Genomic DNA, 144,179 nt, shown 5'->3' with positions numbered 1-144,179 from the left:
TGTCATGCAGCTGTACAGGAGGCACTATAGACAGCTGCAGTCCACAGGGCCCTGGGCTGGAACCCGGAGTAGAGGTCGGGCCCGGGTTCTCCCCAAACCTCCCAATTGACCTGGACTGTGGGTTCTCCCAGAGGGATAGGTCTCTGGGCTGTTCCCCAACCCACATGGTGAATCTCTGAGGCAAGAAAATCTGCCAATAAGCGCAGGACCCACCAAGATAGAGGGGGAACTTTGTCACACTGGTGTCAGGTGTGGGATCTTGGGGTGCACAGCGCGGCAGAAGAAGGAGGGTGATTTAAACAAAAAAACAAAAAACAAAAAAAAGGGAAAGGGTTTATTTTTTTTCACCACAATGGATGACGTAGTGCGGGCACTGATACAAGCTACGGCGGCCCAGCAGGAGGCTACCCGTGTCCAGGCAGCCGCCCAACAGGATGCAGGGTGGCTGCAGCAAGAGACTAATCGCCTGCTGATGGACCAGGCTGCTCAAGACCAAGCTATGTTGCGGGAACTGGTAAACCAGGTAAAGTCCCTTACAGAGCTGAATCGCGGCCATGATGGGACGTGGCTCATACGGGCCAGCCATTGGCTGCAGAAAATGACATGGGAGGATGATGTAGAGGCATACCTTCTGGCCTTTGAGAGGACAGCCCTACGGGAGGCCTGGCCTCGAGATCAGTGGTCTGGCATCCTTGCCCCATTCCTGTGTGGGGAGGCCAAGAAGGCCTACCATAATCTGCCTGAAGAGGCTGCGGCAGACTACCCCCAGCTGAAAGCAGAGATCCTGGCCAGATCTGGGGTAATGACAACAGTGCGGGCCCAGGAGTATCACGGTTGGAGGTACCAGGAAGACAAAACCCCGCGGTCCCAATTGTATGACCTCATCCATCTCGCACGAAAGTGGTTGCAAACAGAGTCCTGGAGTCCGGAAGAGATACTAGCGGTTCTGGTCATCGACCGATACATGAGGGGACTACCACCAGACCTTCGTGCCTGGGTAAGCCAGAAAGAACCCTCCACCTATGATGAGGTTGTCGCCCTGGTAGAGAGGCGAAGGACAGCGAGGGAGCTGACCTGACCAGTTAAGGAAGAGGCACCCTGGGTTAAACTAGCAGCACCAGGCCCTAAAGTTCGGGTGTCTGGGCCACCAGGAGGGCCCAGGTGGAAAAAGAGAGAGGCTGAAGGCCCATTAGAGGCCACAAAGAGTCGGAGCACTGAGGAAGAAGAGGATCATGATGTTAGACTGCCCAAACCAAGAGACCGGGGAACGCCTAGGGCTCCATACAGATGTTATGCCTGCGGGGAGTGGGGACACATAGCTGCACAGTGACCCAATGCTGAGGAGCCTATGCAGTGTAACCTGGGGAACTGGGCAGATCCATGCTCCCTAATCCACCTTGTGGGGGTCTCACTAACCCCACATATGTATACCAGACCAGTGAAATTAAATGGGGTAGGGACCACGGCACTGGTTGATTCGGGGAGTGCTATCACGCTTATCTCAGGGAAACTCGTGAAGCGTTGTCAGCTGCTGCAGGCTAAACGTACGGGGATAACATGTGTCCATGGGACAGTTAGTTACTACCCCACCATCCCAGTAAAAATCGAGATCCAAGGGAACACTACTGAGGTAGCAGCAGGTGTAGTCCCTAAACTCCCATACCCGGTGCTCATAGGGAGGGACTTCCCAGGGTTTGGAAACTTACTCCCAGTAGGGGGATTGGAGAAAGATGGGGACCCTAAAATTGATGAGGCATGCACAGCAGACTGTCAACCCCCAATCTTCTCTGAAATATTCCCAGATTTGTTCTCCACTCCCAGACAGGGTAGAAAGACAAAAAGGGAAAGAAGGGCAGCTATGGCCTTGGGAACCCGAATACTGACCCAAAGCCATAGGGTCGCTCTTGTAGGTAGGAGGACCCGCGCAGCTGAAAAGGAGGCCACGTAGGAGGGAGAAGCACCTGAGTCTGACCCCCACCCTAATGCTTCTGAACCAGTAGAGGCAACAGAGTTTGGGCCCCTAGATCTTGGGCAGATTAGCCCCGGTAGAGGAAATTTTGGACGGGACCAGGCAGAAGACCCAAGGTATGACAACATTAGGAAGGAGGTGACTGAAATAGATGGGGTCCCCACGGAAGGAAAAACCCAGGGACCAGGACCCTACTTCATAATGAAGAAGGATCTCTTATACCGGGTTGCACCAGTACAGGGGCAGAAGGTACAGCAGATCCTAGTACCTCAAAAACACCAGAACGCTGTATTAAGTCTTGCTCATAGTCATCTTTTTGGGGGGCATTTGGGGGTAGAGAAGACCCTGGCACGAGGCCTACAACGGTTCTTCTGGCCCAGAGTACATGAAGAAGTGCGGAGGTACTGTGCCTCCTGCCCGGAGTGTCAGCTGCACAGTCCCCGTCCCCACTTGAGGGCACCTTTAGTACCCCTTCCCATCATAGAGGTCCCCTTCGAGCGAATAGCCATGGACCTAGTGGGACCCCTGGAGAAGACGGCTCGGGGCCACCAATATATACTTGTTGTTTTGGACTATGCTACTCGCTACCCAGAAGCCGTCCCCCTGCGGAACACAGCCTCTAAAACTATAGCCAAAGAGCTGGTGGGGATCTTTGCCCAAATGGGGCTACCGAAGGAGATATTAACCGACCATTTATGTCGAAGCTAATGAAGGACCTCTGTACGCTGCTCCATATACATACCCTGAGAACTTCGGTCTACCATCCGCAGACTGATGGGTTGGTAGAAAGGTTTAACCGAACCCTCAAGGCTATGATAAGGAAGGTGGTAAGTCGGGATGGGAAGGATTGGTACACCCTACTACCTTACCTTATGTTCGCTATCCGGGAGGTACCACAGGCCTCAACTGGGTTTTCCCCCTTCGAGTTATTATACGGGCATCACCCCCGTGGCATACTAGATATCGCCAAAGAGATCTGGGAAGAGGAACCCAATGAGGGGAGAAATATAATAGAGCATGTAATGCAGATGCGAGACCGGATATCCCGGGTTACCCCTATTGTACGGGAACATTTGGAGAAGGCACAGGAGGCCCAGCGAACTCATTACAATCGCCAGGCAAAAGTGTGACAGTTCCAACCAGGGGATCGGGTTATGGTGTTGGTACCCACGGCAGAAAGCAAGCTTCTGGCCCAATGGCCAGATGAGGTGGTTGAACCTGTGGGGGAAGTAACCTACAAGGTGCGGCAGCCAGGACGCAGAAAACAAGAACAGATTTATCACGTTAACCTTCTGAAACCCTGGCATGCACAAGAGGCATGCACAACGGTCCAAAAAGACCTAACCGAGGAAAACAAGCCTTCCAAATAGGTGAGTGTGTCTCCCGATTTAACACCAGACCAGAAGAATGAGGTGTCTGAGATGATCTTCCGGAACCAAGATGTGTTCTCGACAAAACCGGGTCGAACAACCGAGACATATCACCACATCGTCACGAACCCTGGGGCCAGAGTAACAATGAGGCCCTATCGGGTGCCAGCGGCAAAAAGGGAGGAAATAAAAGCAGAAGTAAAAAAAATGCTGGAGTTGGGGATCATCGAAGAATCCCAGTCAGTGGTCCAGCCCAATCGTGCTGGTGCCCAAACCTGATGGCACCACAAGATTTTGCAACGACTTCCGGCGACTAAACGAAGTATCCCAGTTCGACGCGTACCCCATACCTCGCATAGATGAGCTAGTGGACCGTCTGGGTAATGCCCGGTACTTGACTACCCTAGACTTGACAAAGGGGTACTGGCAGATTCCCCTTGCAGAAGACGCAAAGGAAAAGACTGCGTTCTCTACACCAGATGGTCTTTTTCAATATACTGTCCTCCCTTTTGGACTACATGGGGCCCCAGCTATCTTCCAGCGCCTCATGGACAAGCTATTACGCCCGCATAACAGTTATGCTGCTGCCTACTTGGACGATGTGATCATTCATACCCCAGACTGGGAAACCCACCTGGAGAAGGTGGAGGCAGTCCTCGATACCTTCAGGCGAGCTGGCCTTACAGCAAACCCTGCCAAGTGCACTGTAGGGTTTACAGAGGCCAAATATCTTGGCTACATTGTGGGAAAAGGTCTGGTAAAACCCCAAGTGAACAAGTTAGAGGCCATCCAAAATTGGCCCCAACCAAGTCGCAAGAAACAAGTCCGGGCGTTCCTAGGTGTGGTGGGGTATTACCGACGATTTATCCCCCACTTTACCACAAGGGCAAGCCCCCTGACAGACCTAGTGAAAGCCCGTGGACCTGATATGGTGAGATGGTCTGACGCAGCAGAGGAAGCATTCAGAGACCTACGGACTGCCCTCTGCAATAACCCCGTACTGATAGCCCCTGATTTCACCAAGGAGTTTATCTTGCAGACGGATGCATCAGAAGTAGGGTTGGGGGCCGTTCTATCACAGATGGTCAGGGAGGAGGAACACCCAATTCTATACCTCAGTCGGAAACTCCTTCCAAGGGAACAAAAATATGCAGTGGTGGAGAGAGAATGCCTCGCTGTAAAATGGGCCATGGAAACATTGCGCTACTACCTGCTCGGGCGCAGATTTGTCCTCGTGACCAACCATGCCCCTCTTCAATGGATGCAGCGGAACAAGGAGAAGAACAGAAGGGTGACCAGATGGTTCTTATCCCTCCAACCTCTCCAGTTCCGTGTGCAACACAGAGCAGGGAGCCGTCATGACAACGCCGATGGCTTGTCACATGTGCACTGTCTGGCATCCCAAGCTGCCCAACCCCTTGGCGTTGAGCAGGGGGGAGGGATATGTGACAGACCCAGACCAGTGGGGTACAGGAGTCTGGTAGAGGGCAAATATACTGGTCACTGGATGAGTAGTTTTCTGTTTCCTGAGTGACCAGAGCAGAGGCTGCACTAGAGTAATCAGGAACCTGCTAGAACCAGTTAAGGCAGGCAAGCTAATTAGGACACCTGGAGCCAATTAAGAAGAAGCTTCTAGAATCAATTAAGGCAGGCTAATCAGGGCACCTGGGTTTTAAAAAGGAGCTCACTTCAGTTTGTGGTGGGAGTGTGAGGAGCTGGGAGCAAGAGGCGCAAGGAGCTGAGAGTGAGAGGGTGTGCTGCTGGAGGACTGAGGAGCACAAGTGTTATCAGACACCAGGAGGAAGGTCCTGTGGTGAGAATAAGGAAGGTGTTTGGAGGAGGCCATGGGGAAGTAGCCCAGGGAGTTGTAGCTGTCATGCAGCTGTTACAGGAGGCACTATAGACAGCTGCAGTCCACAGGGCCCTGGGCTGGAACCCTGAGTAGAGGGCGGGCCTGGGTTCCCCCCAAACCTCCCAATTGACCTGGACTGTGGGTTCTCCCAGAGGGGAAGGTCTCTGGGCTGTTCCTCAACCCACATGGTGAATCTCTGAGGCAAGAAAATTTGTCAATAAGTGAAGCATCTGCTGTCAAAAGGCAAGGAGCTGCTGCTGTATAGCAATGCAGTCCCACGTCTTCCAGCACCCAGATAGCCGATGACGGCTACCAGTCATACTGCACCGTCTACTGCCAAAAGGCAATTAGCTGCTGCTGTGTAGCAATGCACTACCACGTCTGCCGGCACCCAGATGACATATGGTGACGGTGAGCTGAGCTGAGCGGGCTCCATGCTTGCCGTGGTGTGTCGTCTGCACAGGTAACCCAGGAAAAAAGGCGCGAAACGATTGTCTGCCGTTGCTCTCATGGAGGGGGGGGGCTGACGACATGTACCCAGAATCCCCCGCGACACTGTTTTTGCCTCATCGGGCATTGGGATCTCAACCCAGAATTCCAATGGGCGGCGGAGACTGCGGGACCTGTGGGATAGCTACCCACAGTGCAATGCTCCGGAAGTCAACGCTAGCCTCGGTACTGTGGACGCGGTCCGCCAACTTAATGCACTTAGAGCATTTTATGTGGGGACACACACAATCGACTGTATAAAAACGATTTCTATAAAACCATCTTCTATAAATTCGACCTAATTTCGTAGTATAGACATACCCCAAGGCATTATTCTATTTCCATTTGGGAGAAGAGATAACCTTGTGGGTAAGACACTGGACGAGGCTCAAGATCTAAGGTAAAATTTTCAGAAGTGCCTAAGTGACTTAGGAGTCTGTCACATTTGAAAATGGGACTTAGGCTCTAAGTAAGTCATTTAGGCACTTCTGAAAATTTATCTTTTACTTCCTCCCTCTACCTGTGTTTTCAAACAGATAAGAATTTGGCCCTATTGATCACATTTTCAGAAAAACTATCTAAATCGCACTCCCAGAACTTGTGCACCTGTTTACCAAAAAAATCGCACTCCCAGAACATGTGCACCTGTTTACCAAAAAAAGAAAAGGAATTTACAGTGATCATATGATCTGTATGTGCACAATTATCTGCTAACTGTGTCAGAAGCCAAACTGCGTGTATGTATATTAATTTTTTGAACACAGTTTCGGAGGCTCCTATGAAAAGCTTAGCACTTAGATTTCAGCCCAGCTACAGTATAGCCCTCTGCCTTTAAATTTTCTGGGAAAGCAAACCTCATATAGATATCCCTGTACACATATTATGATTTTGTTCTACAGTCTTGTGACGCTGAACTCCGGGGATAAATAATCTGTCATCTAAGTCTTTATATCATGCTTGTCACTAGTACCTCAGTAAGCTGACTTTTTTTTCATTAACTATTGATTTTGCTCTGGGAAAAAATTGTGTTGTAAATATATCAATGGGCATCAGAATTTATTTTTGGATTCTCTGTGGTTTCCAAGAAACATATTGTCACAACTAGGCAGGTCATGACCTAGTAGTCATAAACAGAGTTTGCAGTCACAAGACGAAAGTAAGCTGGCTCAGGATACCTGGAGGTCAGAACCCCGAATCAGATGCCAGGAGTCCTGCCAGGTCAGGATGCCAGGAAATGAAGCCAGGGGAAAAGGAGCATGAAGCACAAGGCACACTGTCCAAAACAGGGTGGAGCCTAGTTCTGACAGTTTCCTGTTTCTGCTGCTGGCTTAAGTAGAGCCAGCAGGCCAATCAGTTGCACTAGGACTCCGCCAATAGGACGGCAGGGGGAAAGTCTCAAACTGGAGCTGGGCTTCATGGGTCCCAGGCAAGCAAGCATTAGCAGGCTGCCAGATGAAGGATTGGAACGTGACTGTTCCTATAAAACCTGCAAATTTGAGACCAGTGAGTCATGACATCTATCCTGGAAATTGTTCAGATTGGATATATCATCTTGCAAAAATAAACTTTCACAACAGGAATGCTGTTTTAAATTTAGAAAAATGAGTTAATGTAGCAAATTTTGCTGAGATTTGGCTTCCTATCTATGATTTTCATTTAATCAATATCTGTTTCATATAAATGTATTTGCATATTTATAGTACCTACTATTGAACTACTTCATACTGTACTAATATAGTTTTTGGCATACTATTATGAAATCCCATTTTTTTAGGCTCATTGGGAAATATTGTAGGCAGAAATTTATTTATTTTATCCATAAAATAAACTGAGTTCTCTAAAATACCATACAGTAATTCCTAATGCATGCTAATACACTGTTGTTTGAAAATGGCATGTCTCTCTGATAATTTTTCAAGGAACAGAACTAAGTGGTACATTTCATAAATGGAATGCCAAACATTTGAGAGTGCTAATGACAGAAGTAGATGCAAAACTTGAACCTTGCCCTCTGATGCTTTGCACTTCAATTTCAATGGGTCTGCTGTAATAGCTTGCAGAATCAGGCCCCTATTGGTGAAGTATTGTATTGTTCTCAAACTGTTCTTAGCAGCTTGAGCTATACGCTTAGTTAAACATTGTAATTTGAAGACTTGCATAATGCTTTTTTACATGTCAGAACTCTCACCGAAAAGATAAAATTAAAGTATTTTAAAACAAAATCACCAATTTCACCAATCTACTAGAATTTTTGAGGGGGTCAACAAGCATGTGGACAAGGGGGATCCAGAGGATATTGTGTACTTACATTTTCAGAAAGCCTTTGACAGGGTCCCTCACCAAAGACTCTTAAGCAAAGTAGCTGTCATGGGGTAAGAGAGAAGGTCCTCTCATTGATGGTAACTGGTTAAAAGATAGGAACCAAAGGGTAGGAATAAATGGTCAGCTCTCAGAATGGAGAGAGATAAATAATGGTGTCCCCCCGGGGGTCTGTACCGGGACCAGTCCTATTCAGCATATTCATAAATGATCTGGGAAAACGGATGAACAGTGAGGTGACAACATTTTCACAGTAGGTGAAACCAAGAGTATAGTTCACCTTGAATTTAATGAATTTAATGAAGTATGAAGGTGTTAGATGCTACAGTGCAACTACCGGTACAACTACCGGTACTTTCTGGTAGCATCACCGGACTTAGACTAACCATTTTGGCTATTGATTTGTGGGTCACATGTGGGTCACATGTGTAGTATAAGAAAAAAGATCTTGATATTTTGCCTGTCTTAGTAGGATGATCATTTGCAATTGCTTCAGCTAAATTTAAAAGTGTGTGTGTGGTTTTTTTTTTAAATGTAGCTAGGTGCTGCCTTGCACAGCATAAGCAAACATTGCAGAGAATTTCCTATAAGTTGTCTAAAGATCAGTGTTTCATACCTTATTGAAATGAAAGGTACCATATTATCCCCAATAGCTAGTTTATCACTTTCTAAATCCTATTATTAATATTAATAAATCATAATTTCAGTATTTTTAAGTGATTTGATAGGCTGGAAAAGTTACTATTAAAGAGCCTATGTTGGTTTATGCAATGCTTCAAATCTCTAACCTGTCTCTTCAATCCGTCTCCTCATATGCCATGTTATTCTCTTTCATATCCCCAAACTGTCCTTTTGCCTGAAAGTGATAATCAAAGATCCCTCACTTTCTGAGGACTGTGGCTGATGAGTTTGGTGCTGTGGTGGATAGGGCTGCCCCAGTTGCTTCTGATGACATTTATTTTATGTTGCCATGAAAGTCCTCCCAGCGGGCTCTCTGTAACTGAACTGATTCTTTTGCTGACTAGCCAATGTGAACTCTGTCCACAACAGGGGAATTTAGTGGAGAAACTAGTGGAAGTGAGGTACTGATTTAGTGTGTCTTTGATCCTAAACTCTGGGTTAGGGAAAATAAATACTTGGCCGTGGCTGGAGCCAGGTAGATTGGCATTTCTCTATTAATAGCTCACCCATTGTTCTCTTCAGGACCTTTGGTATTCTCTCTGGAGTTATTTTGTCTCTGATAGTGTTTCATTTCCTGCTTGTTCTCCCTAACAGCCTGCTTTGCTTTAACCCCATGTAGTCTGATAATATCAAGCAGGTAAACTGAGGTACATGTGATATTCATGAAAATAATTCAGATGTCTCCCTCTTTATCCCATAATGAAGTAGCTAACATGGTCACAGAAGAAATGAGCCATGCAAAGACTATGCTAAGGTTCTGGGTTGAGGGCCAGATTATCAAATAATTTAGGTGTGCAACTGTGTGTGCACAATTATGTGTGCAAACTAGGTAATTGCGTGTAAAAATGTTCTAATAAAAAAAGAGGGGCAAGAGATTAAACTCTTTGAGGTGAAGGTGGATAGACGGATAAGGTAGTCTGAGTTTATTTTTCTCAAGGCATCAATATGGAGGCAGAAGGCTGTTTTGAATACCAAATTAGAAAATTTCTATACTTTTCATTCAGGTTTGTTATAATTTTAATCTTAACTTTGAATTTTTTGGATTTTCTAATTGTTTAAAAATGTGAATACTCTTGAAAAGTAATAGAGACCAAAACACGTTCCAAAAGAAAAAAAAAAAACACGTTCCAAAAAAAAAAAAAAAAATGTAAGGTTGAAAGTGTGTTTCAACTGCTAAAGTAATTGGACAAGGAGCTTACTTAAGAAAAAACATTTTCTTAAGTAAAAAACATTTTTCTCATAAGAGCCAAGAAGCACTTGGCAAACTAATATTATTTGTCAGATTCTGGAACTATACTTGAATTTCTGTAAAATATACCGAGTATAGTGATAATGTAGCATGACATTCAACTAATGTAATTTTGAAGGCCGGTGGAGTAAACACCTTGTAGGGAGATCTGGGGGGGATGTTTTAAAATGTTATATTTGGCTCATTTTAATCCATTCTTAAAGCAAAAATAAACAAATAACACAGTATCTTCCTTATAGATGGTAAAATAATTTCCACAAGGGGGTTGAGACCACCTCCAGCACATCAGATAATAGAGGATGCTGCACTTGGGCCCTGGCAGGTGTTCTGTCCTGTCATCACTTCCCCTGCTGATGCAGAGGAGAACCATCTTCCCCAGTAGTGAATGACAGCAACAATCCAGCCTGTCTTCTTCACTGGTATGTTAGTTTACTTGTCTTTTACAGAAGTTTTTCGGGTCTTGTTTCCTCTCATTTCTGTCACTCCAGTGCTCAGTGAGTTCACCTTCATCTACTCTGTATCCTTCTCCATCACCTTTTTTCTCTTTCCTCTTCCATTGCTCCCTCTCTGCAGTGCCATCTACCCTCCTCTTTCATTAATCTCAGAAATGAAAAACCTAAAACGCTGCTATAATAATTCTGCTTCTGCACAAAACAAAATTCAGTGAGAGGTCCAAAATTAGTTTTCCAGGAACATTTTGAAATGTCAGTTTGTGCTCATAAATGTTTACAGAATAGTGAAGAAGATGACTGAGGACATGTTTGAGTCAAAGTGTGATTTGGAATGAATTTGCAATAAACAATCTCCACTATTCGCCAAGCACTGATTGCCACTACCACATAATATACTTAGAGCTCTTAAAATGAAAGGCTTGTGAAGTCAACTTGCAAGATTTCTCTCATGTGGCACCTACTCAGTATTTGTTTTCCCAATCTGTATTTGCAGGAGACTTTAAACACCAAGATTTTTGGCTGACACATCTACCCCCAAAAGGTGATGATTTTACTGAATAATTGTTTTACATTTCATAACAACTTCCACTCTTGTAGCTATGTTGGTACACAGAGGGATAACTCATTCAGCATCACTAAAAACAGAATTCTTAATTGGTTCCTAGTGCACAGCTGAACTGATGGACTGAAACAGGAATTTCAAAGCATGGTCATTTCTGTGACTTTACAAAAATCTGCCATGTCTACTAGGAAAGCATTAGTTGAGCTAGTCAAATCTTGACTGCATTGTAATTTATGCCAATAGAAGGTCTGCATTAGCATCAGTGAGCTACTGCTAAGTGCTAAGGTCAGTTGTGCATTTCATACTTCAGCTGCAGAGGAAGAATTTTATTGCTTTTCATAGTCATGCTGCAGTGAAAAGGGTTCTTTACGATGCCACAGACAATTAATTGAGGTACATTACCTAGAAACTAAAAAGGTCACACATGGAACATAATCGACACCTCATAACCCCTATAACTGATTACAGAAATGCAAATGAGTACTTCTCAGATTCCTCTGAGTAGCATAACTCTTCTCCAGCCTTGAATTATCTCTCCATTTTCTTACAGTCTTTATACTTTAAAATGCTTAATTTACCTTTTTCAAGTAATATCAGTCTAAGTTAAAAAATTGTACATCCCCATTCATAAAAGCCTATTAAGTTGCAATTATATCTTTGTGTAATGTGCACAGAGAAAGGAACAGAATATATTTTATAAATAAAACACTTTTTAATGCTTCAATAATCCGCTTCAAGGTCACATGTAATACCTGTGGCATAAGAACTCAAAAAAGGGCAGACATGGAGGGAAACTTGGAACTCTACTAGAATTTTAGGTAATGAAGAACAAACAGTGGGATTTCTTAACAAAAATATCATAGCACCCTTTATGTGCAACCCCTCCCCACCCCAACATATCAAGAATAGGGGTAGGTTAACTAAAGGATAAGATAATGAAAGATGGGGATCTGAGTTGAGCCTGTTCTATTTAATGCAATATCAAATGTTGAATCCCATTGACTTTAGGAGGAGGAACTAACTTGTATATTGTCATGGTGTTCATTTTTAGCATATCTACACAATGATATTGCACTGTCATATCAAGGTGTCACTGTAGCATTCCTGAATTGTCACACGATATTGCTGTGTAATTTTACTACATGTAACACTGTGACATGCTGATGCATCATTGTGACTAGCATTCATTGGAAAAATTCCGTCAGACTTTTCCAATGTTCGGTATCCATCTGAAACCTATCTGGCTCCTTGGTGGCCCACCTGGTGGACTGCTGGGGAAATGAAAGCCTGGAAAGTAGCAGCTTCCAGACTTGCAACTGTTTGACAGTCCAGACTCCCAGAGCTTCCAGGGTCTGTACCCCATTCCTAATCATGGGAAATTTGGGGGATCATTCTGAATCAGAATGAAACCAAATTTTGAAATATTAAAATGCTCTGGGAAATATAATGACCTTTCTCTTTCCTGCTTGAATTGTGACTTAACACTGTGCTGCATGCAGGCAGCCCAGATCAAGTATGCCCTTGTATGTAATGGATTTCCATTTAAATTTCCATGCATACAGAGCTCCATCCTCTTTTTAAGTAGGCGCAAACCATTATATCCTCTAATGCACACAGCTTTATGCAAAGAAATTATAGCCAAGAGAGTAATTAAGTATGTATATCCATTTTACCTGCTGACATCCTATGTTAAAAAGTCATTCAAAAACTGGATATACCTTCAAGCTGATATTAAAAGTAGACTTAGAATTTTGCCTTTCTAAACATATCGCATTTAATGTACAGTTTGTACTTCTTTGGTGATAGTTGTCCCTGTGGGAGGATTCACCCACAGGGACAACAGCAATCTTCTGCCTTCCGTTGGTGACGCCACTGTGCAGAGCAACTTGAAAAGTCTAGCCTGGGTCCCAGAGCAGCTTTGCTGACAGACTGCTTGTAGGATGTACTGCATTTTTGATTTCCTCATGTTACCTGCCATCCTCCTTCCTGAACAGCAACACACCTATTTTTGGCATTATGCTAGTCACTTTGTCTTAATCTTCCATGTACAGATCAATGATTTCTCTCTCTTCATCCTTCATTCCCATTGTTGTCATGAGACTGCAGTATTTCCACATGCAGTCCCCAAGCACTCACAATTATCTGCCATTTGGCAGTGGAATTATAGGAAAGCTAAGTATATGTCTTATTCCACATATTCAGCTGTCTTATTGAACTATCGTATTCCACATATAAATCTCCATCTCGATGTCAATCTCCTGGGTAAATAAGAGACACTGAGTAAGAGTCAAGGCCTGTTGTCTGATTGTTTAAAAATAAATACAAAGGGTATGGAGGCAGAGTTGAGACTGACTGTGGAACCTTACCTTTGAATTCTTAGACTTTCAAACAATATATTTTTAAGCATCCTTTTGACTTACAGCCAGATTCTGCTATGCTTACAAGGAGTAGTACTTCGTTCCACAAATAGGCCCATTGGGCCAGATCCTCACTGGTGTAAATTGATGTAGCTACCTTGCCTTTAAGACAGCTTGTTGCTATGCACCAGCTGAGGATCTGGCCCACTTATTGAAACGGGAGTATTCATGAAATAAATAAGGTAAGAGTGTTAAATATTTTCCCTTAGAATTTTCTGTTTTGTAAATGTTTATAATCTTCAAGTACGGTTTTCATGCTCAAACAATTCTGTGTTTGTAACCTAAAATGAGTCTCAATGAAGATTTTTTGTTTCCTGGGAATATCTTAAAACAGGCCTGCTGTTCTGAGACTTAAAAGTGAATGTACGTATTTAAATAGTTTAAAGTGCATCACTTTATTTTATTTGTAAGATGGTCTGAAAAGCTGATTAAGAAAACTCTATAAAGCCTTCAGCTCAGGTCTTGGTAAATACAGTGAGCAGGGTGTGGAGGAGCACTGTGGCATGTGTTCAATTCACATTTAAGGTAGCATTTTCCTCCCCTTTTATTATCATTGAGACAAATAAAACATCTTCAGCCCTCTCTTCTCCTCACAATGCCATGATACAGGAGGGGGTGCTCATACCCTTGTATCTTCAGATAGAGGGCAGTGGCAGGAAGGGGACAAAGGATTTCCCTCCTAATACTGCCACCCAGAGGAATCCGAGTTGGGGAAAGTCTTGTACATATAATATTACGCCATCATGAGAGAGCTGCCATCCCACAACACTGCATCCTCTGCCCTCCCTCATTGATATAACACTTGAAGGGGTGTTGGAGAGTCATGGCCAAGAGAAGGGGACCGAGATAGTGCTACTTTGTCACAGGAATTCATACTAGCAGCAGAAAGAGCAGGGACTATACAAGTACTGTGATTGTCATCCTAGCCCAGGGGTCGGCAACCTCTGGCACGTGGCTCGCCAGGGAAAGACTCTGGCAGACTGGACCAGTTTGTTTACCTGCCACGTCTGCAGGTTCGGCCAATCGCGGCTCCCACTGGCCACGGTTCATCGCTCCAGGCCAATGGAGGCTGTGGGAAGCCGCGACCAGCACATCCCGCAGCCCGTGCTGCTTCCCGCAGCCCCCATTGGCCTGGGACGGCAAACCGCGGCCAGTGGGAGTCGCGATGGGCCAAACCTGCGGACACGGCAGGTAAACAAACTGGCCTGGCCCGGCCTGCCAGAGTGCTTACCCTGGCGAGCCGCATGCCAGAGGTTGCCGACCCCTGTCCTAGCCAATTGGTGTAGGTATTAATTCCCCTGTTAACATGTCACCTGAAAAGCAGTTTAATTCAGAAAAGTGTAATAAAAAAACCCCTCAAGACCAATTTAGATTCAAGTTAAGCAGACATGACCTTTGACAAGTCAGTTTTCAGCTATTGCAAGTCATTATAGGTAAATAAACACAGAAGGGAAAAGTCTTGCCTTCTCTGAAGTTCTCATTTGAGCATCTTGATACTGTGTCCTAACAAGTAAATAAGGTTTATAGATTTTTATTTTTAACTAACTAAATCCATCTCCCATTAGTCTTTTTTAGTAAATGACAGAAAACTTTATAGAATTAATATATAAGAATAATATTTTCTTTTTAGCAAGAGCCACATATTTTCTCATTAGTTTTCTCAGCTGTGAATAAAGTTCCCTGCTATTAAATCCAAAATACATGTGAGATGCCATGTCTTCGATATTCCAATTACAAGACTTAAAAATCTGGCCTCCTAGAGCACACAGGTGTTGATAATCAGCAATATGCAGCACCATTACTGAGCACCGTTTGAGTATTATTTACACTCATTTAAAACACTTCTCTGGACTTATTTTAAGGAGAGGTCAAATGTTTGATAAGATACAACCCTCTGTTTCTCATGCTGTTCAAATGCTGCAATTTTTTCCTCTTTCCCCTTATACTATCAAGCAGAGTGCTTGCTTGTTGTGGAGTTTTCTATGTCAAAATGCTTAAACATAAATCTCCCATATTGTAATCCTTCCCCAAAAAAGAAACAGAACTAACCCTCACCCAACAAATACTCTCAGGAAGAAAGCCTTAGTAAAAAGGCAGCATGCCCTCAAAGTCAACAAATTTGTGCTCTGTCAGATCATCTGAAGACGCAAACTCAAGCTAAGACCACTAATAAGACTCCTTATTTACAACCTCCATAAGAAAAGGAAGTGATGTCCCCTCAATTGAAAGACTGTCACCTCCATTGTTTCTTCTGATTGTCTCCTACATCTGTCCAGCATCACTATTGTCTTATATAAGTTGTCTTTTGTAAATAAGCCCTCATTTAAATCCTGATCTCACCCAGAATCCTCAACAAATGAGCAACCATACCATCAGAGAATCATGAAATGGAGGCATAGAGCTGTGTGTCATCAGCCTACTGATGTTACTGTACCCAGAGCCAACTGGGTTATGTGATTCAATTTCACTCCAAGCCACCTCCCAAGTTACATCTCAAAAATGTTTAGGTATGAAACCTCCTGGATACTAATGAGCCACAATGGCAGGAAGAGATTTAGGACTTTTAGCATATGTGAATAGTGCTAAAAAGCAGAACAACCTATGCATAAGAAAGTTTGATACACATCTGTATTGTTCTACAGCTGAAACAACTAGAGCTGTCTCATTTTTTGTAGACCTGGCTTGATGTGAGTAATTGGACATGACTGAGATCTCCTTTTTTGGAAGACGAGATTAGGGAGGTAAATGAATCAGTATAGTAAAAATAATGTAATGTGTAGATCTATGTGAAGCAAGAGGTTTTCTGTGTAATTTTGGGTGTGTGGTATACACTGTACTGAGCCCAACATACTTATGCCTGATCAACTCAAGTGTAGTTTGACTGTATGCCAATAAATGAACCAGAGTGATGAGACTGGAGTCAACTGAGTTCTTGGGGAACTGAGTGGAAGACTTCTTGGGGGAATTCAAACAAAAGAAATTTTATGTACATGTACAAATATCTTCCAGCTCATTCCCAGACAAAAATTAGGTTTAATATGGAGTTAAGTTTGAGAGTACACATCAGTACATTAGAATACATTAGAATAGTTATCCTCAAAACAAGCATTATGAACCCAAGAAATTTAGTCAATTTTAAACTTAAAAGAAATGCTGTGGAAACAACTCGCTGTAACAACTCTTAAACTGTTATTTATATTAAAAGTTGTAGTTTGTATATATCACCAAGATTTATGGCCTGTCCAAGAAGAACAGCAAAACCCTAAGTCTGCTTTAACAAATGTTTTCTAATTGGAAGAAAATTTATTGTAAAGGAAAAACATTTATAACAAATTGTTGACAGAATATTAAGATGATTAACAAATATTATATAATGTTTCTAGCATCATGCTATAATTATATTAATTGGAGTTGTGCATAGCATATGTTATTAGAATATGGGAAAATATAAATATTTCCATGTCCTTTCACTTCTGCTCCTTACATTTTGCCAGGATCATAAAAATACTTCTGAATCAAAGATCGAATCCAAAATGTTTGGGTTATATTTACAGCCTTTCTCTTAAAAGTACTTGGGTGGGAAAATGCAACAGAGTCTGTTTGGGTAGCCAGTTGTACCTGTTCTATCGTATGGGCTGAGCTCTGGCTGGATGACATCTTCCATGATGCATCTGCAACCATGTGACTCTCATGATGCAATGCAGTCTCCCTGATGACTGAGTGGCATGGTGCATCATGGGAGATGTCATCCAGCCAGAGATCCTGGCCCATTGGTCACAGTGGAGCATCAGGAATCTGAACTGCAGCTCCCATGAAGCAGTGTGCCACAATAGGAAGATGCAGTTCAAAGTTGGACTGATTTAAAAAAAAATTGAGTTAGATTAAAAAATCAAAGTGTTTTGATTTGGGTTGAACCAACGTGAAACTAAACATTTTGTAGAAAATCAATATTTTTTTGGCAACATTTTCTTGTGGAAAATTTTGATTTTGTAGAAATGGAGTTTTCTAACAAAATATTACTATGGAAAATTCCCAATCAGTTTTAATTTACACTCTACCCCTAATACAAATTGTAAAATTTTCTGGTACATTTAGCGTTCCCACAGTCTTCTGCAGATATTGGGATACCGTTGCTCTGCCCTACTCTGCCTTCAGGTTAGGGTTGCCAGCTGTCCAGGCTATCCCAGGATCATCCCTTTCTGAGGTCATGTGCTTGGTGCTGTAAGGGTGCACAGTGCATGCTGCCAGCTATCCAGGTTTATGGACTCAGCACCATCCTGGATGTCCTGAGATGGCAGTCATGCTTCAGAGGTGGCAGTCATGCTTCAGGTTCATTTAGGAGAGAGATTTTGGTGGCCTTTTCCCCAAAACCTCTCTACATAGCCCCTAAAATCAATAGCATTTGATAAGACCTCAGTGATGCATTCATTCTATTTTCTTTGACTGTTACTAGGGGCAGTGATGCTTGAGAGTCATCCTCAAGTGGCAGTCGAGGAGTGCCATGTTAGGTATCCTGACACAAGGCATAACCATTTCTCTGATGCAGTCCTCACACACTAGAAAACAGGGAATGCTGACCTGGCTATAACAGTCTGACAAAATTTCCCTACAAACCTCAAAGAAACTATTCCCTTCTTGCAACCCTGTGGTGGCATGGCCCAGCATCTGAATTTCAGTGGCAAATAGATTTAATTAGTGTTACTTTCTGCAGAATTTAATTTGGATAAATCCAATTATATCCTGGTAATAAGACTACTAAATGTTAATGTCTTTAATGAGTGGTAAAATACACTCAAAAACAAACTGAACAACTCTCTCTGCCCCAAAGGTCTTCAGAGATTAATACAGTTAATTGGTTATTGCAAGAAATCAGACCAGATGCGTAAAAAACTATTGATTTTAATAGCTTTTTCCTAAGCAGGCCCCAAGCAGGGTTTGGTAGCGTAGGTAAGGAGGAGGAGTGTCCTCCTTCAGCGTACAATGTCTTTCCTACAGCTGGCTGACGAGTGCAGAGCAGCAGAGTTAGTTACTGCTGGAGGAATTCTGCGGGGCTGCACGCCCACAGAAAACACACCTCACCGCAGAATGCCTGTGCTTCCCTGCTGAAAATGTCAGGGAAGCCACGCCGGTGGGGGGGGGGAGGTTTGAGGAGGACTATGACCATGAGCGCAGTTTGGGGGGGGATTGTCAGAGACTGGGCATGGGGGGGCACATGGAGTTATGTGCCACTGCCTCCCCTCATTTCTGCAAGCGCAGAGCTGCCTAGCTTAAGGAGGCTGCATCTCTGCTCTGGTGACTCTGCAGCTGAACACCACCTCCTGGGTCCTAATGCCAGTTGACCTCCCCTTCTGTGTGCTTCCTGTTTTCTGTGCAACAGTGAGTTCCAGTGGTGGGGCTCAGTAATGAGGGGCTGGGGGAAATGAGGGAAGGGGGGGTGAAGCAGTTGGGGGAAGAAAGGGGTTGGAATAGGGCAGGGGGAGGGAAATGTAGGAATGAGAGGAAGGGGATGGGGGATAGAGCAGTGAGGGAGGGGGATGAGATGGGGAAGAAAAGGGAATAGAGGAATCACGGGGGGAAGCAGGAGCCGGGGAAGTGGGAGCCTGACATGCGGGAGCCTGACATGCGGCATCCCCTGGGCAGCAGCTGGGGCTCCCTTGTTAAGCAGGCCCATCAAACCCTCACCCTGACAAACCCTACAACACCCCCCCACACAAGCCTCCCTCACCAGACCCCCAAGCCCACTTAACCCCAACCAGCTGCACCTGGACCCCCACTCCATCAAGCCCCACTCCCCCAGCACCTGGACCCCCCCCCCCACTGAGCCCTCCACAACCAGACCCATCCCATCTCCCCACACCCAGCCCCCCCGTTGAGCCCCAACCACCTTCACCTGGATACCCTTCCAAGTCCCCTTGTCCCTGCATCCCCCAGCAAGTCCCTGTGCATCCAGATGTCCCACTGAGCCACCCACACCCAAATTGCTCCACGCAGAAGCCTCTCACCCCACACCTGGATCCCCCCACGCTAAGCTGCTCCACACTTGGCTCCTGCTGGACTGAGGCTGCCCACCCACACCTGGTGTGCCTGGTGCAGAGGGGCCAGGGCCAGGGTGTTTCTGGGGCAGACCCGGTGCTTGCACTGTGTCAGGGTTAGGTGCAGCCTCACTGCCAAGTCCCTGTACCGAGGGAGTTGGGGGCTTCAGGGTGATCTTCCACCTCAGTGCAACCAGTGGCCTGTGCTCCCCACTGCCATGCTGGAGCCACATTTATTTATTGACAAACGTAATTTGCAGAATTTAAAAATATTACGTGCATAATTTTTATTTTTTTGGTGCAGAATTCCCTCAGTAGTTCGTGCTGCCTGATAAAGATAAAGATAAATATTGATCAGAAATTGAGGAGCATGTGAAGTAACCACACAGAATCAAGAAATGGGTGCCTATAGGTTCAAACTTTGGCCAGGATCTGATGTTTGCTTTGGTTTCAGGAGTCCCTTTTCTCATTGCCAAATATGCTGGCTTGTGGTTAATAGTGAGGATTTTGTAGAGGGCACATTTCCTCCATCCCAGAAGAGGTTGTTTGTGAATTCCTTTGAATAAGGATACCAGGAATAAAAACAAATGAAGAAATGACAGTAGGAATCTTGCTAAGACTACCAGAGCTAGAGGAGAACACAGACATACTGTCTAGATCAACTCTCAAGTTACTAAGAGAAAGGCCAAGTCAGGAAAACTGCACGTACTCTGAATCTCAGAGTAGGGGACGATCATTTGAATCTCAAAATAGGGGAATAAATGAAGCCTCAATTCCAACCGTTCTATATGATTTTTAGTTCTAGGATACATTAAAAATCAGAAGGGGAATGTTTTGTGGATGTATGTTTGGTGTGGCCCAAGATGTCAGAAATCTCATAAGGACAGCTGATCTCTTCACATTCCTCAGTAAAATGGCAGAAATTTTGTGAGTTCAAGTAATTATGTAGGACTTCAAGTATTTGAAAATGAAATTTTGTGACATTTCAGCACTAATCCAAACCCTGAACCCTAGACTATAAAATATCCCAAGCTGTATACACTCTTTTCTGTCCATATCTACTTCACAACTTTGGAATGCAACACTCAGAGAACTTTCTATATCCAGATCCCCTATGGGTAACAAATAGCGCTAATTGTGCATCAGCAAAGGTTCCTCATTTATGTAGAAGACAACTTTGTTCCAGAGTTTTTATAGGGAGGTAGGTAAGTGGCAATTTGGTGCAGAATTGATGTCTTGTTAAGTATACTGTTATTTATTCAGCCTATAAACCAAAGATTGACATTGTTAGAATGTTAATATAAGAAAAAATATTAGTGCTTAAAGGTCTCAGCCGGTGTTTCTCCCACCCAGTTGGGGAGTTGTTATGCATTAGACTGAGGTGTAGGTATGGGATTTCAGAATTTCCTCCCTGTAAAGAGGAAAGTTGTCAGATCTTTCCTTCCTGTACCCCTTCCACAAATAATCCAAACAATTAAATTGCTGTTATTAGCTAGTGGTGAAATACTAATTCTAATGCAATTGTCCATACTGTAAAAAAGATTGGAGTAATTTGTTTTTGTTTTGTTCCATGGTCCCATTTATAGGCCAAATTGATTTAAAAAAATGGACAGTCACAACCTGAAAGCCTGATATAGCTGTTAGTAATTGAGCTTTTCAAAATGTGGTGGGTTTGCTTTTTATTTTCTTTGGTTTCAGTCTGAGACACCTCATATTCAGGGTTTGTTTTCGTTTTTGTTAATTTTGTTTGGAGTTCATTTGATACTGAAACTAAATAATCAAAAGTGTCATGTTTTCCTAAATTCATGTGAAGCCTGGGCACAATGGCATAATTTGCATGTTTTCAATGTAAACCCACTTACAGAGTCAGTCTAGGTTTAGCTCACAGATTGAAGAATGCAGCCTGTGCTACATAAAGTTACAATACCGACTGTTTACATCTTGGCCTGGATTAAACAATTAAGGAACTAATGGTTGAAAATATTAGACTACTTCTGCCAGTTACCTTATAAAGAGATGGGTAGCAATCCCTACCACTGCATAATCATTGTTCAGATTAATAGTTCCATTGAAACCACAGGACTACTTACACAAGTAAAAATTGCTGGTTTGAGCACTGTGGTAGTTGTGCTAAATGGCCAAAATCTGCCCTTGTGTGTGTCATGTTGTCTCCAAGTCTGTAGGGAAATTAGTACACTTGTGGCAGAATGTTGGCCTCAGCATCACATTAAGTCATGGTGCTATCACATCTAGTCATCCTCTAGATATTTTAGAGTCTGAATAATTGCACAGAAATGAAGTAAACTCACTTATGGTTTATTACTTAATTATAGCATAAAAATTGTGTGGACATATATTGTCTAGTTGTGGTGGACCCTTATTTGTAGGAAAAATGCATAATCTACATAATGGAATAGATTCCAGTCAGATGTTTTGTTTTAAAAAGCAGCTGTTATATGGAAGTGAGCTAATGGTTTTTATGAAATCTGGCAAATTAAAAAAAATACGATCTGTATAACAAGTGGGCAAAGTACAGCACTATACGACAAATTTCATCCCACAGGGAATTTTGTAGCTTGAATTTATAAACTGCTAAATAAAGTAATGGAAGTATTGACAAAAACTTAACTATAACCTTGAGAAAATAACAAATGTTAATACTGTAGACAGCAGGTATTTTTACAGATCTTCTAATTGTACTTTCTAATTAGCTCTTAAGACTCCCATCATGGACCTGACATCCTGGTAGCACATAGCAAGGCATTTTTTAAAAAAAATATCTTTCAGAAAGAGGCTTTTATCCTCTATTTTTGTCAAGCTGCATTTGGTACTTATTTCACATAATTGATGATATTGCATCTGATGCATCATATTCTATCTCTTCAGTCATATTCAAGTGCAGGGCTTGATGCATCTGAAGCAATGTCCCCAAACCTGCACCTGGGGAATAGGAGTTTGAAAGAATTGAAATTGAAAGAATACAAGATTTTATTATTGGCTGATTTTTTACTCTTAATTTATTCAGTAGTTTTCTGTGGAAACATTTTCGATAGCAACCCTGTAGGTTAGAATGACTTAGTTAGTAGTACTCTCAATGCCAAAAAATTGTGGTTTGTAGGCATTCATTGAAAGGGCTCAATTCTACAAGGTACTGAAAACCTGGCAGGATCATAGAAGTGTCTTCTTTCAAATGAGGAATGTAAACAGCCTATTAGTGCATTGATACATGAATAGGAAATAACAAGATTCCTGATCAACCTTCTCTCTTTCCATAAAATGATTCTCAAGCCCAAAGCTGGATGTGAGCAACTGCTGAGCATACAGTGGCTTCTCCAAATGCTTACATGTTCACATCAATATCATTTTGGTAAGTACTTTGGGATGTTCAGGACATATAATTGGGTGCAATGAAAGAGAGGTGGGCTTGCCCACAAGTCATTTTGAGGGGAAAGTACTACATCAAAACAAGTGAACTATAAAGATATTTCAAGGACATATTCCCCAGGAAGCATAAAAGGTTCCGAATAAATCATGTGTGGATATAAACCTTTCAAGATAGTGACTATTATCTAATCAAGTCCCCAACACCATTCTTGAAATAACTGTTGCACAAGTTTTCTTTCATCTCTAGATACAATATGTTTATGACAAGATGCCAGTGTAGCAGAACTCACATATCTGCTTCTTGAGGAATGAGCAAACCTGACAATCCTGGGAGAATTTTAAATACTTTAAAAATGGCAAGGTACTGGAGAAAAACGAAATTGGCTGTGAACAAAACACAACAAATACAATGAAGCTAGCAGATAAAGTATATGTAAAGTGAGGTTCTCAAAGACTGAGCTTGATGTACAGAATTAAAAAAAAAAGTAGCCTTTCTTTTACAAAGAGTCAGGTAGGGCTCTTTGGGGTCTCAAATGCTGAAAGAAATATAAGATGCTGCTATAACTATAACTATCAATGTTTGAATATAAAATTCAGTAACCTGCATATATGTCAGATTATTAGAATTACTATGACTTTTATTTCCTGGTTTGGAAGTAAAGTAGCTGTACTAGCAAAAAACCATGAGCTTGTGCTGTTTTTAGTGTGGAATATCATTTGTTCTAAAGGAAAAGGAATGTTTCTGAGTTGTCTCATATCGCTGTTGCTTTCGGCTTTCCTTCATGATTATCGTTCTTTGTTGGTGTAGTAAATAATCAAATAAGATTGTTTTTAATTTAACAAATGAAATGTATTTTGAAAGCCCCCCGCAATTTCTTTTTGAGCCAATCTCTCTAGCTTCTTCTTTGTTCCTTCTCTTCACTTTTCTGGGTCAGTTCCTGACCCAACCTCTCCAATCTTTCCCTATTCTAACAAAACATTGTTAATGATGTACATACAGTGTAGCCTTAGGGAGAGGGAAGCCATGATCATTTACTTTTATTTTTTTTAAATGTGTTTGGTTACACAACTGCTGCAGTGCACCCTCTTTCACAAAAGGAACTGGTTAATAAACATGTTTGGACTGAGTTTTGCTTTATCTGGGGAAATTTTTTTCCAAGTCTGGATATGAGTAGTGCTACTTTTTATCAGCAATGCCTCAGGCAGTACATACCATTTCCAGTTACAATCAAGAGTTGTTCAGCAGCTAGATAAAAGTATTTTTTCTCATCTAGAAGATTTGATATAATCTATTTTGATATCTACTGGTGGAATTCTATTTTGAATGTCCGGAGCTTCTACTATTGCTGCTGGGAGTGATTGTTGGCATCTCATCTTGCAAATTTTTACAGGAAAGGAATGCCAAACAGCAGCTGTAGGTATATTAAAAATTAGAAGTGGGAGGATGGGAGAGTCGGAGAGTCAGGGCATCTGGGTTTCGAAAGTTGGGACATGGCATTGGTTGAGTTAGAGGAACAAATCTTTGAGGATTGGGGAGCCGATGATAGCTGGGGTAGTGTAGCCAGAGGTAGGGCAAATGGGGCTTTCATGTTTTGGAGAAAATTAGGGGAGAGGTCAAAGGAGGGACAGGTGGAGTTATCTCTTCATTGAGCAGTCTGATAAGGGACTCCTGGAGGAAGGAAGGAATGGGCAGGAGAAATGATTACAAGTTTAATATACTCTTTAATATTTAAACTGTTGTGAAAGGTTTATGTACAGAGAAAAGCCATGCTGTAGCTTTCATGCTGTTTGTTGTTTCTTCTGGGATCTAGGGAATTCTAGGTTCCCAGTGTCTCAGGATCTGGGATCTAGTCTCAGAAAAAGAGAATCTCACGTGAAGGGCTGCAACTGGGGGAAAGAGTTTCTTTTCTCTCTCTCTCTCTCTCTCTCTCTCTCTCTCTTTCTCTCTCTCTCATTTATTTATTTAGTTTTTTTATTTTATTTATTATTTATAATACACTTTTCTTCCCACCTTAACAGTTCCCTTTTCACCTAGTAACATCAGCTGATTTTGCATGAATAAGCACTCTAGAAACAGAAGATATTGTACCATTTTCATTCAGTTTCTTAAAATGGTCCTTTTTTGAAAGATGTCTGTTTACATTATACTTTAATGAATGCAGTGGCTTCTTTTTCACTATCTGTAAAATGCTGTACATCTTAGTTTCTTAAGTTATATTGAATATGATTGAAATATTGATTCTTTTGCTGTTGAATTAAAAGAGAAATCTTGTGTTTTCAAACAGATTTCCTTCAGAAATCAAGGGCTTGCAGTGATGCTTTAGCTTGCATGCCAGTTATGCTTGACCCAGGTGTGTGTTTTCAATATCTTCTGAAAATACAAATGTGGACTGTGCCATAGAAACCTGGTAGTGCATGGCAGGACTCTTATATATTAGCTATGATTTTTAAACAGATCTAGGTAAAACATAGGTCACGTACTCCAAGCATAGAATTGTCTAAATTTCAAGCCTTGAAGGTAAGAACATAAGAATGGCCATACTGGGTCAGATCAATTGTCCACCTAGCCCAATATCCTGTCTTCCAACAGTGGCCAGTGCCAGATGATTCAGATGGAGTGAACAGAACAGGGCAGTTTATCAAGTGATCCATCCCGTTGTCCAATCCCAGCTTCTAGATTTCTTAATGTAAGTAAAGCCAATAATGCTGTCCTTGAATAATATTTGTTTGCATTATTAGTGTTGTATTAAGGCTGAATAAATATTTGTATTCAGAGATAACCCTTCATGAAAAATAGTATAACTATTGTCATCACTGAAAAACTTTGATGTCCATTTGGCCTCTGCTTTTTATGTTAAAATACTTTCTGAACTTCATCAGCATTAGTGTTCAGTACTTGAATAGGCACTTATGTTGTTGTTAATGAATGCTGTGAATATACCCTAAGTGTGCGTATGAGCAAATCCTGCTTCTGCGCACGTAGAGGTTACCTGATGTACCAGAGCCAATATGGTAGTTTCTGTAGGGGTGAGATGGCAGTATTGGGGAAGCCTATGCACAGCTATTCTGTAAGGGCTATCTTTGCTAATTTGCTGTTAAATTTCAAAGCTTTTTGTCATCTTTTGTACTTGTAAAAGTCAAATTTAAAAAGCAGACTAAATGTAAGAAGTAAAACAGCTCAAGGAAAGACAAAGTTTTCTTTGCCTTGTTTACAGAACTAGCCAAGTTACCCAGAACAACTTTCCCAACTTTCCTCCAGGCATGGCGGTCATTAGAGGGAAGAGCAAAGCATCCAAGTTGTCTGTTATGTTTTAGAGTAAACTGACCAGTAGATGTGAGCCTCTCTGGATGTCCTAAACAGTGAAACATAAGTAGTGATTGTGTTTTCTGTACAAATGGTGTTGTGGTATCTGGAAGAAATGGAGATAGAGGGCAAACAAATTAACATGGCAGTATGGGAGAAGTTCAGATAACAAGAAGAATAACTGAAACAAATATTCCATGAATCGGGCTCTGGGTTAATGGAAACTATTGGAGGATTGAAGACAAAAAGTTTCCATAATATAGACTTGATTAACTACTGAAAATTCCTCTCTTGTCTACACTTGTCTGTATATAATATGCTGAATGAATCATAAAATTTTTGGAAGTATTTGATTTAAATGAACAAATGAAATTTGTTCAACTATCAACCAACAGTTTGTGTACTTGGTATTCAGGATTGTTATACATTAGGTAGTTATCATCTTGTTCATTCTGACGATTTTTATTATGATTAGCCAAACTCCCCCCCCCCCTTTTTTGGGAAGAGTTCTTTTTATCCTTTCAATTCACAATTTTATAGACTAGTAAAAGGAAAAACTCAAACACTAATTTGAGCTTGCTGAATGTATCATGAAATTTATATAGAATCATCCATGTTTACTGTCACATTAAGACAATCATGGGAAAATTAGGAGGCTAGTACGAACTTCAGAAGAGCCTGGCATTGTGTCCAAAGTTGTTTGTAAAAATTCAACAACATACCTATGCCAAATATAGAGAAATGGAGGAGATGGCTTTGACAAGAAGGCAGTAGACTGAGTATTATAAAATGGGGAAGATAGTTTGTCCATTTTATTCACACTTTAAAATAACTTATTACAATACTATATTTTCATGGTAAAATGAGATTTCATAAAAATCTTGTCACATAGCACCATCTTCTGAGCAAACTTCATATTGCAAAATGTATGATTAAGCTAAAGATCATATAGTTAATATATTCTTACAGACTTTTAAACTGCAAAGTTTGGATCGAATCCAAACATGACAAAGTTTCAAGATTTTAGTTTGGGCCTGTCCCTAATTTTTGTGACATATTGAGCTTAAATATCTGTTATTCAGAAAACCTCTAGAACTTTTATGTGAAAAGTAAGGTTTATTCTCCATTCATTTGCTTTGTGATCAATGCAGTACACCTCTACCCCGATATAACGCGACCCAATATAACATGAATTCGGATATAACGCGGTAAAGCAGCGCTCCGGGGGTGTGGGCTGCGCACTCCAGCAGATCAAAGCAAGTTCGATCTAACACGGTTTCACCTATAACACGGTAAGATTTTTTGGTTCCCGAGGACGTTATATCGGGGTAGAGGTGTATATGAGCACATTCTGAGAGCAGTGCAGAATTGAATCTTGTCTCTTGTACCCTTCCTCCTTTTTTCCCTTCATGGTAAGCAAACATTTTATTTTTTAAAAAGCATCCTCATTACAATTGTATAGAATGTTAGACTCATTGGCAGCCACTGGGACATTTTATGAAATTCTGTCCCTTTCTATTTTAACTCCCTGAGAAGCATTCACATTAATATTAGGGACCAGAAATGCACTGAACTGCTGCAGAAAGTCTTATAGTCTGTTACCTGGCATTTCTTTAAAGTCCAAGCACAGGAAAGGGACCATGGTCAGTGAAAAAGCTTCTCAATTTGGTCAAACCCTCATTGGCTATCTGAAAATGGATACAAATCTTCTCAGGGAACTAACAACTGAGAGAGAGTGTAGAAGGAAAATAAATGGGATCTATTCTGAGCATATTTAGTAATCAGGCTGCAGGCTCAAAACAAGTAATCTGCTTATCCAATCCCATAGTCTTAAGTATGGGTTCATAGTGGGGTGAGAATATGACCACTGAGGGAGAAATATCCCACTATTATCTGGGAGAATGAGTCTCAGACACTTACAATTTCTCTTGATATCAACAGTATTTTAGAACAGAAAATAATATGACCAGAACAAAATGATTCTACCCATTCAGGTGTAACTAAACACCTACAAGCATGACAGTGGCAGCTAGCATTTTTAGATGCTGACAGCTAGCTACATGTGAGAACACAAAAGCAAAGCATTTTTTAACTCCTGTTAAAATCATTGCATGAGCTGAGATCAAAGATAAACTAATGCTTTTAGGTCAACAAACAGGCTCTTACTTATTTGCTATTACTGGACAAATAGCAGAAAAATAGTTGTTGAATCAATTATTTGAATTGTGAAATGGTTAAATAATTTCTTCTACAAATACTGTTCACCCAAGAAGATTTGGCTGAACACCACAAAATTATTTGTTAAATAAAATACTTAATGAAAAGCAGGAAAATTCACTGAAGTATAGTATTCAGCCAGGTCTGTTTATACTATTTAACTTTCATCCATGTATTGTCAGTTCCTGAGATTGGGAAACCTCCCACAAAAGGTTTTACAGTTCTAACCTTTTATTTAATCCAATCTTCTAATTAATAGGTAATATTTGAATGCAAGTAATCTTTGCTCCTCTGGTATTGTTCCAGTAATCAAGTGCTGGAATTCCCCTTTATTTAAGTTAGTCTGGACAAAACTTGAGATGATACAGTTAAGTCTAGTCCATCTAGAATCTTATACCAAGCTCATCACTGTGCTGTGTATGCAATATAGGAACTACTGATGTAGTAATGACCAAGGCCACACAAATGGTTGATTCAGTATCTAATTTCTGTAATTCTAAAATATTTGGTACTGTTTAACTGAGCCTTTGATTTAGAGGAGGTTCTTAAGCTACTGCTCCCTCTCTAGCCACATCACTGTTTTATTTTCACTCTTTAAAGTATAATATAAAATCACTTCTCTTTTTGGATTATGAATGACTCTGTTAAACATTTTGTGATGCTGCATATTAAGGACATTACATAAAATATCATGTGTTGTGTATTGTATCTCATAGGAAGTAGAATTCCTAGACTGAGGGAGGGGAGATTCAAATACCAAACTTTGCATGCACTTGCAGTGTGAAAATCTGTGTAGCATCAAAAATTAGTGATCACATATGCACATTAGCCTCAATCTCTCCTGGACTTAGTTCCCTATCAGTAAAATATGGATATTCTTTCCCTTCTTCAGAGGGATGCTATTTTTTGTTTGGCACACAGTTATGGTGATGAAGGCCTAGAAAGGCCCATGAGAAATGTATAATTCTGTATTTAGTGCAGGGCTTGGATGATGAGCAATAAATAAAATATGAGGCCCACGCATTGAAAGATGGGGATAAAAAACAATATTGAACCGATGCCTCACGTAGCATTGTCCATCATGAAACCTAGGGAGCCAGAGGTTATGTGGAAACAAAGTAGTTTGTGATCACATAATAAAAGTCTGCACCATAATGCAGTGAGAAGGGGGGAAGAATTTAGATTACATGAGCCCTTTATTGATTTCTTCTCCCCACCCAGTTCTAACCTATTAATAAATAACATTCACGCTACCTCTTTGCAGAAGCATCTTTGCCTATTTTGACAGGGCTGAAGTTAATGAGCATCTGGAACATTCTTCCTTTCTTAATATAAATGTAGTTGCAGACCCTCTAACTGCTAACACTCTATGGCTTTAAGTCATGGTGAGTCTCAAGACACACTCCTATTAGGGCCCTAGACACCCTATCTCTGCTACCCATTCTTCCCAACTTTCAGCAACTAATCATAAGGAGAAAAGAGAAGCGGCAGATAAACCATCTGTGCTCAGCCAATTCATCACATTCTGTAGAGAACTATCTGTTCTATTTAGGTTCCGTTGCCAAGCCCATAATGGGTATCTAAACAACATAGAAACAATCTTATACAACATGGTAGGGAAGTGAACCAATTGAACCAATAGTTCTCTTACGTCTCTAATTACTCTGATTCTGTGACCAGTGCTACTGCTGGTCTGCCAATGGAAGGCCTGACATAGAGGAGATACTCTCTTTTTGAGACATGGTATATTACACATACTGTACACTAAATTTTATATAACATCCTTAATATGCATGATCACAAAATGCTTTACAAAGAGGGTCACTCCAAATCCAAAGAGAAAAGGGAATTTTCAAGACAAGTCTTAGAGAGGAAAGAAACTCAGTGATTTGGACAAAGGAGGGGCAGCACAAGTAGCAGTCACTCCAGTGGCAAGAATCAGGATGAAGGGGGATAATGCAGTACTGGGTCAGAGAGGTAAGAGAAAATCACTTTCTCTAGAACCTTACTCCAGAAATAGAGTTTGCAGATGGAGTGGCAGGTATGAGGATTGTATGTGCTGCTGCCATATAGTAGTTTATAAATGATGAAAGCCATTCATCACTTCTGCCATCATTGTAGATTACATCCACTCGTGGTTTTTTTTAATGGGAATTCTGAAGTGAAGAATCCTCATTGTAGGGGATACCTATGTTCTCCTCTCACCTTAGGATAGTTTATAGTCTTCTTTACGCTCCCCACTTTACATTTTTCTCATTTCCATCTTCCTTTTTCTGGATTTGGGGTCTCAGTACAACCTCTTTCCAATAGTCTCTCGAGCTTATGCTTTCTTCGTTTTCCAGCATTTATCAAATATTGTTAGTTACAAATATTGTAGAAGAACAGAAGACAAATATCTTCAGTCTGAGAGAAAATGGTGATAAGTGTTCAATCAGTTCTGTCTCTGTTATATATTTTTATAATTTTAATTATATTGTTTTAATATTGTAATCCAGGCTTGACCTCACTGCCCTTTTTGATTGTCAAGACTTCTAGATCTAGATTTACAGTAGACTCTTTCAGCCTATCACCCTAAAAATAAATTATCCTAAAAAATAAATCAGAATACAAGTGTAACCATGATTTCATTCTTAAACATTCATTTCAGTAGTCTCAATCCTTCTTGCTTTTAAAGAGGTTAACATTTTCTTTATCTTGAAGAGGCATTTTTAAAAATCCATTTTTATTGTTTACTGTCTGAGCATGCTAGAGATTTGAAGGAGTAGGCCCGGGGAAATCAGATTCTGTTTGATTACAGTACACGTCCTTGCCAGTAATATGTGACTTGGGAAGAGGGCGAATTCATGTTTCCATTTTAAAATTTACCGGCAAGTGGTATTCATTTAGTTCCTCTGTAGTGCCTTCATGTTATCAAGAAACAGAGCATGTTATATGTAGAGGCACTTACGGCAACTCTCATAGTTAAGGTTGTGTTAAGATTTTCAGTTAGAACAGGAATTCTGCCACTTTGTTTTGGAAAAGGAACACAACATGTGCACTTTGAGTAGTATTAGAATTTTTTGAGGATTTTCAAGAATTAATAATGGGTCCTATTAATAAACTTGTCCTGGTGAGTCTCACCTTGTTTAGTATCCCTTTCGCAAAAAGACATTTTTCAAACTCAAATTTTAAAGATCTATTTTAAACAAGTTATTTCCCCTTACTTATCATATCATGTTTCTTTCTCCATTGTGCTCTTTTTGTAAATCAATACAGACCAAATTTCCCCATCTCCTCCCACCCATCCTCACCCTTATGCTCTTTTCACTACAACCAGGCTCATCCTTAGTCCCCATGTTATGTTGTCCCAGTTCAAACTGAACTGGCAAGCAGGGCTTTCCTATGGATGGGCATGGGGAGAGCAGGTCTTGGAGTCTGAATACCATCTGGAATGATATGTTACAGGACTTGAATAACCTTTGTGAAACTAGAATAATGCCCTAGTAGGACTATAGCAGCTGGCAACTAATGCAGCTGTAGAATTAGAAAAATCATAAAATCCATTATGGGGATTTTGGTCAATAGATACTGTTAGAATAAAATGGAACTTGCCAGAATCCACTAGCTGCATTTATTATTGAGAATAAGAAATTAGAGTTTTTTCCTTTGGGGAAAAATATACCTTTCCCTCTCTGTGTCTGCATTGAGAGTTTCTTTAGGAATACGCAGATATGCTAATTTTTCTGCACTGTAGGACACACCATTCTCTCTCTGTTCTTCTCCATCCTATCAAGTCCTTCCTTCACTTGAGAAAGATCTACAATTGGCACACTGCAGGTTATACTGCGTGTGTCAGATGTCCCCTCTTTCAACAGCATCTGGTCTAGTTCTCCTTCAAGAAGGCCATCTCATCAAACTCTTTCCCAGCTTCAAGTATATGTTTCGCAAGATCCATTTCAATGGCTTTGGCTTACTGTAGTAGGTTGCCTTGGGGCTGTGAAATTGAAAGGCTTGGTGTGAGTTGAACGCTACATTTTTCCTCACTCTTATTTATGCTGATTCAAAAACAAAGTCAACCACATGATACCATGTCTTTCAACAATGGTAAAGCACCACAAAAAGAGAGTTATTTTCTTCTAATGTTAAACTAGGAATTTCCTTAGAATAAGGAAAAATTGTTGTATCCCTAAAGCTTTGCTTCATGGAGAGCATCTGTCTAGTACCTTTTTCAACCCCCTCTTAACTGGCTTACTACAGTTAGTTTAATTAAAGCTATGTCCGTATCACAATACCATCACACTTTTTGTTTCTTCCTTTCTAAATATACGGTGTATTAATAGCTGGATCAATGGTATCTTGAAATGAAGAAGAATGAAAAAGAGTGCACTTCTCAATGGTCATGTAATTTCCTAACAAAACTGGGGGTTGGAGGAGGAGGGGAAAGAATATACAGAAAGACTGGGGAATTTCCCTTAGTAAATTCTTACTATTTTATTCCTGTACTCTTTAAATTCTCTCAATGGCTTCCCCTGTCTTCTACATTAAGCATTCTTATTTCTCTTTTCTAAGGTCTTTATAATTATCTTCATCTTCACCTCAGCCTTCATTTCCAGAAAAAACATGGGTTTTGGCATTGACCCTATATTCCTGTATTCTTCCCCACTTCTCTCTAAGGACTTTTTTAGATCCTCCAATTTGCTGCTTTGTGCCTTCTTTCACCCCATTCTATATTCTTGGAACATCTTCCCCTTCCTTTTAAGAACCTTCCTCTCCCTCTGAGACCCATTTATTTTGCTAAAAGTAGTGACTTCATCAATGTCTCCTACCCTCCCTTCTTGCACCTGAGCCCTTGTTGTGTGTCCCACATTTGACTTACTTTTAAAGTGTGGAGAGAGTTTGTCCTTGGTTGTGTTTTTTTTATAAAGCTACATAAATATACATGTAAAATAAATACTCCATGAATAGTAATAAAACATAAAATGTGGAAAAATACAGATTTCTCTTTTGTTGCTTGGATACTAGCCAGATGATTAAGTAATGAATAACTCCAAAGTGATTTGGATTTAGAAACCCAAAGACTTGAAGTCTATTCAAAACTGGTAATTAGTAAGTGAGATTCCATGTGCTTCATGAAGTGCACTATACAGTGGCCCCTCTAAGTAAACTTGTCAAATAGCAACCCTCGGCACTTTGCAAGTGAACCATCTGGGCTTTCTGTAGAAGGATTGGGAGCACTTGTAAGTCTTCCTGCATCCATAGAAAGGGGGTTCTCATGTGACTGCATTAGCATTGTAATAACCTTCTTAGAGGTCGCACAGAATAAAGGGGTAAGGATGCTAAAGGATTTGGACACGGGGGAGAGGGGAAGTAGATCTTGGGTTATTACCTGAACCTAATGCAGTACAGTTATGTCAAGAGAGTGAGATTATCTCAAGAGAAGAGCAGGATGAACAGCACAGATCCCTGATGGAGAGCAGGGTCTAGTGTGCTGAGGGCTAGGTAAGATTTTCTAGCCTCTTAAAAATGTCATTTTTCAGCTACTTGAAGGAACACATGACCTATATTGATGCAGCATCACCAGGAAAGGAGAGAGACTTGCTACTATGACCAACACTGGGTCTTTTATATAAAAGTACTTTAGGAAGAAAATGTCTTTGTCACTAGTACTGTTGGAAATACATACAAGTTGGGAATCACACAACTGTTGAAGTACTGTTTAAAATTGCATAGAGACTTTCTTAGCAGAGAAAGTAAAATTTATTTTAATTCAGCATGCCATACTATAAACATAATTTGTGTGAATTGATTTGCAAGTTTAAAAACATTTTATTTTTTTTATAAATAATCCCATGGTTGCTAAGTCTTAGAACTTTTCTACACAATATATATAGTATAAAGCCTGTTAAAATAGCATATTGCAGAGATCTGAAAATGCAACATTCCATCCCCAAAGTTGTCTACATATTCATAAAGCACATTTGTTACTATTTTACCCTGAATTATTCTCATAAATGAAATGATGAGTTTTAAAGGCTAACATAGACACTACCCAAATATCATGTTTTACAGTATAGAACATTTTACATATATGATAACCTTCCCTACTGTATAATTCCAGCACACAAAATTATCAGAAATGGGCGGGGGAAAGGGGGGGGGGAATCCTTCATATAAACTGGCACATGAAAGAGATGTTATGCATGCTGAATATTATGTGCTGTTTTTCAAGTGATCCTTTGATTCAGTGAAGTTTATCTTCATTCTTAGCATTCTAGATGGTTTCAGATAAAATGTAAACATGCTTATTTTAATGGTACATAATGTTACACAGTACCCATGTTCCTTGACTACAATATTTTATTCTGTACATGTGAGGAAGCTGGCACTCTTCAGCTGAGGTCATAGATTGTCATATCAATATGATATACATTTTTCCATTATGTAAGCTATATTTGATGAATGTAATTACACTAACATTTTACCAGTGATAAGTCTAATGCATGCTGATTATTCCAAGAAAAGCCAAATTTCTTTAAAATATATTGACAGATGTTTAGTGGGCTGAGTGTGTGATCAGGATACTACTAGTCAGTGCATATCAATACATTATCAAATTACCAATTTTTAGATACTGCAAGTTACATTAGCTATCTTTTTTTATAAAAGAGATTTCATTTCAGTGGCAGAAACTTAATAAAAGAATGATTTCTTCAGACTCGTTGGGCAGATATTTTTAAATGTTAGAGAATTTAATCGGCTATATTGCTAAAAATGATTATTCTGTCATAGTGTTTAATAATGAAAAGTTAGACAGTATCACACTTATAATTAGTAACTAGGTTTTGTAATTTTGCATAGAATCAGTTCCACAATTTTCTGATATAATTTGATTCTATATACTTTTAAAAAATCCACTAAATATTCTCATTTGTGAAATTAGATGTCATTAAACGTAAACTTACTTTAAAGGAACTTTTATTGTGATTTTTTGTTGCCAATGGTAGTTCTCAAATTTCCTTTTGCATGGTTATCTATTGTTGAAGATTTATTTTATCCAGTGTCTGCTTTTCACTTACTTAAATACAAATTTCTTGTTTTCTAAACATATTAACATTGCTGCTGATATGGACAAGAAAATGTATATTAAGTCTTATTCAGTGACACACATCTATCACTTTAGCTGCTGTTATATATTATTAACAACAAGAAGTAAAGTTTTATAATAGACTTGAACCATTTAAACATATTATTGTATTACTGTGTATCAAGTGTAACAAATATTGATACTTGCATATGATTCATGTTTTGCAAAAACCTGTCTATGCAATGGCGATAAACTTCAGTTTTGTGCTCAAACCACATAATGGCTCAAATCTGAGTCTTCCTCCAGTAGAGAGCTGCGAGAATGTACCGTATATACTCGTTCATTAGCCCGTTCATTTATAAGCTGACACCACCCCCCCCAAGATGGTTAGGTCAAAATAGCAAAAACTGTATGACCCTTTCATAAGCTGACCCTGTATTTCAGGGGTTGGCAAACTTTGGCTCCTGGCCCATTAGGGTAAGACACTAGCGGGCCTAGATGTTTTGTTTACCTGGAGCGTCTGCAGGAACGGAGCCCCTCAGCTCCCCGTGTCCGCGGTTTGCCGTTCCCAGCCAATGGGAGCTGCGGGAAGTGGCTGGGAACGACAAACCACGGACACTGGGAGCTGAGGGACTCCGTGCCTGCAGACGCTCCAAAAGGTCCATTGGTAGAAATGCATGAAGAGATCAAATTACACAGTAATGGACTGACACCAGTGCTATAGTACTATCATTCATTGTATTTTTCTGATTGGCTTGTAAGGCATAGCCTTTTGTGAAATGCATGGGTGAAATGTCATGCAGACCTGCAGCACTGCTCTTTTAGTATTCCTTTCAAGCCAATCTAGTCCACTAAACAAACTCTTTGCAACTTTAAAAGGCTGCAGTATTGACATCAATAAATGGATTGGCAAACTTTGGCTCCCGGCCTTTCAGGGTAAGCCGCTGGCGGGATGTTTTGTTTACTTAGAGCGTCTGCAGGCATGGAGCCCCTCAGCTCCCTGTGGCCTGCAGACGCCCCAGGTAAACAAAACGACAATGTATTAGATATTCAATTCAGTGATTCCATAGAGTTTAAAATCATCAAATTTTGTGGTTTATAAGCCAACCCCCGCTCTTTGATGCGTCACTTTTTTACCAAAAATATTCGGATTATGAATGAGTATATACGGTATGTAGTTTGTATTATGTTCTGGAACTTGTTTCTTCTTCTCCTGTCACATGGTTTTTATGGAACTGTACTCGGGGTTTATTTCACACCAGGGACATCCATCATGGCAATTTCACCACAACAACACAAGCTCCAGCTCTTCCAATATTGACAGGCACTTCCTAAAAGGAGGAAACACATTTCTTTGCTTAGTTAACTTCATGTAATCTGTCACTCAAAGGAAAGCAATTGTTTTTTCTAGTATATGTAAAATAATTAAATATGTTTAAACAGAACTATGCAAATAGTGATTTTTTTTTAAATGCAATATTTGCTGTTAGCAGAATTTTAATGAAAGCTGTCATAATTTCATGGCCATACGGGACTTTTTAGTTAGTGGAGAGCGAACTCAGTTTCTTGTGCACCAAAAGCATGGGACATGCTAGCTACAGGACAATCACCGACAACTATAAATAATAGCAGGTGGTCTAGAACACTGGTTCTCAATCAGCTGTATGTGTACCCTTGGGGGTACATAGAGGTTTTCCAGGGGATACATCAACTCATCTAGATATTTGCCTAGTTTTACAACAGGCTACATAAATTCAGTACAAACTCAAACTTCATACAGATAATGACTTGTTTATACTGCTCTATATATTAAACACTGAAATGTAAGTATAATGTTTATATTCCAATTGATTTATTTCATAACTATATGGTAAAAATAAGATAGTAAGCAATTTTTCAATAATAGCATGCTGTGACACTTTTGTATTTTTATGTCTGATTTTTGTAAGCAAGTAGTTTAAGTGAGGTGAAACTAGGGGGTACACAAGACAAATCAGATTCCTGAAAGGGGTACAGTAGTCTGGAAAGTTTGAGAGCCATTGGTCTATAAGTCATAAAGTTGAGTGGATCTTAAAATACCTGCCAGTAGAGGGCAGTGGTGACAAACATTAGTCAAGGCAGTACTAAATGTATGCAAATATCAGTATTTTGATCAACATGTAAAATTCCACGGAACGGGATGAATCTAAGTGAAACTTAATTTTTAGGAAGAAAGAGAGAACTGAAAGAATCAGTAGGTTTATTATAAAGTGAAAATATTTGCTTTCACCTTTCACTGTTGTTGATACATTATATTAGGAGCAAATAGTCTTCATTGATTAAAGCTGCCTTTGTATTCACATGTTATCAAATTTTTACCTTTTTCTTGTATGTTCCAAAATCTTGTAGATTATTACAGCACATTAGAATTGTATAAATTTGCATAGCTACAGTACACAATATTTAGTTGTGCAATACAGCTAAATTGTAACTGCAATCAAACACTATACTATATACTTAAGGTGTTCTGCTTCTCAGTCTCTGAAAATGGCTGTGCATCCACTGGCTTGGGAAGGGGGGATTGTATTTAACATTTGATCAAATACATCTCAGTAATAGTCTTATGTTCAACAGAGCATAGCCTGGCCTTGGCCCCATTAGAAGTGTGATCAGAACCCACTGTTGAGGAAATTTTAGAAAAGTATTGAAGCTTAAAAAAAGTGTGAACTTGTTTATACATTACAGAACATTTAAACAATCTCACTTGTCTTTAAAAATCAGCTTTATCTAATCTGGGACCACAAATGCTAATAAACATTAATCATAATTGTATGCTCATTGCACAGCATCACTACAGAGCAACGTCAAAGTTGTTTGAGTGTTTTGTTTGTGGACTACCAAACATTAACATGCTTGGATTTCTTTTAAGGTTAACATTATCTCTGAATTTCCTAGGTTCAGAATGCTTGCTTTTGAGATTATCATATCCCTATAGTGTGTTACTATAAATTATTAACGTTTGCTCTCAGTGTTAATTCCATCTTAATATAGTTTTTGTTTGGGAATTAACTTAATGTCAGATATGAGGCACTACCAATATTTTATACATACGCAAAGTATTATCCTGATTTTCTATGTCCCAATGTACAGCATATGTAAATTATTATTTAGGTTTTTAATGTACTCACCTCTGTTGTCCCTGTAATAATTAGTGTCGTGTCAAGTTTTTAATATATTTATATGACATTACCTCTGTCCATTCATTATTTTGTGCATCATATGACTCCACAGTGTCCAGGTAACTGTGTCCATCATAGCCTCCTATTGCATATAATCTGTCCCCAAGAGGACAGACGCCAACAGCATCACGTGGTACACTTAAAGGTGCCACTGTTGTCCAGGTGTCAGTTTTAGGATCATATCTAGGATATTTTATGACAGTGATTAGAAAAAGAATTGGTCACAGGTAAGATAATGATTATTGCATTTTTAAATTCTAAACAACTCGGATTAGATGAACTATAGTACGGAAGAAAATGAACCAATTCATGGACAATTACAGTTACCAGCAGAGAGAGACAAAAGTAAAATGGTTTAATATTTATTTAGCCACTAGAGGACTCTTCAAGCACGCACACAAAAAATCTTTTCTCATTTTACAGGATATAGTCACAGCCTGTCTATTCTCCTATCGGCTTAGATCACATTATACAGCATGAAATAATTGTAAGTGTGTAGCAATAATATTGTGACAGTAGCTTAATCAGATAAATTGCTGCAGATTTCAATGTATTCTTCTTCCCCTTTGCTCATAAAGCATGCAGCCACTATTTCAAGCCAGAGTTAACATTTAAAGTAAACTTCATTGCAAACCTGAAACATTTCTCATGTAGGTAATATTTATTTTGATTAAAATATGTATCTTTATTAAAGTTGGCAACTCAAAATACATACAGTAAATTTAACATGAGTTTTCAGTTTGCTACTGCCTATACAATCACTTCAGGATACACTGGTGTAAATCTCAATTCCCCTGGAGTTAAGTTATTCCAGATTTACACCACTATAACTGAAAGCAGAATTTAACCATTCTGTCTATCCCCTCTGGTGTTTTTCATGTTCACCAGTGTTTCCCTGGCCTTTCTCAAAGCATCACACTGCAGGAGACTCCCAACAGTTCTCTTTGTACATTCTGCCAATACTGCTAATTAAATGTCCAGAAAAGTCACTGTTTAAGCAGGGTATGAGCATACTCTTATCCTAATTCATATTGCGAACTGAGAAGGGGGGGGAGGTTAGCACATAACATAACAATATTATTGTTCTTAAAAAGATGTGTCCAGTGTCTGCATTTTTCTGAGACTCTGTACATCTGCTGGTAGCACCTCATATGGAAATATGCTTAAATAAGGTTCATTTAAAAATCTTTGCATAAAAGGGTTAATCTGAAAGCTTTTCTTCAATAAATGCATACAAACCCAGCAACTATCTTGTAATATCTTGTTGCTATTCATATTTAGCTCATGGCTTTGAGGGTTTAAGTGGGACTTAAATGATGCATAGGCCTCGTGTTGGGTATCTGAATAGGGATGAAGCTCACCTTTGAAGAACAGTAATTTAGGGAGGGAATATGCCAAATGTGATCAAGCTTAATGTGCTTCTGAAACAGCTTTGTAAAGGGATGAATGAGTCCTCCATTAGTCATGATAGTTTATACATGCAACCTAGGGGTTTGGTGAAAACATAATTCGTTCAATTGCCCTTCTAGAAGTAACACATCAGTAGGACTGATAAAACCTTGCAGGATTCTGCTCCTGCTGGGTACAGAAACCCAAACTTTTAGGTTCTGTTAATCTGTGTTCTATATGAACCTCAGCCTCCAAAAAAAATCTATTTAAATTCATCTATAGTGTTTGGTTCTGCTTACTAAATAAATGTAAGATCAAAATAACTCTGACCATTTCATTATACAGCTAAATATGTAAGATAGAGTCTGTAGCCATAGATTTTATAAAGCAACACCTACACCTAATAATGTGAATGCAGGGTAGAGCATTTTCCCTGGGTATGAATTTCCTTACTTCTGCCAGCTAAATCAGAACCTTAACATTTTTATAATTTTACTTTTGTAATATATTTTGCAAATGTAATGTTCCAAGCTAACGGATTTCCTTTGTTGTACTGTAAGTAAATTTGTTTCCAGAGATATAAAAAAATAAAATAAAAATCCTTACCTTTCCACACAATCAGAAAGTCTAGAACAGTGGTTGGAAGCTGGTGCGTCATGACCTCCCACTGCATATAAAAATCCATTGTATGTTGCAACACCAACACCGCCTCGCCTCTTAGACATTGCAGCACACATACTCCATTTGTTAGTATGAGGATCAAAGCATTCCATGGATTTTAAGCAGGAGCTGCCGTCTCGTCCACCAACAGCATATAATCTATAATAATCCACATGAGGATAAACCAGTGTTGAAAACATATGTTCTGTCTTCACTCATTCATTTGATCTTATTTGTTTAGCCTCACTTAAAATGCTTTAAAATAATCTCACAGACTGAAATTTGGAACTAACTATGCACCAGAGTTCTTTTTCCATACTGTTTTTTGGAGAATATGATTCTAATCTCAAAGGAAAAGAATGCTACCATATTTTTGCATGTCTCACTATTAAGTATTTTAAGTAGTATAGAAAAGAAAAATAAGATTACAGAGCCTTTTCACATATGAGCTATTCATTAAACATAGGTTTCAGAGTAGCAGCCGTGTTAGTCTGTATCCTCAAAAATAACAGGAGTACTTGTGGCACCTTAGAGACTAACAAATTTATTAGAGCATAAGCTTTCGTGGGCTACAACCCACTTCTTCGGATGCATATAGTTCACTCTATATGCATCCGAAGAAGTGGGTTGTAGCCCACGAAAGCTTATGCTCTAATAAATTTGTTAGTCTCTAAGGTGCCACAAGTACTCCTGTTATCATTAAACATAATCTGAAGAGACAAAACAGGAAACAGGTAGTCTTAAAAATAATACTGTTTTCCTACAGATGCTACAAATGTTTATTTTTGGATGGTTGACTTGTTAAAAAAGGCATTGTTAAACAATGTTATTCCATTAATAATTTAAAACTTTAATAAGCTGAATCTTATATCAGTTAAATTATTAGACACATCATTCCCTGTGTCTGAAAGACCTCAAGGTAGATTTCAGCAGGGACCTGTTATATCCATCCTTTCTATTAAACTTGTGTGAAGCTATTGGAGGACATAGTGACGTAGTTTGCACTGTCTTGCCGTTAATATTGAGATGACATTTTCCTTTCAACAGTATGGTGTCTTTTGTTTTTTCTGGTGCCTGGCTAACATTAGGACCTGGATTAAAATGATCTGACTGAAGTTCAATCCAGGTAAAACACGAATGATGCTGACTGGTTGGGAGCAGAGAGAATATGGTGAGGATGGTGCTTGCTCCATGACTCAGGATATTTTTCGGCCTTTTTTCAATAACTTTTATAAACCTTGGGGCCCTTCTGGATTTCCCACTATTTCTTGGGGGTTGCTCCCAGGCAGCTGCAGTGGCTTGATGGTGATTAGTGTGAGAATTTATTTCAGATATGAACCTTATCTGTTATTCATGCCGCTTTCGGTTCCAGATTAGACGTATACAGTTGCTACTTACAGATTGCTCAGATATTATATCTAGTGCAGAAGGGAGCAGTGTATTTAATGGTACCTGAATGGGGAAAATTGAATGTGTGCTTGAAAGACTGAATAAGTGTCCTATTCACTTTTAGATGTAGTTCTTCAAGGTCACGTTGATCTTTCAAACCTTGCATGATGTTTATTCTACACACCAGAGAAATCATCATCTATCTCCATGAAAACAATCTTTACAGGTGAAATCAGATGATATATTCTCACTAGAGCTGGTCAGGAAATGTTTGTTTAAACCAAACTTCTTACTCTCAGCACCTAAATTTTAACATTTGTATGCTCGTGGCAGTTTATTTGACTCTGGCACACTCTTCATTGGTTGGACCCTTCAAAGCTCGAGTTTTTGAATTCAGGCAATGGGTAAAGCTCACCTCCTTACACAGTTGTTTTGGCTGAGGAGGTATATACCCGAATAATATTTTTTCTTAATGTAAGAATATATGCAGGCACAATATGATGGGCATGTTTTAAAAATTAAATATAAGATGTACCTCTCCCTTTTTCTGAGGGGGAAAGACCAAATACCATTATAAACGTGTATTGTTCCTAGGTGTTTCCTTGGGCAAAACACATTGTGTGTACTGAAACTCCATTAAAATGTTTTCTGGTGTGGTTAATAATTGATGGTCAAATATTCTAATTTCAGTACCACTGCTTTAAAACAATAGATCCTGGGGAAACAAAGGAGATAGTCTTTAAAAGTCTACATGGAAGCCTTTCACCAAGTTGGAGGGCATTAGTAGGAGCTAAATGAAACACAGTTGATCTCATCATATCCCCTGTTGTGCAGTAGATTACCTCACAAAACTAACAGACATAAATTAGGTCAGGTTGGAGCCAGGCAGCCTGTTTCAGGATTGCTTTAGGCCTGAGACATCATGGGGCTGGATTTCCTCTTTAGCAAAGGGGATTTCCTGCATATCAATGTAGAAGACACTAAGAGGAGTTTCTTGTAAAATTTATACTGAGGATGTCTGCAAGGTATTTCCTCTGTGATAAAATGGGCTTGAATAGCTAGTTCTGCTTCTCTAAATGTTCTGAGTAAACATATATATTAAACTCTTAAGGTCATTTGCCAGCTTCATTCTGCCATTGCATATTTTGGGTTATAATTTTGCTTGAATTTGAAAGCTATATAAATGGATTTGGCAACATGGGATGCAGAGGGGTGTGAACTAGGGGACCTTTTCATGCTCATCCATGCCCCACAAAACATCATACCTAGAAGCTTCCATAGAACGAAACCTCTCTCTCCAAAAGCAGCTGGTTTTCCAATTTGCTTCCTGACTGGTGTGTGGGGAATGGAGGATAAAATTGATCCTATTGTATACCGATTTAGGAATTGCTCCACCAATGCTGAAATGCTGCAGCCCCTTATTAAATTGGAAAATAGAAGAAAATAAAGTGTGGCTCACTACACAATACTGGGAGGAGGGGCAATTTTTAGCCCAAGATGCATGGATAGAATGTCTACTTTTGTGCAAAGTTCCTGGGGATCTGTAGTGTCTCTGAAACATACACAGAACATCCATTTTAAATTCTCATCTGAAAGACCCAGGAACAATAAACCGCATGGAACTCAATTTGTCTAGATTAGATGGAAGAAAGGCTATATAAACACTGACAAGATTAAAAACTATGGCTCTGGGGAGATAAATTATTTCAAACCTGATGATTAAAACTTTTCCTTCCTTCTCTCTGTACTGAGTATTTTTTCCCTTTGTTTCTTGTTCTATTCTTATTTTGGACTTGCTAGTGAAGGGGGTGATGGGGTTTAGGTTTACAATGGTTATTTACTTTGTGGGCAAGTATTGCTTTCAGCTTGTGGCTCCTTCTAGACATTGTACCAGCACTCTATTGCTGATTTTAGAAGGTAGAAGTAAAATGAAAACATTTCTTAAAAAGCTAATAGATCAAAAGACCAAAATCTAAAATTCTGAAATGACTGTGGTATCATTTCAAATTAGCGTAACTATGAATAGCTAAAATACTATAAAGATACAATTTATGAAGGGAAAATTTGAAAGGATATTTACCACAATAATTTTTTGAGGTTGTGTGGTCTGGGATGATACGTCTTTCTGCTATTATACAATCTTAAGTTCTCTTCAGAGAAGAAGTTATTAAATATTGGAAGTAAATTGTCACACCACATAGCTGAGCAAAAGTAAGTAAACAACCCTCCAACCCACCCCCAGTCCTTCAGCTTGTCTGTTTACATACTTGCTATTTAATGCTGCAACCCCCACTGTGCTTCTAGGAGTTGACATGCTAGCAACGTAATTCCATTGCCGTGCCTGGGGGTCCCATCTTTCTACTGTATTAAGATAACTCCATCCATCATGACCGCCAACAGCATACATTGGTCCTTCAAGCATTGCTACGCCTTTGAAAAATAGAATTAGAGACAAAATTAGATAAGTCTGACATCAGAACATTTCAGTAACTAATATTCATTGCCTGCTATAGTTATGGCTTTTCATTTCTCTAAAAATGTCTTTACAGAAAAATCACCTCATATAAAATCTACATGACACTGAGCAGAATGAAAGTCACATACACTTTATGCAAATATAGTTTTTCTGCTGGGAAAACACTGATTTTCACTCAAAGATAAACAGGGAAGCAGTTTTAACATGGACACTTCCCGCTTCAGGGTTTGGCCATTTCCATTTGTACTGAACCCTTCAGGTTAGTAGTAGTAGTAGTAGTAGTATTTATTAATATGTTTAGAAGTTGCACATAAACTTTGCATTTGATGCTGTGCATTTAGGTACAGGAACAAGTTCATTCAGCTTCTATGAAGCCTTTGAGTTTTCTCATTTCCTTTTCCTTCATATTGTTTAGAATGCTTTATAGTATGTTTAGTTTTTGTTTGTTTCATTTGAATCTGGATGCCTAAAGTTAGGCTTTTAAATCCATATTTACAGACCTAAATATAAATGGCCTGATTTTCAAAGACACAAAATCTAACTGAAGCTAATAGGAGCTATAGGTTCAAGACAGCTTTGAAAATCAGGCTGATTTAGGAACCTAACTTTAAGCATTTGGTTTTTAACATTATAGTCTATGTATTGGGTGAATCCTGTCCAATTGAAGTCAATTGTAAAACTCCCATTGATTTAATTGTGGCTAGGATTTCACCTGTTTTATGTAATATATATATAGCTCCTGCTTGTCTTATCAAAGCAAATAGTTGCGAAGTTGACAGACTTGAAAGAGCACTTTAAGCTGTGATGTCAGTACAGAGTACTTGGTGGAAAGGTAATACATGCCATGAAACCTGCTTGAATGGTTATGAATCTAATGTCATCAGTCATTTGACTTTTTAAATTATTATTCTTATTGTGTTTACTGTAATGATTATCTTCGTGAACAGCTCAAAGATTTTCATGAAATACATGTTTCTAGAATTGTGTCCCTCTCAATTCACATGCTACAATTTTCTACAAAGGATTTTCTACCTTTTAAAATCCTGCTTATATTGCCCACCCAGCCTTAAAATTGTCCCTGTTTTTGTTATTCTGTAATGGGAATACACAATTGTATGATTACTGTTGATTTCACATAGTTATTAAAGATGATAGAGGGATATACTCCGAAGGCATATTAAGTTGTATAAGCTTTCTCTTATTTTCAGACGTGCTGAGCACTCCCAATGCTAATTGAAGTCAATGGCATCTGCAAAGTCCATCGTGTATTGCAAATAGATCCCTTAGATTGTCAATGGGATTTTAGATTTTCCTACTAATTTGTTACTTTTACCTTTGTATATATTTTTGCAAATGTTCAGAGCAAAATTAGCATTGAAAGGCCAGTGCAAGTTTGTTAGGATAATAACAAGGAAGGATTTTATAGCAGTGGGAAAGTAGCTGGATTTGAAAAATATCCTGTATAAACCATTGCTTTGTATTGGTAAATATTTTAAAAAATTATGGCAACAGTTAGCATTTACATTTATCATCCTTAAAACCAGTAGTATTAATCTGTAAATGTGGTGCAATGTATATTGTACAGTAACTCTAACTCTTACCTAAGCCGTGTCTGTGAGTTGACATTGGAGGCATTATAGTCCAAACTTTGGTAGCTGGATTGAAACATTCAACTGTATTGGAGGTTTTCAGGCCATCTCTTCCTCCCACAATATAGAGCTTGTTGTCAATTACTGCTACTCCAAACTGCAATCGTCTACCATTCATGGTACCAATTTGTATCCAACTGTTTGTCCTAAGGTCATATTTCTCAATTGTAGTGGTACCTGTTAAAAGCATAATTATCAAAACTTTAAATAACAGATGGTCCTTAGTGTTTAACATTCAGTAGTTTCTATTCCAACACCCTCTCCACCCCCAACCCATCCCCCCCTCACAAATACCATTACGAAATTTGAAGGCTTTGACAATGATGTGCATTGACTCTAATTGAGATCTAGTTCTTAGGTTGAAAATTGTGGATTTACTGAGACAGCCGCATTAAATGCATTGGTATAGCTTTGTCAGGCATATAAAAGTAAATCAAGCACTAGAGACTTCAGGATTAGATGTAAACAAATGTTTTGGCTATCGTTAATTTTGCAAAGTTGTTAAATTGATGAGTTATTCAGGTATTATGAGGTTCTCTTCTTTTCATTTCCTTATGAGTATGATCTTTCGGGGCACTGTAGTGCCTAGCAATATTTGTACTTAAATTGTCACAACCATAAGAAAAATTGCAGATGCCATGTTTAAATATCTGCCCTTTAATATATTTATGAATGTATATGAATCCTGCATGTGCATCCAGAACGTTTATGATGTACGTTTTACTTTATTAAAAACACACAAGGTAAAATTATGTGCTTGCACACTGCTAGTTACCACGAATTCCAACCACGTCATGGCCTTGAAATAATCCCAAATCTGCAATAATACATGATCTGTATTTTCACTTTTTCTTTTTACATTGCTGTGTTTTTTGTAATGCTTTTAGTGAAAGATTCCTTTCTACCTCTATTATTAGGACCCTGACTCCATGCCAGTCAAAATTTACACTTTTCAAAGCAATGGCTCCTGTCAGTCATTCAGTAGCTGCTGTTGCTTCCGTAAGTGCTGATTTAACACATCAGGGAGGCCACTGCCCAATAACTAAGGTAGGCAGGAGGCAATTGTTAATCATACCTATGAGTCCGAAGATCCCTTCTAGCATGATTGGGTGGATTCATTCACGTGGTCCTGAAGGCAACCATATGGAAAAAGCAAATTGATTTTCTGCCTGTCCCCTAATGTGAATAAAATCTACTAATTTTGATAGAAGTGAAGGCAAGTACCACAGAGCTGTAATTAGCAATTAAAGTATGGTTTATGGCACCAACACAGCAGCAGGAAGAAACTGGAAAGAAGGTTTAGAATTTGCTGCATAGTACTCTCACAAATCCAGTCGGGAGTGACTCCACCACTGTGCTTGTTAAGTGTATTGAAATAACCCGAACAATATCTAATGTTCTCTTTTTATCTCCTTCTGGTGGCTGTTGCATGCTTTTCAAAATCCAGTGACTCTTGAAATTAATCTGACTAATCCCTACTGCTCTGACTAACACCATGGAAAGCATTGCTGCCTACCAGACCCTGTCTGGAAATACTGATCCAAATACATTGGAGGAATAGTGGGGCAATGGAACTAACAAGATCAAGAAGTTTAAAATAACATTTTTAAATGGTTTGTCTTTTTATATTTTGGCTTCCCCCCTTCTTTCCCTTCTGATCTTTTCCACTTTCCTAGTTTTAAACATTCTTCATCTTCCCTAATCTCTCCTTTTATTCTGAATTTGTATATCCCTTTCACTACCTCTTTCACTGCTCTCTTCATTTTGTTTGCCTATTTACCACTCATTTCTTTGACCCCTACCCGTTTGTTCTGCTCTCCTAATGGGTGAGCTTTCCCAAAGTCCTCCAGTCTGATTATTTCAAAAGATTTAAAGAAACATTCAACCCACTAATTTTAAAAGTAGGTGAAATTACATTAACTATGTAAAGTGTATCTGTGCATACCAGCTGTAATTTTCAGAGGAGCCTACAGGAGTTAAGCACCCAACACCCATTCAAATTCAATGGGATTTGGGAACCTAGGTGCCTCTGAAAATTTCAGCAAATAAGCCTACTTTTGATCTTTCTTTAAGCTGTTTCATGATATCCTCTGATAAATATGAATAGTACTAGGTATGCCTGGTACCATAGGTTGTTTTTATTTTTTATTTTTTTTGTTCTCCTAACAGAAGTGCATTATTGGTAGAGGTGACAATTTACTCCCATTCCCCATGTTGTACTAGTGTACAGTAGTTAGGTGTTGATTTTATCTTACAAATCCAATGCAGGCTCAAGATGTGAGTCAGAGCTGTCATGGGAAAGTGGGGAAGTGAGGAAATACTGACTTCCTAACCATCAAAAGGGGAAAGTTCAAACAAATGGATTCTTTCCAAGATAATGAGTAAAAAGAGTCACTGATGGGAAGTACACATGTTCATTAAAAATGTCCTTTCTTTTTATAGTACTTGCTTGGAAAACAAATTGGAATTTTTTTTCTTTTGATGGGGGGGGAAAAAAAACTAGTTTATCTTTAAGCTTCCAGTTCTTGGTAGCAGATGATTTACACAGTTCATTAATGCTTAATATTGTTCACCAAAACACAGATATCAATTCAGCCATTACAATATAATTTTGTTTGATGAAACTGACTTCAGGAAAGAGCCTCAGTGTCTTTCCTTTATCTAGTGATAGTTGCCATCATGTGTGTTTCACATTTAAAAGACTGTAGAGTTGCAATTATTTCAGACTCTTCAGGAAACACAAATCAATCATGCTAACCATTTTTCTTGCTCTTCATAACACTAGCTGTTATGGATATTTGATGTTTAGGAGGTGAGCTGTAATTTTAAAGGAACTCACTCAGTATATGTAATACTTTTTAAAACCTAAAAGTGGAATGGGCAACTGTCTTGAAATGCTATTAATATTCATTACATGCAGCAAAATGTAATAAAGGAGCGAATCACTTGTCTTGAAACTAATTATAACATCCTATCATGCTGCTTATTTTCTAAAGAGTGGGAGCTCTGTGACATAGCCCTATGACATTTTGGAATAATTGTATTTCCAGGCTCATGCACTGTAGATGTGAGGGTAAGGTTTTTGCAGAACATTAATTAGCATGTTCCCTAATGTATGAAGTATTCCATTTTTAAAGTGACGTACATAAAAGTATTATAGTCCGCATAAACCTGAACTTCCAGCCTCTTTTTAGTAGTTTGAAAAGGCTTAGTCACAGAATGCTGTTGAATGACATTTCTATGTATAATTCATAGTAAATCATTAAAGAATAGGATGCAGACTGTGAAAAGAAACTGCTAAGTGATATTTCCTTGATTTTTTTTGGTTGTGTACATGCCATAGTGACTGAACATGACTTCAGGTGTGGGAACCCTGTATGCTTTGGGTTCTTGTCCGGCTGGTTGGAAGAAAAGGGATCGTTGCATCTTAAAGGGATCTAATGAAAGGTTCTCTTACTTTAAAGATGGGATTTGCTTTGTTTAGAAGCAGTAATAAATGATACTTTTTAAATGGTTCAATAATATTGAGGTTTTTTTTTAAATTTTCTATATTTTTCCCTCTCACCTTTCAGGATTTGGTTGAGACTGGAGCTCGAAGTTCCAGAACAATATACAAAAGATTGTTTCACAGTATTTCCAAACTGGCCACATGTAGGAAATAGTGTAATTTTCTTCTCATTGTTTTTTCAGAAAAATTGTGCTATAAACCTCTAAATTTTTGAGTGCTCATCTGAATTGAACCTGAAGTCTAAACTTTGAGATGTTAATCTATTATTTACAACTGTGGGTCTTCCTGCTAGAAGGCAGAGCACAGAGTGAGCGGATCTTTTATTCTTTCATCCCTAAATTTCTGTGTTTAGAAACTTTCTAATAACCCTATTACTGCTTTGTCACTTATTATCTGGGTGTTCCTAAAATAACTGAAAAAACTTCCAAACTTGCCTTTAGTAGCATCCATGCCTCCCACAGCATAAAGTGCACCCACTGTAGACTTCCTAGGTTTAGTTCGAGGGCTCTGCATCATGGACCTTCTTTCCGGTAGGAGATGATACTTCATAGCTTCCATAAGAAGTTTCTGACACTCAAGGTCATGCGTGAACATTGGGCTATTTTCAAGATCTGCTAGTAACTGAGAAATAAAACAGATTGATCTATACTCATTTAAATAATAAAAGATGGGATACAACTTAATATCTGAAACAAAATCACAGATCTAATTATCTTGGGTCCATCTTTCATTTGAGCTTTGTCATAGTCCAAATAAATTATCTGATGCAAAATAATGTAAATATAAGAATATATAATGTAAAAAATATAATGTTTATACATAATATAAATATAAGAAAATAAAATCTTTAAAAGGTTTTTATTTACTCATATGAACACCACAATCTTGCTCCCATTGAAGTCAATGGCAAAACTCCTTTTGACATGACTAGAAGCAAAAGCTCATCCATTATAATAAAGGAGGCAACTTTACTAATAGAGAAACTAATTAAAAGTCTGTATGTCTTTTTAAAATGAAATATATACAATATCGATATCCAGCCTGCAACTGTAGAACCTTATGCTCTTTGGGAACCTACATGCAGTGTTGGAATCTAGGTTTGACCAGCGCTTCATATTCTGACCTGCAGATCAGACTGACAAGGGTCCCCCTCGTATCCTTTACAAAACCAGGAAGGAAAGAGGAACGACCCCTGATTCTGACCAACTAGCATGGTTGAAATGAAGAGAGTAAAAATATTAGAGAATCAGAAAGCCATAAAATAATTATGAAGTGATATCCTGGCAATGCATATCATGTAATGCATTGCAACACATTGCATTGCATTTGATGTTGGGATGTATTGACAATCTCATACCACAAACATCACAAAGCTGTAATAAGATGTCAGCTCACTACAGAATTGTACAGCTGTCTCTGTGACTCCCTTTGATAAAGTGTCCATTTCAATGTTAAAGGTTGAGTAATGATGCACGTAATGAAATGTATACGGCTGGTTTCTATATTGTGTGTATGGTGCTAAAATTCAAGGACAATAAAAGTTTTGGGTGTTTTAAAAATTATTCAGTCTTCAAACTGGTTTGCGATTTTAAGATAGTGAGTTTGTAGGATATCCAAGTTTCTGTTACTAGATGATAAAATACAACAAAGCACTCACTACATTTCAGATAGATATGCAGTAGATTGGTATTTTAAAAATGGGCAGATTTTCAGCACGAATAACTACATTGGCCTTATGATATCCTTTTTATCTGTTTATTGGACCTTTGCAAATCAATAATATTTACTTGCCATTTACCAAAATATCAAATCTTTTTAGTATAGAAATATGCTATTTCCCAAAACTGTAAATAGTGTGTGTGTGTGTGTGTGACAGAATATTCCCCTGTATTAACACCGACACACTATTGTAATCTTTGTACAAAGTATGTATTTTCAGGCATCATTTAAAAACTCATAATTTGCTGGTCAGTATAATCCTGATAAAATATTTGTGGCAACATTTTATGTAAAGTTATAAGATTTACCTGTATATTGTTATTAACACATGTTCCAAACACCACAGCCCAACCCAAACAGAAATCAGCAAATAGGAATGTCCTAGACAAAGGAACGTGTGCTTGCCTTAATTTGCACTTAAGCAATAAACAGAGTCATCAAGCTGGGAGGGAAACAAAGAAGGCTCAACCAGATGAGAAAAAGCCAGCAGGGAACATCCTTCCACATAGACTCTTTGTCTCTTAGTGCCCAGCTGGAAATATTTTTCAAGAGGGGGACTGAATTTATAAAAAGGAGGGACAAACTTTTACTCCCCTGTCTATCACATTCACTGCACCTGAAGAGACTGCTGGACTCTGGGTGAGCGGTTCTGACCTCAGAGTTTGGTCAATAATTTGCTGGAGCATGTGGTAAGAAACTTTGCTTGAATCTGATATCGTTGGGCATTAATAAATATCTCTATTTTCTTGTAACCACTTCTGATTTTTATGCATCATTACTTATACTCAAATCAATTTCTTCGTAGTTAATAAACTTTTTACTGCTTTATCTAATTGTGACGTTCCCCTGGTATTAGCAGGACTGGTGATCTGCTAGATCACTCCAATCCTCGACTCTGGGAGCCAGCCTTACCCTGCTCCGCTATGAGAACCCCCACTCCCAGGCTGTTCACGCACAGCCTCTGGCATGTAAGCTGCTCCCAGCTACGTGAGTGAGCACTTTTGGCCAGCTGTTGCTTGGATTGTGCAACTGAATGACACTAGCCAATATCTCCGTTCCCAGACACAACCCTAGGAACCTCCATCTTGCAGTGTCCAGTTATGCCCGCTGGATGCTGCAAGCTTATACGAGTTAATCAATTTAACAAAGAAATTGATATGTACCAGGCTTGTTATCCCAAGGAGAGTCTCTGACACTCTTCAAACCAAATGCACTGCTTCAGGTAGAATAAACAAACACATTTATTAACCACAAAAGATAGATTTTAAGTGATTATAAGTCAAAGCTTATCTTAACACTTTCAGTGCCCTTGCAAACTTAAATGCTTCTCACCTAGGCTGGCTGGTTGCCCTACAGCCAGGCTCTCCCCTTTGATCAGCACTTCAGTCACTTGGTGGTGGTGTCTGTAGATGGAGGTGGAAGAGAGACTGCAGGGCAAATGTCTCTCCCTTTTATCATGTTCTTTCTTCCCTCTTGGCTTTGCTACCCCACCCCCCACTTCAGAGTCAGGTGAGCATTACCTCATCGTAATCCCAAACTGACCAAGGGAAGGGGGGTGACTCACTCGAGAGTCCAACAGATCCTTTGTTGCTGCCTAGGCCAGTGTCCTTTGTTCCTGGGCTGGGCTGGTTTTGTCCCATACATGCCCTGATGAGGTGTGAACTGCCCCTCTGCTCCTGGAGAGTTTTGCCTGGGCTTGTTTTAAGCTATAAGGACACATTTTCAGCCTCATAACTATATACGTGAAATTACAACCTATAAGATTACTGAAACAACAATGCTCAGTGCATCATGAGCCTTCCGAAGACACCCGACATGACAAACTTTGCATTGGCTACCACACAATCATATTATAAGGATGAACATGGGGGTTCAGGGGGTTCCCCTGAGGTACAGAGCATCACAGTAATCTGATGTGTTCAAATTGAAGAGTCTGAATAACTATTTGAGATAATAAACTGGGATTTTATTCCCTTAAAGGAATAACAGATTTAAAATATGTGTATTGTTCCGGAGAGGGCTGAGCAGGACATACATGTCTGTGGGAAAATCTGAGACTGGGGTGTGTGTTGGGGTCACTCTGCAGAATAACCAAGGGTGGTGAACGCCACAGTGTAACCCAAAGGTGGCTGGCACACAGACCTTCAGGGTGTGGCTTGAATACTGAAAAGGCTGTTTCTGAGTGGCCCAGGTGGGAGCTACTTCAGCAAAGCATTGCAAGGCACCCAAGATTGTAAGGCAGGGTGACACAGCCCCCTACTGGTCTGGATTGTACCCTGGTACGTCACATCGAGGAAAGGTTTTGAGAGGGTAGTGATTTAAAGCTATTACCTGTTACTGTACAGTCATATACCTGTGGTGGGAGTAGTGGCAGTCTAATGTAAGAGAGGAGCATTCCTAAGTCTCGTTGCCTGCTTTGCAAATCATGTCTCACCCACATCATTAAAGCCTGGAATATGGCTTCTTCATCTGGTACATTGATGTCATCGCTAGACAGGAGTTTTGCTATTTCACTAGCAGGAAGCAAAAGAAATTCCTGATTCTGTATCACTTCTGTGAAGTGTTCCTAGAAAGGAATAGATTTCAATGAACTCATGTTATTGACACCTTGATACAATATTTGAGCAGAGAATGCATTTTTGCATGGGTTGTATGCTTGCTCCCTAATAGAATCTAGATAATGTTCTACAGATTACTGAATCTAACATGGTTTCTTAAGTACAGCCAAAATTAATTTCTTTAAGAAGTTGTTTTTCATGCCTAAAAAGAAATAGATAACTTGAAATGTAGAATGCAATTGAGAACTACATAGGAAAGATCTAGAGGATTTGTACTAAGTTTGTATGCTAACCTTTCACTTGTGAATTCCAGACAGTGAATTATGACTTAAGTGAGATATCAAAGTGAGTTTTGTGACTTTAGCCTTCTTTAAAGATAGTGTATGAACAGGATAGATCTAGAGGCTAGGGACTGTTTCAGAGCAAAGCACAATGAGCCCCCAATCCAAACTGGGCCTCTGGACACTGTTGTAATACATAAATAATAGGACTCCAGTACTAACAAGATAGGTTAGAATTCCCCTGGATCTTACATCTTTGTTCTCTGAGACACTGGCATTTGGGTCTGAGCCATGTCTTCCATTCCAATTACCGCTGCCTCAGCTCCCCCTAGAATCTTCTGTCAGTCAGTCCCTTTATGGTTAGCAAAGGAGCTCCCCCACAGGAACTGTGCGCTGGATTTTTTTTTTTCCATGGCTACTCCAGTTCTTTTGAGGAAATTAACTATTTTTCGGCAGCTCCATCTCTCTCAAGCCATTGGTCACTCCCTCATCAGAGGCATGGAGGGCTGACATGCATGAGAGGTTTCAAACATCATCATAGTTGCCTTGGCATTTCAATACTAGGTAGAAGAAGAACTATGTTTTTTCCTGCCTTAGCACACTGGCACCTAGCAGGCTCAGTTGTTGTCCTGTGATACATCAGCAGTGGCAAGGAAAGGCAACCTGGTGAGTTGGCAATTTTAGGGGTGCTCCCTCAGGAGTGTATTTAAGGTTCTAGAGGGGGAAGAGGCAGACGTGGAAAGGAACCCAGGGGAGGAGCTCATACCCAACTGTCAGTGTCAACAATCTAATACCTTGGAGATCTCTGACCAGTCTGGCACTAGAAAGCTGAGGCCCCAGGACAAGAATCTTGGGTGGTGACATTTTCAAAGAAGCAGAATTACAGGGTAGTGATTTTTTTTATCGTTGTGCTATGTTGTGAACAAACTTTCCAAACACTTTGGCTTAGTTGTCACACTCTGCTCAAAGAGAGGCCCAGGGACAGAAGCGCAGTAGTGGTGAAGTTCATTAACAACGATTTAGAGAAGATTGTACGCCATATGCCTAGAGAGCACCCAGCTCCAGAGAGATATACATTCTTCACTTTTGTGAGCATTAAACACTCAGATTGAATGATTCATTCTTAATTTATAGAGGGATTATTAAAGATTATTTTACTATTAATATGATCTTTCATCCAAGATTAGAAGTAAAACAATTCTCTAGGTCTCTCATAACCCCTGCAAGTTACACCCATTTTACAGAGATCAATGACCTGAGTTTCAGCTGCATGAGAAGCATGGTTACAAAGTACTTCTGAAAATGAGTCTGTAAGTGATTTGTCCAAAGTTTACAGTGAGTCAGTGACAAAATCAGGAATAGAATCCAGGATTTTTGACTCCCTCTTATGCTCTGAATCAAAATGGAGTGATTTAAATCCAGATTATTTAAATCAGAGGTTCTCAAAGCCGGTCTGCCGCTTGTTCAGGGAAAGCCCCTGGCGGGCTGGGCCAGTTTGTTTACCTGCCGCATCTGCAGGTTTGGCCGATCGCGGCTCCCACTGGCCGCGGTTCGCTGCTCCAGGCCAATGGGGGCTGCGGAAAGCAGCACGCGTCAAGGGATGTGCTGGCCGCCCTTCCCGCAGCCCCCATTGGCCTGGAGCGTCAAACTGCAGCCAGTGGGAGCCATGATCAGCCAAACCTGCGGATGCGGCAGGTAAACAAACCAGCCCGGCCCGCCAGGGGCTTTCCCTGAACAAGCGGTGGACTGGCTTTGAGAACCACTGATTTAAATGACTTATCTTTAAAAATCGTGTATGTGCTTTTCTATCTTGATTTAACTTGAGACTTTATCTCTCTGTAATCCATTAATCTGTATCTATTGTCAAGCACGTGCAAAAGAAGAAGGAAATTACCCTACACCCAGTTTAGGAGGCTTGATGCTGCCCCAGTTTCAGAAGAGGAAGCAGTACTGGCTACCTCCCTCCCCCCCCCCCCCATTCCAGCATAGTCTCTACACAAAGACTATATGTTGTTCTAAAACAATTTCAGATTGAAAATCAGAGCTAAAGTATACTGTTAAACCTGGAATAGAATGCATACAATCAGTTTGAGTGTCCAATTTATTGCTGGTTAGAAACTGATGAATGCAAATTTCTTAAACACACCAAGTTCTTACCTCAGCATTCTTTTGCAGAAAACTGTGCCAAGTCTTGACCACATATTTGTACTACTAATGGCAGACAAGATAGCAAGAGAAAATAAATTTTCTTTAACAATACCTTTTGTTAGACAGCTCATTTTGAGCTAACAGTAAACAGATTAAAAACCTATTCCCTGCTCAACCTATTTTGAGCATTGGTCTGCTAAACCCAGGTTATGAGTTCAATCCTTGAGGGGGCCATTTAGGGATCTGGGGCAAAAATCTGTCTGGGGATTGGTCCTGCTTTGGGCAGGGGGTTGGACTAGATGACCTCCTGAGGTCCCTTCCAACCCTGATATTCTATGAACAATGGAAATTCATTCAGTTCTGGTTACACATTTCTCCCACTAAAATCTAAAATACTTGGGGACACAGGCCTGCAGTTCTTACTCAGGTACACTTCTCCATGGACTGCAGGATTTTGCCATGAATCTTGGTGTCCTAAAATCTTTCATTCAAAGCAATATTTTTATTTTCACAAAAAACACTACTTCAGGAAGTCTAATTACAAGTCAACAGTAAGGAAAATAAATTAAAGATATTCTTTGTTGTACACATGTAGCCAGGTATGTTTACATTCAATGGATAAATTAATATCTATAATTACATAAAGTAGTATATCATATTTGAAAATATAATGCAACCTGGAACAAGGAGATGAAGACATTTTCAAAGCTGAAAATATCATGCATTTTGTTTGTGGGAAGTAATATGTTATAGATTTTATTATAGTAATGTTAGAGACTTTATTACTATTAAACTTGAAAAGAGTTATTGTACTTAAAATAGATATAAAAATAGCAGTATTGGGGGTTTAAAGGAGGTGTTCACTTTGGTCCTTAATACACATCCTGCTCTAATGTTGTGATATCCAGGGAATAGGAACAGGAAGACAAATCCACTTTAAGTTACAAAAATAGTGCAAGCTGTTTATCAGAACAGGCTTCATCTGCATGAGAGAGATACCAGGCAGGAAATTGTTAATATTTTGAATCAATAACTAAAGTAATTGAACAGAAGTTCTCAGGTTTGCTTTTTTGTAGCTGATTTTTTAATCTGTTTACTGTTAGCTCATATTACAAGCAATTTCTCTATTTGCAATAAGCCTTTATTAATTGCTCCCTTAATTTGGATATTTTTACGTTTCAACTGGCGATGGGCCAAAATCAGAACCTTTTATTCAATCCTTTCCCCTGAAGTTCAGGGCGTGTGCAGTGTTACCCCCAAAATTTTTGTAAGACAGGTTCAATCTACTTTAAAACAAATTTTCTTTTAAATTTATTCCTAAACTGGTTCCAGAAGGTGCAGGTTTCCTTTCTTGCCTCTAAGCACTTAGGGACTGGGTGATATAGGGCTTGCAGCGTTTTTCTCTGCCCCACTTCACCAGCACCATGCTTCATTTTGTAAACAAGAACAGGAGCCAGTTCTGGAGGCTGAGATTTGCTCCAGCTGGGTAGCAGGAAAAAGGGGGAGCGAGAGTAACATCTGTGCAGTGTGGTCAAATCTCATGACTTTACCCTGAGTCTTGATATATTTTATATTCTTCTGAAAGCCTCAGCTCCCGGATACATGTGAGTATTTAAGAGGTTAAGGAGAACAATTTTTCTCAATCCTCCTTGTAACAAGCTTTTATGTACTTGGAAACTGTTATCATGTCCCTCCCTCAGTCTTCTCTGCTCCAGACTAAACAAACCTATTTTTTTCAATCTTCCCCCATAGGTCATGTTTTCTAGACCTTTACTCATTTTTGTTGCTCTTCTCTGGACTTTCTCCAATTTGTCCACATCTTTCCTGTAATGTGGTGCCCAGAACTGGACACAATACTCCCTCTGAGGCCTAATGAGTGCAGAGTAGAATGGAAGAATTACTTCTTGTGTCTTGCTTACAACACTCCTGGTAATGCATCCCAGAATGATGTTTGCTTTTTGAGACAGTGTTACACTGACTCATAGCTTGTGATCCACTATGACCCCCAGATCCCTTTCTGCAGTACTTCTTCCTAGGCAGTCATTTCCCAGTTTGTATGTGTGCAACTGATAGTTCCTTCCTAAGTGGAGTATTTTGCATTTGTCCTTATTGAATTTCATCCTATTTACTTCAGACCATTTCTCCACTTTGTCCAGATCATTTTGAATTTTAATCCTATCTTCCACAGCACATTCACCCCCTCCCACCTTGGTATCATCCACAAACTCTATAAGTGTATATATGTGTTCTAGTAATATTATAGAAAGGGACACAAACAGTGCCATCAATCTGTTCATGCCAATCACGCACCTTAATGGGTGGAAAACTGGATGGGGTCAGCAGTGATTGGGAGATTCCAGTAGAAATGAGAAGGAGAACACACACTTGGGGAAGGGGTAGGGGATGCAGAGGTGGCCTCTCCCACTGCTTAGTCTCCAGCCACTCATTGGCCAGCTGGGAGAGGGAGGGTAATGATTGGTCCCTAATGAATCCCTTTCATTAACTTAAACCCTAGCCAAGGCCATGTGGAGCCTCATTTTGACCCATTTCAGCAGACCCACTCTTCCCACATTGAACTGGTAGCTTCAGAGCTGTGTTATTGCAGATGGAGTGGGGTTGACCTGTTTTGGGGTCAGGAAGGATTTTTTTCTTACCATAGGGGCCAAATTGGCTAAGGTCTTGTGGGTATTTTGCCTTCCCCAGAGCATCCTGGAGGAGTTAAATAAGAATAGGATGTAGTGCTTGGTGCGGATGTAAGTTTGTCACAACTTGTAGCTAGTTTCCAATGTTAAAAGGAACAAAGCAACAGTTCCCAGAAGTGTAAAAAATAAAAAAATAAAAAATAAAACCCTGACATTTTGCTGATGGGCCTTGTGCTCCTGGAATGGGCAGACTTTACGGTCTTTGGGGGCCAAGGTTCCCCCTTTAGTACCCTCTGTTCCCCTTGCAGAGAAACGGATGAGGTGGTAGGATTTCAAAGACTGATCTGACTCCTAGGGTTAGGCTGAGGAGAGTCTATGGGTTATATGGTAGGAGCCATGTAACCCTGCACTGGAACCACTTAAAATGCCTGGTATGTGAGAGTATAGTTGGCAATGAGGGTAATACCGCTTTAAATTTAATAAAGTTGTAACCCATGACTTAAAATTCATCCCAGATGTTTGTCCTCATTTGCCACCATGTCCAAATTAATTTACTTCCGCATGTAAAAGCATTCTATCTCTGGAATGGCTTTAGAATTGTGAAGCCTTTATGCTGCTACAAAATTGGTTGATATCTTGTGCTCATAGTTTGAGAATAAAATTGCTATTTGTTTCCTCTGAGTGTTTCCTCTTACGTTAATTTTGCTATAATAATAGCCACTTTTTTGTATTTTTTTTCTAAATCTCATTCACTTGTTCTTTTTCGCCTTTCTTATTGTTCTTATTGTTTGCCTACACCTTGAAAGCAGTGTTGGACTTTTCTTTGCACTGCCGTTAGTCAGTAAAGATGAACTGTTGTCCTTCCTTGACATCCACTAGACCAGAATACTGTTGACTTTTCAAAGGACACTGTATGCAACCTCTATTGTATCTTCTTCAAATATAAAAAGTTCATACTTTTTCTTTTTAATAACAGCAAGTTATTAAATAACAAGTCAAAAATATAAACAGCAAAATCAAACGTTTCTTTCTAATGTTTTTATCAGCTCCCAATTTTATCCCAGTAATTACACCTATTACATTTTCCTTTTGAGGATGGATTGTGGCACATATTTCTTGTTAGGCATTGTGCAGGATACTCCTGCACTGGGAGTTCCTGGATGCATGGTACCTTAGTAAGGCTCAGTGTCTCTGGATCTCAAGGGTGCAAATGGAGAGCACAGCTTCTACATCAGTCTGTGAAATTGCTTCACTCATATACCTCTGCACTCAGCTAGTTCTGCTGCAATAACCTCTGGCCATCTTTCTATCACCCCATTGATTTTGCAGATCCAATATAGTATTCATGCCTGCTCTTCATACTGTCATTTCAAAATGGTTGTATTATTAATCTTACCATAGTGTACAGATGCGCCACCTTCAAGAGTTCCATGCAACCCTGCGCATCTCCAAAGGATCGAATCCCTAAGCAGTTTGAAGGATGGAGCTGTTTCATGAGAAAGTTGCAACACACTTCAATGACTTGAGACAGCTGGAGGAGACAAGCTGCAGCCAGCAAGCTTTCTATAGTGTCTTCCTTTAACTCTAAAACACCTGTGTGGTTTAGATCAAGAAAATTATGCATTAATTGGTTTGCCATTCACTTCCCTTGTACCTATGGCTACAACTACACTATGAGCAGTGGGTGTGATTCCCAGCTCCCGTACGCATACTCATGCTAGCTCTTATCTGAGCTAGCATTAGGGTGACCAGACAGCAAGTGTGAAAAATCAGGACGGGGGTGGGGGGCAATAGGAGCCTATATAAGAAAAAGCCCCAAATATCGGGACTGTCCCTATAAAATCGGGACATCTGGTCACCCTAGGTAGCATAGTAAAAATAGCATTGCCATGGTATCACAGGCAGCAGCATGGGCTTGCCATCCAATGTATATACCCACAGGGTTCAGAAGGTTTTGTATTTGGGCCAGCTAGCCTGTACCGCCACAGCCACTGCCTGTGCTACCATGGCTACGCTACTATTTTTGGTGTGTTAGCTCAGATGAGAGCTAGCACAAGTATGTGTACACAAGCTGGGACTATGTGTACACAAGCCATAGCTTGTAGTGTAGATGTACCCCATGGGTCTATTTGCATTTTTTCCCCATGAGTCTTTCCTCATTGGGAAAATCTGTGGAAAATCTGGGCAAGACTTATGGTTGAATCACCACCCCTCCATAGCCACTGTTTTACTCTAGATTGCAACTGAGCCTGCTGTCGTCCTACACCCCTTCTGTGTGCATTTGTCAGCAACTGGCTCTTATCTAAGGGCTGGTCTACACTGCGGGGGGGGATCGATCCAAGATGCGCAACTTCAGCTACGCAGATAGCATAGCTGAAGTCGAAGTATCTTGGATCGAATTACCTGGGGTCCACACGGCGCGGTATCGACGGCCGCGGCTCCCCCGTCGACTGCGCTACCGCCGCTCGCTCTGGTGGAGTTCCGGAGTCGACGGTGAGCGCATTCGGGGATCGATATATCGATCCCGGATAAATTGATTGCTACCCGCCGATACGGCGGGTAGTGAAGACGTACCCTAATTGTCACCAACCTACTTCCGATATACCACTCCATGCTAATTCTGAGTCAAGATACAGACATATGTTTGTTAATCATTCTGAGGTTGGGTCAGTACTGCTAACCAGGATATAAAGGGATATAAAGTGTATCTCTGTAAAGAGGAATCAAGGGATTGGGATGGAGGAGGACCTGCAGGGAAAATCTAGAAACAGCCAGAATGGGGAGAAATCTTAGGCTAAGATTCACGGCATCTTGTTTGAGTTACCCACTAACCCAAACCCTAGAAAACTGGTAATTTTGTAGTTGGTAGGGGGTTGGTAGACTCTGTTTAATGCAACATAGTATTGAAGGGGTCAACTAATATTAACAACATGGAAAGTTTATTTCATGCTTATATACTATGCATTTATTTTCAAATAAAATACTATGCCTGTAGATTAATTTAAATTCTGATGTTAGTTATGAATTAAAGCTTTTCCTATATGTGACTTTTAAAAGACTTTTACATTTAATTTATATTAATCACATTTTTCTTTTAATTTTACCAAGTAAAATGTGTTAAACTTTTATAAAATAATTACATTCATCCATTTCCTTGAATTATGCTTATGAATTTTGTTCAATTATATCATTGTTGTGAGATTTATTAGAATATTGGTGTAAAATCTGTAGTGTAAGTTGCACTTTTCTCTTTTGACAATCATCTCTTTACATAACACCAGATATTTCTACAGGTTCTAAGACAATCAAAATGAAAACAGTCTTCTATATTTTTAGCACTTTAATGTAAATATCAAAACACAGTAAATAAAATGGGCACTTGGAAAACATTTTAAATGTCCCTTCTTACACAGTAACCTTTTTAAAATTTAATTTTACTTATATTTGCTATGAAATAATTTTTTACTCTCTTTGAAATGATTCATGGAAAGGTTGGACCCACTCAACAGGTATGAGCCACAGTTCTTCATGTCCCATTCTGGAGGCTCATGCTTGTAGAAAGTTGTCTCATTCAAAGCAAACCAATGAGAGAGTGTATGTATAAGAAAGGGAGAATGGAATGAATGGTGGATCAGTGGGAGATAGTTTATCTCTGTACCATAGACTGTGCAAGGATGTTGTTCTGGTAATTTGTGTGCTGCTACATTCTGGGAGACTGTTTTTCCCCCTTCTCAAGATTCAGGCATGGGAGAAGGAACTCCTTTGGCATCTACGGCAGAGTGACCTTTCTTCTGAGTTGAATAACCTCCCAAACAGCTAGTATCTGCAGCCTTTCAATGCTTGCATAACTTTGAATGCTGTGTAAATTTTTAATTGGATTGCACACTAGAGTAACAGAAATCTGTTTTACAACATTTTTTCTCCACAGATTACAGAACAGCAAGAAAAAGACAATTCACACTTCTCTGGTTTGGTCTTTTTGGCTATTAAGGTCTCAGAATCAAATTAGTAATTAATGTAAACATTGGGGTGCAATTGTACTGAAAAGAGGGGGGAGAGTAGACTAGAAAACCTGAAAATACTCTGCTACTAACATAAAATATCTTAGACCAATTTTTTTCAAGTAAACATCAGTAGTTAATTTTTCAAATTTGTGGCTAGTTCATGACATAAAGGAGTATATCTTATTCCCCTTGCTATATTAGTCCAGTTCCAAGGATGGGCCAGTGCTTCTCTCCCTGAAGGAGATGAGTTGCTGAAGTTGAACCTGGCCATTTGTTGGGCCATCCAAAGCACAAAGGTTCTCAGCATGCTCCTCCCATATAACTTCATGAGCAAAGCAACAGGTAGAATCTGACCTTTATTAATTTAAATTAAGAAAAGGTTCAGAAAAGAGCAACTAAAATGATTAAGGGTTTAGAGAGGCTCCCATATGAGGAAAGATTAAAGAGGCTAGGACTCTTCAGTTTGGAAAAGAGAAGACTAAGGGGGGACATGATAGAGGTATATAAAATCATGAGTGATGTTGAGAAAGTGGATAAGGAAAAGTTATTTACTTATTCCCATAATACAAGAACTAAGGGTCACCAAATGAAATTAATAGGCAGCAGGTTTAAAACAAATAAAAGGAAGTTCTTCTTCACGCAGCGCACAGTCAACTTGTGGAACTCCTTACCTGAGGAGGTTGTGAAGGCTAGGACTATAACAATGTTTAAAAGGGGACTGGATAAATTCATGGTGGCTAAGTCCATAAATGGCTATTAGCCAGGATGGGTAAGAATGGTGTCCCTAGCCTCTGTTTGTCAGAGGATGGAGATGGATGGCAGGAGAGAGATCACTTGATCATTGCCTGTTAGGTTCACTCCCTCTGGGACACCTGGCATTGGCCACTGTCGGTAGACAGATACTGGGCTAGATGGACCTTTGGTCTGACCCAGTACGGCCTTTCTTATGTTCTTATGTTCTTATGTACTATTGCTCTTCTTTGTGTCTGAATTAAAAATAGCAGATGTTCTAATCAAGTTCAGACTAACAGAATCTTTTTATATTTGTATATCTGTTGGAATACGCTACTTGCAGTGTTGATATAGCCATGTTGGTCCCAGGATGTTAGAGAGACATGGTGAGTGAGATAATTTTATTGGACCAGCTTCTGTTGGTGAAAGAGACAAGTTTTCAAGTTACACAGAGCTCTTCCTCAGCTTCAGAAACTTCTCTCTTTCACCAACAGACATTGGTCCAATAAAAGAATAAGCTATTCATGCAAGATACGGAGTGTGAGGGAGTTGTCTATTTTTATATATATCACATGCACTTCAGTTTACTTATTTGATATTATTCTGCCTGACTGCAAAAAGGTGAACCAAAGGAGGCTTTTTGGAGATGGGGGAGGAGAGAAACAGGAAACAAAACAATGGCAAAGAGAAGGTACAGTCTGAGAAAATACCATGGAGTCCCTTAAGGAAACAATGGGGGTACTTAGTAATAGGGGAATACCCCCTCACCCTCTGCTTCACTCCAGTGAGGTTTATTCTCCACAGAGCCAAACCTAGGATCTAAGTGGATTCTGAAACCTTAAAGATGTTGGCACAGGTAAGAAGAGGGATTGAGTCAGTTGTCAGAAGCGTCCCGCGATGGAGATGCCAATGCAGACTCATGGAAGGAGGGAAAGAATGCAGCAAGACAGTCTGCTTCTCCCAGCTGACATGGAAGTAACTGGACTGAATTGAACTTACCACGCAGAGGTCCAGTCCCAGAGGGGTTGAACCATCTCTTCAGAGAGATGAATGAAGCCAAAACTTTCACCTTAGGGGTTCACTCAGAGGACACAAAATCACAGCTTACCCTGTAACTATGACATATTCTTATTTTTCTTCACAATAAGAGCTAGCTAGGGTTGTTGCGGGTTATTTTTATTTTGACATCATATTTGGTAAATAGCATACTTCACAAATATATTTTCCAGTATTGAGTATGTATCTAAGAACTAGCATAAAATGGATGAGGTGAAAAATGTTTGCATACTGGACAGTGTTCACCTTTCTTTACAGAATTGGAGAATTAGATTAGGAATTACCTGTATAGGCATAGTGCACCAAAGCTTTCAGTGCATCTGGGTCCACTCCTTCCATTTTGATCTCCTCTTCTTTCGCTTCACGCACATCATTAGTAAACATTGCAGCAAAATAATCAGACACGGCACTAAGAACCAATCTTGAAATAGAAATATTTTAGGGGGATTTAAATTAGGTCATAATCTCAATGGGAAGCAAAAACTCAGCTAATTATTATACAATTCATTTGTCTGTGTAGGAGAAACATATCTTCTCCCTAAGACTTTATCCTTACAGTGGTTAGCAGAGAAGTTAAAAGGGTAACTAAGTAATCTAATTTTCTTTCAGAGGGTAGGTTTGTTCTGTTTGCTTCACTCATCTCTCTAAAGTTTGACTGTAGCAAAATAGAGAAACTGGTTCATACTTGAATTTCTTTCTATTTACAATAATGAATTTAAAGCTGTGATCATATCATTTAACTGTCTTCAGCTGATGTGTTAATTATTGTAACCATTCATTCATAACTAATCAGGAACAAGGTGAGAACTCACATTATCTGAGCTCTTGGAACTGTCAGGCTATAAAGGCTTGTAAAAATAAGGAAAATTCCACCTGTGAGCTGGAATCTTGTGATTTCCAGCAATGAGAAGAACATCACACAGCTGCTTCTGCTGGAGATAGTTCTCCATCTTGCGGAATGTCTGCTCTGCATGATTTGTGGATTGGAAGTATTCGTCTGAGCCATTGGTGTTCATTCCAGTGGGTGAACAGCTAGTTATTGATAATCTGTTAAAGAAAGAGAAAATGCGGTTACTGTAGCACTACCAAACCTGAGAATGCTTTTTCACTTCATCTTTAATTGAGCTGTGGAAATTGCAGTATAACAGGAAGTCTTTAAATATATTGATCTGGTGAGAGTGGACTTAATGTGTCATTTTCCATTTGTTTCTTTTAATTATACTTCAGACCTTTTGTAAACTATTTTAAAACTTATTGTAACTATAATAAACATTTTCTAAGAGAGAAAAACAAAATAAAAAGAAAGGGTTCATATCTGGCAAATATAAATAATTTTAAGGATATATTACACTATTTTAGTGAGTTCTATGAGGTCAGGTAGAGGATTCTAGATTTGAGTGTAAAAGATTATGAATTGGGTGGATGGGGCTGGTTTTTTCCTCCAGATACTACTTCCTTCTCATTTACTAAGCTGATTCTATTAAATCATACAGCAAATATAATTTGGGTATTTCCAATTATTTTACATTATTTTTACTCAGCAGATGTGTGCTTTAGGCAACTGTCATAAGTACGTCTACCAATTTATTAATAGTAATGCAATACTGATAGTTAAAAAACCTGATTTTAGAATTATTTCCTGTGGGCCTGATCCTGCAAAGACAACTAAGTCCAGCAATTTCTACCAAGAGCAGTTCCATGGGCATCAATTAGAGAACTATTCATGCTAGTAAAGGTTTACATGGGTAGACCCTATGAAGATAGAAGTGTCATGGTCTAAAAGGTTCATGGCAAATCCCAGACTTCAATACAAAAATAACAGATTACATTATACTCCTAAAAACACATCAAAAAGACACTGGGTTTTGACCATCAAACATTTTATTGATAAATCATATTAATTCATCAGCAAGCACATAAGTGTCAATAAATGTAATGTGAAAAGTCTCAATGAATTCATGATTGGACTGCTCTTCTTCTTGCTGAATACCATATTACCCTGTGCATGATTTTTTATTTTTTGAACAAGTAGGTACCTAATCTGCTGGTCATTCCTATTCAGATTTTAACAGACTGATATGCATATTATTTTCCCCAGCTCTTTTAATCATCTCTCCAAATGATGTTTTGTTTTTATTTTTTTTGTAAACTTTTAATGGATGTTTACGCTTTCCTAACTCTTCTTGAGTTAAGATGAATCATTTCTTTGACCATTTATGAAATCTAGTTTGCTATATTTTTTTCCTGCTACTTGGTACATTTAAACTGGCAAATTATCTTTACAGTTATATTTGGATTTACAGTGGGCCTGAAGCTGTCAAGAAGCAGCAGCAAACCTTAGTTCTTTTGGGTTCATGCATTGTGCATGTGAAAACTCAAGTGAAAGAAACAAGCAATTTTCATGATGTTAAGGTCTTTCAGCAACATGTTCTGGTTTTGTAGAATCAAAGCTTCCATTTTAAAGAAATTTCTCACTTTTACTGTTTTCAAAGGTAGTCTTCATAATATAACACTTTGGTCCTGTAGGGTTGCTGCCATTGTGTGTGCGCATTAGATCAGGTCCACAGTAGAAGAGGTCTCCTAGTATAAATGTACATTATGCAGGCAAGAGTTCTGTTGCTGATATAGCATCTACCAGTTCTCTGAGTGAAACTAGCTACATTGACAAAAGCATTTTAATGTTAGTATAACTGAATCTACATTAGTGATTTTGCCTCTATAGATGTGTTGTTCAAAAATTACACCCCTCACTGACATTACTATGCCAGCAAAGTTTTCTAGTGTAGATCTGGACACTTTGTGTTTGTGTTTGTATTTTGGCACTATCTCCACATTGTGTAAAACCTATTTACTTAGGGCAAGTCTACACTTAAAATGCTGCAGCAGCTGCTCCACTGTAGTGCTTTAATGAAGATGCTGTAAGCCAATGGGAGAGAGGTCTGGTGGGCCTAGTTAATCCACGTTCCCGAGAGGCAGTTGCTAAGTCAGTGAGAGAAGCTCTCCCACTGACATACTGTCTACATGGGGGGGGGGGGGGGGTTAGGTCAGTATAACTGTCACTCAAGGGTATGGATTTTCCACACCCCTAAGCAACCGTAGTTATACCGACATAGGTCTGTAGTGTAAACCAGACATTTGAGAAAGTGTAACTTCAAAGTCTACCTGAGACCATTAATTTTGCACCTAATTCAACTTCTATTGAAGTGAATGGTAGGTATTCCATTGACTTAAAAGAGAGCAGGCCCGTCAACAACAACAAAATAAAGATTCTGCTGGAGTGAGGCAGCATTTTCACGTGCCCTTTAGCTCTTTTTCCCCCCCAAACAGAATGAGCTCTTTTCTTATTCTTTAAAGTGAGGTTTCCTTTTCACATTAAATAGTTTGGAATGAAATTTAGATTTTCCCTGCCCATTCATCCTTGGAATTTCTTCATTTTATTTCTCATTCTTTCCTTCTTTATAACAACTGCAGTTATTCAGTTTGTCTTGTGCAATGGAACTGGATACTGTGGGTCTGATTCTGCTTGTTAACCACACAGAATGTGCAATCCATTATTACATAGAAGAAATAATAAGTTGAGGTAATAAGAAATTCCAGAAGCTTTCATGTAGTTCTTGTTGCTAAGAAATGTCTTCTGTTATGCATGTGTCCATAATGTCTGTATCCTTCACAGTCTAGCCATCTAGAGTGCAGACCAATTTTTGTGACCCCCAAAGGTGAAAACAGAATAATTTTATCATACTCATACTACTTAGATTGGATATATTTTTGTAGATGTTTGGGGATTATGGGAGTATTGGTTGTTTCCTGGTTAAGGAATTGAATATATTCCTTATTTATTCCAGTCAAGGTTTTTCTGCAGTTTTTTTCATTTTTTTTACACAAAGGCAAACTGTAGGTGCAGTAAGTAATTCAAAAAGTATTCAATATCAAACCTCTGTGTCACAAACAATCTTGTAATTTGGGTGCATCATGCCAGATCGAGAAAGCTGATGATAGAGGTTTAATTGCATATGATACATTTATCTAGTATGCAATGAAGCAAATGTAAATTTCACTAGATACATAAAGTGAAACTGAATAAAAATTAAGCTGGTTTCCCATGAAGTAGTAACAAGTAAAATTCTAGCAAGATGATGACAAGACAACTAATGACCCACAATCTGACCAACTAGGGGCCTCTACTTGATGCCAATCAAATAATATAATCACAAAAATATAGGGCTGGAAGAAACCTCGAGAGGTCATCTAGTCCAGCCTCCTGTGCTGAGGCACTACCAGCTATACCTAGACCATTCCTGATAAGTGTTTGTGTAACTTGTTCCTGAAAACTTCCAATGACTGGGACTCCACAACCTCCATTGGAACCTATTTCAGTAGTTGACTGTCCTTAAAGTTAGAACGTTTACCCCCAGAATATTTAGCCTAAATCATTCTTGCTACATGTTAAGCTGATTATTTCTTGACCTATACTCATAGGACATGGAGAAAAATTGGTAACTGTCCTCTTTATAACAGCTCTTAACATAATTGAAGACTGTTATCAGGTTACTCCTCCGTCTTCTTTTCTCAAAATTAAACATGCCCAGTTTTTTTTTAACCTTTCCTCATAGGTTGTGTTTTCTAAACCTTTTTTCATTTTTGTTGCTCTCCTCTGGACTCTCTCCAATTTGTCCACATCTTTCCTGAAGTGTGGCACCCAGAATTGGACACAGTACTCCAGCTGAGGCCTCACCAGTGCCAGGTAGAGCGGGACAATTACCTCTCTTGTCTCACCCTTGCTAATTCACCCCAGAATATTAGCCTTATTTGCAACTGCAACACATTGTTGATTCATAATCTGTTTCTGATACTCTATAACACCCAGATCTTTCCACCAGTCATTCCCCATTTTGTACTTGTGCATTTGATTTTGTTATTCCTAAGTATAGCACTTGTCTTTATTAAATACATTTCATCTTCTTGATTATAGACCAATCCTCCAATTTCTCAAGGCCACTTTGCATTCTAATCCTGTCCTTCAAAGTGCTTACAACCCTTCCAGCTTGGTGTCATCTGCAAATTTTATTAAGTATATTCTCCACTGCGTTATCCAAATCATTAATGAAAATATTGAATAGTACCAGACCCAGGACAGAGGTCTGAGGGACCCTACACAATCTGTTTGAGAGCAAACCATTGATAAACTGTACTAAAAGAGTAGTGAATTTTCATACATTTTACTTCCACCTTATAGTAATGTCTAGGATATATACCCTACATGGTGCTCTCTGCACCCAAGCAGTGCATCCCATGTCTACAGTGTAGTGTCCCACTCCCTCCCTATTGCCAGAGTTTCTCCCTACCTCCGTGAAAGACTCCAGGAATAGAGAGATGCTCTGGCAACTCCCCGGTTCTGTAATCTTTCCCCGTTGCCTCCCCCTTGCCAGAGCCTTTTGCTACGGTGTGTAGATACATGCTGCACTGTGGACGCAGTTTGCCTTTCACTACAGCATGTAGCTACATGTACCCTACACACCACCTCCAGTGTAAGTAAGGCCTGGGCTCTTCTTCTCTCATCTGGCAGAAATAATCAAAAATTTGTTCTGCTTGGCTATGATTAGGGGGAAATATTTCTGACTTGATTTGCCATTATAGGCACAAGTGTTCCAAGTGAAAAGCCCCAAAGGAGGGGGGTAGCAAGGAGGCACCCTCAAATGTTGAGTTTTCACCCTCAAATGCTTAGCCTCTGAGCACCTGCCTGACACTAGTTTTGAAATAAAATTGAAAATAAATATTTCCTCTTTTTCTCCCAGTTGTGCAGAAGTCATGATAAAAATGCATAGAAGTTATATTTGGTCATTTTTATAATTTTTTAAAATGTATTAATTATAGTTTCCCTGTCCTTCAGAGATCTGTACAGACTTGGACACAGTACAATAAAATCACACATCAGAGAGGGACAGAGCCAGATTAACCTTTTGTGGGCCCGGCGCCCAACATATTTGTTGCTCCCCCCTGGGAGCAATGGAGCATGGTGCAGGGGGGTCAGTCCCTGGAGTGAGCAGTTGGCCAGGGGCATAGCATAGTGCCCAGTGTGAGGGCACTATTTACAAACCGGCAGTAGCCAGACGCACAGTGGCCTGCCCAGCCCTGTGCTGCCAGCATGCCCCTTCCCCTCGGGGGTGGACCCATGCCATGCCACAGAGCCCCCCTCACCCAACACTGGAACAGCCGTCCGATACCCTATGGCCAGAGCTCCCCTGGACCCACTATGCCCAGCGCCCCTCCCCTCCCCCCCTAGACCCTGCCACAAATACACAACGTCCTGCACAACACCACCCCTGCCCAGCGCCCCTGCCCACAGCTCCACCACAACTGCACAGCACCCCACACAGAACCCCCACTCCCTAGTACTCCAGCAGATTCCCCCCTCACAGCCCAGCACCCCCACTCCAGGCCCTCCAGACACACCCTCCCCCATGCCCTGCCTCCCGGCAGCATTCACTGGCCCTGCTGGGAGGCGACTGTCTGCTGGGCTGAGCCGCCAGTGCAGGTCCTGAGGCAGGGAATCGCTCTGGCCCCTCGGGAGTAGTGCGATCAGCCAGGCCAGGGCCTGCCCCAGCCAGCCTCCCTCAGGACCCACTTGCCTGGAGGGGCCCAGTCAAGCCCCCCACTGGCTGAGACTGGCCAGGATTCTGCACCAGTCCCAGACAGCTCAGCTCCAGGGAGACAGGTGGGGCCCCACAGGTGGTGGGAAGCAGAGACTGCCCGGAGACGGAGGTTCACTGGGGTCCGGCCAGGGAGCGGAGAGAAGCTGGTGGGTGGGGCCGGGGTGAAGAGAAGCCCTCGGCAGGCAGGGCAAGAGGAGCAAGTGGTGGGCAGGGTGCGGGGAGCCAGCAGGCTGGTGGGGTCTTAGGGCACAGTGCAAGCAGAGCAGGCTGGGGCCCCTTCTGAGTATGAGCCCGGCTCCATGGCACCACTGGGGGAATCTGACATGGACAATAGGGTAATGCTAGTGCCTCACTGACGAGCAGAGAAGAAATCCAATGGAGAGGCTGCAGACAGAGTTGGCTGGCTGTTACACAAATTAAGTCTACGTTGAAGTGGCTCCAGTCTTATTCCCTCTTCCCGCCCCCCCCACCCCCAATACTAAACCATACTCCTGTATGCCATTACACTTTTACGTTATTCTGACCACTATTACTAAAGAACACTTCTGCTATTACTAAAGAACACTTCTGCTATTACTAAAGAACACTTCTGCTTTAACTAGAAGTAGTGATTCAAATGCCTTAATTGGTATTTAAGTTGTGTGATAAGTTCTTTTTTTAAACCCTTGTGACTTTAATGTTTTAGCACCTGAGAATGCACATACAGTGATATTTCTCCACCGAATAAATTTCTACTAAAGCATTCCATTAACTTTTATGCTGACAGAATAGTTATACTTCTGAAGGAATTTAGAAGTGTTTTCCATTTAGCCACTTGTTTTATCCTTTTACCTAAACAATAATCTGGCTATTCTGTCAAATAGCTATGTGAGCACAAAGATTTGTAAAGCATTACCATGTTATCTTTCCTGCCATCTCTGAAGCTACAGTGAGCTCTCAGGAATTCATAATGTGTATTGTTTCTGACTAAAGGAAAAATTAGCTAGTAGTGTTATATGTATGTACATATTATATAATATAAATGCAATCAGTAGGCCTAGTACATTTTAGATTAGGATGATATGGATCACAAATATCGTGGGTCTGTAGTCTAATTAGTTTAGTTAGAAAATGCATCCTAGCTTTAGAAGTAGCACACCATAAATAAGTTGGAAAGTTTTGTAAATGTTTTGAAGTGGCATAATTCTGGAGGATGAAAATCTTCATTTACAGAAACCCATTGTGTTGATGATCTTGAAATACACACATAAAAGTGCAAAATATAAATAAGGGGGAAGGTTACTGGGGCTTGAGAGGGTGGTTGCTGTTAGGTGTGTTCTCTTAGGAAAATGCAGAGGAGCTTTTTTATTCTTTCTTTATCCTTTTTAAAGTTGGTATGGAAAGTACTCCTTTCTTTTTGGTGTCTCATGCGCTCAAGCCAGCTCTACACTACAAAGTTTTGTCGGGATAGTGATATTGGTCAGAGTGTGTGTGAAAAAGCTACACTCTTTGCCGATATAGCTATACTGGCAAAACACCCATAAGAGTGCTGCTGTCAGCATAGTTAATATGGGTCAGGGAGGTGGTGTTATGATGCTGATAGAAAAACTCCTTCCATTATCATAAGCTGCATCTGCATTATGGGCACCGCTGGTATAGTTAGTGCTATAGCTATACCAGCAAAGCATTTGTAGTGTAGACATGCCCTCATTGTATGCCATTCTATATACATTTCTGGATTTATGTCATTTCATGATTTGTTGGGATTTTCTTTGAGAAAATCAGAGTAAATTTTGGCAAATAATCTATTTTTACAGACATTATAGTTACATTAGATGACAGTGATTGAAGACAAGTGAAACTTCTAGGTATGGTTATAACTATTTTAATTGACACACAAAGACAGAAATGGTGAAAAGTAGACAGGAGGAAAACAACATCAAAATTATTTGAATTTGCCCCACCCCTGATTATCTGGTATAGTTTCATAATCATATAGTAGAAAGCTAAACTGTTGCATAATTTCACATATGGTTGATTTTGGAATTGGATGCTATAAAATGTTTTTGTTTCATGCAGTAATCCATGTCTGCCTAGCAGCTTGTGCGACAATTTGCTTTTGTAAATTGGTATGCCACCTACTTCATGTGCCTCTCCCTCATTTTGCATTCTCATTCACCTGTGTAGTTAGAATACAATAAAAATTGTCTACTTATGTTTCCAAGAAAATCTTTAGCAAACATATTCTTGTGCATGAATGTCCACTTATCATTTCACTTGGTGGTTTTGCGAGTGTATATACATGTAGGTGTTTCCAGCAGACAGTGTAGACTGCAGAGCTACATAAGTGCTTTAAAAACCCACATTGAAAAATCCAGTTTCTGAAGAGTTTAGTGGCTAAACTGCCTAATCTCTGCAAGACTAGAGTGTCTCTGGATCTGCACTTAAACCACACCTTGGAAAAAACACACTGTGACTGAGGAAAAAACTCAGAGAAATGTTTCCAAAGAAAGATTTCACGTCACTGTGAATTGCATACAATTTTCCACTTAATTAGGCCCCATCCCACAAAAAGCTCCTCTACAAAAATTATATTTTCACTCAGTAGAAGCTGTACATTTTTGAGACTCCATAATATGTGCAAAAAATGGCCACACTGCAACTTGGTTGGGGTTTTTTGCTTAGTTGTTTTTTTTGTTTTCTTTTGGTGTTTTGTTCATTACGGAATAATTTGGACCTCTTGGAATCTTGCTTAGACCATTAAGACCAACAATTTCAAAAGCGGCCAATGATTGTCTCTACTTTGTGGTGCAGAGTGGCCTGTGCGGAGTGGCCTGTGGATAAAAATGCAACCATTACGCCTTGTGCTGTGATCCCTTTCAGTTCCCTCAAACTACTGTAACAAGATTCGGGTAATCAACAGTGAGATGCAAGACTGCCAAGTAACTGTCTCAAACATGCTTATAGCAAAACAATATTATAATTAGAGCTAGTCAAAAAAATTTTCAGAATGCTGAGGAATAATGTAGGCAAATGCAAACAAAACATTTTTTCACAACTCTTTTCACATTTTAGACCAGCAGTACTAATGCTAAATTGTATTCTTACTAAGTGTTAGAGAATTCAATGAGTTCCAGTCTTGTGTCCTCTAACATTCTACTCATTACATAACAATCACACTGATGGTTTTTTTCTCTGACTTTTCAGAAAAAGGTATAAATTATATACTGCTTTTGTGATTTGTTAAACCCGCTCCAAAATGAGTCGCTCTCCTCCTAAGGTAACAAATCACAATGGAGGAGGGGAAAATGAGGGAGTTACACAAGTATCCTGCTTCAGTAATCAAAATACAGGTAATTCAAAATGGAGGAGTGATTCGCAGAATGTTTGAGGAAAATACAAAGTGTTGAATGTGAGTTATTCGGGCAGGGACCATGTCATCTTTGTGTTTGTACAGCACCCAGTAGGCTATGGGCCGGACTCTACCACCTTTGTTCATGTTAAGTAGTACACCTCTACCTCGATATAACGCTGTCCTTGGGAGCCAAAAAATCTTACCGCGTTATAGGTGAAACTGCGTTATATTGAACTTGCTTTGATCCACCGGAGTGCGCAGCCCCGCCCCCCCCCGAGCACTGCTTTACCGCATTATATCCGAATTCGTGTTATATCGGGTCATGTTATATCGAGGTAGCGGTGTATTTTATTCTTTAGGAATTCCATTGAAATGAGTAAGGTACAACACACCATGAAGAAGGGTGGGAGAATCTGGCCATATGGGTGCCTCTGGAAACAAAAAATAATAATAGCTATCCTGATAGCCCAATGTAACATGTGCAGATTCAGGAAAATAGAATTCTCCTACTCAGTTCAATAACAATGAATGATTACCTTATCAAATGTGCTGTCACAGACTTGCCCCCATAGATCCACTGGTATATTCTGATACACTGAGATAAAATATTTAATATCTCTATCTCATTTCTCATAAAATGTTTGTAATAAACAAAAGGAGATATAAAACAGTCTAGCAGAATAACGCGAGAGTGACATTCAATGTCATGCTTAACAGAGATTAAGAAATGACTCACAGGAAAATATTCTGTCCTTTCCCATTCCTTTGTCCTTTAAACCAACCTATAGTACTAATCAGCGACATATTCAGCTTTCATCTGTCTTTTTTATTCTGTTCCTAATTATGCTTTAGACTTGCTTTTCAATCATCTTTTCAGTACAGCACATTAAACAAATGTTGTTGCGCTTTTGGATTTATTATTCAGCAGTGATGTGGCATACACATGTTGTATTGCTAATGGCACATAGAACTGGGTGCCCCTCTTCCATTGCTTGTGCCTCAAGCTTCACATTCAACTTCACCTCCAAATTCTAACTTTAAACATCATTTTAGCGTACACTCATCATTTATTCTCTTCTATGTATTTGGATTTGCTTCCATGAAGGGTTTCTAGAAGAAATTGCTCTTACAAAATTTAAATGACATTATCACCAAAGAAAATCATTAGAAGAATGATTAATTAGAAAGCTAGTGTGTAATATTTTCTCCAAAAGCATGCTGTGCATTTAGTTAACAAACAGCTGAGGAAATAATTGCTTTATGGGGGGGGAAACATCTATAAGTTAGAAACCATCGTTTTGTTGTCAAATACTTTTTTAATACAATGATCTCTTTTTACAATAATGATACGGATTTTCACTGATTGGCAATCAGCTCAGTGTCACTTGCATGTGTGTAATATTATAGGAAATTAAAGGAGGTAGTCTGTGTGTATTAGTATTGTAGATGGTTTATTACCATCAGTATCAGCTGTTCTCCTTTGTAGCCCTGGAGGAATATCTCACCCTGTTTTTTTTCCCCACTTCTCCCAATATAGAAAAAGTACCATTTTGTAGTAGATGGCTATATAATTTGTAATTTAATGTTGTCTTTATTTACAATGGTAATCTGTTTAAATAAAAAAAAAACTCAAATAGGTAAACATTTCTGTTAGCAAATCAACAGCTAATATGTGTTGTTTAATGCAGTGAGCAAGTTAAATTGCTTTACCAGTGCATCTAGAAATGTGCTAGGCAAACTGGAGTATGTGACACATTGAAATATGACCTGTAAAACACTTACAGATTGGATACAAGCATTAAATATTCCTTTTTACAACTAACATTGCTATATAAAAATGTAGGTAGCAGTGGATTTAGATTATGCTTGATGTGTCTTTCTACTGCAGATGATTTCAGTTTCTCTACATTTGTGTATCTAATTATCTCCCTGCAATGCTAACCACTGGAAACAGTGTCACAGGAATGGTAACAAAACCCTGACCAAGGTCAGATGACTGGGTTTAGGAAATAAAGATCAATGCTCTAGCTGCCATCTTGTGTTTCAAATGTATTGTAATTCCCATTATAATTCTTGTTGAACCCTATGAGTTCAGTTTGGCAACTCCATCATGAACAGAGCTGTACAGATTTCATTTAGCTCTTGCAGTGTTGTAATTATTTTAAGTTATGTCTAGGACAGTTTTATTCAGAAAACCATACTGGAGAAGCAGATTTTATCAATTAATAATTATATCATTTCATTAATTATTTGTATTACCATAACTCCTAGGAGCCCTAATTATGGACCAAGTGTAAGGGGCTGCATGGAAGAAAGCACAAAGATGCTTGTTTAAAAATTTTAAAAAGTGGATGGTGGAGGTTGGCATCATGGAATGATTGGGGGCAGGAGTCGATGTTTGGATAATGAATGAGAGATGATAGTTAAGATGGGGATAGTCCATGAAGGGCCTTAAAAGTGAAGACAAGCAGCTTATGTCTGATGTGATAGAGAAAGGGAAGACAGCTGAGGGATACAAAGGGTAGAGTGACATGGTCAAAGTGATGGCCTAGGAGAGTAATCTTAGTAGCAGCATTCTGAGTGGATATTAGTGGGGCAAGATTACATTTGTCAAGAGAAGAGAAAAGGAGGTTGCAGTAATTGGGCTGATGAGCATCTGGATGAGATTTTTAGCTATGTGTATGTATAGAATCATAGGAACATAGGACTGGAAGGGACCTCGAGAGGTCATCTAGTCCAGTCCCCTGCACTCATGGCAGTACTAAGTATTATCTAGACCATCCCTGAGAGGTGTTTGTCTAACCTGCTCTTAAAAATCTCCAGTGATGGAGATTCCACAGCCTCCCTAGGCAATTTATTCCAATGCTTAACCACCCTGACAGTTAGGAAGTTTTTCCTAATGTCCAACCTAAACCTCCCTTGCTGCAAATTAAGCCCATAGCTTTTGTCCTATCCTCAGAGGTTAAGAAGAACAATTTTTCTCCCTCCTCCTTGTAACAATCTTTTATGTATTTGGAAACTGTTACCATGTCCCCTCTCAGTCTTCTCTTTTCCAGACTAAACAAACCCAATTTTTTCAATTTTCCCTCATAGGTCACGTTTTCTAGACTTTTAATCATCTTTGTTGCTCTTCTCTGGACTTTCTCCAATTTGTCTACATCTTTCTTGAAATGTGGCACCCAGAACTGGACACAATACTCCAGTTGAGGCCTAAAGAATGCAGAGTAGAGCGGAAGAATTACTTCTCATGTCTTGCTTACAACGCTCCTGCTAATACATCCCAGAATGATGTTCGCTTTTTTTGAAACTGTGTTACACTGTTGACCCATATTTAGCTTGTGTCCACTATGACCCCTAGAACGCTTTCCGCAGTACTCCTTCCTAGGCAGGTTTCAGAGTAGCAGCCGTGTTAGTCTGTATCCGCAAAAAGAACAGGAGTACTTGTGGCACCTTAGAGACTAACAAATTTATTTGAGCATAAGCTTTCGTGGGCTACAGCCCACTTCTTCGGATGTGGGCTGTAGCCCACGAAAGCTTATGCTCAAATAAATTTGTTAGTCTCTAAGGTGCCACAAGTACTCCTGTTCCTTCCAAGGCAGTCATTTCCCATTTTGTATGTGTGCAACTGATTGTTCCTTTCTAATTGGAGTACTTTGCATTTGTCCTTATTGAATTTCATCCTATTTACTTCAGACCATTTCTCCAGTTTGTCCAGATCATTTTGAATTATAATCCTATCCTCCAAAGCATTTGCACCCTCTCCCAGCTTCGTATCATCTGCAACTTTTATAAGTGTACAAAAGGCCATATCATAAAGATGCTATGCAGAAAGAATCTGCAAGATTTGGACATAACCTGGGTGTGAGGACATAGAGAGGTATCTGAGTCTAAGATAACATGCAGGTTATGGGCTTAAGTGACAGGCAGGGTGGTGATTGTGTCTGCAGTGATCAAGAATTGATGGAGAATTTAGGGGGAAGGTTTAGATTTAGAATAGCAAGTGATTAGAACTTGTTGAGCTTGAGCAGATGGCTATATATTCATGAGGAGGTGTCAGAGAGACAGTCTGAGATTTTAATTTGGACAGAAAGAGTCAGGTCAGGAATAGAGAAACAGATCTGAGTCATCAGCATAAAGATATGGTTGAATTTGTGTTTGTGGATGAGATTACCCAGAGATAAAGTATAGAGGAAAAAGATATTAGGACCAAGGAGAGAGCCCTGTGGAACCTCCACAGAAAGCTTGGGGGAGGGGGGGAATGAAAAGCATCCGCCACAGAAAATTCTGAATGAGCAACTGGAGGTAAGAGCTTTAGATTCATTGAGCTTTAGATGTATGGGAGAAAGGAGATGGGGCAGTACTTGGAGAAGCAAGTGGTGAGTTTTAAGATGGGAGAGAATAAAGCTTGTTTATATCATGGGGGGAAGAGCCAGAGGAGAGTGAGAGGTTAAGGAGAAAAGTAAGGGAATTGATGAGCAGATGAGCAGATGTGGTAGGATCATTGGGGCAAGTGGAGGAGTTAGAGGAGGAGAGCAGATACGAAAATTCTGTCTCTCTGACAGTAAAGGAGGAGGGAGAGTGTTATAGAGGGGAAAGCAAAAGCAAAAGCTGAGGCAAGAGGAAATTTGACAAAATGCTACATGACCTTCTATTGGAAGAAATCAAGAAGATTCTATGCATGCAGAAAAGTGGTGGTAGGAATGCGGGAGTGTTTGAGGAGTGAGTCAAAGGTGGTGAAAAGGCAGCGGGGATTGTAGAGTGGAATTCAGTTAAGTTGAAGAAATAGAGTTGTTCAGATAGGAAGGCAGAACCAAAGGAGGAAAAAATGAATTTGTAGTGGAGAAAGTCATTCTGTCATGGAATTTCTGGCAGTTATGTACTGCAGAGTGAAAGCAGAAGTGGATGTTGGGAGGTGAGCCACGGCTAGGAGTTGACAGAGATGACCTTGCAATGGGGGAGAGGGGCAAAGGAGTTAAAATTGGAGGAGAGTGAAGCATGGAGAGAAACAGCCACATCAATAGAAGAAAGGAAAGAGAGGCCAGGAAGTGGCCAGGAAGGAGAGGGATGAATGTTGAATTAGAACCAAACTAGAAAAATTAAATTTGAGTTGGATAGTTGTCTATATTTGAGCTGATTTTTCTTCTCTTATTTATTCCTATTGACAGGATACAAGTTTTCTTTGTTTGATTTTAATGTTTTGTTTATTTTTTTCCTTTTCATTGGCAAACAGAATAATAAGGTTGATAATATGTTAGAAAACCTATTTACAAGAAAATTAAGATGGTCTCTTTGCATTAGTATTGTGGTGACATGCCTGCTGGTTATATAAAAGGCACATCTGTGCTCAGATCTTTTGTACGTTATATCAAATGCCTATTATACACAGAGGAACTGGAGAGCAAATGCTATAAATACATTGTTAGCAGAGGTTAGGGAAATTATATTGTGGGAAATCTTTGCAGTTTGCCATCTCATCTTGTCTGCACCTGTCAGCTATACACACCAGCTGACCACTTCCCTTTTCTAATAGAGAAGAAAAGAATATGACTATTAGAAGTGGTGGTCTCTGCCCAATATAATAAGAGAAGCATGGATTAAATGTAATGTGTTTAATCTGGAAAATATTTTGGGTATGTTATTGATTGCCTGTTGTGATCAGCTCCAATCTATTATGAGGTGGAGTTTACTGTGCTAATTCTGCTTGCATCAGTGCCCTTACACATCTGTTTAAACCAAGCCCTTGTTTATATTTATGAAGAAGCAGCTTGAGAAAAATCAATGTGGGGGCCTAAGTGCAGCAAATTGTTAACAGAATAAAGTGGTTCCCCATGTACAGTACGCTGAATACAACAAAGATCCAGGGACAAAAAAAATTCTTGTTTAATTACCCCAAAAAAACCCCACCTTTAAAACTTTACTTGTACCATAAAATCCATAAACATGCAGTCCTTAAGCATTCAATATTCTTTTCTGTTTTTTTTCTAATTAAATCACCAGTAATGGTTTGATTGTCTGGACAAGCCCATTGGATGTAGGAAATACAGAATAAATATTTTAATTGGAAATTCATTTAACAGAAATCCTCCATGCAATATACAGGAATGGCAGAGCTGATTTATCTACACTGATTACCTGTTGGCCTAATTATACTGGATTCTGTAATTGTTCAGCCAACTACCTTATAATAATTATTTACTATTTGTGAACATAAGAGCATAAATTTAAAATTTGATTACAGTACACTGGACTCAGGAATGTGACTTATCAATATATATATTATATAATGAAATGGATCCAGCCACCTTAAAATCTCTGTGAGAAGACTACTGAGAATAATAATAATAATAAAACCCTGAAATAATAAAAATAATTAAAAACTCCTGCAGATTGCAGGCCACAGAACCTTGCCCACCCACTCCTGTATTAGACCCATAACCTCTGGCTGAGTTACTGAAGTCCTCAAATCATGGTTTCAATTTACAGAGAATCCGTATTTACTCTAGTTTAAGCCTGCAAGTGACCCAGGCCCCACACTGCAGAGGAAGGCAAAAAACCCTTGGGCTTAGGTCCCAGTCCTGCAAAGTCTTTACAGGATTAGGCATAGGTGTTGACTTACTCAGATACTGGGGGGTACTCGACTCCCGCTTTGCCTCAGGCCTCGCCCTCACTCCACCCCTTTCCCCAAGCCCCCAACTCCGCCCTGCCCCTTCAGGCCGTGCCCTATTCCACTCCCACCTCTTCTTGCCCCCGCTCCTCCCCCACCCCAACCAGCGCCTCCTGCATGCTGCTGAACAGTGGATCCGCAGCAAGTGAGAGGCACTGGGAGGGAGAGGGAGGAGCTGATCTGCGGGGCTGCTGGTAGGCAGGAGGAGCTGGGGGGGAGTGGGGCCTAAGTGAGTAATGTGTAATAGGAACTATAATACTCTTATGGAAAATGACATTGGTTTTTGAAAGTTTCCCAAAACCTTAAGTACAGACACTAAAGAATTACAACAGGGGTTATGGATTGGAGATGATACGACAGATATGTATATTTTTGTGCAAAAAACGCTGGGCCAAATACTTCTGTTGCATTTGTACAAGCCCAACGAACTTAGTGTGGATGCACATATGCCACACAGCAAATGGGTTCACAGAGGTTTGGCATGTATGTTTAATTCTGTCTTTGTATTTAATTAGGACCATTCCTTTTAAGTTTAAAAAGCACTGCATGTTTCTTACCTTTTAAAAAATGTACCCTTCTGGAATTTGAGGATTCTAATGCTCTTTGATTCTAAAAGTAGGAATGCATATCCTTGTTCCTCTAGAAAGTCTGATGTGCTGCAGACTGCTAAGTCATTCTGGGGGAGATTAGTGAGAGGAGGAGCAAAAATACAATGAGCTTCTCTTTGACAGGAGTTGTCATGAGTTATAGCAAGATGTGTCAATATTTTTTTCATTTCTCTATGAGATTGTTGTCTTAATTCCTTAACCATGCATATAGTGATTGGAGAAGGTGCAGAGAGGAAATGAAAGCTTACAGGTTGCTTATTGTTGACGTGGTATTCTGTCTTCTTTTTAAGCTATGGAATGTGCTGCTTCTGTGGTACCATCTACAAACTCACTTGTAGTCCAGTTTTTAGGTATAGGTAAACAGTGTTGATTGGTGATCCTCAAAAGTTCTAGAGGTTCTGTTAAAAAAAGTGCTTTCAAATGTTGCTGGTTATCCCCAGTCAGAACAATAAGATGTCATGGCATGAAGCAGAATGTGCTCTACGAGGGGTGATATAAGTAGGGAAAAGTGATTCTGAAGTGAGAGGTAGACGTTTAGAAACACCCAAGAAATCGGCTGGCCTCCCTGCTACCCAGCTACTTTTGTCTGCCTTTTTTGATCTTCTAATACCCAATACAGTAACTCCTTGCTTAACGTTGTAGTTATAGTCCTGAAAAATGCTACTGTAAGCGAAATGACGTTAAGCGAATCCAATTTCCCCATAAGAATTAATGTAAATAGGGGGGTTTAGGTTCCAGGGACATTTTTTTTGCCAGACAAAATACTATATTGTGTGTGTATATATATATACACACATATACACCGTATAAGTTTTAAACAAACAATTTAATACTGTACACAGCAATGATGATTGTGAAGCTTGGTTGAGGTGTTGAAGTCAGAGGGTGGAAGAGCGTAGGATATTTCCCAGGGAATGCCTTGCTGCTAAATGATGAACTAGCACTCAGCTGAGCCCTCAAGGGTTAACACATGGTTGTTAATGTAGCCACACACTCTACAAGGCAGCACAAATGGAGGGAGGGGAGACAGCATGGCAGAGAGAGACAGAGACATACATCTTGTATGTGAGAGAAAGACACACATCGCCCCTTTAAGTACGCTGACCCACTCTAAGTACACTGCCCTTTTAAGTAGATCCACAAGTTGAGACAGTAGCTCAGGGGTCGGCAACGTTTGGCACGCGGCTCGCCAGGGTAAGCACCCTGGTGGGCCGGGCCAGTTTATTTACCTGCTGACGCGGCAGGTTCGGCCCCCACTGGCCGCGGTTCGCCGTCCTGGGCCAATGGGGGCGGCGGGAAGCCGCGGCCAGCACATCGCTCGCCCGTGCCGCTTCTCGCCACCCCCATTGGCCCAGGACGGCGAACCACGGTGAGCGGGGGCTGCGATCGGCCGAACCTGCCGCGTCAGCAGGTAAATAAACTGGCCCGGCCCACCAGGGTGCTTACCCTGGTGAGCCGCGTGCCAAACGTTGCCGACCCCTGCAGTAGCTGCTGCCAGCAAACTCCCTCCCTCCTGAGCCCTGTCGCATCCCCCCCTGCTCTATGGAGATGGGGTAAGCGGGGGGGGGCAGGGGTACACCCTGACATTAGCACCCTTCTTCCCCTCTCTCCCCCCACACGGCAACAGCAAGAGGGAGGCTCCCGGGAGCAGCTCCAAGGCAGAAGGCAGGAGCAGCACATGGCAGTGGGGGGAGGGACAGCTGAACTGCCGGGCAATTGATAGCCTGCTGGGCGGCTGCTGCACAAGGAACTTAGGGGAGTGGGGGGCTGACGGGGGCTGACGGTCCACCCTGGTTCCAAGCCCCCACCAGCTAGCTCTTTCTGCAAGCAGTGTACAAAGCAGGTGGCTGCCAAACAATGTTATATGGGAGCATTGCGCAACTTTAAAAGAGCATGTTCTCTAATTGATCAGCAATATATAGAAATAATAACTAAAAATTCACCAAAATGCAAACATAGGTAAGTAAGGGTCTCGGACTCTCACCTTACATGAAAATATGTCCCCTGAAAGTTTTATTTTTAGAAACTGATAACTGAATAAACATTTGATTTCATTGTCAATCTCTATTTTTCACCACCACAGGCTCTGAAACTCCTTTTGAATGTTCAGGGTTGGAGCCTGGTGCCCCAGGATGGGATTGGCCTATGTCCAGATCATGGCCTGGAATCTTCCTTGAATAAAACATGGGACCCTGGGAAGCCCTCTACTGTACCCTGGCTAGCACAAACCTCTGGTGTGAACTATTCTCTTATGGGGAAAAAAGCTGCTCAGAAGAGGTCTCACATAAGTTGAGACCCCTCTAATCACCCTCCCGCCCTCCAAAAAAGTATTAATCAAAGAGAAGAAAAGCCCATTGATTCCCTTTGTCTTCTGAAGATTCTTGTCTAGGAGATTTCTGTTTCCCTCAAGCCACATCAGGGCAGATACTCCTCAGAGTGCATCAGGGCAGATACTCCTCAGCACTTTTCCCCCCTACTCCCCTTCAGAGTGTGCAGCATGAGGGAAAATCATCCCCACCAGCTTCTCAGGGTCACCCTCACAGAGTGCAGCATAGCAAATCAATGCAGAAAACACCAGGCCATAGTGTTGTATTGATTCCTCTAGGTATGCATATGCTCTTCTCAACAAAGGGAATTCTTCCTCCATGGGAAAGGAAGGCCAGCATTCCAGATCAGATAAAGACTCAAAAAATAAACAAAAACAAAAAACCCTCCTCTCCCACCTCAAAAAGCCAAAACTACAGAGAATAGACTCTTTCAGGCAACAATGCACTGAATATTGTAAATGATGTTTAGGAGGTCTTCAGCTGTCCTAGAGAAACTATGGTATGTATTCCTTGTCATGTACCCTGGGAGGTTTAATAGTGGGTTAGGGATTGTGATGTTGCACCCCATAATGCTTTATAGAAATATGCTTATGCATGTAAATATGACATAACTGGAATATGTTTTATGCTAGATATGCCATGTAACATATCTTTGCAAAGGTTATGTTCTACTGAATGTATTCATCATATTCATATGCATGTATCATTTTTATATCTGAAGTTATGAGTGTTGGCTCTATGCTTGTATTTAAAGTGTTTGCTGTAGGAAGCACCTAAGTCAGATTTGGTAAGCATAGTGTGAAGGGGTTATTCATGTAATTGGGAGTACTTAGCTAACAATGGACCTTGATAGACACCAGTCCACATCTGAGCTTTCCTGGGAACATTCGGGCGAACATGTGGGCAATGGCGTCGGCCTCTAAAGAACTGAGTCATGCATGGACATGTGACTTTCCCATGTGACTCCAAAACTCCATCTTGTAGCTGTGATTCTACTCAGGTGGGAGAGAGGTTTCCACCCCCAAGAGAGAGACTATATAAGCCCATGGAAACCCCTCCATTTTGTCTTGAGGTGGCACAAAAGATACTCTCTCCACCCCAAGGAGATGCTTGAAAGAAACTGGAACAAAGGACAGTAACTACAGGGGTGTGAGTGATAGCTGGACCCAGACTAGGAGGAAGTCTAGTCAGTAAAAGAAGCTTATTGGAACATCTCTAAGGGTGAGATTTACCTGCATTTAGTTTCTTACTGTATTAGGCTTAGACTTGCGTGTTTTATTGTATTTTGCTTGGTAACTTACTTTGTTCTGTCTGTTTTTACTTGGAACCACTTAAATCCTACTTTTTATATTTAATAAAATCACTTTTTACTTATCAATTAACCCAGAGAAACTATTAATTCCTGGGGGAGCAAACAGCTGTGCATATCTCTCTATCAGTGTTATAGAGGGCAAACAATTTGAGTTTATCCTATAAGCTTTATACAGAGTAAAATGGATTTCTTTGGGATTTGGATCCCATTGGGAACTGGGTATCTGTGTGTTGGAGACAGGAGCACTTCTTAAGCTGTTTTCAGTTAAGCCTGCAGCTTTTGGGGGACATGGTTCAGACCTGGGTCTGTGTTTGTAGCAGGCTAATGAGTCTGGCACAACCAGGCAAGGTACTGATGTCCCAAGCTGCCAGGGAAAATGGGCTCAGAGGTAGTCCCAGCACATCAGGTGGCAGTTCACAAGGGGGTTTCTGTGACCCAACCCATCACAGGGATCTCCTGCCACACCTGAGACTGGGAAAGTATTGGTTTGTCTTCCCCAGCAGCTGCTGTGGATCACTATGTCCTAACTTTTGGGCTGTCATTTCCAGTTGGCACTGTTGGTCACCAGGCCCTCATGTTCAGGTTATTGCTCCTACCTCTTGTTTCAGTTTGCTTGCCTCATGACCACCTTGATGATGAATCCCTATCTACAATTACATTTAGAGACCTGTCAGGCAGTTTTAATCTGTTTCAGGTGTGCTATGTTTATTTTGTATGGTTGTGGGTTTTTTGACCAAAATGTCATGTGGTGCTATGTCAAATGCCTTACAGAAGTCTAAATATATTACATCAACATTTTATCGGTCAAACTTATAATCTCATAAAAAAAAAATCAAGTTAGTTTGACAGGATCTGTCTTCCATAAACCTGCGTTTTTCAGAGGTAGGACTACCCTTCACTGCCACTGATTGACAAGGTCGGTCATCTTCCATGGCTGCAGAAAGCAGAGACCCAGTGTGTGTGAACCTTATTACTCCAAGAAAGGAAACTTAAGATAAGGCACAGATAAATTTTACTATTAATTGGTAGTGAAACATTGTGGAAATGTATTGATTTTGATTAAATTTCATATTAAGAAATGGAACTGAATATTAAGATCAAAATGTTACATTTCAACCATATTCAAATGAAACATTTTGATTTTCTATTTCTAAATAACTTTGTTTTAAAATTTTATATAGCATAATAAAAACATTTTAAAAATCAAAATTAGACCAAAATGTTTCAATTTAATTGAAACATAACATTTTAATTGATCCAAAATAATTTTTCCCCAGAACTTTGTTTAATGGTAAATTTCAGTTGTTTTGGTTTTGTTCCATTTTGGAATGGAATTTTTTTTAAAGTTGTGGAATTTCCCATTAAACATAAAATCTAGTTCCTGCCAAACTCTAGTCACAAGATCATTTTTGTTTTATGAATGAAACACCAATAGAAGCTGGTAATTTGTTTGCATTTTGTCATGTTAATCTGCACTGATAGATTTTTATTCTGTCATGTTAGTCCCAGCTCCTTTTCCTGGTCCTTATACTGAATAATTTTTTCCATTTAGCAAATATTAGTTTGTGTCCTTCCTCCCAAACTGATTATTTTATGTTAATTAACTAAAGTAAACATTGCAGGCGATAGAATTGTATTAGAAACATAGTAATTCTCTTAGGCCCTAATCCTGCAAGCTTCCACATGTAAGCACAAGAGTCTGGTGTCATCTAGCTTATTATAGCTTCAGGGCCCTAAATTTCTATTATAAGAAGAATGATAGATGTCTATTTCCTGGAAGGAATACAATAACTGTAGTACATTCAGTAGTTGTTACTTTTGATCATAATTATATGTGTGATTCTCTTGCCTTGTTGAGTGATTGCTGAAATGCAGCATATCTAGAGCAAACTTTAAACTGGTAATTTTACAATGCTGTAGTACATGGTACGTGCTCTAGCTGCCTGCTTATAGTAATGTTTTTGACTCACTATTGACATAATCTTGTCACTTCTCAGTGTTGGAAATGGTTAAAATAAGTTATCTCCTGTATTACAAGTACAAATGTACTCATTGGCATTTATACAGAAATGTTCAAAGTGTGGCATTCACAATGTATATATTAAGAAAAAGTACTGCAGTTGTATTTCCTCTCCCCCCTCCCCCAAGCACAATGATGTATAAAGAAATGCCACTATAATTTGCACCAGACACAATTTGGGAAAATCTGGAGTTAGTCTACTGGCAAACAAAGAAGCTGGAAACACTGGCAGGATACAAAAACATTTAGAGCTGCCATAAACTGATAAACAGTCCAAACAATAAACTTACTATTCATTCTATGAACTATTCAGGAAAATACAAAAAGATATAACTTTACCTGAAACACTCTCAGGAAGTTGTCCCCAAATTCTTATACTGATATTAGGTTAATTGTATGGTTAATTGTAAAATTTAATGTTCAGGACTATTGCAACATAGATTATTAATGATTGTGGGTATTCCCATTGTTCAGTTTTTTAAATTAAATATGGTAGATTATCTGAAGCACTTTATCTAAGCCAGCATGTTGTGATTTTTTTTGTATTGACATCCTGTGCCTGCCTTACAGTTTTATACCAACAGTTTGCTTTCTAGGGTATATTATATAACTAGGAGGCTTTAATGTAAAATTGTCACTAGTATCTTATTGAGCAAAATGAAAATAACATGGTTCAGTTTTTGGCTATGACCGCTACGAATCTCTAATAATAATAAAGTATCAGTGAAATAAACTATTTGTTGAAGTGTCAACATGCACAGTAGTGATTTTTCTGCTTCTGTTTGAGGGTTGTCGTGAAAGTTGCTGATAACTGTCCCTGATGCATCAAAGAACCTCACTATTGACATAATCTTGTCCCTTCTCAGTGTTGGAATTGGTTAAAATAAGTTATCTCCTTTATTAAGGATATGAGTAGTGTGTTGTCTTAAACAACTTGTGGTTCTGATCCAAAGCCTACTGAAGTCCATGGAAAGTCTCTCGTTGACTTCAGTGGGCTTTGGATCAGACCTCATGAGTTTAAAGTTAGTCACGTTCTTAAGCAGTTTGCTGGATCAGAGACAGAGTGCTCTGCCCCTTGCAGTTTATAAATAAAAATCTGGATTCACACCTACCAGTATATTGTAAGGACCATATGTTCACTTCCTATGGAAGAAGAGAATTTATATTTAAAGATCAATGGCATAAGGATATGAGACACTGTGTTGTATTATCCAAGTTCTGTGCACCAAGCTTCTGGTCACATGCGGCAGAGGACGAGATCTGAACTACTTCAATAAGCCAAAAAGACACTGGTAACAACACCAGAGATTCTGTGAATTTCCATTTTAACATTTGCATTTTCTTGTGATTCCATAGAACGCTGTCGTCATGCTTCTCCTTGATAGCATGCTGCGCTGCCATTAGTTCCCTGGCAAATGCTGTGTGCGTTTGACCCCTTTGATGTAAGTTTTAAAGCCTTGTCAAACAAATTGTTTTTCATTTTGTCAATATTAGCTTAAACTAATGACCTCCATAGTTTTGAAGGGGGACCACACTGCAGTCATTGGCAGTGTAGGATTTATCACAGAACAATTCATTTAAGATATTTTCATTTAAACCAGACTCTTGTTTAACTGGAGCCTTAGAGAAGGCTCCTGAAATCAGCACAGACCTCAGCATGCTCCTTGCCTCTGTAAAGTTACTATTACACCTAAAGTATGGTGGCCTGAGAAGTGGTAACTTCCTACATGTAGCTGACTGCCCTCCCATCTCCACTACCATTTGACATTTCTATAGAACTACAGAATATGTGATCTCCTTCTAGGCAGATGGAGTGTGTCTATTGTTCTATGTAGGAACTTTCATCCTGTACGGGTGTTTTTTCTTTGTTTTTGTTTAGATTATTTTGCACCACATTCCCTAGCTCACTGGTGCAAGAACAACCAGAACATGTGATCCAAAATTCAAAAAGAAAATCTCCTTTATATTATCTTGGGAGGAGAAGTGTCCATGCACTTAGAGAAACCATTTTTGTTCATCTCAGTAGACCAACAAATGCACAGCAGAAAGAAGAAAATAACATGCCTGGATCATGCAATTAGCATTTTCATTTCACTTTTATGGGGGCACCTCGATCATTTGTGGTGATATTTCTATACAAGCCTGATTCTGTGCCGAACATGAAATACTTGGAACTTAGTAAATATGTAAGGAATCACATTACTTCTTCCCGGAGCAGCATAAACATATTTGGATAGAATGGGATGCTAAAGGAATTGAAGACGCTGACATCAGTAATTTCCCTCTTTCATTTGACATTTGCATCCCTTCCCATTAGTATTGGACTACGTAGCAAGTTATACAATCATTCAGAAAAATATCCCCAGTAAAATAATGTTAAAGCAATAAGACAGATACATTATTGTCCTATTTACCAGGCATCTTCTGTATTATCCCAAATGTCTTTGCCAAAACATGTGTGTGGGGGGGAAGGGTTACTCACTTCAATTAGCTAGATAGATATAGATATCTTTACTTCAGTTCTGCTTTGTTTTTTTCTTTTTCCCATAATCGTATCAATTAGTTTTACTAATTATTAAGTCTTTTCGTTTTACTATTTGATTATTGTTTTTATAGAAATTTTATGTATTTTATTTTTGAATTTTTTTTTAAATCAGAAATTGAATTTAGTTGAAAATAATTTCAAAATTTGTTAATGTAAATCTTCATATAAAATCTGTCTAATCTAATCTATCTATACAAGATAGACAGATACCTGGGTGGGTTCAGGAAATAAACTAATCTAGGTGCTGATTGATTGATGAACTATGGTTACATATCAAAGGGGTAGCTGTGTTAGTCTGGATCTTTAAAAGCAGCAAAGAGTCCTGTGGCACCTTATAGACTAACAGACGTATAGGAGCATGAGTTTTCGTGGGTGAATACCCACTTCTTCATCAGAACTAACTGAAACATTTGATGACAAAGGACCACATTAAACCCTGATGTAAGCAGGAGCAATTCCACCAAAGTCAATGCAGTTTGGGCTTGCATTATGCCGCTGATGATTCTACTACATACACCTCTACCCCGATATAATGCTGTCCTCGGGAGCCAAAAAATCTTACCGTGTTATAGGTGAAACTGCGTTATATCGAACTTGCTTTGATCCGCTGAAGCATGCAGCCCCGCCCCCCCGGAGCGCTGCTTTACCGCATTATACCCGAATTAGTGTTATATCGGGTCACGTTATATCAGGGTAGAGATGTAGTTATTACTTACTGTAACGAGCAACGGCAAATTCTTTTCTCTGAAACAGCTACTTTGCACTATTTAAGGACTGTACTCAGCTGGCATAAATTCCAGCAGTCCCATGAGTATTCTAACTCAGTGGTTCTCAACCAGAGGTCTGGGGCCCCCTGGGGGGGTACAAGCAGGTTTCAGGGGGTCCTCCAAACATGACTGGCATTAGACTCGCTAGGGCCCAGGACAGAAAGCCAAAGCCCCACCGTGCAAGACTGCAGCCCGGGGCCCTGAGCCCCATCACCCAGGGCTGAAACCGAAGCCTGGGCAATTTAGCTTCACGGGGTCTCCTGTGGTGTAAGGCCCCAGACAATTGCCCTGCTTGCTACCCCCTAATTCTGGCCCTGGCTTTTATATGGAGAAAAACAATTGTGGCACAGCTGGGCCATGGAGTTTTTACAGAATGTTGCGGGGGCCTCAGGAAGAAAAAGGTTGAGAACCTCTGTTCTAACTCATGCTGTGGCTACAGAGAGCAGGGACCAGTCACTAGCTACTAACACCTCGCAACCCCAGTCTCTTGCAGATCTTGGTGCAAGATAGAATTTGCCTCACAGCATACGTTAGAAAATACATCTTGCACAGTGAATTTGAATTTGTGATTATTTTTGCACATTCTTTTTTGGTACAGACAGACTCTAATGATTGTGCAAGGAGAACTATGCAGCCACTACTTGCAATGCATGATTTATAATCCAATTTAACCTTTTATATTACATGAGTATATTGTGAGAAATTAAGTCTCTCAAGGAGAAATTCAGTGTAGTTTTCTTCTTGTCCTCCTCAATGATTTTCATTAAGCTGATGATCATACTGTTAAATAGTTTAATAACCTCTTTCTAGAGAGCACAATAAATTAAAATGACTAGAAGGCATAAGATAAGACGTGTCAAGTTGTCAAAGAATGTTGAAAACAAAAAGTAATTACTCTAGATGCTGGACAGTGATGGAAGTTTGTGGTTTGTTTCTTTGGGTGGGAATGTAAACAAAGTATTTTGAGGGACAAAACTTAGACATGTGAATCCTTCCTAGGAAGGAAGGGGTATTAGAGGGCAGAGGAATCATTGAATAGGTGGTGAGGGGTTTGTGGCTGCAGCAAGGGAAAGGGGAGTTACGAGGAGGGGAGATGAATGAGGATAGATAGTAGGGGAGATGAGAGGTGGGGGGGGGCTCAGGTGAGGAAGGCATGGCACCCCCTGCTCTACCAGGGCACCCCAACCTGCCTGAACCCTAACCTGCCTGCACCCCACAACTCTGCCAGGGCACCCTAACCCCATGCACCCCACAGCTCTGTTAGTGTACCCCAACACTGCATGAAAGCAATAAGTGTTGGAAGAACATAAACCAAGAAATTGGCAGGTTGATGGCTAAATGTATACTGTATGGTATAGAGACATTATAAGCTCTGACACCTCACTGTTTCCCAGAGATAGGGGACATCTATTGTACAGGAGTCAGAGAATCTTTCTCTCAAACACAAAACTGTCAGTATTTTGGAAGAGAAACCATGCCTGTAATTTCTCTCACCAGCCCTGTCATGAAACACAACCAGGAACCTATTCCACTCTAATATAGTTGTCCTTCGCTCCAGCACTCCGTGTAAGTTGGGTTATAGTAAACACCAATTGGGAAAGTAACACCAGTAGAAACATTTTTATATGAGGGAGTGAAGGCTGTAAGAAGAGGCATTCCCTGCTTGCTATGGGGAGGTCTGGATACAGAAGTGGGGAGGGGCCAGTTTAGAGGGGGACACATGGATTGGGTCAGGGGCATGGCTGGGGAGGTGTGCCAAAGTAGGGCTGGTGGGGCACAGCTGATTTGCAGGACAGGAAATGCTGGGGGGGCGGAGGACTGGCTCAATATGCTACAACTGCCTAAGTGACTATTAACTCCTAACAACAATATAGCTATTCCTGTTTTAAAAAAAAAACTAGGTAATTCAATGGCAAAAAAAACTATGTTAATGCCCATGCAACTTAACTGCCCTCTTTCAGCAATGCCCCAGTACATCCCATTAACGCACTACCTTTGCTGTGCCAACAGTCTTAAGATTCTGATGACCTATGCCCCTGATGTACCTTCAAGATCTGTAGATGGAGGGTAGCTTCTATATGTGGATCTCCCCCTTTTTATCATAGACCTGGTCCAGTAGATAGGACACAGGACTGGGACTGAGGGGACCTGGGTTCTCTCCCTGGCTCTGCCATTGACTTGGGCAAGCCTCTTCACCTCTCTGCGCTTCTTGTTTCCCCTCTGTCACCTCTAGCTGCTTTGTCTATTTACAGTTTAAATTGTTTGGAGCAGAGACCATCTTCCTATGTTTGTACAGCATTTAAAACAATGGTGTGCCAATCTTGGTGAGATTCTTAGACAGTCAGCTAGAATTTTATAAAAATCTGCTGTCCATACACGTTTTTGACCCCAAATTCTCACTCATTCACTAACAGTACTGCTCACCATGTTTCAAGGATGCACCGCATCAGATGATGTGCAATGGCAGAGGATTAGAATGCTAGTGGTGCATCATCATCTCTGATTTCAATAGGAAAGAGCAAAACCTGTTTTATTCCTTTTTAGCTGTGAAGGAAGCCAAAATCATCTTTTCTCCATCCAGCTGGATCTAAATCAGCATAACTACACTACACAGAAAACCACTTACATCAGTACAGCCTGTGCTCATCCCCGTAGCTGAGTACCTCCCACCATGAGGAGCTGGCTGCCTATTTCACTGAAAAGATAAACAAATCTGAAATGGGTTAGCTAGTCTCAAAAAGAACAAAGAAAGACAGAGTGGGGGTTTCATTTAGCCTTTTTTTGTTTTTGACTGAGTTTGGCTCAGTCACGCAGGCCATAAAGACACTGAGAAACTTATTGTCCTACATATATCAGACAAACTCCACCTCCTCCAAACTAGTGAAAGACACTGCAGAACCCTGGATCTACAATGGACTGAAATTAAAGCTTGTTTCAGAGAGAGTTACCTTCCACACTATAAAAGGTGTGATAATAGAGCTAGTCCTCATTTGACACCAATGGCCATGGCAGTACTGTCTGTCTCGAGTGGCGATCATCCCCCTCCAAACCCAACGGGATTTAAACATAATGAGCCTATCTCCAGTATTTTATGTACTGTCCCTCTCTTTCTCTAGTCCCTGGCAATGCCAACCTCTTAGCTTTTCTGTTGGCTCTCCAATAAGCAGCATCCTGTGCTGGATGGGCTGGCAGGATAGTTTCACTCTCTGCTTTCTGTATGTGTACTGACACCAGTTACTGCCTTCCCCCTTCCTAAATGTGTGGTTATGCTGTCTCCCTCAAACTGTTGGGAGCTTTCCACACTTCTCTAGCCAAAATGGCCTTATGTGGCCACATCCACAGACATCCTGCCTACTTGCAGTGACTCAATGGGATGATGCCATGGAGATTCTGTAGCTTTAAGATAAGTGTTTTCCAGCTGATTATTAACTACATGTTAGAGGGCATGTTTTAGCCCTGAGTCTCTAGCTCAGGGGTCGGCAACCTTTCAGAAGTGGTGTGCCGAGTCTTCATTTATTCACTCAAAATGTATTACTGGCAGGCGAAATCTTAAATTAAACATTTTCAGAAGGTCTCTTTCTATAAGTCTATAATATATAACTAAACTATTGTTGTATGTAAAGTAAATAAGGTTTTTAAAATGTTTAAGAAACTTCATTTAAAATTAAATTAAAATGCAGAGCCCCCCGGACCGGTAGCAAGGACCCGGGCAGTGTGAGTGCCACTGAAAATCAGCTCACGTGCTGCCTTCGGCACATGTGCCATAGGTTGCCTACCCCTGCTCTAGCTAAAGGAACGAGAATGAGAATGAACACAGCAGGACAAATTCAGACCTGGTATAAGAAGGTGCAACTACACTGAAGCCAATGAAATTACACCAGCTTACGCCCTGACTGAATTGGCTGTGCGTATGCTAGAAAGAACTGTAAGATGTCAATAAATATGTCTATAACCCTAAATTATTTAAAATACTATTTTGCTTTACAGCTTGCTTTTTCTTCTTCTAGCCATCTTCTTTATATTTGTGTTAGTTTCTGGAAGACTATGCAAATATTTTGTTTTCTGCTTCTGTCCTGTTCTAAGGTCAGATGTTAACTTGTGCTGCATATTATTTTTTCATGCTCTCAGAAAAGGCAGTTGATGCATTTCTTTTAGCTTTTGTTTATGTAGTTTACTTTACAAGTGCAATAAAATCCTTTTCCTATTTTTTTGACATATGTACTCATTATTCAGAAAATCATTTTTGTCTTTTTTATGAATTAGGTTTTTAGCCTCTGAGTGTAAGGTAATGAAATAATTATATTAAATCATCTTTACAATTTGAGATTACATTATATGGGGCTGTCTTTATCTGAGAACATCAAGTATTTAATACTATATTTTAAATAGTCTGACTTACAGAAGCATACCATTCTTGGTGTTAAAGTTGATGGAGATTTTTTTGTATATCTAGAAAGAATGCAGTGGTAATAGCCTGTCAGCTATTTTAATGGTTCTTTGTCAAATGTGCTTTTAAGACTTCATTTAACTGAATTTGGACAATGAAAAATATAAAATAAATCAAATAAAATCTGAAGTGCTAATATGATGTTGTTATGAATGACAGAAAACTTTACTTAAAGCATCACTGCTACTGAGATATCTAATTTCAGTTTTGGCTCCTTAATAAAATATTTACATAAAACACTAACAATTAATATGGGAACCAGAACAATGTGAATAATGTAGGAGAAGCTTCAGTTAATCCATATGGTAGGGAAGAGATAATATTGCCCCAACTTCCCCTTCCCCCAAAGTGATGTATATAGAAGGTTGGGATGGCTATGGTAACTGCAAACCTTTGGTTCCATAGAAACAGGGGCATCAGGACATAACTTGTGATGTTGATGTGTGTAACCACCACGTTCCTATTGTGCCATGATGACATAGAAGATTATAGTCAGCACCAAAGGAGGTAGTTTAGAAGTAAGTGGTGAAAGTAAGAGGAAAAACGAAAGAAAAAATGGATAGGTATGGATGAAGGTAGGGGGAGAACAACATAAAATACAGTGTATTAAAAGCTTTGTTCTTTAGTCCTGCCGTTGAAAATGGTTTGGATTGTAAAATTTTAATGAAGCAATGAAATCAAGGTAATTTCATAAAAATACATTTTGAATTGTAAGCTGTGATAGAGAGAGTGAGACTATCAAAGGCCCTTTGTGATGATGAAAATTCCCCCTGCCGTGGAAAGGTAAGCACCATTTTAATTGCTGGCAATGCTAGCACTATCGTCTGATGTGGTGAAGGTGAAGTGGTCCGTTATTCATGGACTGAATAGCGAGACTGCATTTATGGCTTATTACAACAATCTGTAACCCACTAACAATCACACCCCCAGCTGCTTCCCTCCCCCCTTACTTTCCTCCTTATGACTGGAGGGGTGTTAACCGGCCACTTCACGTTGATTGGTCCCTTGGAATATGTGTTAACTATTTATGCTAAACAATCTGTTCTACCTTGTATTTAATAGTGACACTCTGGGTTAGCTTCCCAAACCTGAAGAAGAGTTCTGTGTAAGAGCTTGTCTACACTGGCAAGTTTCTGCACAGTAAAGCACCTTTTTGCGCTCAAACTGCAGACATGTACACACTGCCAAGCCACTTTGTGCGCAGAAACTCTTAGGTTGCAGTGCGGCAAAAAAACCACATTGACGAGAGTCATAAGGCTATTTGCGCAGAGGCTCCAGCACTTTATTGCCAGTGTGGACACTTGATTGCTTTCTGTGCTGTAATTGGCTTTCAGAGCTGTCCCATAAAGCCTCAAGTGACTGCTCTGCTCACTGTTTTGAACTCGGCTGCCCTGGAGACATGAGCCCCTCCCCTTTCAAAGCACGGTTTCTGACAGCCCTTGCATGCTGTGGTGTGTGTGTGTGTGTGTGTGAGAGAGAGAGAGAGAGAGAGAGAGAGAGAGAGAGAGAGAGAGAGAGAGAGATTGCTGTGCAGAGAGTCCAGGGAGGGAGGTGGGGGCTGATGTTGGGGTTTCCCCTTCCCCCTGCCTCAGCACTGGTTGCTTCCTGCTGCTGTCTGAACTTACAAGACAGCATGCTGACACACTGTCCCCCAAAAGGCACTGTTTCTCCCCCCCCCCATAAACACACACCCACACACCCACTTCAGTGGAAAAGCAGCTGGCAATGTAATAGGATGCCCATGGAACAATAAAAAGAACGAGGAGTACCTGTGGCACGTTAGAGACTAACAAATTTATTTGAGCATAAGCTTTCGTGGGCTAAAGCCTACTTCATCAGCTACATGCAGTGGAAAATACAGTAGGAAGAGATATATATATATATACAGAGAACATGAAAAAATGGGTGTTGCCATACCAAGTCTAATGAGACTAATTGATTAAGGTGGGCTATTATCAGCAGGAGAAAAAAAACTTTTGTAGTGATAATCAGGATGGCCCATTTCAAACAGTTGACAAGATGTCTGATTTGAGTCCATTTCTACGCTAAAGAATAAATGGACACAAATCAGATGTCAAGAATTATAACATTCAAAAACCAGTCAGAGAACACTTCAACCTCCCCCTGGTCATTCAATTACAGACCTAAAAGTCACAATTATTCAACAAAAAAAGTCAACAACTTCAAAAACAGACTCCAATGAGAAACTGCAGAACTAGAATTAATTTGCAAACTGGACACCATTAAATTGAATAAAGACTGGGGGTGAATGAGTCATTACACAAACTAAAAACTATTTCCCCATGTTAATTTCCCCCCTACTGTTACTCACACCTTCTTGTCAACTGTTTGAAATGGGCCATCCTGATTATCACTGATGAATATAGCCCTTTTTCCTATTGTGAATAGGTCCCAATTTCTATAAATACATAGATTATTTGCAAGTATTTGACAAGTAACTTACATGAACAATTCTCATAGTATGGTTGATAGTGAAATGTTGACTTTACCTATTCGCAATTCAATTTTTAAAACTGAAGATTTGCAACATCTTTATTATTAAACTGATCGTCAACAGATTATTCATAAATATGATCCTATGAATAGGGTCAGAGTGATTTCATTACATTTATTCAGGAAAATATTTATGGATCTCTTCTTTTACTATTTGACCAGCTCAAGTTGAGGTTATAGTATCATCATAAGAGAGATTTGCCAAAAGTAGGATATGTTGTTGTATGATGACTGCACCACAACTATTGGGGGGGGGGCAGAAGTTGTCTGGGCTTACCCAAAGAAGGGCAGCTCTGCTTTGTGGTTGGGGGCGGGGGAAGAGGAAGAAGGTCAGAAACTGCTGCAAAAGGTTCTAGGTGGTCAACTTTGCAGCAATGACTTCCCCTCTCCCCCCCCCCCCCCGGGAGTGTGCATAAAGGTACGAAACCTGGGTGGGGCAAGTCTCTACGTGAAAGCAGCAAGGAAGCCAGCACCCACCCTCCCTCCCCTAGTGGAGGCAAATGGCAGGCTGGATTAGGACCTGCTGTGGGCATTACGCTAGTCGCCCCCTTTTAAAGGGGGGCTGGGAAGGAATTTTTCCCACACCACCAGAATTGGCTTCAGTGGAGTGTGATTTTTTCACTTTCCTCACAGCAGGTGTGAGGATGGACCTTTTCTGGTGAATAGAAAAGGTGGTAGGCCATATGTTGCAACTTATTTTGTAATATTGGGTGGATGTTCAGTGCTGGTACTCCATAGGAAGGGCTGGTGGAAGCCCCGGAGAATTGATTTGAATAAGCATGGATTTGCCTGCACTGTACACTTTATCTGCCGGGTAGTCCCAAACATCTATATAATAAAGTTGCGGCCTGATTAAAACCCATAACAAGTCTCCTGTCCTCCTTGCAGTATACCGAGACAATGGTAACTAAGCTTATAGTAAAGAAGAAAAATCATGAGTTGAAAGGAAAAATAACTTTTATTCAGAACCTAAAATGAGTTTGAAAATATTATTTAGTCTTTATTTAAATACAAATCTGCCATCTAACTTTTTTCTAGACAACATTTATGTATTTGATGGAAAAATAGTAGGGCTGTCAAGAGATTAAAAAAATTAAGCACGTGATTAAAAAAATTAACCACACTGTTAAACAATAATAGAAAACCATTTATTTAAATATTTTTGGATGTTTTCTACATTTTCAAATATATTGATTTCAATTACAACACAGAATACAAAGTGTACAGTGCTCACTTTATATTTATTTTTGATTACAAATATTTGCACTGTAAAAAAACCAAAGAAATAGTATTTTTCAATTCACCTAATACAAGTGCTGTAGTGCAATCTCTTTATCATGAAAGTTGAACTTACAAATATAGAATTATGTACAAAAAAACAACATTCAAATAAAACAATGTAAAATTTTAGAGCCTGCAAGTCCACTCAGTCCTACTTCATGTTCAGCCAGTCACTCAGAACAAACAAGTTTGTTTACATTTGCAGGAGATAATGCTGCCCACTTCTTACATTGTCACCTGAAAGTGAGAACAGGCGTTCTCATGGCACTGTTGTAGTCGGCATCGCAAGATATTTATGTGCCAGATGCACTAAAGATTCATATGCCTCATCATGCTTCAACCACCATTCCAGGGGACATGCGTCCATGCTGATGACGGGTTCTGTGCGATAACAATCCAAAGCAGTGCGGTCCGACGCATGTTCATGTTCATTATCTGAGTCAGATGCCTCCGGCAGAAGGTTGATTTTCTTTTTTGGTGGTTCGTGTTCTGTAGTTTCCGCATCGGAGTGTTGCTCTTTTAAGACTTCTGAAGAATGCTTCACACCTCGTCCCTCTCAGATTTTGGAAGGCACTTCAGATTCTTAAACCTTGGGTCGAGTGCTGTAGCTATCTTTAGAAATCTCACATTGGTACCTTCTTTGCGTTTTGTCAAATCTGCAGTGAAAGTGTTCTTAAAATGAACATGTGCTGGGTCATCATCTGAGACTGCTATAACATGAAATATATGGCAGAATGCAGGTAAAACAAAAGCAGGGGACATACAATACTCCCCCGAGGAGTTCAATCACACATTTAATTAACCCATTATTTTTTTAACGAGCGTCATCAGCATGGAAGCATGTCCTCTGGAATGGTGGCCAAAGCATGAAGGGGCATACAAATGTTTAGCATATTTGGCACGCAAATACCTTGCAATGCCATCTACAAAAGTGCCATGCAAATGCCTGTTCTCACTTTCTGGTGACACTGTAAATAAGAAGAGGGCAGCAGCATCTCCTGTAAATGTAAACAAACTTGTTTGTCTGAGTGATTGGCTGAACAAGAAGTAGAACTGAGTGGACTTGTAGGGTCTGAAGTTTTACATTATTTTGTTTTTGAGTGTAGCTATGTAACAAAAAAAAATCTACACTTGTACGTTGCACTTTCACAACAAGGAAATTTCACTACACTACTTGTATGACGTGAATTGAAAAATACGATTTCTTTTGTTTTTCATTTTTACAGAGCAAATATTTGTAATAAAAAATAATATACACTTTGATTTCAATTACAACACAAAATACAATATATATGAAAATGTAGAAAAACATCCAAAATATTTAATATATTTCAATTGGTATTCTATTGTTTAACAGTGTGATTAAAACTGCAATTAATCACGATTAATTTTTTTAATCATAATCAATTTTTTTGAGTTAATCGCGTGAGATTCAAATGTTCTCAAAGTTTGTGATTGCAGCTTTTGCATTTTGATTTGGGGGCCCATCTCTTCTTAATACTGGGATTTTCTCCTAAATAGAACTCTGAGTATTGCCAAACCAAACAGAAATGAATAAGCCCTGCAGAAATTCTACATGTGTTAGCTAAAACTATTCCAGGATATCTGACTTTTGCCAGAAGTCCTCAGTTTTTGTACAAAAATCCCTCAAAAGGTTTACTTTGGCAGGTTAAGATGCGGTTCTGTCAGAGATTGAGGTGCTAGAAATAGTAGTGCTGGAACCAAGTAATAAATTGAAGATCAACTGGTTGTTGGGGCTGGCTGGTTATTAATCAAAGAGTTCTAAAGAACTTAATTTTTAAGTGGCTGAACTGCTAACAGTAACCTGCAATATCTCATTAGTATCAACTTCCATAACAAAGGACCGAAGAGTAGCAAATATTGTACCTAGTTTTAAAAAAGAAACCAGAATGAAACTGAAATTATAAATCAGTGAGTCTTCCTTCAGTAATAAATAAATTGAATGACATTATAATTTAAAAGTAGAATTATAAAACACCCAATGAAGATAACTGGAACAAACCAGCAGAACTTCTGCAAAAGAAAACAAGTGCCTCTTTAGTAGATTTTATTTGAGCATTTCAACAATAAAAATAGTGATTCAAAGACAACCTGTTGAAGTTGCTAATGTGGTGCCCAGGGCTGTGGTATAAAGGCCATGCTCTAGCTCTCTGTAGGCAGATTACTCCTTAATTTTGCACGCAAGTTTTCTTTCACCTTCCTCTGAAACATCTGGTACTGGTCTGAACCTGTATGCCAATGTCTATGTTCCTACTGGTTGTTAGTGTAGGCCAGTTGTTCTCAACCTATTTACCATTGTGGGCTGCATATGCAGCTTTCTGTGTGTTATGTGGGCCACATTCAGGACCGGCTCCAGGCACCAGCCAAGGAAGCAGGTGCTTGGGGTGGCCAACGGGAAGGGGTGGCACATCCGGGTCTTCGGTGGCAATTCGGCGGTGGGTCCCTCAGTCCCTCTCAGAGGGAAGGACCCCCCGCCGAATTATGCCCGAAGCAGTGAGGCAGAGCTGCCGCCGATCGCAACTTTATCTTTTTTTTTTCTTTCTTAATTTCGCTTCACCGCTTGGGGCGGCAAAGAAGCTGGAGCCGGCCCTGGCCACATTCACACAATATATGTACTACCTACATGGCCCTGGGGATGTCAGATGGGCCATAGCTGTGTGCTGATTGGGCTGCAGGTTGAGAACCACTGGTGTACGCCATATTAAGTAACTGTACTCCCAACTTTTACCAAAACATTGTTATTCCAAAACTGATGTAACTTTTTTAGGGTAGGTACACCATTTCCTATACACTATCCCCTGTTTAAACGCAGACATGCTTTTGAACATAGTCTACTGGAGAAAATTCAACATAAAGTGCTGATGTAAGAAATGGACAGGCAAAGTTGAAACAATATTTATATTTTATTGGGTCAGGACCTTTTTTTCCTGTTGCTTTCCTTTTTATCTTGTGAGTTTTCTACAGACCACTGAAAGCTATGGCAATCCTTTCCTGCGTTGTACCAGCCATACTTACATTGAAAATTTAGCTTTAAGTATATCATAACACTCAGGACAGGAGTGTTTTATTTTAAGGATCTGCTTATGCAGGACAACACAAAAAATCCTGATAAATGTGATGGGCTGATTACAAAAGAAACAAGTAACAAAAAATACAAATATTTTGCCATTCATACTTGTAGCACTTTTAACCTCTTTTAAATACATGATATGACTTCCATATTAAAAGATGACACACAGGAAAATCAGATCAATGATCACCATCAATTTGGTTTATAAAATGTCACAGTAGTAACCAGCAGGAATGAAATAATGGCTTTTTCCTCTAATTGTCTCACATGTGGCACATAACAGAGGATATTTTATTAACCATACAGAACTACGTTTGATTCAAGAGATCATCCTGTATATATGTACAGATGAAGCATCAATGTGGTGTTTTGCCAAAAAAAACCCAAAACAAAACTGGGAGAGATGTCAACATGGTTTCTGTAAAGGGAAATCATGTCTTACTAATCTATTACAGGTTTCAGAGTAGCAGCCGTGTTAGTCTGTATCCGCAAAAATAACAGGAGTACTTGTGGCACCTTAGAGACTAACAAATTTGTTAGTCTCTAAGGTGCCACAAGTACTCCTGTTATTTTTGCGGATACAGACTAACACGGCTGCTACTCTGAAACCTGTCATTATGCAAGGCACTGCATTTAGCCGTATGGAGTGGAAATCCATCAACTTCATGAAAATTAAATTTGTTAGTCTCTAAGGTGCCACAAGTACTCCTGTTATTTTTTAATCTATTACAGTTTTTTGAAGGGGTCTGTACTTAGATTTCCAGAAAGCCTTTGACAAGGTCCCTCACCAAAGGCTCTTATGTAAATTAAGTTGTCATGGGATAAGAGGAAAGATTCCTTCATGGATTGAAAACTGGTTAAAAGACAGGGAACAAAGGGTAGGAATAAATGGTAAATTTTCAGAATGGAGAGGGGTAACTAGTGGTGTTCCCCAAGGGTCAGTCCTAGGAGCAATCCTATTCAACTTATTCATAAATGGTCTGGAGAAAGGGGTAAACAGTGAGGTGGCAAAGTTTGCAGACAATACTAAACTGCTCAAGGTAGTTAAGACCAAAGCAGACTGTGAAGAATTTCAAAAAGATCTCACAAAACTAAGTGATTGGGCAACAAAATGGCAAATGAAATTTAATGTGGATAAATGTAAAGTAAAGCACATTGGAAAAAATAACCCCAACTATACATACAATATGATGGGGGCTAATTTAGCTACAACTAATCAGGAAAGAGATCTTGGAGTCATTGTGGATAGTTCTCTGAAGACGTCTATGCAGTGTGCAGTGGCAGTCAAAGAAAGCAAACAGGATGTTAGGAATCATTAAAAAAGGGATAGAGAATAAGATGGAGAATATCTTATTGCCCTTATATAAATCCATGGTATGCCCACACCTTGAATACTGTGTACAGATGTGGTCTCCTCATCTCAAAAAAGATATACTGGCATTAGAAAAGGTTCAGAGAAGGGCAACTAAAATGATTAGGGGGTTGGAACAGGTCCCATAGGAGGAGAGATTAAAGAGACTAGGACTTTTCAGTTTGGAAAAGAGGCGACTAAGGGGGGGGATATGATAGAGGTATATAAAATCATGAGTGGTGTGGAGAAAGGGAATAAGGAAAATTATTTACTTGTTCCCATAATATAAGAACTAGGGGCAAACAAATGAAATTAATGGGCAGCAGGTTTAAAACAAATAAAAGGAAGTTCTTCACACAGCGCACAGTCAACCTGTGGAACTCCTTGCCTGAGGAGGTTGTGAAGGCTAGGACTATAACAGGGTTTAAAAGAGAACTAGATAAATTCATGGAGGTTAAGTCCATTAATGGCTATTAGCTACGATGGGTAAGAAATGGTGTCCCTAGCCTCTGTTAGTCAGAGGGTGGAGATGGATGGCAGGAGAGAGATCACTTGATCATTACCTGTTAGGTTCACTCCCTCTGGGGCACCTGGCATTGGCCACTGTCGGCAGACAGGATACTGGGTTGGATGGACCTTTGGTCTGACCCAGTACGGCCGTTCTTATGTTCTTATGTTCTTATACTTTGTGCAGTACAAATAGGAGCTTTATATCTGACAAATGAATACTCTTGAATTATTAAACAGGTTGCACAGTTGTTCCAGACCTTACTGCACGTTTGTTGCCGGTTGTGTTAAATTCAGTTTTGAATGCACTGTAACACTAACTAAAACAGTGTAATGAAGCCTTAATTTAAACAAAGCTAACTAGTAACTGAACTAGATAGTGATTTGCTCATAAGGATAAATGGAGAGCATGTGCCTGAGCGCTATTGCTTAGAGGACTCACATGAAAGCTTCATACGGAGCATCTTTATTTGTATATTTTAACAGAAATGTGATCTAAAGCCATTAGTTTTCCTTCAAGATTCATGTAGGTATGGTTAAATGTATGAAAAAGAAAGAAAAAAGAAAAAAAAACTCCCCGGCAGTCTTATGGTGGTTGTTTTGTTGTGTTTTTTCCCCCTGCCCTCCATAACCTTCCCTGTCTAGAGGGACTGTTATCACAAGCTGAGACTTTGCCTGGTCGAGCAACAATAACTGCCTGGGTTACTACAATAGGAAACTGGGAAAATTGCTATTGCCAAATGTAAGGATTTACTGTACAAAATACTGAAGTAGATGTAGGGATATTAAAGAAGGTACTAACAGTGATTCCCCCAAGTGACAGTGACCCCCTCATAATTTGTCCTACACACTTTAAAATCCAGTTTCACCAAGTACAAAAATCTCTTGGGTCTTCTGTTAAAACTTGTAAGCTACTGTCTGTAGAAATCATTGATTATATCTATCCTGTGAAAGATACTTTACTACTATGTAAAACTTACAAACAAGTTAACTGACTTTGTTCTTGAAGTAATTGATACAATGTAAACAAACACTGTAAGCTGTTAAGTGACTTTCACTTCATTCAAGGGCTCCTAGGACAGACCCCCCACCCTCTGTGATTAAAGGGCCGGGAGTCTCAAATGAATTAGCACACACCCCGAAAGTGGTGGAGACAGTAAATTAAAATATGGTTAAGATATGGAATGTATGCTGATGAATGCTTGATATACATGGATGGTTAGGGAGGTGCCAGCCTAGAAAGAAAGTATCCATCGGCCGAAGAATGTGTCAAGTGGATGACCAGAAAACCCCCGGAGGGTAAACTGGGATCCACCCCATCACCTGGAAGGATGAGAAACACAAACTTCGGACAATGTGGAGCCACCAGGAATGTGCCACTTTGGACAGGAATGTGTGCCATCTGCTGATTGAGTCAGCAACAGCAGGATGAAACAGCTCCCATAGACTAACATAGGAATTAATTCCTATAAAAATGGACTCTAAAGACTGATGACTTTGAGTCTCTCTGGTTCTGCTGCCAGCCTCCAGGAGCATCAGATGCATCTGACACAGACTCGGCTCCATCCTCATGACCAAGCTACCTGGCCAGTAACTTGGCATGAGCAACTTCTAGGCTGGTAACTATAACACCTATACAGAACTTGAATGAATGATTGTGTGAATGAATCTATCTATCTATCTATATATATATGTGTGTGTATAAGGAATAAGTAGTGATAGGAATAAGTAGTCAAACAACGTTGTTTACTTTTATCTTTTACTTTATCATTATATTTACAATAAATGTGGCATCTTTGCCTTATCCCTCTTAATAAGATCCTGCTGGTTTTTATTCTATTGGTATAACATAGACATATGGCAGGATATATTTTTAGTAGAGTAGATAAAAAGATTGAATGTTTCTGACAAGGTACAACACAAAGCGGTGTGTGTTTGTGTGTCACATTTAAAATTCTTCGTACTGCTTTGGTTTAATATTTACATCAGTTTTGAATTATAAGAAGGTGTCAGAGCTGAAGAGCAGGGAAACCAGCAGAAAATTCTTAATCTCAGAATTATTGGTGCACCGGAAAAGATAGAATCTGATGACTTGGGAATAATTTGTGTGGAATGGCTGATGTCTGCTTCATAACTAAATGGTGCCTTTCACTACAGCAACTAGATTGCCTCATAGCAAGAATCAATTTCCCCCTTCCTCCCCAATCCAGCCTCAAGCTGTTCTGGTAGTTCTGAGACTTTACAGCTGTACAACTACGCGTCTCTTTCTTTCTCCACCTGTTATCCAATGATATTTTAATGAATGGCATTGTCCACAAATAAACAACAATTTGTCCAGTTTCTACATTACATAGCACTACTTAAGATTTGGTGAGTTTTGTTGTCATCATTATAAATTGTAGTTCCAATCTAATATATACATCATCACAATTTTTATTTTAGTGACACTCGTCTCATTTCATTTCTTTATCGGTAAAGAACTTTTTGTTATGTTATAGATTTAAGTAACAAACAAAATAAAACAATTCTAGAGTTTATGAGCAATTTGTCAATGCAGGTAACTGCCCATCATGGAATTTATCAGATTATGGATTAACATGACAGTCTTAGATGCACTTTATTATATTATTATTGAAGGTAAAGATAGGAGCTTTTTTGTTGTCTCAGAACACAAATCATTTCTAGCTGTTCTCTGAACCCTGTCTACTCTTTCAACATCCATTATAATTTCTGGACACCAGAGGTGGACTTATTTCCACTGTACTGGACACTGTACAAACATGCAAAGATAAGATCACTACCCCCAACATTTTATAATCTAAAATGCAGAACCTGTATGGATCAGATTTTAAGAAACTCTGAGTGAACACTTTTGCTGTGAAAACTCAGAACTGCAGCCTGATATTTTAAAAAAATTGCATTTAAAGTTAAGCTTGTGTCCCAGAAGCAAGAAAATCACAATGAATGTGGCAAATGAGACAAAATACAAGAGAGATACCCTGCAAATACAGGACATGGGTAAAATATAATTAATCAGATACATATTCAAACAATAAATATTTAAGAATATATAATTCATATATAAATTCATATGAGAATCTCTCTCTATATATATAATTTTGTTATATATATATATAATTCCTAATATTCCAGTGCAATCTAAAATGATAACATACACAGAGCCTGCTGAGCATCTGTGCTAAATTCATATTGTGTTAAAAAAAAAAAAAAAAAAAAGGTTTCCCTGGCAACACACACCATATGAAAGATCTGAGAATAGCTGTTCTTCCACACTTAAGATTTCTTACCTTTCAGTGGTTCACACATCAGTTTTCATTTACATCCAGGTATGTATTGCCCAATTCTGAAAGGTGCTGAATTTCCACACCTTTCATTAAAATCAACATGCATTGAAAATACTCAGCACTTTGCAAGATTGGCATCCTCTGCTCTTAACTTCTAACTTGTAAGGGGGACTGAAGCATAGCAAATGTTGACAGTCCGTGCCCTCTTTCTCTGATGAAAACACTCCAATTTTGCTACTGTCTGTTACATTTTCTCTTGCAATACAATGATCTAAACAGTAGTAACAGTAAAATAGTGTAGCTGAGATTTTTGTGCCAGATAATGTCATGGGAAAAATGAGCTTTGAAGCAAAGTGGTACATTGCATCAACATAATTTATTAATTAATATTATTAAAAATGCTTTGCTCCTGTATAGCATCTTTCATGCAAAAATCATGGGTGTTTGCAAACACTGATTAAGCTTTACATTGTCCTTGAAAGGTAGGTAATTGATACTTACCTTTAACATGGGTAAACTGAGGCATGGAGAACTTGGATTATTTGCTCAAGTTTATAGAGCAGGTCAACAAGAAAACTTGGAATAGACCATAACAGTTTTGATTTTAAGACCCAAATGTACATAGTCAAAAGGCATGGGATCCACAAAGGTACATACTCTCACTCTCTCTCATGCTTCTTTATGGCCTAAATATATATTTAAATACAAATACCACAATTACGAACTGACCAGTTTACCACACACCTCATTTGGAACCAGAAGTACAAATTAAGGCAGCAGCAGAGACAAAGGAAAAAAAGCTAATACAGTACAGTACTGTGTTAAATGTAAACTACACCTCTACCCCGATATAACGCAACCCGATATAACATGAATTCTGATATAACGCGGTAAAGCAGTGCTCCGGGGGTGAGGGGGAGGCTGCGCACTCCGGCAGATCAAAGCAAGTTCGATATAACGCAGTTTCACCTATAACGCGGTAAGATTTTTTGGCTCCCGAGGACAGCGTTATATCGGGGTAGAGGTGTACTAAAAAAAATCAAGGGAAAGTAGCATTTTTCTTCTGCATAGTAAGGTTTCAAAGCTGTAAACTTTTGAAAGAATCATAAGGTTCAGAATTACGAACATTTCACAGTTATGAACAACCTCCATTTCCAAGGTGTTTGTAAATCTGAGGTTCTACTGTAGCTGTTGCACCACAGAGAGCGATAAAGAGAAGGAAAGAATGACTGTGCAGTCCAATGGTTAGGGGACCCACCAGGGAGGTGGGAAAACCCAGGTCCAGTCTCTCTGCTCCAATCACTCATCTGTTAGTTATGCATTGTGGAGCAGCTGCAAGGGTAGAGACTGAAGAGCCCCCCAGCAGAATATCTCATGACTCAGGGGCTAGAGCACCTCTCCTGAGAGGTGGGAAACCCCTGTTTAAATCCTTTCTCTCGGTCTAGCAAGGCAGCCCTTCCATTCCCCCAATTCATTTCCTAAGTGTCTGGGTAGTCATAGCGAAGCACTTGAATGTGGGAATCAGGGTCCAGTTCCTTAAAGGAAAGTTAGGTGCCTAAATTCCTTGGAGGATATAGGCCTAGGTGTTGGTTAGTAATGAAAGGAAGCAGGAGGGAGCCTCAGTCACACCAACAGGAAACTATAACTAGGAGAAGAGAATCTTTAATAACTAACTAAATCCCACATAGTTAAGGAGGGATCCATGAAGGGACTTAGGCATTGCAATGCCCAGCACCACAGTGCCTAGAAAATCACAAGACCAACACTACAATTGACAAAAGCTGAGTTAGATTCCTAGGGTCTCTATATAATCCACAAAAGCCAGTATGCTATGCGAGGAGCTAACCAATGGGAGATGTTGATGATGGGTATGTCCTAAACCCTGCCCCACTTGTGGAACTAGGCTCCTAAGTCCAGGCTGGAGGGAGGTGCCCACCTCTGCTAGCGATCCACAAACAGGAACCCATCTCCTAGACTCAGGTGGCTTAGGTGCCTAAGGCACATCTTGCGAGAATGAGTTAGGTGCCTGTCTCACTCCACACAAACAAGCCAGAGGAGGAGGAAGTGCTGGTGGGGCTCACCTTGTAACTTAGCCAAGTAGTTAGTATCAGGGGGTAGCCGTGTTAGTCTGTATCTACAAAAACAACAAGGAGTCTGGTGGCACCTTAAAGACTAACAGATTTATTTGGGCATAAGCTTTCGTGGGTAAAAACCTCACTTCTTCAGATGCAAGTAGTTAGAGCTCTCTCCAGACAGGTGGGGAGATGGCTGGTCAAATAATTTCTTCCCCTTTGGCAGAGAGGGGGGAATTGAGCCTGGGTCTCCTACATTCCAGGAGAGTGTGCTAACCACTGGACTAAACTTTATAAGGTGACCACCACTTCTTCCAGCCAGATTTTGAATAGAATCTGATCTGGTAGGCAGCCTCTGAGTGTGCCTACTGAATCAGGCCCTGCACAAGAGGCAGCTGAATGCTTATCTTCCCCCAGTTCGTGAATCACTTTGGGGTTTAAGCAGGAGATAGGTGGAGCAAAGTTGGGACTCAGAGGCCTAAGTACCTTTGTGGATCTGAATCTTAGTATTTTCTGGTGATGCAGACTGCGTTAACAAGCTGAGGTATGTGTTTTGGTTGGCTGTCTATTTTTGGTGCTGGCCCATGTTTCCTAAGGTAAGAAATGGCAGATAATAAATTAGCTTTATTCTTTACATGATTCACCAGAGCACTTGTGTCAATACTTACAAGCTGAGTCAGCCATTCAGGTCTGTTGACAATGTTACAAAGAAAAGTTAATGTAATATGGGACTTTATTAATTTTTCTGAAGGCTACCCCTTTAGAGAAAAATCATGGCCAGAAATTCACAGTTCCATTGGAGCTATGTTAGCAGAGGGCTGTGGAGGGCGAACCCCCTGCAGGGGCACAGGGCATTCTGGGAGTTCCTGGGATCCAGTAGGTTTGGAGTGACTTTTACACAGGAGTGAACCCCACCAGCTTGGCAGTATGTTACAGGAGAATCTTATCAAAGAAATCCCTTTCCATTGGTTGTCATGCGGGAGGGAATGATCTGCTTCTCATTTTCCAACATTATCCTTGGTTCTTGCCCTGCCTATCTAGCTACATTTGTTCCTGTTAAATTGTCTCTGCCTTAATTCTACCACTTTTGCCTCTCAGAAATTAAATTACGTAAAGGGGATTTTCCTTTGGTGCAATTCTAGGGGCTGTAGGACAGTGTTACTCTTAACCTATGCTCAATGTTTGGTTAGCTGCTGCTTTTTACTAGCCTCATACTTAGTTCCCATCTCCACCCTATTCTCCTACTGTGACGTTATCTGATTAAAATATGACTATATAGATGATTGTTGCAACCACTGTTACATATTTGCAACAAATCGTACAAAATGTGGCATGTAAGATGTCTATGGAAAGGTTATGATTTGCTGAATATGATTATGCTATTTGTATGCATTATCATTTTTGTATTTGAAATCATGAGTATTGGCTCTATACCTATATTTCAAATGTTTGCTCCTGGGGTAATGCCCACAAGGTATTCAGCCCGCACATCTTGAAGGGACTATTCAAATTAATTGGCTCATCAAGGGACACTTAACTCACAATGGACCATGGGAGACACCTATCTACAGATAATGGACTTTCCTGCTATGACTAAGGGAAACTATGCAGGGACATGTGACTTGCCCATGTGACTCCAATCTCCCATCTTTTACCTGTAATTTTCCACTAGCTATGCTGAGGGCTTTGTTTGAAACAATGGGTTTCCCTCCACATAGCAGAAGCTATAAAAGGCCCTGGAAACACCTCCATTTTGCCTCTTTCCTGCTCCAGCCTCTATCCTCCTCTAGCCTCTGGACTATGAACTTATGGGAGCAACATACTAATGGGAGCATTCTAACCAATGGACTGAGGACCTTCCAGTGATTTGGAAGTAACTAGTGCCCTATTTAACCCCATGGGTTGCCCCAGGAAGTTATCTGGGCAACTACACAGACTTTGCTTGCTGCAATGCCAGACTTTGATCTCCGATCTCTGACTCCAACCTGACTCTCACCCTGATTCCTGCCTCCTGATTCTAGCTTGGTAGTGCCTCTGACCTCTAGTCTCTGATTCTAGCTTGATTCTAACTCTTGCCTCCTGATTCCAGACTGGTGCTACCTCCTGTCGACAACTCTGGCCTAACTCTGACCCTGATTCTTGCTTACAGGGTCTGGCTCTTGTGATTCTTCCTACCTCTGCTTAGCGACCTGGTGTGTAGGCCTCAACCCAGCTGTGACCACTATGCCAGACTGCCTGCCTCCCGGACCTTTACATTCTACCACTACAGAAATAGAGGAGATAGAATTTGAGCCTTAGAACAAAATATAATTTAACTTTGTTGGTCAACATCCACACCTAGATGTGATTCACTAAGTGCCTAACCATATCTATGATTTCTGCCTCCATGAGGCAGAGCACTCAAGACTTGTATATTTCTTCTGTGCTCTTTGGAGATGCTCCAGAAAGACCCCTTCCCAACACGATGGCTGACACACAACTCATATACTTTCAGTCAGCTCTGTCTCCTTCCTAGGGTGGAAGTGAAATGTAACACCTGGGGTTCTAGCAACATTAGGGAAGACTTCACCCCCAATAGTCTCTAACTCCTCCCCAATGAATTTTTTTTGTTTTCTTCTTTTGCTCACTCCACATTCCTAGTCTTTTCTCTCTCTTCCCAAGCAAGTTTAACTGGGTGTTGCTGAGCTTTGAAAGCTATAGCACAAGAAAGGGAAAGGGACAGGATCTATAGAGGATTGCTCAAGTGGAGAGGTAGGAAGAGTTTCCCTTCCATTCAAGTTGTTCATCAGATTCTGATCTCAAAACTTTAGGGCCCTATTCTGCACTTGGCCCAACCCTCATTAAGATTAGTCTGTTGGTTAGGGTTAGGGTTAGGGTTAGGGTTAGGATTAGTGTGGTCAATAGCTATATTGTCAGAAAGTGGGTACTGTGCCTCTTGCTGCCAAATAAGGCTAGGATTTGGCTCTATTTGGACAGTGGTTTTCCAATATTAAAATTATTTTCTGTTTATATAATCTGAGATACTGTATAGAGAGGAAAAAATCACAAGAAACTGACATTTCCTTGAGTTCTGTCTGTGTGAGTATTCCTGCAAAGTGGAAAACCGCTCCTTGCAAATAACAGGTCATATGTTAAAAATGTACTTTCATCTCAGACTCACATGATGCACTTGTTTCATCAAAGTTTCTTGGGTTTTCCAGACCTTCGTTTGATAGCACTTAGTGGTTTTAGCAAAAAAAAGGCACATATTTCAGATGGCCTGGTTTTCTGTAGTGATTGCAATGAATGGTTAGATATGTTAATACTTGTAGGTCAATGGTATTGTGCAAAATTACACAGGTTACCTTCTCATAACTTTTTTTAGAATTAGAGATTTTGGTCCCAGAGTTACTGATTTTGAGGAGGATATTTTTAAGTAATTGCAGACACATTCTGACAATTTTTTATACTGATGCAAGTTAGCATGTCTATTTTAATGAAGTGGCAGCACATTACCTTGAGGTGTAGAACATCTGAATTCAAGAACAGATTTGAGTCTTATACTTGTTTTTGTATATGTATACTAATTGTTGCATTTATACACTCACTGGCAGTCAATACATAAGTAAAAAGCAACAGAGGGTCCTGTGGCACCTTTAAGACTAACAGAAGTATTGGAGCATAAGCTTTCGTGGGTGAATGCCCACTTCATCAGACGCAAGTCATAAGTACATAAGTAGTACACATCTTTCTTTGAAGTTTACCCATCTCATGGTATGAGTATTATGCTCCTAATGTCAATGGAATTATCAATCAGAAATAAAGACTGGTGGAGTCTCCTCCTTTATTTCCTTTTTCCTCTTCCTTGAGCAATTGAAAACATTCCCTTAAAGGAATATACAAAATTCCAATTAAGGATTTCTAATACCAGCCTATTAAAACTAATCTGTTAATTAGTGAGCCATGTTCATGGGGTCATATAAATTGTTCAGTGTAAAAATTCTTTTGAGAGGCTTAGCCAATTGGAGGAGTATGACTGTCTTTGCTTGAACATCCTTTTGTATATGGTACATGGAGAATACTGAAGGCAGTTATGTGGCTAAAACACAGTGCATCACTCTGAAAGCGTACCCTGTTATGTATGACACAAGCACAACAACACTGGAGACTCAAGTGAACAGTCTATTTGTAGAGGCAAGCGTTGAAAACTTATAAGAAAAGGTAAATACTAATTCATAAAAAGGAAGCTTGAAAATCGTGGTGTCAAATTTACCAGAATAGTAGGTTTGTCATTCAGTGCTATAGATTTCCAGAAACCTCCAGAATAATTCTGACCACACACTTCTTCTAATACTTACTTTAATTTTATTTTTATTCTCAGTTTATAAAATTTCACCAATGCATTTTTCTTTACTTATTTATATTTGCACATAATTTTTAGCAAAAATGTCTTATCTCGGTAAGGGAACTTAATATTAAGAACTTTTTCACAGTTCTTGGGGGGAGGGGGGAAAGGAGAAGGGGAGAGAGAGAGAAAGGGCCAGATCATGGCCATTCATGTGTATCAAAGCAAGGGTTACTAGAGTGTATATGTAGGGCCCTACCAAATTCACGGCTGTGAAAAACGCATCATGGACCATGACATCTGGTCTCCCCCGTGGAATATGGTCTTTTTTGTACTTTTACCCTAACCAGCATTTCTCAAACTGGGGTCCGGACCCAAAAGGGGATTGTGGGGGGGTAGGGAGAATCATGGTATTGCCACCGTTATTTCAGAGCTGGGCAGCCAGAGGACGGCAGCTGCTGGCTGAGGGCCCAGCTCTGAAGGCAGCAGTGCAGAAGTAAGGGTGGCAATACCATACTATGCCATCCTTACTGCTGTTGGCACCGGCGCTGCCTTCAGAGCTGGGCTCCTGGCCAGCAGCTGCTGCTCTCCGGCCGCCCAAATTTGCAGGCAGCGCCGCTGCCAGCAGCAGTGCAGAAGGGTGGCAATACTGCAACCCCCCTACAATAACCTTATGACTACCCCCCCCGCCCCCCCCCCCACAACTCCCTTTTGGGTCAGGACACCTACAGCTACAACACTGTGAAATTTTAGATTTAAATATCTGAAATAATGAAATTTACTAATTTTAAAATCCTATTACTGTAAAATTGACCAAAATGGACCATGAATTTGGTAGGGCCCTATGTATAAGGTACCCTTTATGCCAATGATCCGTACCATTGAAGGGAAGCTAGCTCTGCACAGTCCCTATTTCCCACCTCCCAATGCAGCTCCCTTCCACACTTGCAGAATGAAACATTTTGTCTTCTTGTTCTGAAATGACTTTGATTTTGTGAAAATGAAATGTTTTGACCCAAAATGATTTCCCCCCCTGAATATTCCTTTACAGAGAATTTCTAAATTTGGGAGGGTTGTTTGTTTGGAATGAAGCCACATTTTGAAATCTTAAAATCCTTTTTGAAAAGGAACTTCCATCTTCTGCAAACTCTATAATTTTTCTCCAATATAATAGTTAGACCTTTGGTATAGTTTAGAGTTTCCTTTTTCACTTAGAAATAATGAAAGCATTGTGTTCAGAATCTTAAGCCTTCCATTTTATTTATGCTGTTTTCCAAACCTCTTCCTCTGTCTTGAATGACTGTAACATGTAGCTCACAACCAGTAAACGGTTTTAAAATCAGTTTTCAGCTCTTGATGAAGATCAGAGGCAAACTATTTCTTGTCCAGCCACATTTTTAGCATTCTTTATTACATTAGTGAGTATGTCAAATAGTGTTGAAAGGTTTCCTTTACAACACTAGAAGTTCAGAGAAAGCATGGGATAAAATAAAACAGCTAATGGCTTCATTTAAAAATAAAGGTTGCTGCTGGATGAGATTAGCAATAGTAGTTTCTAAACTTTGCCTGAAGCATCAGGAAATTGTCTTACAAGTCTGACTCTTTACTCTTGGCAGGGAACTAGTCTCCTGATGAAGCATATTGAACACAGTAGTTGTCCACCTGTTCTAATAAATATATCATGGTCTATCCATGTTCTAGTTAAGGTTGGAAAGTGAGTGCCTTGTCATTTTTATTCTTCTCACATTCTGAATTGAGACAGTTACTGAGTAGCCTGCTCAAATAACTAAAATAATGACATTTTACAGAACAATACTGTCTTAATTCCTGAGTGCTATATTCAATTAACTCATCAATTTTTCTTTTTATTTATTATCAAGCATTATTAACCAGTCTAGAAGTTTAAGTTGAATACTCAGAGTTGTATTCTCAGTAAAGAGGATTTTTTTGGCCTGAATATGCTCAGTTTAAAAAAATAAAATCATATGTTCTCTTTTCAAAGAAATTATCAACTCTCATCCTTTTTGATAGGAACTGATCTTTTGCTCCTGAGAAATTAAAATGACATCATGTGTCACTGAATGTCTGTTGCAAAATGTAGATGGCCATGATGAGTGTGTAGTGTGAAAGCATCCCCGAAAGGGTCCTTTATTAATAAGAAATGTGACAGACTGTGCCACTGGCAAATGCCACATTAACTAAGACAAAATGATATTACTCTGAACTGGCAATTAGGACCAGAGAACGCTCATTGATTCATTTTCCATTGTTTAATATTCTACACTCTCCCAACCTGTTGGGATATTGCAACAATCAAATGGATAATTCTTTCATGATGTTCCTACCTGAAAAATGTCAGCTGAGGCTTTTATCTGATAATATCAGATATTTATTCAAAAAAGAAAGAGAACTGTAGTGCTTGTCTACCATACTCACCTCCAGTGTGCCCCCTTGTGTCAGGGTGTGATTTTGCAGGGATTTTTGTCTCTGGTGCCCCCTGCAATTCATCTTTCTTTGTGCACCACTCAGTCCTCTAGCTGAGAAGTTGCTAAACTAACCCACTTCTGGGGCAACAGATGTCCCAGTACAGTCTAAAGTCCTGAAGAGAATCAACCTCTCTTCTGGGTCTGGTGCTTAACCCCTTTCTTGGGGTTCCATTGCCTCTCTCCAGCTCTGGTATGAAGCTTCTTAGAACTTCCAGCCTTCAACAGCCTCTGGCACTTCAGCCTTTCATAGGATCTTGTCTGCTCCCTGTGGCTTCTCTGATCAGAGAGAATTTTCGTGCCTTTTCTGGGGCCTCCGTGTCCACTAAGTTATCACCCAATACCTTCCAGTCCCACACCCTGTGGTTGAGATATAACTAATTAAGTAATCTATTGCATCCATTTCATAATTAACCTCTTTCCAGCCTGTGATTGTTTTTATCCCATCACACGTTACCTCCTCCTCCTCCTTTAAACAGTACCCATTGGGGGTACTCTTTGGAGGTTACTGTGCTGGTCCAAATTCCTGTTCTAGTTCTTCCTTTAGTTCATGCACCCACATAACCCATAGGTCTTTTTTTCTTGCAGACTCTTTTGATAGTATTCCTCCAGCTGTTCTTTGTCTTGTGACTTTTTGTATGGCCTGATCAGCAGTCAACAATCTGTGTACCCTGAGCTTTCCCCTCATCCTTTTCTGGTATCTCCCCAAGTTGAGAATCCGGTTCTGTGGCTAGTGCAGCCTCCTCTGTCTTCTCACTGAGGGCATCCTTTCCCCAGAGGTCTACCCAATTTCCTTCTTTTTCAAGTCCACGGGTGCTTGTTCCTGGGTTGAAGGGTCCAAATTATTTTGCTACCCACAACATATCCAGCCCCTCTTTGAACAGTTGATATATGGTCCAGCTCCATCTTGGTTTGGATCAGTTCCTGTTCCTGTTTCTCTTCTTCCATCATAACCTTCTGCCAGGAGGCCTTCGCTTCCTCCACCTCTCACCTCACCTCTTGTAATTGCATGGCCAGGCATTAAAGATGCTTTAAAGCTTCCTGTTTGTCCTTTCAACATCTCTTGCATAAGCTGTCTGGTCTCTTAATTGCACCTCCAGGCTTTGGAGACAACTTAAAACCTCATCTTTGACTCTTTCAGCATCTGCCAAGCCTGTCTGGTGTGTCTGATTACTTCCAGCCTATTCAGCAAGATTAACCAGCCCTAAGCCTAGGTTCCTGGGCCAGCATTATCTTGTCATCTATCAGCTCAGTGATATCTTGTGTTGTATGAGGGTCATGAAACACCACTAGTTTTGGCCAACAATATCAGACCAGGAGAGGTTCCTTACCATCCCAACCCTCAGCTGGCCCTGCTGACCTCATACTTCAATGTCCACCTCCACAATCAGGTACATGTGAATCTCAACATGCATACAGGAAATGTGTACCAGCATGTGTCTGCCCACCTTTATTATTGTTGCCCTGGATTAACCAGCAGTCAGAGTCGTATTCCGTTAGTCTAGAGGATTTTATTACCGGTTCCCTAATCTAATGGCTTATGGTAGGGTTCAACCCTATTATGGGAACCTCCCAGTCCACAAACAAGGCTATAATAGCATGCCAGGTAACTGCATTCCATATGAGGGCAGTTTCTTTTTATATAGCCATACTGGCTATTGCAAAAACAGACCACAGGGCATTCTTGATTGCTGCCTGATGGTCCGTAATGGGTTTATGGGAACTTCTGAGGTGTTGCTAGCTCCTCTTGTCCCTGGGACTTAGAACTGTCTAGAAATTTTTCTCCTCATGTGTTGCCTTTGCCCTGTGGGGCTTGGGGTTCCCCTTCATCCCTCCTCTCTCGACCCTTAGCTTTGCCCATCTCTTGGGCTGTTCAATGACCTCAGCGTCTAGATAGGCCTCTTTCATCTCTATAACCTCTCTGGTGGAGCAAGGCCAAAACCTTTGGACCCAACTTTGGGATCCAGCAGGCAAGACTCATTAAAACTGTTCTAAAATTATTCACCCAGATACTTTATCCAATGAGTTCCTATCAGGATGCAACCACCATGTCATCAAGTCAATAGGCATTGTCCTTTGGGAAAGGCTCTGCTCTCAAGTGGTCTAAGATACCTTCTTCACACATAACACAGCCAAGGTGTCCATGAAGTTATCACCTAATGAATCCTATCCCACACTCTGTGGCTGAGATGCATTTCAATAGGTACATCCATTGCCCCTGTGCTATAATTAACTTTCCCTTTCCATTCTGTGATGGGGTTCACCCCCTCCTGAGTAGCTATGAGAGAGATACCCCCACTGTAATAGATAATATATGAAGGGTCTACTGCCCTACAGTATAGATAGATGTCTATCAGGGAGAGTGAAGAATAAGATTTGTAATAAAGTTTCTCTGTGTGGATGGCATACGTAGCTGACATTTAAATGAGTTTTCAGTCTTAAACAAGAAATCTACTACACATTTCTTATAAGATACTTCAGACTATCCTCTCAACATTTCCTCAAGTGGAATCTCAGAAACTTCAAAATCTTTCAAAATGAATTACCAGACATAACTGAAAATTGTAAATGGAAACTACAGAAAATACATTGCCTCAATGGAGAAAGGAGTCCTACTGAATATATACTTCACCATACTATACACCAGTACTAAGACTTTCAAAACCACCTTACAATTTAGAGGGGAAATTTGTACTGAAATTAATGGGAGTTGTACATCTAAATTTCCAAGGCTGAGATTTTTCAAAAGCCCCATACCTGGACAGTGTTCACATTTACCCATAGGTAACACATAGTGATATCATAGATACCACAGTTCTCTCTCTGCTGAAAAATGGAAATAGCTGTGGAATCTTGCATACCACAGTTAATTCTAATTCTCATATACTGTACAATAACCTGGATGAACATAGTGTTAAACAATACACAGGTGGTGGTGTATTTCCTGGAATAATACATCTCTGCTTTTGTAGATACTGTATGCTTCCACAGATCCAGATACATAGTCACATCTATCAGGCATCAATTCCAGATTAATGTTTTCATAAAAAATATAGCTAACAGATATTTAATATCCAGGTTATATATTGGTTTGATGTGGGAAGTTGCCTACAAAATATTATCTGGAATTTATTTGTTTAGTCAATTTTTTGGTTTTCTACAGGGATCACTCTTCGATAGTCTATTTTGTTAATTTTAATCTATCTTCCAATTAGTGTGTAATCTAAGCAGCCTTTGCATTTTCCCTTCTCTAGTCACCCTTCTGGTGTACTGTTATGTATGTATGTATATTTTTCCCCAAAACATGACTTCTATAATGTAAGTAGCCTCCATTTATCAGACTTTCACTTCTGCATTTTATCTCTGTCCATATCTGACATTAGAACTACATTTCTGTTAAAATCTGTTAGTGCCCTTCCCCCTAATTTTGCCAAATTGAAAGAAGACTGTCCATATAGGATCTGATGCCAGAATAGATCTTTATTTTTAAAGTGTAAGGAAAATTTTACCATGTATTTTAGAGATGCTAACCTTTTTAAAAATCAGGTATTATCTTCTCAGCTTTTTGGAAAGCTCCCTAGTGTTTTTGGCTTATAGTGTCTCAAAAACAGCTTGGCCTAAAAATACCAAGCATTTTATTGTATTTGTCTGCTTGAAGACAGGTGCCTCCATGTACTTTGAAAGAGTTTGCTTATTTAATAAATTAGGGTTCCTGAGGTTGAGAAATGCCAATTATCAGCTGTTGTAGATATATCTATATAGGTTTGGAAGTATATTTATCTACATGACACAAAGCTGTCTCTTGAGCCCAGAACATTCCAGAAAAAGGGAACGGAAAAGAAATTCTGTATGTGTCCAAATGTTCCCTCGGGACTTCCTTTGATATCTCTGGCGTCACTGCCATCTCTCTCTCAGGGCTTGCCTGCCTCAAGGAATTGTAGTCTTTCTGAGGCCCAGGGCTGAAGTTTATTACTGTCTTCTGTAGGCACAGACCTTTACAGCTAGAAGACAGATGAGTCCTTAGGAAAAGATGAAAGCTTCAAACACCCTGGCCAGATCTTCAGGTTTGAGTCCATTTGTTTTTTGCAGGAAATTTTCACCTAGATTCCATAAGAGGTGGTTTCATAAGTTCAGGCAATAGTTACCAGAAGAATACCTCTGGTTCATGACAGTCTGCCAGCATGTCTGAGATAGCAATAGTATTCACCAGGGCCTTAATTAATGCCCAGTGAAGTCCCTGGAAAGGCTTCCACTGACTTTCAATCAAGCTGCAAGTGCTTGGTGGTGTTTACAGTTTATCTGCATCATACCATCTTCCAGGTATATCTATATGATTGGCCACAATCCCCAATATTGCACTGGAGAAGTTCATACCTGTCACGGACTTGATTCCTCTTCAAAGATCTCTGTGAGTAAATACAAGATCTACCTTGGCACCAACTCAGGTTTTAACTAATATAAGGGCCACCCTAAATTCGAACCAAGGACAGATCTCATCCAGACAGTGGACACAATAGAAGGCCAGTGAGATTTTTATCTGTCATTGCTAGGCTTGATGGCTTACTGCACCTTTATTGTCCCTTCTACAAATTTTCAGATGCAACTCTTACAAGTATAATTGAAATCAGTATGCAAACCAAGTGTTGATAGCTTGGACATTATAGTGTTTCTCCGTTAGCAGATCAAAGACCCTCTACTAGGACACTGCCAGAAGATATCTTGAAGGGAATGTTCTCTGAGCTTGTTCCTCTGATAATGACAGACACAAATGTTGCCAGTCCAGGTTGGAGACCACAGCTTGGGCCTTTTATTAATCATGGTCTTGGGAGAGCTAAGGAGTCCAGGCTCTAAATAAATTTGTTGGAATTGAGCCACTCGACTGGTTCTCAAATATGGGCATGGCAGAATAGTTTCTTGGAGCTTTTTTGCTCTCTCCAGAAATGATCCATTGAGTTTTCTTCTGAGTCAGGAACTCTTGTTCCAGGAGAACAACAGAGATGCATCTGGATTTCAGGTACTTTCCTCTGATGACATGGCTGCCGGATTTCTAAAACAAGATGTCTTTTTTTTTCCTGAGACCAAGACAATCATATTAAAGTCTCAAAACCTATCCATTAGGAAGAGTTACACTGTCAAATGGAAGTGGTTTCAAAAGTCTGTTTATGGTAAAGGTTTTGACCTGGTTTCCTGTCCTTTCCCATTTATCATAGAGTTCTTACTGACTCTGGTACGGTCAAAGTAACCCTTAGAACTCCTCCCCTCTTCTTTATAGTCAGAAGCCCTATTTGTAGCTGGAATCTAGAGAGGAGCAGAGGGATGGTTAGAGAAATCATGGTACTTACACTTTCTGTGTTTTGAATACTGGGATTGTGCATACCTCCTGATTGCTACCTACTATAGTGTAGTGATTCCATGGCTATAGTATAGTGATTCCAGGTGCACACTTAAAGAGTATGGCAGCAAGACACTTCTGTGGAGGCATTACACTCCTAGAACAGGAGATATGGTTGATAACGCCTTTTGTATGAATTCAGGTGCGGATGTGAAATTTAGAGTGTACGGCTGTGGTAATCTGCCATAGCTTTAACAGTGTAGTAAGATGTATTAAGCAGATCCAGAAGACTGAGTGGGACTGATATTTCAGAAGTCCTGAGCATTGGCGGTTCCCAGTGACTCCAGTTAAAATCATGGCTTCCTAACATCTCTGGGGAAAAATCAGGCCCTGTGTGGTTTAAGATGACTGCTTTCATAGGTAACTGAACAACTAGAGCATTAAAGAGCAGAAAATGTATGTGTCAGTTTATGACAGCAACAACCTCTATTGGTAACATAGTAAAGACTTCGTCTTTGTATTTGTTATGAACTGTAGTGCACCTAGTATTTAACGTCTACTCTTGCAATGACAATGTGAATTAGTGTGTGTGGTTTGTGTATAGTGTTGTATGGCATGGAAATAACATGCGGGGGGAGGGGAGTTTGATGATGGAAATTGAGATATGGGAGCTAAAGTAAGATTGCTTGTATGTATTAAAACTTCTTTTAAGTTATTCCTCCCCCCTTGAAGTTAGATTTTATATTTTGAAGTTTAACTGGCTTTTTAAAAATATAAAACAAAGCAGAATCTTTTCTTAATATTTCTGTGGAAAAACCACTAGCTTGAATAGCTGTATTATTTCATAAAAGGCTTATATTTGTAAAAAATTTATAATCTCAGTATAAAATTTTCCCAAGAGACTGTAAAAGGAGAAGAGTCAAGAGAGATTTGTTTTCGCTGTGTGCACATACTAACATATGCTGTATATTTATATATAGGGTTTTTTTAAAGAAAGAAGTAGACTTTAGTACTTTTACAGATGCTTGAAATGACTCATTGGCTGAAATGTTAGGTCACAGAATTTTGTCACATTATGATAGAATGTTTATATACAAAAGGGTAAATATTGTGACTATATTGTTTTGAGAGACAGATCCTTAATAACTTCTCTAATTGAATGTGATCATTTGTTGTTTTTTTTCACTTCATAGGGACAGAATGTCAAAATGTATAGTTTTTTGTAAATTTAATGGTCAGTAGTTTCACAAAAGTCAGTGGACACTTCTCTGATTCAATACATTTCTTGTTGGCAGTGTTTTCATTCACACTTTCTCAGCAAATTTATACTTAGACTTAATTTTTAGGAAATTTTGACTGTTTTTTTTTTTCATAACAGTTCAAATATCTAGTATTATCTCAACAAGACATGTTCTGACCTTATATTTTAGATCTTTCATACCTCTTACAAATGATTGACCAAGTTAACCTGCATACACCTAATTTTATCTGATCTGATTGCATTTGAGAACTTCAGTGACTTGTTTATATACACTGTTCCCTATTTGATTTTGTTTTGTGATTAATTTGTATACTAAACACTGCCTGCTAGGATGCTACTTGAAATGAAGTTTCAAGCTAAGAAATTTCAGAATGCATCTTCTTTTGTACAGACATATTTAAGGAATCACAGATGTCCTATATGCCAGATTTCACAATTTGAACAAATAACTGCTAAAAATACACAAACTGTCAACTGTGTCTTACTGCCAGAAACTGTCTCTAAGTAAATTAGTCTTGCATTTTCGTTAGTGTAAAGATCCTCAATTTTCCTGGTAGAGTGATAGCAAACCCACAAAATACAACAAATAAATTGCCATGTTAAAATATACACTTGATTGGATCTAATTTTATGTGGTATTGTAAATAATGTTGGTATCTGCTTAGAAAAAATCAGCAAAAATAAAATAAGCATATTACATGTCACCCTCAGTCAAATGACTTGTATAAATATCTTAGCCCTCAATATTAACGTTTTAAAATAACTCATACCCTGAGCTTCCTGCATTAAGATCTCACAGCTGTAAGTAATATTTCATTACCTGAGCTTGCAGAGAGTATTTAGTCTCTCACTGTAGCAAATTAGCTGTGAAGGTAATATGATTTGAAATGAACCTTTTCAAAGCCATGCCAAGTAGGTTCCTTTCCACATGGTTCAAGGTTAATTATATTTATCAAGAGGGCAGTAAAAAGGGGCAGTGAAGATGCTAACAGACTGGTGGCAACAACATAATGGGTGCGTCTCCAACATTTTACATTTCTCAAAGTTGCAGTTATTGATAAAATCAGAATGAGGACGGTTTTTTGTGATGGATCGTTTTTCATTGTTTTTATGCATAACAAATTAGGGCAACAAATTAACATGCTTTTTGGAGCTGCTATATGCAGTAACAAAGGAAACAGTGACAGATCTTATTCATTAGGAGCTAGATCTCAAAAATGAAAAATGCGAAGCATAAAATATATAAAAAATGCATGGCAAGGCTCAGGTTCATTTTGAACACTTTTTTGTTTATAAATATTCTTTATCAGTCACATCTGTATTTTACAGTGCAAGTTCAAGGAATGTAGAAGGCAACTCTAGTTAAAAACAAAGACATTATTTAGGAATAATTTGGATTGGAGTATAGCTTTCACAGGGCAGACATCTAAAACTCCTACCTCTCAGTGGATTCATCTGTATTTTCGTCTGTGATCATCTGCAACTCCTGTATATTTTTACTTGAATCTTCTTTGACACAATTTTCCTCCGTGCTTGCTTTGGGGATATCCTCATTTGCTCGCAGCTGTTCTATGAGGTTTTGTTGATGCCAGGTTTGAATAGATCGGTGGTGCACAGGGGTTGGACCTGGCACTGGTGCCAGTATATTGTGGTGAACAGGACTGTTGTTTTTCTTTAGCCCATTTCTGTCCCGAGAGTGGCTCTTCAACCTATTCTGAACCGGTGTCCCTCTATGCTCATATCCTTCCTGAAGGCAGCCTCCAGTGCCTGTGGAACCTTGAGAGGGGTGACTGAACCACCTCCAGCGTAGCCTTAGGATCTGTTTCACATCAAACTCTTTCTTTCCAGAAACTGACATTTTTGCAGGAAAAAAGAACAAAAGCCTATTCTTTTAGAAAGGAAATGGATTCTTTGTTATCTCTTGTGTTTCAGCACCTCTTCTTAAGAAAAGACAACAAAGGAACAAATACCAGTAGCCCTCTTTTTTTCTGACTAATATACTGCTAGCACTTCAAGCCGATGCTAAGCTGCTGTTAACTGTATAGGTGGGAATCCATACTGACAGGATGATGAGGTCAGACCTTAAACAAGTAAATCAGCTTAGCACAGGAAAGCAGCTACCATAACACTACCCAGCTGCTAAGCTTACATACAGCACTACAGCACAGAGCTCTCAGATATAACCTAGCCTCACATGATCCTAAGGGATCTTAGGCAGCAACTTAAGATGCAGAGAAGCACATACAAATAAAGTGGTAAGACCTTGTTTCCCATGAGGATTTGCATGAAGCCTGCTAATAAACAATACTGCATTTCACTACAAAATTATGAATGGTGAACTACTTATGTGGATTTTGCTAATGATTCACTGTGAAAGTATCCTGCAGCTCACATTTTCCTTAACAGGTTTACTACATTTATTGCAGTAGACCTCACTTTACTATGTGAAATATCAATAAATAACCTTAAGTGTTGAAGTGCTTACCTAAAAGAAAGTGAACTTTCTTATTTAAAAAACATTGTGCCATAGTGTATGAAATTTTTTTTTAACTAGGGATAGCATTTCTGGTGTATCATTCTGACTAAGTGTGGGTACGAGAAAAGGAAGAGCTTATAAATATTGGAGGAGAAACCCTCCCTAAATGACCATATCTGTGAAAAACACAGTGCTTCCTGGCTAAATGCCTGTGTAAACACCCTCTTGCCCTTGTACAGACTCTGTAAAAGGGTGGGATTTTTTTTAAACCATTCTTTTGATAGTGTGCATCAAAACATGTTTTGAACAAAATTAATTCTATTTTAGAGATTCTTTATTAGACAAGCATTAAATGTTCAGAACTGTGTGAAATGTATTATAAATATTAGATAGTAACGTACACAACTTTGTGACACACAAAAACTAATAGTATTAAAAAAAGACACTCAGTTTGTCTTACTTGGCAATATATCATGTGTAGTTGTCTGTGTACCATTCTTTAAGTACTATTTAAATAACTGCTAGTGATAGTCAAACCTCAAAAGACTGCAGTTCAGCTTGGATAAGCCCTGAGAGGTGTGGGTACTGATCCAAACTTAATGCAGCACTTCCCCCATCCCCAATTTTTTTGCTCTCTCTCCTCCAACTTACCTATATTGTTCTCCATTTTCCTAACATTTCTCTTTTCTTGATCTCCAAAATTCCACTGTCCAACAACACTCAGATTCTGAAATCCACTTTCCCTTTCCCGTCCTGGCCCTTAGAGTCAGGGATAGTTTAAATCCAAGGAGTATGGGGCGAGGACAAAGCAAAATGAATGAGGGATAGGATTGAAGAACCATCAGACTTTATTTATGTTGGGTCATGAGGTTTCATTCCTACTCCCAGCATCCATGCCAAATCTAGATAGCATCAGGGGTTGGAGCAGTGTGAAATTAATTGGGGGAGCGAGGGAAGAAAGAGTTTGAGGGAAGGGGGAGAAGTGAAATAATGAAGGAGGAGCACAAGAGTGATTTACATATATGAGGGAGGGGAAAGTAGTTATTTGCAGGTGTGGTGCTTCGGGGAATTTATCTGTACAACCTGTGAATTCTGGTTGGTATTGCAAAGTTGTTATGAAATTGCTTTATCGTGGAACGCCTCTCTGTCTGTATGTCCACCACTGCTGGCAAGGGTGTGTTACATCCTTTCCAGATAGGGGTCAATGGTATGTTGTTAGGACTCAAAGACCACCTATTCAGATGGAAACACCTGAATTACAATGGGCTGGCTAGACCTGGGGACTTCCCCCAACTTGTCCACAAGGAGCGCAGAAGTGCAAAATTCCCAAACCAGACTGAGACAGAGGACAAAGTCGGAGTTTTAAAAGGACTCTCAGAGTGGGAACTGAGAGCCACACATGAAGTTTTGGGCAGGAGAGGAGAAGGGGGTGGACTGGCCAAGTCAGAGAAGGTAAGCTGAGGAAAGAAAGTTCCTTGTTGTTCAAGTGATTGCATATTTCCATTAGACTAGGTGTGTGTGCCTCATGTACTCTGGTGCTGAAGTGATTTCCTTAGCAGTACCTCTAGGGGTGATGACATCTCTGCCTTGTTGCTTCCCCACCCCCCAGCCCCAGTCCAAACTGAAGGTATAAAAAGGCAGGGCCATCCTGCCTACCCTTCAGTTCCTGCTTACCACCCATGGTCAGTGGTCGTCATATACTGTCAATTGTTCCTCTGTGAATGTGCAGTTAGTGTTTTGCCTAGTTAATGGTACTCATTAGGGGGTCCTCAAATCCTCTTTTCTTTCTTTTCCTTCTTTTTCTTTTTCTTTACCTATTTCCTTCCACTGTTTATAAATTAGGCAACTCCAGACTCTGCCTGGTATGCAGGGAACCTGTGCCTACATAGCCTGGCTTCAAACCTTGCTCCAGAGAGGCTCGTGAGCAATGGTCTCATTCCCTGAAGTTCTTGAGTGAGGATCATGTCAGGGATAGGTGTCTCATTTGCCAAGGCTTCAAGACAAGAAACAAGAAGGTGAGAGAAGAACCACTCAGGTACATTGTTATAGAGGCCTCCCTTCACCAGGCATTGTCTTGTTACCACCTCAACCGATTACAGGGAGTTCCTTTCTGCCCAGAAATGTTCCCCTGGCCTTACCAGAAGAAAGAGATAGGAGGAGATCTCCTTCACCAAGGCACTCTTCAAAGAGACATCATTGCTCAAAGCCCTCTCAGCCTCTGAAGCCAAAGAAAGGGCAGCTTCCATGTTGTCAAAATCTTTGGTGTGGGAATCCTCAGCTGCAAAGGCTAGCTATTTTGGTATCAAAGGTAGAGCACACCCTTTAGCTTGGCGCTGTCCAGTACTGCTCCCTACTGGCTCCATCAAGGCAGAACCATTGACTGTCTGGTTCCTAAGTTGGTACCATCAAGGCTGGCTGTTTCCTTGTAGCCAGCACTGGAGCTGTTGCCCTTGATCACAATGGGCCAACCAGCCCAGAGGCCTACACAGCTGCAAAAGATCTCTTGAGCCCCTCAGTACCACCACTGCTGATTAATCAGACCAATAGTGTCTTCTCAGAGCTGTTGCACATGATGCATATGTTGCCTTCCGTGTCAGCATCCATTATGACACCAGTCGCTTCAGGTCCAGTACCACATTCATCTATCATGATGTCAGCTCCAATACCAACAGTAACTGCTCTGCATCAGCATGCAGTACTGATAGCCAGGAAGTCCATTATGTTGCCACTGGTATTGCAGTCCAGTCATAGATCTTGGTCCCGATCTCTGATGATGCCACCCAGTATCACACCTCCCTGGCCTGCGGAGTACTCATACTCCTCCTCAGAGTCTGAAATGGGTTTCTCAGTCTCCAACTACAGGGAATCTAGGGCATCCTCTAGAGCAGTGTTTCCCAAACTTGGGACACCGCTTGTTTAGGGAAAGCCCCTGGCAGGCCGGGCCGGTTTGTTTACCTGCTGCATCTGCAGGTTCGGCCGATCGCGGCTCCCACTGGCTGCGGTTCACTGCTCCAGGCCAATGGGAGCCGCTGGAAGCAGCGCGGGCCGAGGGACGTACTGGCTGCCATTTCCAGCAAGTCCCATTGGCCTGGAGCAGCGAACCGCAGCCACTGGGAGCTGCGATCGGCCAGACCTGCGGATGCGGCAGGTAAACAAACCAGCCCGACCTGCCAGGGGCGTTCCCTAAACAAGCGGCGTCCCAAGTTTGGGAAACACTGGTCTAGAGATGGTGACTGCTCTTGTAGGAGCCATCATGACAAGAGCAGATAGAGAGATTGGAGGGTCTGGTCTAGACATAGTTGGCCTCAAGTACTATACCAGCTCCATCACTGGCCCTCCACTGCACTGCAGAAACCAACCCCCAAGAAGGGAAGTCTCTCCACCTGGTACCAATAGATAGTTGGAAGTTGGTACCAGGCAACTGCTACACTACAGAAATATATCCCCTGGGGGTGAAGTGTCCCTGTGTGATAGTGATAGGTTCCTTGACCCTTCTGTGCAGCACCCAGGACTGGGACTGCCTATTGTTGGTTTCAGACAGCCTTCTATGTCAGCAGTTTTCAACCAGCCCCAGGAGGGTTCTAACCTGCCTTCTATGTATACATTGTCCTCATTGGGAGCAGGTTGTCACATTTCCTAATCTCATGGCAGTCCATCACCACCACCAAGTGGGTGCTAAGCACAGTGGAATCAGGATATATCCTGTGTTCCCCTCCTTACTCCCCATCTTCCCACTCCCTTTTCAGGGACCCATCTCACAAGTCAGTTCTGAGGGCAGACATGTTCTTTAGGAGCCATAGAATGAGGGCCTTCTCAGTATCTGGACAAGGGGTTCTACTCCCAATACTTCCTAATACACAAAGCAAAAGGAGTCTTAGGCCCATGCTGGACCTTCAGAACCTAAACAAATACATCAAGAAATTATAGTTCTCCATGATCTTTGCTACAACTATTATCCCTTCATTAGATCCTGGAGACAGGTGTGCTACCCTTGACTTGAAGGATGTATATTTCCAAATCACTATTCACCCTGGCCACAGAAAACGTTTAAGGTTCATAGTAGGAGGAGATCACTTACAGTTTACAGTTGCATGGGTTAGCCTATCATCTGTACTGAGGGGTGTAAACAAATGCATGGCATACTTCTGCTGATGTCCAAGTATACCCCTACTAGGACAACTGGCTGCTGTGGGACTGCTCTTATCAGTGGGTGGAGGAAAGTATCCATCAAATACTCCTCCTGTTTCGATGCCTAGGCCTGGAAGTGAGAAAGGAGAAATCAATGCTAGTACCCCTCCAGAGAACAGAATTTATCAAAGCAGTCCTTGATTTAACTGTAGTCAGGACGAGACACACTCACACCTAGTATAATTGGCATATGCATCACATCTTGAATAACAACAATTATGAAAGGTGAGTAACCATTCTTTTCAGAATACAAGTCATGCACTGCAACAGAAAGACCCTGACCCCAGCCTAAAGAATGCTCTGAAGTGGTATGGATATGCCTGTAGGGTTTCTTATTGTTGTGTATATCTGTTTCTATTGCAATTAAATAAAGAGTAATGGTTTTAGAATCCTGTGCAAAGTCTGTCTCTCTATTATGCTCTTCTCATGCCCTTTGAAGAGGTAAACTGGGGGCCCAGATCATCCGCATGGCTGGAGTTCTCAGAAAGTGTGTTTAAACTTTGGAGGGAACCTGATGGAACCTGAGGGGTTGCCACTGGTTCCCAGCAGTGGGCAGTAGGCCATGTGATCGCAGCTCTGAGGACGGGGATACTAAATAAATTATCTGTACCCCAAGAGTGTGCTTAGAGTCCCCAAAATACAGGGACAGTGCATGGACTCTGTTCAGACTCCAGAATCCCTGGGTGTTTAGTCAAGGTCACATTAAAAGTACTGGCAGTCCTTGGTTAAGCGGAGCACTCATCCATCCCATTCTGGATTGTCTAATCTGAGCTAGGGTCTGTGCCATATATTTTGTTTATCCACATAGTAACTATAGACTTTTCTTTTCTCTTGTCAGCCATAGTATATACTTACAGCAAAGTAGTGCTGTTAGGCATAATCTGGTAGTGCTGTTAGGCATGATCTTCCAAACTATTTTTCTTTGCATTGTATTAGAAGATGTTCAATCTTGGGAAGACATGCTATGCAGTGGTATCAGTTTTGTTATGTAAAGGGAGGGGGGTCTCTGTTAGCCACTGGAGAGTTTACTCTCTTAATTTAGTTTCTGATTAGATTCACAGTACTCCATGGCAACCTAGCATTCTGAGACTCTTGAAAGAAGGAAGTGCATGCTGTTTGTGACCACCTTTGTTCCAGGACTGGTGTATGGGTGTAAATTTAGTGTACACTTAGAATATACTTAATCACTCCTGGTTTGGGGAATATCATTAGTAACAATATGAAAGTTACTGGGGATGTTAATTTTATTTTATTTTTATGTATTTATTTTTCATTGTTACTGTTTTTAATAGGTTTTATTTAATGTTTACTAACCCTTGTACCAGAAAAAAACTATCCTAAACTCTGGATTTCAACCTTAATATCTATATTGTGATATTTTCCTATTACTTTCAAAGAAGCAACAGAGAACACATGAATATATGCCTTGCAACAATCTAACTACCAGTTTAGTAGAGATATTCTCTACATATTAAGAGGTTAATAAACTAATTTATGGTGGAATGTTGTTAAGATGGACAAGGACCATGGTATCTCACTGTATCCTCTTAATCAGGTCATTGAGCTACAGCAGCAGCTCTGTCATTTCTGCTTAGCAGCAACTATGCTATATTTAACCCATATTTCTTCAATCTTTTCACAAAGCTTCAGCATTTCTGTTAGTATTTCCTTTACGCCTGATCATAAGCCATCCCCAATAGTAATTTAGTATATTTGAAGTGATCATGGCAGATTAAAAAGTACATTACTTGAATGTTGCTTAAGCATGCACTGTATGCATTCCAGTTTGTGAATTACAAACTAAAGATTATTTTCTGCTAACTCAAGCACATTTCCAGACAGAGATAAAGAGTGTCATGCTGGTATTAAAAAGTTAATAATGGACACTCTCTGAACAGTCTTTTTTACTTGGAATGCTATCTTGAGGTGTGGAGCACACCTCAGATAGAGCATAAATGGATTATTCATCACACAGATAATGTGTAATATATTTTATTTGTGTTTATAGCTTCATATCACCATTCAAAATCTCAAGTGAAATCTCAAAGTATTTTACTAGTATGGTAAAAGTGAAATGATGTTCCAGGCCTTTTAGCATGGAACATCACCTCCATTTTACAGCAGTATGCCACACACTTGCTTCTAATTAATTAGACCTAAATCTTGATATTTGTGTTCTAAGATGAAGGGAATAGGAATTCTCACCTTAGAAGATGGGTTACAAAAATTTAGGCTGGGATTTTCAAAGGAGCCTAAGGAAGTTAGGCACTGAGGGCAAGATCCAAAAAGGTATTTAGGCACCTAGCTGCCTCTTTACATCCACTGTTTAGGCACCACTGACTATCTCAAAATCACCACTTACCTGCTACCTAATCTTGTAGGCACCTAGGTTTCTGCCAATAGCTATGTGCAAATCACTGCCCTGCACTTTAAGCAGGGAGGGGTTTGTCTGGCTGGCTGGGAGAAGAAGGCAATGCTTTCTGCCTTGGGGGAAGAGGAGAGACGTAAAACTGCTGGAAGAGCAGTCAACGTGGTGGATGACTCACCACGTAGGAATGAGGGGTTTTAAAAGGTCAGCCTGGGCCTGGCCCCTCCCCTCATCACTCGGAACAGGCTGGGCAGCACCCACCCTCCCTCCCTCCCTAATTAGGTCACAAATATGTCGGGTGTTTAACTATATCTGCTGTGGATATTACGCTAGCCGCCCCACTAAGCGGGGCTGGGAAGGAATTTTTCCCTTACCACCATATTGGCCAAGTGCAGGGGGGGGGGGGGAAGGGGGGGGTTCGCCTTCCTCGCCGCAGGTTCAGCTGGGCTCCGTTCATGCATAGCATGACGGGTGGTAGGTCATATGTCACAACTCTTTATTTAAGTGTATAGTGGATGTTCAGTGCAGGTACTCCATAAATTAAGGCACAAAAAAACAGGAAAATGGCTTGGAAAAGGAATTAAGGAGAAGTGCTTGGTAATTGAGCAAGCCAGGGGCAGTTGGAGACTCCTATGATTGGTACAGCAGGGAGCCAAACCCCGCATCATTATAGCCCAGCTTAACCCCTCATATGAGGCGGGGTGGTCGGTAAGGTCCTGGCAAGGGAATTGCTGGAGGGACCTGGATGAAAAGTGGGGGGGTGGAGCTGGTGAAATCTCCCCCGGAATTGGCTGGGATTGGTAAGGTCCCGGAAAGAGAATTGCTGGAGGGACCTGGATAAATAGCAGGGGAGCTGTGGAAGCCCCTCCCCCCCAAATGGCTGGAATTGGTAAGGTCCCATCAAGGGAATTGCTGGAGGGACCTGGATGAAAAGGGGGGAGCTGGTGGAAGCCTCCCCCCCAAAAAAATTGGCTGAAAGTGGAGGGTCCCGGCAGTGAATCTGCTGGAGGGACATAAATTTTGCACCTGCACTGTACACATTTTATCCGCTGTGTTAGTCCCAGACATCTGTCTAATAATAAAGTTGTGGCCTGATAAAACCCATATCTAATGTCTCCTGTCCTTCTTTCCTCATAGCCAGACAATCTGCCTAAGCACATTCACTGCCCCACACCTAAAAAGTTGCTCTGAGCAGGGACTTGAAACCAGGTCTCCCACATCTCAGGTGAGTGCCCTAACCACAAAATATATCAAATTTTGATTCAATTTAAATAAGCATAAAAATTTCAAATGTTTGTTTTCACCTCTTTAGGCTGGAAATCTCAAAAGAATCGAATTTCCTGTGATATGCCCACTATTTATTTCAGGCAAAACCATGTTGTCTGTGTAAGAGTGTTAGAAAATTTCCTAATAGGTTTATTGAGGATTTCCAGCCTCCATTTGGTTCAAGCCTCAGGTTAAAGTTTTGAATGGTTTTAACTAGTTTTCTATTTTAGTTGAATTGGCTCATTCCTTCCTTTTGCGTGTTAGAAATAATTCTAGTTCTCAGAAGTAATATTCACAGTTGTACAAAATACAAATGTAGCATTCTGGAATTCTAACTTCTCAGTTTTGTATGCATATAATAATAAAAATCAAATAGATAATCACATTTTAGAAACTTCTGTCTATCCAGAATTCTCTAAATATGCCATTTTTCCACTCTTGCAACACCGCTATGTTTACCAGTTGTTTACCATAGGATTAAAACAAGGGATTTTTTTCCAGTTCCATCATGATAATTAGTGCTGGTTGGAAAAAACTTAAAAACAGTTTTTCATCAGAAAACGCAGTTTTGTCAAAATATAAATGCTTTGGGAAAGCTTATTGATTTTTGCTGAAATTTAATTTCACAGAAAAAAAGGGAGGGAGGAGTTCCAACAGTGTAGCTAAGTAGCATTTTGGTATTTTTTAATCAAACATTTTGATTTTTTAGCTTTTGAAATGACTTGTTTTGAATTTTATTTTATATTATATCATAATATCATATAAATGTTAAGTAAATATTGAAAAGAAATGATTCAGTTTTGTGGAAACAAAACATTTCAGTTGATCTGAAACAAAAACAATCAGAATTTCCTTTCATGGAGAATTTGGAAATTTTCAGATTTTGTTCTGACTGAATTAGAACAAAAGCAAATTTTGAGATCTCGAAATCCTCCATGAAATAGAATTTCTGTGCTTGCCTAGCTCTAGTCATAACTTTGTATCAAAAGCATAAAGTAGTAGAAAGATGAGAAATTATATAGGGTATATCTACACTGCAATTAAACGTGTGGCTGACCAGCCCAACTGACTTGGGCTCAAGGGATTCAGACTACGGGGCTATTTAATTGTGTATAGATGTTCAGGATTGGGCTGGAGCCTGAGTTCTGGGACCCTCCCCCTCACAGAAGGAATGTCTACACAACCCCTTAGCTTGAGCCCAAACCTGCTGCCATGAGCCAGCCATGTGTTTTTAATTGCAGTGTAGACATACCCATAGTGAGCATGAACCTCAAATTCACTGATAGTTTGAGTTGAAACAAATATTGAAAAATTCAGTTGTTAATCCATATCTGCTTTTAACTCCCACTATGCAAGTCATATAAATACCTTTAGTCCCAAAATGCCCTACTTCCCCCAACTTGTTGGAATATCTTCTTGTAGAGAGATCCTCTTCCAATGTCATCTCCTAATGAGGTGACTGTGGTTGTTTCTCTCTTTTTCCAAAACCCATTTCTTAAGGTAACTGGCTGATAGGCCAATCTACTCCTCTTTTCTAACTCCTGGGGCCAACCAACTGATCTATGTCTCATGAAAGTTTTTAGAGGGCCCTCAAGCCCATTCCTCAAATCTACACTCTGGGGAAAACTGGCTATTTATTACAGCCAGTATACCATGATACAAGCCTTTCAGCACATCTGGTTCCAGCCAGAAACAGGAATCGGAAGATTGGGGGGAAATGTATCCGAATTTTTCAGAACCTTATAGTTTAATTGGACTTCTATAAATTCTATAAATGAAAAGGGACAGAGATAGTCTTTTTTGTTTCTCCAAATCAGTCTGTACAACCCCAGCTTTACGTGTACTGTAATAATAAGAGTTATGTTAAGATTTTTAGCAGAACTATGAAGGAATTGTAACACCATATCAGTTTTCTACCACTTCTCCAGGAAACTGCAAATATAAATGCTTTCATGTTAATAAATTGTAAGCTCTTTAGGCTGTGGACTGTCTTTTTGTTCTGTGTTTGTACAGTGCTGTCAAAGGGTGACTTGCCATTAAAGGGAAGATAGCCAGCCCCACCTGTACCACACTTAATTCACCTTCTAGCCTCTTGACATCACTGCATAACTGATTCCTTTCTTACAGGGGCTGCTGCCAGGCCACTCCAACACAGCCAATTCCTTCTAACATTTATTGGTTACTGCAACCAGGCTCTATATTGATTCCCTTTATCTCAGTACTTGTGCCTATAGTTTTAACACACTCTCATTAGATATTGCAGTGCTTTGGTCACTCTTTCTTGCAGCCAGTTCCCTCTGTTGTTTGGTGTCCTTTGCCCAAGCCTGCAACAGCTCTACTTTCCCTATGAGCTCTTACAGTTGCTTGCTTTAAACTTCCAGGTTAACAACTCAAGAGAACTTGAGCCAAGTTCTAGAACAAAAGAATATGGATAATATTTTCAGTTGCTTCGAAAGGCTTTCTTATTCAAAATTTGACCCATCTGTAAGCTCAAATGCAAAAAAACCCAAGCCATTAATTAATATTTTAAAAATAAAATGTTGATAGCTTTTTGAGAAAAAACTATTGTAGAAAAGTAAGAGCAAAGCAGATGTTGTGAAGAGCCACATAGTTATTTATTATCCCCCAAATTCCTGTTTATTCATCAATATTAGGGTTGTATCTTTAAGTGTTACAGTTGCAGCTTTCAAGAAATCCCATTACTGCCTGTCTGCACTTTCAAGTTGATATTTGACTTTGGGGGATACCTTGTTACCTGAATCTATTGACAAGTAATTGGAAATTGGAGTTAGCAAGGCTGTGTGAATGAATGGTAGTAAATAAACTATGACTGAACTGAAACAGTTTTAGAAATTTGAAAAGGTCTGATAATTTTTTTAAACTTGTTTATAGTTTTACGTGTCTTTACTTCCTGATTCATCTAGGACAGGAAGCAGGAATATAAAATACTCTTTCTTCTTGCATTATGGCTATTTTTCACAGTATTTCTAACAGTCTAAAAACAAAAAGCACTGGAAAACTCAGAGGAGGACTTTTCTCATGAGATTTCCACCCCAGTTACTAGATGAGTTTTTGTATAAGCCTTTCAGATACTTATGTTAACTAAATCACTCCTCTAAACTTTTGCAAATTAACTGTCACTAGATAACATGTTGACAACTTTTAATAAAATTGTTTTTAAGACTAAAAGGTACATTACTTAAAAAATATAATTGTCTCCTGTTTCCAGAAACTGCAGTTTTGCAGGATTAAAAGGAAGGGTCAGGCAGATACAACTCATAAGGAAAGTACATGTTCCCTTTAACTGCAGGAGCAAACTAATAAGGGGACTACATATTTTGCAACCAGGCACAAATAATGATAAATTAGATAAGTTTTTAAAAACTGAATCCGTTAATTAAATTTGGTTTTAAATAGGGGTAATTATTTCTTCTTCCTTCCCTATGCAGCTTTCCAGTAAACTAGCTGGAACTGTGCAGTTTGTTCTAGTACCAGTGATGGAGCCACCAAAAATGTTATAATGTTTGAAAAACAGATACTGTAATTTATTTTCCAAGGGTAAAATCTGTTAATGTTCTCTGCCCTTGTGTACACTGGCAATCTTCTAACCTAAGCAGTCTGCAGCAGATAAATCACTACTTCAGCAATTTAAATATGATGGATATGAAAGTGAAGATGAAAAAAATTGGCTTTGTCAAAAGTAGTGAAGAAATACTTGTTTGAATATTTTCTATAAAATGTAATCACTTAGTTGCTCTCATTTGTAAGATTTGTTACCCTCTTGATCTATTTGGCTTTAGTTGATCTATTTTAGTTTTGTACACTTTGTACGTTTCAGCATTTGAAAATTTGAATTCAGAAACCACAAGATGGTCGTAACATTTGACTCCAGCAGTTTAAACAACTTAACTGCAGGGAGAATCACAGACATAATAGATCAAGGAGTGCACCCAAGTCTACTGTTTGTAAATTATGCATGCAAATCAAGATGACTGTGCAATGAATAAAGCCAAACAAGAAGTACTAAAAAAATAGTCTCCAAAATAAATATATTTATTCATATAGCAAAAAACTCTGCTTGGTGCTTTACAGGCAGGTATGAAGATATGTATGCTGCTCTTAAAAGCTTCCAATATGAGCCTCATGTCTTAATCCTGACATTAAGCTTGAGCAGAGCTCTGCAATCTGGATGACTTCTATACCCATGGAGCACTAACTGATTCTCAAAGGGTTAGTTCTTCCCCACCCACTACCCCCCACCAATCCCCAGTGGAGCCACAAAGCTACTTACAGCTGCCCAGTCTGTGGGGGGAAATCTTATGTAATCATAGACTGTATCATAATATATATGCACAAGGGGTCTGAGACCTTATTTTTGGAATTTTCTAACTCTATTTTCTAACTCTTTCATAAATGTAATGTTTGTTTAACATAGTTGTCTTTTCTTTTAAAATAGGAAATTAAATTTAAAAACAACTGATAAAACAGAAATTCCATCATATGGCTCCATGAAGATTTTGTGCTTGGGACATCAGCAAAGTTTGGACCTTTAAATCCATAGTATAGACCTTTACTGTTCGAACTGAGTAACTGCTAACAACAGTAAACTGTTATTCCCTATGTGAACCAACCAGTAGAGGGGGGGATGAGACACACACACTTTGCTCTTGGGTTTCCCAGCTATCTGCTGACAGCAGAAGAATGTAGAGATTCAGGGTTCCTGGCTTCAATTCCAGGTTCTGGGGGGTTGTGTTCTCTAGTGGTTATAGACCCTTCTACCTCTGTCTCCAATCTGTCTCTGTTTCCTTTTGCTTCTATCCACCCCACGATAACTCCTGTCTTGTCTCTCTGTCTTAATTTTCCCCCTTCCCAAACACTTGGCTCCTGTTCCCATTCCTCTTATCTTGTATACACCCCCATTCCAGTTCCTGCCCCTCTCCCCTTCTGTTCCTGTCCACCCCCACATCCCCTGGCTCTCTCAGGCTTCTCCCCACCCTCTGTCTTCTTGCTACTATCCCCCATATCCACGCATCATCTCTTTGCATTCTACTCAGGCCACCTTCTGCTCCTTTAGCTGCCTGAGCTCCAATAGCAGGAATATTGAAAGCATTGGAGAGACAGTATCTCTGCTCTCTGTTCACATATGCAGTGCCAGAGCAGCCTCTGTCAGCATAATGAAACAATTACAGGGAAAGTTCTTCTCAGCTCCTGCAGCCCTGAGCTGGAGCATGCCTAATACAGACAGTCTTTTCAGAGAACTTAGCTGCAAATTCCAACAAGTCTTTACTGAACACGTGCAAACTGTAGTTTTTTCTGAGGCTTGTAACTTGGCCAAAATTTGTTGAATTTTCATGATGAAGGCAACAGGCATTTCTCTGACACCATGGTGATACCCCTTGCCAAATTTCAAGTCCCTGCTTCAAAATATGGAGGTACATATTTTTCTTTTCTCTTTACTCTTGGAAATGAATTTATTTATTTATTCCAAGATGGACAGTGTAGTAGTGTTCAAGTATATGATAATTATTTGAGCTTTCTAATCCGAGCTCTGTGTATGACTTGCTGTTTATCACTGAACAAGTTACTTTAACTTTTCCGTGCTTTCTGTAAAAATTAATTTGTGTACTTATACCTATCTCCTTCACTGGATTGCTATGTTGATCGATTTATCTTTTTTTTTTTTTTTACATTGCTTTAAAAATGTGTGAATCTTCATATAAGTGAAAAATATTATGACTATTTATTAACAGTGCTTGAGTTTAGTGGTAGGTAATTAGGGCCATGAGAAAAAGAAGCAAGTGGGACAGGAATTGTATTTGCATGTACTAAGATGTGGTATGTTTAGCTATAAGTGCACCAGAGATTCTGTTCTACTCTTTGTCCTTATTAAAATCTAAGTATCTTTTTTTTTACTACCATTTTAGCTAGGAACCTAGGGCCAGATTTTCAAAAGTCATTGGACATTTAACACACAACAGCTCACATTAGAATTATGTCCTTTTCTGAGTGAAAAAAAAATACTAATATAATAAGCCCTATAGAAATGACTATAAATAAAATAAATTGGTAACATTCTGTGACTGCAAAAGGCCCTGGAACTAAAATATGATGATAGGTTTGCAATAACTTGTGAAAAGATATTTTTTTCTTCCTGCCCCACAGCTGTATGGCATATCTCATTCATTCTAACTTTGGCAAAGCTCTGAAATATGTATGTATACTACAGCATTATAAATAATGGAGTAGTGAATCCATTTTGAATGACTAAGCACTTGCCTGAGCCTTCTCCCCCCTCTACAAAATGATTTTTAGGTTTGGGAGTAGTTTGGTTAAGTTTAACCACCAAGTCCTCCTCCTGCTATTTTTAATGGTTGGATCACACAGATATGTTACTGCTAATATTGCTTTGTGGCTTTCTTTGTTGTGATATCTCAGGCTATGTGTACACTACAGAGCCTATGCTGGCATAGCCATAGTGTGGGCACAGCATAGACCAGCAGAAGGAGTTTTCCAGCTGATGTTTTCCACCTCCCCAGAAGCACTCTACTTTCAGCATAGCTGCATCTACATTGGTTCTGTTGGCATAGCTATGTTGGTCAGAGATTTTTTTTTATAATACCCCGAACTGACATAGTTATGCCAGTATACGTTTTAAGTGTAGACTAATTCTGATGGGGGCATCCACCCCACCCAGGACTGGAAGGGGTTAAGGTGGCCAGGTAGGCCCATTAACTCCACAGGCTATACCTGGAGAGAGAGCCAGAGATCAGGGAATTAATTGCAATCAGGTTCAGCTGGGCAGGAACAGGCTGGGCCTATAAAGCCAGGAAGCTAGCAATACATAGGGGTTGCTGCTGGGATAGGGCAGCTACTCCCTGGGAAGAGGGTTTGGATCTGGTATACCCAGAGAAAGGAGGGGAACCAAAAGTTGTAGGAAGCAGTCCAGGGAAGGAGCAGTGAGGGCTTGGAGAGGAAAACCCAGAACTGCTAAGTGCAGGATCTGTAGATTGGAACCTGCAGTATTGGGCAGGCCTGGGTTCCTCCACCAGTCACTGAAGAACTGGCACTTGAGGCAGCAAATGGAAAGACTGCCTGGGTCACTGTGGGAGTGGCAGAGAATTGAAGGACTGTACCCCAGAAGGGGGAACACTGAGGGCCGGTCTTCACTACCAGGGAGATCGAGTCTGCTGCAATCGATGCAGCGGGTGTCGATTTAGTGGGTCTAATGAAGACCCGCTAAATCGATGGCAGAGCACTATCCGGTCGACTCTGGTACTCCAGCTCCCCAAGAAGGGTAAGGGAAGTTGACCGGAGAGTGTCTCCCTGTGAGACAACGCAGTGAAGACACCGGGGTAAGTCGACCTAAATGGTGTTGATTCCAGCTATGTTTTTCATATAGCTGGAGTAGCGTAACTTAGGTTAATTTACCCTGGTAGTGAAGACAAGCCCTCAGTGACCTAGCTGGAGGGCTGAGTCATGAAGAGGATGCTGCAATTCCTGGGATGAGTGAGGAGCTGCAGATCAGAGTGAGAGACTGGGTGATAGTGTACAACCATGAAAAGGGGCATCGACCTTGCATAGCTAATCCCCAGAGTGACCAGGAGAAGGTGCCAAACAAGCAGTGAGTGGAGCACCCTGTGACACTAAGCCTCAGACTGCACTTAAGCAGCATTAAATTTTATGCTAACTGTATTTTCATGGTGCTCTGGGGCATTAATAAAGAGGAAATCCTGGCGAGACCAAATTTCACATTTGGGGTCAGCATTGCTAAGCACCACTACCTGCTGCTTGGGAGGCACGCATGTGGGTGTGGTTATGGGTATCTTCAGAACACCCCACCCCAAAGGGTCCCGACAGATGCTGGAAAAGACACTTCAGCCTGATCTAAAAAGTATCCATTAACCATATTGTTGAGAAAGCAAACGTAGAGATGTTGTCCCTGAAGATTCTTCATCTATTTAGGAGATTATGTTGGGTTTGGATATGGTGGAAGATAGGAAAAATAGGGAGGCTTCAAATGGGTTGGATAAGCAAATTGAATCTTTGAGAGAAATCTATTATTCAGATTATAAGTGCAGAAAAGAGTTTTAAGAAGACTATAACTGTAATTGGTTAGTATTGCTCTTGAATTAGGAGATGTACAAAATTGTTCTTAATATAAACTTCCTCACAACAAAAAGGAAGTGAGTGACTCTTCCTGTTCCCAAGCCATGTTTTAAGCATTTTTCCAAAAGAAATGTTTGTACAGTTTCTGGACATAGGTAATTAGCATTTTTTAAATAAAGAAATATTTCCTGTTCATTTGTAACAAAAATATTTTCAAGAAGCTTGTTTGTTAATTCATTTTGGAACATGAATTTTCTCCGTCAGTTATTGATTGATATTTTCAAGAACAACAATGAGCACCTCTATATAGGGGTAGGGGTTGCAATTAGCAGTTGAAATACTTATGAAAAGATTCAGATTGCAACCCCACATTAATTTAAAACATATGACAGGACCAGAAGGTCTAAATCATGATGTACAGTTTATTTTGCCAAATTAATCAAAAAGTCTGCTGTTTTCCATGCATGTGTAAGCACAGTGACACATTTCTCCTGATATTTAGGGATGTAAGATGAGAATCTGGCAGTCAGTCTGGAAAAATAAGAAAGATTTCCAGAAAGCTGCAGGTTAATCAATTTAAAACTGCTGTCACATATTTACATGTTTTATATTGCCTTTCTCAGCGTTGCTGATTATCAAAATATTTTAGAATAAACAGGAGCTTTCCCCTTTCTAAGGAACCTGTACTTCTTTTCACATGTCTTATTCGTCAAGTGATGCCAAAACCCAGGGTCTATATTATCATTATTGACCCCGTGGTGCTGAATTTTGATATCAGAAACAATGGTCATGGTCTCAGTGAGTCAGTTTGGCAGACGGAAGAGACTGAGAATGGAGGGGATAGTTTGATTTAGAAACAAATATCTTGTTAAAAAAATATTGGGAAGAAAACATAAGGAAAAAAGATAACCACATGTAGTGGAGGGGAAGTAAATATGTCTTCTTAGGTTTCATGACTTTGCCTGAATGACAGTGGTTAAAGGTATAGTTAAATGGTGGAAAGTTATAGTTAAGTAATGATTGCTTATGATACCAATTGTAGTTCTAATTCAGTATCCTATTTTAAACTTCATTTTTCAGCTTTACATTTTTCTGCCCACATTCGTTTAAACCCTTATAATAGGCTAATATCAGGAAAGATTACTTGTTTCAGGTGTACAAATGTCACAGCTACAAAAATAAGGTTATCTAGATTTATTCTGGGTAGTGCCAGACATCACTTGATTAAACCTGTTCACTTTCATCTATGTAATGTGATTTTCTTGATAAATCAAAGTGCTCCACTCCAGAAAAATATACACAAAGCCTTTTGTTATGAATGATGTTTCATTACTTATTGATATAGAAGATCAAGCATTCAAAAAGTGGAAGGGAAAGAAAAACTTTACTAAGTTTCCTACCAGAGGATTTGCTTTACAAAAAATGTTAGATATGCCTTTAAACAGTCACTGCAATTAAATTCACACATGGGAAGGAGACATGCCATTACTCACCTAAATTATACAGCAGATGTAACCTTGTTAAGTCTGCCCAACCTTTACCACCAAAACTACCACACACAAATTACCTGTATAGCTGCATATTGTAATAATGTTTCAAAAGAGAGAATACAATGATCCCTGAGAAAATAACTTTACTGGCATGAAATATATGCTGGTTCCAATTACATAGATGGAGCTGCAATATTCTAATATGTCCAGTGCTGATGCAGCAGCATGGAAGTTGCTTAGCAACACAATAGTTGCATGCATGGAACTACTGCATTAAGTCCCTTGTAGCACCCATATTTCTGATCCACATAACAATGTTAACTCAGTTCCTTAAACTGATAAGTACTTTAAGTCCACAAAACAGTGTTCATCATTTGGATTTCACACTCATGGGCCTATTGCCACTTCAGAAAGGGTGGTTAAATTCCAGTAGCTCTTAATAGTGACACAAATTTTGGTCTCCAGAGCCAAGATTTTCCAAAGTGACTTATGATTTTGGGTATCTAATCTGAGACACCTTGGAAACTGGTTTGCTATTGAGAGAAGAAGTTCAGCACTTTCTAATAATCATTAAGTTGTTCTGAGTTGGGTACCTAAAATACCGGTCATGCTTGAAAATACTTCCCCCCCCCCCCTTAAAATTTCACACTTTTGCTACAATATTGCAAACTCCACCAGTGGTAGTGATAGTGGAAGTGTTAGTGTAGACAGGCAGCCAGGTTCGGGTGTTTTCCAGAATCCACTGACTTAATTCACAGGTAAACCAGGGGGCTGCAATACATCCCATCTAGGGAGGTTGTTCCTATCTGCTGGAATAATGACCATTATGTGTGTAGGGGGGAGTGTTCATTGGGATTTATGTAGGTGATCTCCCTTTCCTCATACTGGCCTAATCTAAACCAAATGAGAGATCCCCTTGCACACATTCCTTTAGCCTCATACACACATGAGATTTAAGCTAAGAAGACTTGCACAGACCAGCTGCACGTAGGTGAATCCTGCCCAATATGCAAGTATCCTACTCCTTGTTGTTAAGAAGATTTGCACTATCCTGATAAATAAGTGATCCATTAAACTTGATGCTTTGCTATTGTGTATAAGGGAGAGGACAGATGGGTGCATTTTGGCTTAGTTATTTTTAACAAGCTACTGTCTTCTTAAAAGGATTTCGCTACACACAAGACTTAAATTTCTTCTTATCTCTTTGTTGTTCCTTTTTTTTCACTGCTAGTTGAGATTTTCAGCCTGAACTTACTGACCCATTCCTGAGAGATTTAATGCCATGATTAGGAGTTGCT

At 39.9% G+C, this 144,179-nt stretch overlaps 1 protein-coding gene across 1 annotated transcript; it reads right to left on the bottom strand.

Moving 5' to 3' along the window:
• Positions 1-36,631: 36,631 nt before the first annotated feature.
• Positions 36,632-124,845, bottom strand: KLHL4 (kelch like family member 4). The gene is made up of 11 exons (XM_065410820.1): positions 124,427-124,845; positions 65,663-65,836; positions 65,074-65,210; positions 60,394-60,590; positions 53,722-53,934; positions 50,084-50,270; positions 46,094-46,318; positions 44,284-44,446; positions 40,574-40,786; positions 38,590-38,761; positions 36,632-36,691 (listed from the first exon to the last, which is right to left on the bottom strand). Exons 1-11 carry the CDS (start codon positions 124,843-124,845, stop codon positions 36,632-36,634), a joined length of 2,160 nt encoding a protein of 719 aa, XP_065266892.1.
• Positions 124,846-144,179: the final 19,334 nt, after the last annotated feature.

This window comes from Emys orbicularis, chromosome 9 (genome assembly GCF_028017835.1).
Source record: "Emys orbicularis isolate rEmyOrb1 chromosome 9, rEmyOrb1.hap1, whole genome shotgun sequence".
Classification (NCBI taxonomy): Eukaryota; Metazoa; Chordata; order Testudines; family Emydidae; genus Emys; species Emys orbicularis.
This window is presented reverse-complemented; position numbering and strand designations above follow the sequence as displayed.

Bases quoted from the DNA above. Each gene is read 5' to 3' on its own strand.
- KLHL4 (XM_065410820.1), bottom strand. From the start codon at position 124,845: ATGTCAGTTTCTGGAAAGAAAGAGTTTGATGTGAAACAGATCCTAAGG. The intron at 46,319-50,083 runs GCAAGTTTGGAA...TGCTTTTAACAG, and splicing joins AGGCATGGATGCTACTAAAG to GTACCACTACAATTGAGAAA. The intron at 36,692-38,589 runs GTAATGTCATAT...TCCTCCTTTTAG, and splicing joins AAAATAATGAATGGACAGAG to GAAGTGCCTGTCAATATTGG.